General features: G+C 39.7%; 3 protein-coding genes and 1 pseudogene across 3 annotated transcripts; 2 read left to right on the top strand and 2 right to left on the bottom strand.

The window, feature by feature from the left end:
• Positions 1-58102: 58102 nt before the first annotated feature.
• Positions 58103-61416, top strand: LOC110865539 (protochlorophyllide-dependent translocon component 52, chloroplastic). Its single transcript, XM_022114815.2, has 7 exons — positions 58103-58621; positions 58900-59087; positions 59982-60065; positions 60149-60329; positions 60471-60668; positions 60793-60980; positions 61083-61416. The coding sequence occupies exons 1-7, from the start codon at positions 58133-58135 to the stop codon at positions 61333-61335; spliced, it is 1581 nt and encodes a 526-aa protein (XP_021970507.1). The 5' UTR covers positions 58103-58132; the 3' UTR covers positions 61336-61416.
• A 33-nt stretch (positions 61417-61449) lies between these two features.
• Positions 61450-70792, bottom strand: LOC110865540 (probable cysteine protease RD19D). The gene is made up of 5 exons (XM_022114816.2): positions 70263-70792; positions 63417-63443; positions 62599-62718; positions 62258-62501; positions 61450-61828 (listed from the first exon to the last, which is right to left on the bottom strand). Exons 1-5 carry the CDS (start codon positions 70725-70727, stop codon positions 61560-61562), a joined length of 1125 nt encoding a protein of 374 aa, XP_021970508.1. The 5' UTR covers positions 70728-70792; the 3' UTR covers positions 61450-61559.
• A 767-nt stretch (positions 70793-71559) lies between these two features.
• On the top strand, positions 71560-88730 carry LOC110914606 (annotated as a pseudogene).
• A 20564-nt stretch (positions 88731-109294) lies between these two features.
• On the bottom strand, positions 109295-118701 carry LOC110915079 (transcription factor HHO3). Its single transcript, XM_035984534.1, has 4 exons — positions 118537-118701; positions 110110-110244; positions 109495-109809; positions 109295-109388 (listed from the first exon to the last, which is right to left on the bottom strand). The coding sequence occupies exons 1-4, from the start codon at positions 118657-118659 to the stop codon at positions 109359-109361; spliced, it is 603 nt and encodes a 200-aa protein (XP_035840427.1). The 5' UTR covers positions 118660-118701; the 3' UTR covers positions 109295-109358.
• Positions 118702-144179: the final 25478 nt, after the last annotated feature.

Below are 144179 nucleotides of genomic sequence, written 5' to 3'. Positions count from 1 at the left end.
ACAGGGTGTGCAAACCCTATCTAGACAAGTTCGTCATTGTTTTCATCGACGACATCATGATCTACTCCAAGAGTCAGGAGGAACACGAGCAGCACTTACGTCTTATCTTGGAACTTCTTCGAAAGGAACAACTGTACGCCAAGTTTTCAAAATGCGACTTCTGGCTTCGTGAAGTCCACTTCTTAGGCCATGTGGTGAACAGGGATGGGATTCATGTCGATCCATCCAAGGTAGACTCGATCAGGAACTGGCCTGCACCGCGTACACCAACGGAAATACGCCAATTCTTGGGTTTGGCGGGGTATTACAGACGATTCATCAAAGACTTCTCGAAGATCGCACAGCCGCTTACTATGCTGACACAGAAAGGTGTCACCTACCGTTGGGGAGATTCCCAGGAAACCGCTTTTCAGTACTTAAAGGATAGGCTATGCAGCGCACCTATACTCTCATTGCCGGAGGGCACATACGATTTTGTGGTCTATTGTGACGCATCGATACAGGGGCTTGGTTGTGTATTGATGCAGCGGGATAAAGTTATTGCCTACACTTCGCGACAACTCAAAATTCATGAACGGAACTACACGGCGCACGATTTAGAGCTGGGAGCCGACACTACCTGTACGGTACCAGGTGCACTATTTACACCAATCACAGGAGTCTCGAGCATATCTTCAAGCAGAAGGAATTGAATATGCGTCAACGACGATGGGTCGAGCTACTTAATGATTACGAATGCGCCATCAAGTACCATCCAGGCAAAGCCAATGTTGTGGCTGACGCTCTCAGTCGGAAAGACACTCTACCTAGGCGTGTACGAGCTTTGCAGCTCACTATTCAGTCTGATCTTCCTGCACAGATACGAAATGCTCAGGTTGAAGCATTGAAACCAGAAAACGTCAGGGCTGAAGCCTTACGCGGATCAAGGCAACGATTAGAACAAAAGGAAGACGACGCCTACTATGTAACAGGGCGTATTTGGGTACCACTATACGGCGGTTTACGAGAACTTGTGATGGACGAAGCTCATAAGTCTCGCTACTCGGTACATCCAGGTTCGGATAAAATGTACCACGATATCAGAACTACATACTGGTGGCCTAGTATGAAGGCCCACATTGCAACTTACGTCGGCAAATGTTTGACTTGTGCGAGAGTCAAGACAGAGTACCAGAAACCCTCAGGCCTACTTCAGCAAACCAGGATACCACAATGGAAATGGGAAGAAATTTCCATGGATTTTGTTACTGGCCTGCCTAGATCCCAGCGCGGGAATGATACTATTTGGGTGATCGTTGATCGACTCACAAAGTCTGCTCATTTCTTGGCTATCAAAGAAACGGATAAGTTCTCTACATTAGCAGACATCTACTTGAAAGAAGTTGTTTCGAGGCACGGGGTGCCAACTTCTATTATTTCGGATCGCGATGCACGATTCACTTCAGAACTATGGCAAGCAATGCACAAAGCTTTTGGCTCTCGATTAGACATGAGCACAGCTTATCACCCTCAGACGGATGGGCAGTCTGAGCGCACGATTCAAACCCTAGAAGACATGCTTCAGGCATGTGTTATCGATTTCGGCAACATCTGGGAAAAGCACCTCCCGTTAGTGGAGTTTTCGTACAATAACAGTTACCACACCAGCATACAAGCCGCTCCATTCGAGGCATTGTACGGACGTAAATGCCGGTCACCTCTCTGTTGGGCAGAGGTGGGGGATAGTCAGATTACAGGTCCAGAAATGGTAGTTGACGCTACTGAATGAATAGCGCAAATACGACAACGCATTGCGGCAGCTCGTGATCGCCAGAATAGCTACGCTGATAAACGCAGAAAACCGCTCGAGTTCCAAGTTGGGGATCGAGTGCTACTCAAAGTCTCACCCTGGAAGGGTGTGGTTCGATTTGGTAAACGAAGCAAGCTCAATCCACGGTATGTTGGACCGTTCGAGATCATAGAAAGAATAGGCAAAGTAGCCTACAGACTAAACCTACCAGCTGAACTCGGTGCAGTTCACAACGTATTCCACGTGTCGAATCTGAAGAAGTGTCTGTCAGATGAGACCCTCATAGTTCCTTTTAAAGAACTCACTATCGATGAGCAGTTGCACTTCGTCGAGGAACCTGTAGAAATCACGGACCGGGATGTTAAGGTCCTCAAACACAAGAGAATCCCTCTTGTCCGAGTTCGTTGGAACTCCAAACGTGGCCCAGCGTACACCTGGGAACGCGAAGACCAGATGACAGAAAAGTACCCCCAGTTATTCGGAACCAATGCAACCACTACTGAGACTGAAGCTACTACTGCGGAATTTCGGGACGAAATTCCAAATCAACGGGGGGGTGATGTGACACCCCAGGAAAATCAGTAAACGATACAACTTACCTAGCTTCCTGAGTAACCGCATGCTAAATTTCGGGACGAAATTTCTTTCAAGTTGGGGATAATGTGACAACTCGAATTTCCAAGATTCCTATTTCGCATTTATTGCACGTTCATTGGTTGTGTAGTTATTTATTTACACAATTAGTTGCTATGGAATTGTATACGTTTTAATACAATGAAGTTTATTGTGTGATTGTGCATGGTTATGTGTTAATTGTGATAGACTTGTCAAATGCATAAACTTGGTGGTAAAACTGTGAAATTGTTTGAGATGGTGCACTATTGTAAAATATAATATTAAAGGGTGTAAAGAGTTATTAGTGAAACCTAAATCATACTTAACCCTAATTCCTTTCACTAATCACCACCCAAGAAACTAAGCACGTACTTCACATTCTCTGGCAATCATCATCACCATCATTATTGGCACAAGACATTCAGCACTTTTGATTCCACATTTTCTCTAGAATCAATACAAGGTAATTGTTTATTGATTGCTTGATTATTATCAATTCTTGATTATGTGTTCTTGAAAACCCTAGTTCCTCATATGATGTTCTGTGAATAATTGATTTGGATTCTGATTATTGTAATATGATGGTGATTAGTTGTGTAATGGTTTGATTATTGTCAAGATACATGATATGCTAGAATTGTGATTGATAATTGGATTACAATGGTCGCCAGTGTTTGTAATTAGGGTTTTCTGTTCGTATGAAAACAAGAACGTAACTGATCTGATTCTTTTGATTCTGTGCAATGATTGGAATTCACGCATGATTGATTTGTCTGAGTTTTGTGAATGTTGCTAGTCCGAAGTTTGTATAAATGTTAGTCAGAGGTTTGTAACCCTAGTTGATGGTCCGAGCTTATATGACTTGTGTAATCCGACTTTTAAATAACAACAAATAGGTCCGAACTCTTAGACTTATGTATGTTGTCCGATGATTTTAATAAGGACTCAGGGTCCGAGTTTTATAGGGGGTCAGGGATCCGAGTTTTACTTATTAACATGGTCCGAGTTTCAGGACATTAGATGTGGTCCGAGTTTCTTTAGTGGGTGTCTTTGTCCGACCTTTAACACATGAGGGGGCCCGAGTTTCATGAGGAAACCCCCCATGTCCGACCTTTGTGACCCCCATCTATGTTGTCCGAGTTTTTAACCCCCACCCCCAATGTTCTAGTCCGACTTTTAACCCCCCCCCCCCATGAACCCTGTCCGAATTTTAAAGGGGTTACCCCACTGTCCGAGTTTCTTGGCCCAAAACACTCACAATGTCCGAATTTTAAGTATGGGAAGCAAAGGGTCCGACTTTTGTCACTGTTGCATACGTGGTAACCTAGCCCGAATCTTATGCATGATAACCTAGCCTGAGTTTTATGTTAAATGCATAGTCTGAACTGATTACTTGATAAATGATCCGACGTTGTTGATGAACTGTCTGAGTTAGGTTGATTTTATGATCCGGAATGCTTGTAGTGATGCATGCACTGAATTCTGTTTAAACTTGAAAAGACTGTAAATTGGTATGAAGCTGAATACCACTGTATGATCCTGCATGTGTGAGCATTCTATGTGATATCAGTCTGTACACAATAAACACACAAAACACAGTTGTTTGAATATCAATGACTTGCAAACCCTAGTTTGATGCAAACACTTACATCGTATCATGTGCAACATATCCTAGGTCGTGTGTAACGGAATTAGACATTTGATAAACCCTAGAGCATAGCATACCGAGCAAACCAAGGTGAGTTCACACAGCCAAGGCATGGGGTTCCCAGGGTGGGAATGGGATTGAATGATTTAATCGTACATACTTAGTTAATCGAACCTAATGATATGGTCCTCGGGAGAGGAAGAGTAAAGATAAGATACGGCTAGACTAGTATACCCATTTGAACTGATCTTCGCACACACGCCAGGGGTTGGCTGCGATATTATGACTAATCATTCGCACACATGCCTTGGGAAGGCCGCGAACTATAGATACTAAAACTTCGCAAGTAATGCCAGGGTGGCCGCGATACAACTATACATAGTCTAGGATATTTGGGAGTATTACCCCAAATCTTCGCATACATGCCGAGAGGCCCGCGATGGAAACTAATACGATACATGACTTAACGAACGAACATAATGCTACTCATACTATTACCACTACTGAACTATAAACTGTGAACTCGCTCAACTAGTTGTTGACTCTCTGCTGCATGCCTTGCAGGTCGTTAGATACATGGAGCTTGCACAGGGAGGAGCAGGTCGTTGTGGAGCATGGATCGTGGATGCCATGTTAAAACATTTTAAACATTTGAACTATGATATATTCTGGGTTTTCATACTTATGCTTCCGCTACAATTGATACTATGATTACGTTTTGAACACCTTTCGTATTGAATGATTGGCTTACATTTATTTTACTTGATATTAATTACATGTTCAATATGATTGGTGGCTTGATCCTGGTCAGTCACGCTCCCAAGGCGGTGATACTCCGCGTGTGGATTTTGGGGGTGTGACAACCATTCCACCAGGTAAGCGCTCGCTTCTCAAACACGCTTGAAGCAAACTCAACCTTACGTGCATTCGGACATTGCACATGCCTGAATGTGTTCTCAATACTCTCGAACCACTGTAGGAGCGCAGTTGCTCCTTGCGACCCAGAAAACTTTAGAGGTTTAGCAGAATTGAAGTTCTTGAAATTACACTGCGCATTGTTGTTGTTATTGTTATTGTTGTATATCTCATGAACTTGAGTTACAACACCGGGAAGCACAGCAGCCACTTGCTGAGAGACTAGGGCTGCGATTTCTTCAATGGTGAAAGACTGTACTTCACGTCGCGGAGGCATTGTCTAACAAGGAATATGAGAAACGAGTAAGATTGATAATTAGGAAAAGCAAAAGATGTATCGACAAAACACAAGGAAGGCGATCATTTGTCCGTTACCTCGAACAAACAAACGACACGTAGTGACTAATCAAAGTAAATGAATCAATATAATGCATCGCGAAGACATGCTCGCCTATAAGTGAACACTCACCCCAAGAGTTCCCAGGTAAGAGTGATTGGTCCGATTATGTGGATTTGTACGAACACTCTAGCCTTAGACAGAAAACTCAGGGTACAGGCATTCACTCTTCCAGTTTGCACGTGTTCACATTATTTTAACCCAAACTTTGACGAGATTTTGAAAATTCAAAAGGCACTAAGCCAAATATGAATCAACTGGAAGGGTTCAAAACCATATAACAGAGGGTTCAAAACCTAGTAATCAATCATCCTAGAACGGATGATTAATTTTCGAAGCAGATTCGGATTTGTGTTCTCGTTGTGGTTATCACCTAAGGATAGGTGACGGTATTGTTTTAAATTCTAAACACAAGTAAACTTTCTTCTGTCACACCCCGACCACGTAGGACAACAAACCGTGGCGGAAACGTCGGGGAGTGTTGTAACAGAAGCTATCGTTTCATAACCATGGATACAAAAAGCGTTTCGTTTTATTGATAAAATTAAACATTTCATTGTCTTAACATAGAATAAACAAGTTTTACATCGTCTATCACTATTATTATGTCACTAAGGCCTCGTCCAGATCCTATGTGACGCATGCATCCTAGTAGTCATTCAAGCATCAACACCTGAAACATATGTAAAAACTTAGTCAGCAAAGAAATGCTGGCGAGTACATAGGTTTTATAGGAGCGTCGAATTCATGGCTAGTTTAAGTGTTGCAATACTTTATTAAAATCTTTGTTTTGAAAAGAGTATAATATTGCAACTTAATTAACCAACTCAAATCAAGCGGGTTATAGTTTATAAAACCTCGTAGCCATGATTCTTAACCCAAAAACATTTGCTTTAGAAAACCAACTTGTAAAACATCTTGTAAAAACTCGTTAAAAACTCATATAGTTTATATCTCTTAGAAAAACATCGTTGTGTGACATCATTTCAAAATCGTTTACCCAAGTGAACTAAATAACGCCACGATATGTAATATGATGAAAACACTTATATATAAGAAGTACCAACGACGTATCTACCATGTTTTCACCATATTACACCCGTCTCGTTATCTAAACACTTAACCAAAAACCAGTCGTTTATCGAAATCGTTTAACATCATTTCCAAATCGTTCCCAAATCGTTTACTCGTTCCCAAATCGTTTCCAATCGTTCCCAATCGTTTACTCGTTTCCAAATCGTTTAAATCGTCATCGTTTTAATTGTGAAAACTTATATATGGTCGTCTCGTTAACAACATTCAAACCTTTGTGACTCGTCCATTGTTCAACTCGTTCTCGTATTAACAAACCACCAAAGGGTAAATTAATAAACATCAGATTCAGTCGCTACCCACAACCCCCACACATAACCATGGGTGTAGTAAAGTAACGGGATTTGTCAGATCCTATGGTACCATAACCTAATACTGGTCGGCTTGATCAATGCTAATGAATGTCATTCGTTATGTAACTACAACCAACAAGTTCGTTCACTTTATCGAAATCGTTCTTAGTTTAGTAAAAATTATTTTAATCGTTTTTGAAATCCTCGTTTAAACTTTGAAAACATTTCGTACATATGAATCACCCCAAAACAAAACAAAAACAGTAAAATAGGGGAACTATGTACTCACATGAAGTGCAAAGTATCCTCAATCAATAGAACTTCAAACAACCTCAAGCAAACCAAAGGAATCAAGTAGCACCTAGTAATCGAACCACTAGTCAAACAATAGACGCCTAAATCGGAAGATCGGACAGAATGAGGTCTTGCAAACCAAATGAGTGTTAGAACTCATGTGATATGGTTTAACAAAGCCTACATTCTAAATCGGAACCTAACCTAAGTGCTTTCGACCCATCGTGACCCATCAAGGTAGCTTACGCTACTTTAACGCGTCGTGCACGCAACAGCGCGTTCGAGACGTCTAACTAGTCCTATGACAAGTATTATATGCCCATACATGTTTAATTATGTTACATAATTAGTTACGTGTCAAAAGTTTAGGTTACATATGCTTAATTACCAATTATGTATGAAAAGGGTATTTTGGTAATTTACCAAAGGCATATAACTACCTATCAAGCGACTAATTAAACCTAAGTGACCATAAGGTATAACCTTGAAAGGTTATTCCCTATGCTACTATGGTCACTAAACATGTTTGGTCGGATCCTAATGATCGACCAAACGGGTCGTGTTTGAAAGTCTAAGCGGGTGTTTAGTCCGCTTGACTTACGACTCTACCCAAGCATTAAACTAACAAGTGACGAGCTAAACATGTCGAAACATGTTTAGTTAAGTTAGAAAACAGGTTTTGATATCAAAACAAACGGTTTTGACATCCTAGAGTAGTTTGGTTACAAAATACGCGAGAAAACGCATTTTGGCCGAAACTACGACTCGCCACTGAGCCTAGATAACGTGGTAATCAGTAGGTATAGTCACTAGGGACTATAACCATCGTGATTACGCTCACGTTATGAAGTTCAAACGAACTTCGCGTTGACCATAAACTGGTCAAAGCAGAAAGTCAAACACAGTTTGACTTTAGCGATAGAAACGAACGAAAAGAACGAAAGAATACTTACAAACGGTCCCCGCAAGCTTTGACCCGATTCACTCTCAGGTAGGAAGCAATTACTTCCACTTAGAGAGCAAGAATCAGATCAAATGTGAGGAAACCAAGTGAAAGCAAGTGGGTATTTATAGATTTTCAAGAGCCGTTAGGATCGTTTCTCGAAGATTGAGCTTTGATCTTATCTGTACAAGTGGGCACATGGTATTAGGATACCATGGGCTCTCAAAAACCATCAAAATTGGCCCATAGAATGATCAAAACCATGTCCAAAAACCCTGCAAACCAGCCGCTGTTTCAAAAACTGGTTTTCTGTTACTAGGCAACTCGCGCGGCCCGCGTCAGCATACAGACAAAACTCAGGCGGGCCGCCTGGCCTTGTCTGGTCTACACAACTTTCAGAAATGGCAGTTTTAGTCCCTGAACTTGCAAAACATGCATTTCGGCCCATTTTTGACACGTTTAAGCCCCGTTAACCCCATTTCAAGGCTCCAAAATGAAGTTAAAGTATAGGGAACTCAAAACATGCTCAAAAATATCTCGGATGTCGGTTCGTTTGGTTGTACGGTTGCGTTATTCGCTTAATTACGACGGAAGTCGTAACGAACGCAAAAACGATCCAAATTAAGCGACGAATGGAATTTTATCATGCCAAACACTAAAATAGAATATTTTAATGCTTACATAAATTTTTGGATGTCCGGATATATTCAGAACGTAAGATATGCGCGAAAATGCAAACTTGTGCACTTTTTAACGCTTTTAGTCCCTATTGATCAATAAAGTTTATTTTAGCATACCGAACCCCTCAAAGCCTATTTTCTAAGCTATGTGAAGGTTATTTAGGGTATGTTTAACTTATGATCAAGTTCCGGAGTGTTCGTTACTATTCAAATCGGTATAGTTTCGCAGTTTGACACAAATAGTCCCTGCGATCGAACAAGGTTGATTTTAACACACCGAACCATCCAAATCTTATTTCTAAGTTATGTGGAGGTTATTTAAGGTATGTTAATCTTATTTCACTATTCCGGAGTGTTTGTTGCATTAAACTGGTTATATTTACGCATCAGAGCGCGTATAACCTTCCAGAAAGCGATTTAAAGCTTGAAATTGGAGTCGAATCGAATTGTAAAATTACCAAACACAAATATACACAAAATAACACCAAAACACATATAATAACACCAAAGCACATTGTTTTATTAATAAGTAACATTGTTTTACATCGTACATTGATTACAGAGCATAATTGTCACAAGATTTTAGGTGAGTTCTAGACTTCCTGGCTTGATTTGATGTAGACTTCGACTAAACCTCCAACATACGTTAAAATATTGTCAATACAAAAGTATTGGCGAGTATACAGGTTTGATATGTAATAGAATAATAGATTAAAAGTGCTGCAAATTTCCATATGCATAAACGTAATACACGACATATATACTCACAAAACTAATACTACCAGCTAAGTCCTCGATGCTCGACTCTTCGATGGCATAACTAGACCCCGTCGGGCGCAATAGTACTATACTAGTCTGGGTGGGACGTCACGAGTATAAGTCCTAGCATACATGCAACTAGCATCACGTATATCTATGCAAACAGTTATTCGCAAGTGATAGATTGACAATTTGAATCATTTGTTTGATAAGTTCGATTTATAAGGAACGTATGTTACACCCAAAATTCGATAAAAAGGGATCAAGTATACTCACAGTGTGTATTCGATTGGATTGATGGAATGGTGCCTGAGAATGCCCTGATTTCAGACTAATTACGTGAGTACTGGGTTACGCGTTAAACGATATCGAATTACGTGAAATTGGACTAAAATCGAATTGAAGCTGGCCCATTCGGATGGACCGCTCGATCGAGTGGGTTGCTCGATCGAGTGGGCCGTTCGATCGGCTGGTCCAGCCGATCGGCTGGGCCGCTGGATCGCCTGGGCCGCTCGATCGGCCAGCCTGTCCAGCTGCTTTTCGATGATTTTCACGTGTTTTGGTCGAGACGTTGTTGTGACGTGTTGAACAACTGAAACCCCACCAATTCCGACCTGTTCTAACGGCCGGGAATCACCCCGTTTCATCAGAACTAGCCGTTCTTGATGGTTTCTCCGTGTTTAACTCGAAATTGGTCGTCTCTTCGGTAGGAATCAGATCCTAGACCAACACGACACTAAGAATGAGCAGGAGGTCGGTCTAAGCTCTGTTTCTACCGTTTTTATGTATAGATCCGCTGTGAAAACCTTGATTATTCTTGCGGAAGTTCTTAGATTTGAGTTGTTCTTGGTGGAACGAGGCCAACACTTGAAGTTCATAAGAACTTGATGATGACATCACTCTAAAACATCTCAAATCTGTAACTTCTTGATTGGAAAACATAGATTCAGACGAGGTTTATGCAAAATCGTATGGAAACCATTCGGATCTGAGTTGTTCTTCATGGGATGACATCACTCTTGAAGAACTCCATGGTGACATCACCCTAAAACACTCCAAATCCGTTGATTTCACGGTTAAAAGTTGGAATATGAAAGGTAGAAAGGTGTAGGATTGAATATAGATTATAGAAGTATGAGATTTGGGTTGAAAACTTACAAGAATCGGGAGAAATCGAGAGGAAAGTGGTCAAGAACGTCCTGGTCGAGTAGCAGCAGCAAGAACAAGTGTTTGGAGTGAAAAGAGGGGTATTTATAGGCAAGGGAGGAGAAAGAAGGAGGAAAGGCGGGCCGGATCGGCTGGCCCGTTCGGTTGGCCGGCCCAGCCGATCGGCTGGCCTGTCCGATCGGACGCCCCAGCCGATCGGCTGGTCCGTTCGATCAGAACGCCCAGCCGGTTGGCTGTTCTGTCCGATCGGCCGGCCCAGCCGATCGGCTGGCCCGTTCGATCGGGCGGCCCAGCCGATCGGCTGGCCCGTCCGATCGACTGGCCCGTTCGATCGGGCGGCCCAGCCGATCGGCTGGCCCGTCCGATCGACTGGCCCAGCCGTTTGGCTGGCCCGTCCGTACGGAAGCCCTGGGTCCTCGTTTTTGGCGCGATTTCGACTGTTTGGGCCATATTTTCATACATTTATATAATTATTTAATTATTTATCATAATTACTCACAATAAGGCCGTATATTTGTATCTATATAACCAATATCCGGTGCGATGATCGAGTTACGCGTGCCCTCGAGTGCGTTCTTCGATGTGATGTGCCACAATGATTATCGGGGCACTACTTGCTCGTGTTGCCGTCATCGTCATGATGGCTAGAGACATGGTACTCACCCGATAGTCTTTGCTAGCGTTGCTTGTTTACGTTTTGACACCTCACGGTTATCGAGGAGGGTAGATTAAGCCCTCACTCAACATCATCGTGAGTGTTATAATTTATGAAAATAGGTTTGTAATAGCGATAGAATACGCGTAATTATTCGATTATACTTCGATTTAGCGATACATCTGATATAGTTTCATTATGATCTGAATCTCTGGTGCTAGGCGTAACGAGTGTATCGAGTAGTAACAACGCACGAAAGTGCGGGTTGTTACAGTCTCCCCTGCTTTAGGAAATTTCGTCCCGAAATTAATCCATTAGTAGGGTCGTAAGAGTTGTTGGGAATAAGAGTAGCGACTAAAAGCATCTAGTTTTTAGTGAGTGATCGATTAAGATTCGACGAGCGAGTGCGGTGGGAGGATGCGGTTCGAAGAACCAAAAGCGATAACACACACATGAGCGATTCCATAACGTTTTAAACCATTGAAAAGTCGATGAAGTAGGAGAACATGTTTATGAAAATCTCTTCGTACCGTAACGTTAATGGTGTTGATGTCCACCTTTAGCATTGTAAGAAGGCTTTTTGTTAATTTAATAAAAGATTTCGAGTCACACAGTTTAAAAGAATTTAATGGTAAAAGTAGTTTTGGGATAAGAAACTCTCCTATTCGTAGGTTCGAGCTGAAACTCGGTTGCTGAACCATCGTTTTCGGAAAGATTTCTTTTTGACGTTGCAAAAGTTTTAAGGAAAAACTGGGCTTATGAAACGTCCCTTGGGCACGGAGCTAAACTGATTCGATGTTTTCTCCACGTTGTAAGGAAATTTCACTTGTTCAACGGTTTTAACAAAATTTTATAAAAACGGGTTTTCTTAATCAGTACGGAAAAATAATTTACATCGAGCCCCACGTGGCACTTTCCCAAGAAGGTTCGTTAATATGATTAAAACACTTATATATAGGAAGTACCAGTGGCGTATCCACCATGTTTTACCCATATTACCTCTGTTTCGTGAGGCGGTGTCACGCGTGCCGATAAGACACAGATAGAATTTCGATTTCCCCCGGTCAAAGCGATAGGATGCTAGACCGAGTCTTGAATAGAAGCGGTTCGGTTACTAACGAGGCATAGATAGCGAGTGCGAGTAGTTCGATCGTGCGAAACATTGATGTGGTATGCTGGGTTAGATGACGATTGATGGCGATGGCGTACGACGCGATTTTCGATTTGTTCCACATAAAACCTACATGGCATGTTTCCACGAGAGTTGCTAATATAGAGAACACCACGCTTTCCCATGTTAGTTTTGTCCCGTGAAGCGATGTCATGTTCCCTAATTCTACACAACTTGCGATGACTTCCAAGCGATAACTGAATATCGATAGGCAATAGACCCTGATAGATGATAAATAACGATCGTTGCGTTTTGAAAGATATGCGATTCGATTGAGTTGAATACACCACAAACAGTAACTATTGCTAGTCCGCATGGCCTTTTTCCACGAAAGTCGGCTAATATGGTCAAACACCACCATGTTTCGACCTTATTAGTTTTGTCTCGTGAAGCGAGGTCGTGCTTGCTAACGTGACACAGATAACACTAGTATCGATGAGTGATAGCGACACGCGATGAGAGTATCGAGTTGATGAAATAGGCGCGAAATGCGTTAAAGCGAAAAGCGGCGAGTGATTTTCGGTACTCGTCCAGCGATCCACAATAAGCGATCCACACCAGGCAGTAGAAGTTCACACAATAGCCAATGACCAGCGTTAGAGATTGCGAGATAATACCAGATACGACTGCGATTTCGAGCCATATATCGAGTGATTTAGATTGCGAGATAGATCTAGCAAAACTGCGATTGAGCTACGTTGTAGACTTACGACCAGTCTTGTGTTGCTCCAATTACTCTTCGGGGTGAACTTACCTAAGTCCATCGATGTGGCAATTGTGTTGCGTACGCAGACTTACGAGAAGTCTCGCAGTGATGCGATTCTAGTTTCGTTACGCCTTGTGATCGATTTGTAGCGTGTTGAAAATAACCATTATAATATAATAGGTCTAATAACGTCCAACTCCACATGGCACTTTCTTCACGAAGCTTCGGTAGTATGGTAAAGCACACCTTGCGTTACCCCTACTACTTATGCCCCGTGCTTTGGTGTCACGCTTCGCTGACATGGCCAAGACCCTTGATCATGCTTTTAAACGTTATGGCACCATTAGAACTTCACTACGATCTCCGTGCACTGACCAGAATAATCCCGTGTGCACCCGCTATTAGTCGTTCCTTGCACGTATATCGTACCTCATTCTAAGAGTGTTGTAAGGGTAAAATACATTACATAGTACATAGTGCTAACGTTTAGATGGTGCTGGAGTAAAAGAGAAATAGAGTCCACATGCGACGATAGATGAAATAAGCTCCACACATGAAAGAGAATGGTAGCGATAAGTCGTATTATTACATCAACATTAGAAGCAAAATAACGTTGCTGTGGAGGACACCTACAGACACTGCGGGTGTTGCTGACTTCCTTCAGAGTTGCGGTCCTGCGTGGCAGTGCCGTGTTTGATGACCATACCAGTTGCAATTTGTGCAATAGCGACAATTTCTTTCTGGCGGGTAATGATACGTGCACGCGAAACACAGGGGATAAGGCCCATTGTAAGCACGTTTCGGTTGAACTGTGACTGATCGGAGAGGTTCGGGTTGCGGCAGTCCAGTTGTTGAAGAGTCTGGGCTCACGATCTTTCGCTTGCGGCTAGGTTGCGCTTCCTGGGATGATGCAGTGTCGTTGTCGGACTCGCTTGATGATTTGACGGAGACATTGTCGGAGCAATCCTCAGAAGAACCTTCAGAGGAGTTGTCAGATGAACCATCGACCGATTCTCCAGAGGAATCGTCGGATAAGTTGATGATGATTGCTTAATGAGCTTGTTTGACAGGCCTCTTGGAGAAGAACCCGTCCAAGACTCGTTTGTTGTTGATCTCTGCAGCTAAACGGTAGGCTTCTTCGATGGTAGTAGGTCTCGCAGCTTCGACAAAATCACCCACACTCTCAGGTAAGCCGCGGATGAACTTCGCGATGGCTTTCCTTGGAGTGTTAACTTGACTTGGGCAGATTACACTAAGCTGTTTGAACTTTGCTGTATAGCCCGCATTGTCACCTTCGGTTTGCTTGATTTCCCAAAATTCGTATTCTAGTTTCTGGACTTCGTGAGGAGGACAATATTCTTTCATCATGAGTTCCTTCAGCTCGTCCCATGAGAGGGCGTAAGCTGCGGAGATCCCACGTTTGTCGCGTTCGGCGGTCCACCAGTCGAGTGCTCGTGATTGAAATACTCCGGTGGCACAAGTAGTACGAAAACTATCGGGACACCCACTTTGTCAAAGGGTGACTTCGATAGAATCGAACCACTGGAGCAGTTGGGTCACACCTCCTTCACCTGTGAATCCCATCGGGTCACAAGCTTTGAAGTGTTTGTAGAGGAAAGTAGATTGCGGCTCTTCCGTCTTAGAGTCCTTCGCGGCTTGAGCATTGCTGTGAGAGTGCACTTGAGCGACAATTTGAGGAATGAGCTTGACCACTTCCTTGGTCACAAGCGAGGCAATCCTCTTATCGGCGCTTCGTTTGGCTCTTCTCCTAGCTATTCGTTTCGAGATAGAGTTGTTGGAAGGCATCTAGACAGAGAGAGAGAGAGAGAGAGAGAGAGATTTGGAATGAGATTCGATCATAATGATTTCGAGTTTACGATGCGATTGAGCGCGGTCGAAACTTGTAACGTGCAATATAAATAGACTTCATATAGGAGCCACATAGGAGACACGAACTTCCTAGATTTTCACACAATGTCTTGATTGTACTTAGATATAGATAATTGTAGTTCATACTTACACACACATATATTACGGTTTAGAATGCGCGAGGGCGCGTTGGGAGAGGGTATGCGAGAGGAATCGGACAATCGGACTTTAGTTTTGTTGCGATCATTCGGTCCTTGTTTTGGATTGCGATGGCTGTGCGAGTTGTGCGTTTTGTAAAATAGGAAGCGAAAATTGATAATCGCAATTAAACACATAAACGTATTTGAGTTTCATCAAATCGTAAAATCCGTCGAGTTGTAGGCTTAGTAAAATGCTCGGAGTGCCTCGGGTGTTTAGGCGTCGACTATCCAAGGTAACTCAATCACACCCAACAAGTTCGTGTACACGCGTTGACTCTGGAGGTTTATGCTTCCACTGGGATGCAGCTCATGGCATTCATCCCCCAAGTCATCGCGTGGCTCGAGTCGTTGTGATGGTCGAGTCCCTGGTGAGAACTTTTTGAAAAATATTTTAGGGAGTGGAACAGTTCATTAAGGTACGGGTTTCACCCCTGACTTAACGGTTTCGTTCCCAATTTGTGGTTACGCTCATCGAATGAATCCGAGAACTCCACTAGAATTTCGTAAGGGAGGCTTTCGTCGAGGTATGGATGTCACTCCTGACTCAATGAAAGATTCTCGTGCTAGAAAAATGCGCTGAGTGAGTAATCCTATCGAGAGTTGCTGGTTTTCACACCTGGTCTCGACTGGATCGCTCGGTTGTGAGATGCGAGTATTTTCGAAAACATGTGTATTATGTCCGCCTTAGGAAAGGCTAGTAGTATTCCAGCCTTAGAAAAGGCTTCTTCGTGTGAAGTTGTAGTATGCGGGGTTCACACAAAGTCATTGTTTTTGCAATTTCGATTAGAAGCATCAGGTAGGCGCAATACAAACCCTACTGGGTTCGTACGAGGCAACCTGTGGGTGCTTAGACTATAGACTAGGTCATTGTCTAAGACGTCGACCCGGACTAGGTCGAGTCTTGCCTAATTCCCTATAGTTATGGCTCTGATACCAATCTGTCACACCCCAACCGATGGCGGAATCATCGAGGGGCGGCACTAGGCGAATCAGATTGCTCAAGAGATTCCATAACAACTATATTGCGATAATATTTATTACATTCGTTATCCCATACTAACAAATAATACAATCACATAAGTCATCACGGATTTCTTGTCCTCTCGAACAATTCAAATCCGACAACCTAGATTTTAGGTGAGTTTCTAGACTTCCTAGCTTGATTTGATGTAGACTTCGACTAAACCTGCAACATACGTTAAAATATTGTCAATACAAAAGTATTGGCGAGTATACAGGTTTGATATGTAATAGAATAATAGATTAAAAGTGCTGCGAATTTCCATATGCATAAACGTAATACACGACATATATACTCACAAAACTGATACTACCAGCTAAGTCCTCCATGCTCAACTCTTCGATGGCATAACTAGACCCCGTCGGGCGCAATAGTACTATACTAGTCTGGGTGGGACGTCACGAGTATAAGTCCTAGCATACATGCAACTAGCATCACGTATATCTATGCAAACAGTTATTCGCAAGTGATAGATTGACAATTTGAATCATTTGTTTGATAAGTTCGATTTATAAGGAACGTATGTTACACCCAAAATTCGATAAAAAGGGATCAAGTATACTCACAGTGTGTATTCGATTGGATTGATGGAATGGTGCCTGAGAATGCCCTGATTTCAGACTAATTACGTGAGTACTGGGTTACGCGTTAAACGATATCGAATTACGTGAAATTGGACGAAAATCGAATTGAAGCTGGCCTATTCGGATGGACCGCTCGATCGAGTGGGCTACTCGATCGAGTGGGCCGTTCGATCAAGTGGGCCGTTCGATCGGCTGTTCCAGCCGATCGGCTGGGCCACTCGATCGACTGGGCCGCTCGATCGGCCAGCCTGTCCAGCTGCTTTTCGATGATTTTCGCGTGTTTTGGTCGAGACGTTGTTGTGACGTGTTGAACAACTGAAACCCCACCAATTCCGACCTGTTCTAACGGCCGGGAATCACCCCGTTTCATCAGAACTGGCCGTTCTTGATGGTTTCTCCGTGTTTAACCCGAAATTGGTCGTCTCTTCGGTAGGAATCAGATCCTAGACCAACACGACACTAAGAATGAGCAGGAGGTCGGTCTAAGCTCTGTTTCTACCGTTTTTATGTATAGATCCGCTGTGAAAACCTTGATTATTCTTGCGGAAGTTCTTAGATTTGAGTTGTTCTTGGTGGAACGAGGCCAACACTTGAAGTTCATAAGAACTTGATGATGACATCACTCTAAAACATCTCAAATCTGTAACTTCTTGATTGGAAAACATAGATTCAGACGAGGTTTCTGCAAAATCGTATGGAAACCATTCGGATCTGAGTTGTTCTTCATGGGATGACATCACTCTTGAAGAACTCCATGGTGACATCACCCTAAAACACTCCAAATCCGTTGATTTCACGGTTAAAAGTTGGAATATGAAAGGTAGAAAGGTGTAGGATTGAATATAGATTATAGAAGTACGAGATTTGGGTTGAAAACTTACAAGAATCGGGAGAAATCGAGAGGAAAGTGGTCAAGAACGTCCTGGTCGTGTAGCAGCAGCAACAACAAGTGTTTGGAGTGAAAAGAGGGGTATTTATAGGCAAGGGAGGAGAAAGAAGGAGGAAAGGCGGGCCGGATCGGCTGGCCCGTTCGGTTGGCCGGCCCAGCCGATCGGCTGGCCTGTCCGATCGGACGCCCCAGCCGATCGGCTGGTCCATTCGATCAGATGGCCCAGCCGGTTGGCTGTTCTGTCCGATCGGCCGGCCCAGCCGATCGGCTGGCCCGTTTGATCGGGCGGCCTAGCCGATCGGCTGGCCCGTCCGTACGGAAGCCCTGGGTCCTCGTTTTTGGCGCGATTTCGACTGTTTGGGCCATATTTTCATACATTTATATAATTATTTAATTATTTATCATAATTACTCACAAAAGGCCGTCTATCTGTATCTATATAACCAATATCCGGTGCGATGATCAAGTTACGCGTGCCCTCGAGTGCGTTCTTCGATGTGATGTGCCACAATGATTATCGGGGCACTACTTGCTCGTGTTGCCGTCATCGTCATGATGGCTGGAGACATGGTACTCACCCGATAGTCTTTGCTAGCGTTGCTTGTTTACGTTTTGACACCTCACGGTTATCGAGGAGGGTAGATTAAGCCCTCACTCAACATCATCGTGAGTGTTATAATTTATGAAAATAGGTTTGTAATAGCGATAGAATACGCGTAATTATTCGATTATACTTTGATTTAGCGATACATCTGATATAGTTTCATTATGATCTAAATCTCTGGTGCTAGGCATAACGAGTGTATCGAGTAGTAACAGCGCACGAAAGTGCGGGTTGATACATGTATTTCACCCCCGAGAGTTATAAAACCAAAAACAGTTAAAGAAAAAGGGGAGCATGAACTCACAACTTTGCGTTCCTTGCATCGTAAACTTCACCGGATTTGCTTTGCTAGCGTCGTGACCTAAACGTATTTTATTAACGTTAGTCACTAGACTTGTGTCGCACAAGTACAAGTCACTATCTTTTGTGTACGTATTCTTGTGTTAAAAATAAGTTATGTTTTTAACTAAGTGTCTTACTTATATTATTTTCCCGAAAAATAAATATAAATATTTTGTATTTTTCACTTTGCACCCGAATTATGTATTTTGTCTGAATATGTTGTATGTGTATTTGCAAGTCCTAATTTACTAGCACGTATTATACATACCACATACATCTAGCACAAAGTTTAGTAATCAACAAATATATATACTTTTCCTCAGATAACATACTCGACATTTAGACACGCAAATTACAACTTATGTCATTTCAACTTAAATATCCAAAACTGGGCTGTTTTCGAGAATTTTAATAAAATAGTTATCTTATTTCAAAAATTCCCAACTTTTTACAGAAGGTGCTAAACGATCAAAATATTATTGTGTAAAAATATCAAGGTCCAGTTAATTGCCAATACTTTATAAAAACTCATTTTCCGGACTGCAATCAGATTCATTATTTTCTGACTGCAGCCCACGGAATAATTCACTAAAAATTCATTGTAAGTCGGATTGACGAAATTCCAGTGGGACAATTACTACGACATCAGTATCCATCTACAGTACCAGTTTCATGATCTAACTCTACTCAGAACTCAGGTTATGACAGAAAACAGAACATATATTTTCAGCAGAAAAATGCAGCTCTAGCTGCTGTTACAGAATGACACTTTAAAAATAGTAAACGAAGTCCAAAAATTATGATTCCAGCGTCATTAGAACCGTATTTCATAATACGTAAATCTAGGCTTCAGAAAATACATTTTTCGTTTTGTTAAGGTCCTGTTACAGCCAGTTAAAGTCGGCTGAAAATACAACTCAGCATGTTGTTTTTAGTTTAAAGGTTGCTAAAACGCACGCATACGAACACCATTTGTCCTAATAACGATTTATATCGTAACATATAGCATTTACAGCAGATTAGTGTTTGTGTTACTCAGATTTATCATGGTTTACACATATATCTTATCTTTATCCACCTTTTAACACATCATGTTCAACATTTGTTCATGATCTTTAAAGTTTCTTAACTTTTATCATTCTTATCATCTATTAACCACCAAAGGCAAGAACAAGATGAAGATTTAGAACACTTACTACTAGCACAAGGCTAGGGGAGTTTCAAAGTGTAAAAGTGGTGGATAAAAGAAAATGAGAGTGGTCCTTCAACTTCCGAACGCACCGAGCTTCGTTGTTCACCTTCTTGCACCTTTGTATGGATGGAAAATGGCTAGAAAGTGACTTGATGGTGGGTGTATGGTGGTGATATGTGGCTGCCGTGAGGTTAGAGAAAGAAGAAGATGAATTTGTGTTGTGAAATGTTTAAGTGTTAATGGCTTGGTCTTGTGGTTTAAATAGAATGTTTCTCCAACATCTTATAACCCAAGGTGTAATATGTCCATGGCTCACCCAACATAATCCCATAAAATATTAGAAGGAAATCCCCCTTATGGGGCCCTTGTCCATATGGTTAGGGGGGGTGTATTGGTTGGATTCTAATTTGCTAGTTACTTAAACTAGTTAGAAGTTTAGGTGGTTTAATTAGTGATTTAAGTGTGTTAAGTAATATATAGTGTGTTCGGGTGTTCGGGGGCCCTAACTAGCTTAGAAAAATAAAAACAATGCTTCTAGCATTATTTTGGTGTTCCGGGTAATATCCGGTTGTTCGGTTATATACCGGTTCGTTAAAGTGCTAAATTGCACCGTTTAGTGTTTTTTAAGTGCCCTTTTGTAATACTTTCAATCCCCGACACTTAGGGAAGTATTCTGGATGATAAATCATCATTTCTGCATAATATTACAGTGTCATGTTGCTGATTATAGCTGAATTTAAATAAATTTTGCGCTTAAAATGCGTTTCGGGTGCTATTTAGTGCGTATTTTAGCTTCCGGATGGTATATATGTAAACCCTTGTATGTATTCTTGGGTTTTAATGTATTTTTGACGTTGGACCTACACCTAGCCCCTAATTCTAATGTCTGACTGCTTTCTGCAGTTTTGTTGACACAATGTGTCTTACCGGTGAGTTTACTAATTTATGACGCAACGCTCTCGCTTGTGCATATAGCAATATTTTGTAGTATAAAACGTGCATGAATTCACTTGCATGGAATTCAGAAACTTATTTGTCTTGTAAACTGCTCATGTACGTTCATTAAAGCACCTATTACTGTTTATTGAGTGTACGGAATGGAAAAGTGACGGTTGTCACAATTCTCACATGAAGGAAGAGGTTGTGGAGGATAATACCACACCAATGAGTCCATTATCTGATGAAAAGTCACTAGTGAATCAGATGGTGTGTGCAGATGATGAGGCAGAACAATCTGAGGAGATGAATATGTGTACCGAACCTCTTCCCATATCAATCATTCAAATTAATAAGTGTCGGGAAGAGGGTTCGAGGAAGAAGATGAGAAGGGTGGAACAACAAGACATCATAGTATATCTCGTGAAGTGGATTAGCGAAACCCGCAGGTGCAGTCTGAACATGCCAATTATACTGACAAACCTATGGAGATGGCATGTAAATTTCTGGGCATTCGTTGGAAATGTTTTGGGTAAGTGTGCATTGAGACCACTATAATGCATATCAGGTATGGTCTGGCTGAAGACCTTTAAACTTAGCGCTCTCGGACGGCAGCCCGAGGATGTTGAGTATTGTATTCGTGTTTTGTTTGGTTTTGTTTTGGTGTCGTGTTTGTGTTTTGGCAGGTTACAATGTTTCAATCCTCGCGGATGCAATGATTCAAGTGTGCGGATGTTTGGCAACATCCCCGCTGAGATACTAGCGAATCCAAGAGGAGCTTATGTACCAGTCCGATCACCGTAGCTGCATCATTGCCAACACTGTTGATTTACAGATCAGGTTGTGTTCTATCTCATTTTGTACATGTGTGTTTATATTCATGTTTAACTTTATGGTTGGGTGGATGGGTGGTGTTTTGATGTGTTTAGTTTATGGGTTGTGAAGGATTGGTGGTGTTTTTAATAATTAGAATATATATATATATATATATATATATATATATATATATATATATATATATATATATATATATATATATATATATATATAAATTGGGGTTTAAGTAGAGAAGCAACAATTGATGTTGTATTGGTTTAAGAGATCTTCCCTTCAAAACCATACATTGGGGACAATGTATCCCAAGTGTGGGGATGAGGGGAATTTTTTGAAAAATTGTAAAAATTTTAACAATCAAGCGAAAAATGGTCCAAAATTGAACACTTGAGTATTATACCGCATGACACATCGGCAACCCATATTCATTTTTCTTGGTGAGAATTTGAGCCACTTCTTGGAATTATTAGAATATATTTTTCTTGATCAGCGTAGCAATGTGTGGTTGTGTATTAGAACTTGTGCTTAGATGCGGTTTGAGGCCTTAGCTTTGCATGAATGTGAAAAGGATAAGGGCATTTAGGTAGCCTCGTCTAGGTGTGTGCGAGTGTGGGATTTGGGGGGTTGGACCTCATAAATTACATATATGAGCATGGTAGCGAGAGGGGTGGGGGTTTGGACTTTAGTAGCCCATTTGAGCCTAAGAGCCGATCATTTGTAACCCGTGCCTAGCTTCTCTAAAAATTATCCCATATTTGACCCGGTCTATTAGTGTTGCGTATTGTATGAGTTTGATTATCTTGTTTAGTATGTTATCTTGTTATGTTAAAAAAAGAGAAATGAAGCGAAAAGAAAAAAGAGAAAAAGCAATAAAAAAAATGAAATGAAAAAAAAATGAAATGAAAAAACTGTTGAGATGTATTGTATATAGTTGCTTTTGTTTTGTTTAGTTAGAAATAAAAGACCGGGTTAAATCGTTAGCTACTACATATATTTCCATTTCCTACCCGTATGCCTAGTCGTGTTACAACCTTTAAGTCCCATTGATTCACATGCATGTTTAGAAAATTCTTTAGGCGAAGGACCGATTTGAGTACAAGCATATTGTCGTGCAACTACCCATTTGCTTTGAGTGTGATCTAGCGCATCTTTGCTAGTTATTACTTGCTACCGAGAAGAGAGTTATTGTGAGGGGTGTGTTATGTGTGGTTTTAAGAAAGAATTAGTAAATGAGGAAATTTGTTGCTTGGGACAAGCAACGGTTAAGTGTGGGGATGTGACGGGTAGTCTGTAGGACAACCCTTAAGTGGTATAAATGATAATAAAATCCTACATTTAATCGGGTAGTTGTCTAGAATTAGATAACTACGGTTGTTTGTGTTTCAGGTACAAACGGGAGCTTAAAATGGAAGGAATACGGAGAATAAATGAAAAAATCAATTATTGGAATTGAAGAATTAAGAAGATAGCATGATAGAGGGCGAAATTACGAGAACGTAGGCGAAAACGGTGAAGAAAACAGAGTTGAAACGAGAAAGTTATAAAGAAAACAAAAGAAGCAAAATCAGGCACAGCTGTAGCCTACGGCCAGGGCCGTAGGTTACGGTGCTCACTGGTCTTTATGTGCGCCGTATGGCAGTTTTGCTCCGTCGTAGGCTTCTGATGGGCGCCGTAGCTTACGGCAGGGCCGTAGGCGACGACAGTGAGCTGCGGAAAAAAGTGTAACCTCCATATTTAAAGCAGTGTTATTGTGTCCTTTCATAGACAATCATTGTTTTTCGTTTTGTAACTCAGGAGAGGCGAATTAAGGGTGTTCTAAGGTGTTCTTGAGTGATCGAAACATGAAGACTTTGTTTTTGATTCCAATGGACAAAGATTTGATTATGATGATGGTTCATAACACTATGAGCGGCTAGGTTTGCTTGGTTATCGTCTCGGATGTAAGGTTATATTTGTGACAATTATGTTTGTTTTTTAATTTCTGGAATATTAGACTGTGCATGTGTTTTTAGTTTATTATGGTGTTTGATTGGTTGTTTGTAAATTGTTGATGTATGTTTGATCATAGTTTTAAACCATAAGTTCTTGGTGCCGTTGGCAATCGAGATATCATGGGAGGGATTAGGGTTGGATATATATTGATTGGTCATCGGGTAACAACCTCGTGTTCTAGGAATCCGAGTACTTAGTTCCCTTTCATCAAAAACAATTGATCTTACATGAGCCATGTCTATGTGGTTCTTTCCAGTTGAACATGAACGTTAGTTGTCACTTAGAACCTGAAGCTCGGGATGATCACTATCCTCTTATCTTGTTACAAAACTTAACTTTGATTTGTAATCTAATTTAGTTCAATTTAAACAATTAAAACCATACAACCAAATCAATGAATTTATATTTCTGCAATTTAGTTTAACTTAGTTAATTTAGACATACATTTAGATAACATACATTCCACAAACTCCCTGTGTTCGATACCCGCTTACATGTATCTAATAGTTGTATTTGGTTTAAATTTGATTGACACTTCGACCTCACGTCACGTATACGTTAATAAATCATCTTTAGCATTAATGAATTATACGCCAAAAAATATACTATCACTCGGTATAGTAAACGAATTAGATATGTCTGATAGTTTATTGAGACATGGCTTACATCGATCGTAAAAAAAAAAACAAATACCAGTACCAACAACAATGTTTTTTGGCAGGTATCATTTTGATTCTTAGTTACCATAACTACATCGGCAATCGCTATAGTGTAACACCGCGTGTTACGAAAGTCAAAAGTACAAGTCAAAGTCAAAGTCAAAGGAAGAAAAGATTACTAATTGCGATCTGTCACCCCTTGCTTAACTATGGATTGTAGTCAATGACTTGTAATCGAATCTTTTTATTTATTCGCTTTAGTTGTATTATACGGAGTATCTATTAATAATCGATGTCTAATCGCATGTTTTATCGCTTAATCGCAAATCGCATCGCAAATCGCATTCGCGCCTCTAGTTATAGATTCTGAATATTGTTTTACGTGTGTGTGTTATTTTTGTGTTACTTGTGCATGTTTACTTTATGTTTGTGGTGATTAATCGAAACGCAATCGCAACTTTATCGCAGCACAATTTAATCGCAAACGCTAAACACAAGTTATTTATGATGATTGTATGTTAGATATAGTATTGGTGTGATTATTATTAATCTATCGTATCACGTAATCAAAACTCGCTTAAACATATCGCAACGCTCGAAACGCAAAACGAAACGCCAAAACTCAACTCGCCGGACACCTCGATCGAATGGTCATCCGATCGTATGACCATCCGATCGGATGGCTATCCGATCGAAGTGCCATCCTATCCGACACCTTTGCCACTTTCCTCTTTTGGCAACCTATAAATACCCCCTGTCACATCACAACAATGATGTGACAGCTCTCTCGTTCGACCAGAATGCTCAAGCCCACTTTTCTCTCGATTTCTCGCGATTCTTGTAAGTTTTCAACTCAAATCTTGTACTTCTATGATCTACACACACTTCTTCATCATTTTCACCTCTGAATCTCAACTTTTAACCGTGAAATCCATGGATTTGAGGTGTTCTAGGATGATGTCATCATGGAGTTCTTATGAACTTCAAGTTTTGACCTCATTCCACCAAGAATATCTCAGATCTGAAGGGTTTCCACAAGACTAAACATGGTTTTCGCATAGATCTAAACATTTTCAAAGATAAAAGGATTGAAAGATGTTTTTCCAACTTTCTTTCAATTCTTTTACACTCAATGCACTCAAAACCGGTAGAATCAGAGCTCATTCAGGTCTTCTACTCATTTCTTAGTGAATTGTCGGTTTGAGATCTGATTTCTGTCAAAGAGACAACCGATCTCGGATTAAACATGAACAACCGTCATGAACCAGTAAACTGATCGGATTTGGGTGATTCCTGTTCGATCGGACAAACCGCAAAACTTTCAAAATAATCAAGTTCAAGACGATCAGATTCATTGGGACGGATTGCCGTCCGATCGGATTGCAATCCGATCGAACTGCAATCCGATTGGATTTCACTTGAGCTTCCACACTTAACATTTTTCAAACTTTCAAAGATCTGTATGTCGAGCGAATTGACGTCTGATCGGATTGCCATCCGATCGAACGACAATCCGATCGATTGACATTTGGAACTTCAACACTTAAACATTTTCATGATTTTCAAAGATCATCAGTTCTAACGGATTGCCATCCGATCGGATTGACATCCGATCGAATGACCATCCTGCTGTGAACTTGTTCTCAACTGAAATGTCTCGCCCATCGGATTGCAATCCGATCGAACGACCGTTCGATCGATCGACCTGAAGGGTAGAGATACTTCTCTATTTTCAAAATGCTACAACAAAAACTTCAAAGCCATCATACAAAAACACATCCTTCTCAAACAAATGTCAATCCGACCGAATGGCCATCCGATCGGATGACCATCCGAACGGATTGACATCCGATCAAATGACCATCTGATCGGACTGCCATCCGATCGGATTACCACTCGACACTTAGTTCATTTCACCGTTTTACGCTTCGTTCATCGCTTATGCTATCATTAACTGTTCAGGCTAATCTTTCAGCGCTCCCTTCAATCCAAGACAATGTTTATTAACTTAAACGTTATCTGTGAGTATACTCGAACCCCTTTTTGCTTTATGCACTTTTGGGTGTTAGATACCTTACTTATTCAAATCACAATCGACATATAACGCAAACACTATTTATACGCTAACCGTTATTGCATGCTACGTGTTATTCGATGAATGCTTGTATGTTAAGTTAACACAGTGATTGTTTCCTGACACCTTAGCAACGATAGTACTATAGTTTGGACTCAGCACCTGTTGTGGACAGGGGTTGTTAAGGGCTTTACTTCACGTGTCCCAGTGGGGATATGTGTTACGCATTCTACAACTCGCAGTCATGTCTGTGCATATTTCTCTGTCGATAACCTACTAGCCTTCACTTTATTACATGTTACATGTCGGTTATGCATAAACGATTTCAAACTCTATTATACTATTAAACTTGTATGCTCACCTTTACACTATGTGTATTGACCTCTATTTTAACGTATGTGACAGGTGCTTAGGATGCTGTGCTTTACCTGCTTTTGTGGAATCGAGTAGGAATGAGAGTCTAGAAACAAAGACAATTTATTTATTTAAATCTGAGTTGTCGGAACAATGTTTTGCCTAGAGATATCTATGTCTGTAATAATTGATTTTGCTTGATGGGTTATGGTATGGGACATAATATTAACTATCCGATAATTTATTTGTTATGGAATTTCTCTTGGACAATCTGTTTCGCTCAGTGCCATGCCCCGATGTTTCCGTCATCGGTTGGGGTGTGACATATAGCTTATATATCGCCATGTCGAGACAACCATGAACACCTATACGGTACTGGTCTTGGTGTTGTTCGGACGACATCGGTTAAGTTTTCACGAAAAAAATCAACCATGACTTAGTAAAAATAAGCATGTCACAACGATATATTCGAACTTATAAAATGTTATATTATATAACTAAGACACGCCATATCATATCAAAACCATAAAAATATACGGTACCGGTACTGATGTTCTTTAAACGGTATTACTTCGTTTCTCATGGCATAGGGAAACTAGACTATATTCGACTTTATCATAAGAGTAAACTGCCATTTTGGTCCTTGTGGTTTGGGCACTTTTGCCATTTTAGTCCAAATCTCAAACCTTTTAAATCTGGGTCCCTCTGGTTTCACTTTTATTGCCATTTTTGTCCAAAATTCAAAAAGCCTCTTATTTGACTGTTGAAAGCTGGTTATTTTGTCCTTTTATTCAGGGGCATTTTGGTCATTATGAGTTTTATTATATACAGATGATGACAGATGATGAAACCACAGTCACCTCCAAGTCTCCAACTCCACCACCGCAACCTCCTCCGTCCCTTCTCACCACAGCCGCCACCACCACCTCCTCCCCCATTCTCACCACAGCCGCCACCACCACCTCCTTCTCACCACAGCCAAATCCACCCAAATCCACAACCCTCTATCAACCAAATCCACCCAAAATCAAAACCCTAAATTCAACCCTTTAGCAACTGCAACCACCACTACTTCCAACCGGAACCACCACAGAACAACGTCACCGTCGTCGTCACTCTCTCCCTCTCTCTTCCAATCAATCTCTTTCTCTTCCGATCATCAGTGACGTCAACATCAATAGCAGCAGCATCGATGCTCTTGCTCCGCCGGTGAATGTCCGGTGACCACGAGCGTTGTTTGTAGAGAATTAGAGGTGTTTGTTTGGATTTTTCCATTGGCCACTGCCACTCATCCACCCCGATCATCCGGTCACCGCCTCTCATCGCCTGAAACTTGAAACGAAAACTCTACACATACACACACTCCCTCTCTCTCTCTCTCTCTAACACCCCTCTGTCTCTCTCTACTATATCTCTCTCCTCTCTCCCGAACACCACCGTTCACCGGAAACTTAACAGATCTGAAAACGGAACTACACCTACGGCGATCGGAAACTTAACAGATCTAGAAACGCTAGGGCTAGCGTAAAACGAGTGACGAAGGTCGCCCACGGTGGCAGACGATGGTGGTAGATGGCGGTTGTGTTCCAAGTTAGATGGTTTGGGCAGGAATAAGTACTGAAGATGACAAGTAGCGGCGGTGAAGATGTCTCACATGTGACCGAGATTGCTTACGATGGCGGGACAACAGTGTTAGACGTCAGTGATGGTCGGAATTAGGTGGTTTGGGCCAGATTTACGAGAGAGAACAGTGGAGGTGAAGAAGTAGCAGAATGAGAATAATTTAGGGTTTTTAATAATTTAGGCTTTTATAGGTAAGGTTTTAATAATTTAGTTTTATTAATTTTAATTGGTAATCAGTTATAATAAAACGTAAATGACGAAATTACCCCTGTGCAAAAGGACAAAACTTGAGGGTTTAATTAGGGGAATCTGGCCTGTAGTTGTAATTTACTAGTTTTAACTATTTTATGAAACAAAAAAACCACTCGAAAATCCTCCTTTTCCTCGATTTGAGGTTTATAAAATAGTTAAAACTAGTAAATTACAACTACTGGGACTGTTTGTGTAATAAATAAAACTTAAAAACTAACTTCAGTTAAAAAAAATTAACGGAAGTTCATTGAGTACCAACATGTTGATAGGTAGGATTATTATATACCAATTCTGTAGGTTGGATTATTATTTACCAACTGTTTAAAGGTTGGTTTATTAAATACCAATTTTCCTTCAACATCTCAATTTTCACTATTGAAATAACAAGATCAAAGGTTTACATTAGTATATGGGGTTAGAATCAAATACAAAGGATAAAATAAATAAGAAGGGTAAGAAGGTTTCTAGTCCATTGATCTTAGATTTGGAGAGTTGAGATTAGTTGTAGGGAAAAGAAGATAATAGAAGGGCATAAAGGGAATCCTATATTTATGGATTTTCTCTCTCCACATGCAAGGCGCATGTCAATTCCCCCATCGATTTAAAACGTCCATAACTTTTTCATACGACATTTTTTTTTAAAAAAAATTTCACCATAATAACGAGCGTTTTTTATCTTTAATATGAGTACCATATTATCATATAAAAATAAAATAAAAAATTTCATTTTTACTGGGTTTTTTCGCATTGTGTCGTTCAAATTCGAGAGGCTGCTTAGTCGTAAGCGCTCCCAACTCTCCTCAATGTTCGATGTTGAAGTCGCCACTAGAAGAACTGTCGCTGTTAATTCTGTTCTTCGTGATTGTACTCTTGAGCCCAACAATCACATCTTCCCAATCGACCTTATTCCGATGCAACTCGAAAGTTTTGACGTCATAATAGGCATGGACTTTCTTCGCGAAAACCATGCTGAAGTTGTGTGCTTCGATAAAATTATTCGATTTTCGCTCGCAAATGGTGATTTATTGTGTGTCTATGGTGAAACTGCTTCGAAAGGTCTCAAGCTCATGTCATGTGTCCAAGCTAGCAAGTATCTCCGAAAGGAATACAGAGCTTTCTTGGCTAACATTGTAGTAGCGGAGAAGGAAAAGAAAGGAAAGACAGAAGTGAAAGACGTTCATGTGGTTCGTGAATTTCCTGATGTGTTCCCTGACGACCTTCCTGACTTACCGCCAAGTCATGATATCGACTTTCGTATTGACCTCAGTCCTGGAGCCAACCCTGTTGCCAAAGCTCCTTACCGACTCGCACCGTCCTAAATGCGCAAACTCTCGAACCAACTCCAAGAATTACTTGAGAAAGACTTTATTCGCCCGAGCACCTCTCCTTGGGGCGCGCCAGTCCTTTTCGTTAAAAAGAAGGATGGGTCGTTCAGGATGTGCATCGACTATCGGGAGTTGAATAAGTTAACTATCAAAAACCGCTATCCCCTACCTCGTATCGATGATTTGTTTGATCAACTGCAAGGTGCTACGTGTTTCTCAAAGATCAATCTATGCTCAGGCTATCATCAACTACGCATCCAGGAGGAAGATATACCCAAAACCGCTTTTCGCACTCGCTACGACCACTATGAGTCGTTGTTATGCCTTTTGGTTTAACCAACGCACCTGCGGTTTTCATGGATCTGATGAATCGCGTATGTAAGCCATTTCTAGACCGTTTCGTCATCGTGTTCATCGACGATGTCTTGATCTATTCCAAATCGAAAGCCGAACACACGCAACATCTACGTTTGGTTCTCGAGCTACTCCAGGGGAATCAACTCTATGCCAAGTTCTCCAAGTGTGAATTCTGGTTAGAGGAAGTTCAGTTTCTGGGTCACATTGTCAACTCTATGTCATGGTATTCAAGTCGATCCCGCGAAGATTGAAGCAGTTACGAGTTGGATTACGCCAAAGAACCCGTCTGAGGTCCGTTCCTTCCTCGGATTAGCTGGCTATTACCGACGATTTATCGAAGGATTCTCAAAGATCGTTGTGCCGTTCACCGCTCTTACGCATAAAGACAAGGCTTTTGTTTGGGGAACCGAACAAGAGTCTGCTTTCCAAACCCTCAAGCACATGCTTTGCAATGCTCCTGTTCTCACATTGCCCGACGGAAACGATGACTTCATTGTCTATTGTGATGCTTCCAACCTTGGTCTTGGTTGTGTTCTCATGCATCGAGACAAGGTTATAGCTTACGCATCTCGTCAACTCAAAATCCACGAGAATAACTATACAACCCATGATCCCGAGCTAGGAGCGGTTGTTAAAGGTTTGGCGACACTACCTGTATGGTACCAAGTGTACGATCTTCCCCGATCACAGGAGTCTATAACACATCTTTGATCAGAAAGAACTTAATATGCGTCGATGCCGATGGGTAGAACTTCTCAACGATTACGACTGTGAGATTCGTTATCACCCAGGCAAAGCGAATGTCGTAGCCGACGCTCTTAGCAGACGGAGTTATTTGCTCAGCATTCGTAATATCCAAGCCCAACACGATCTCGAAACCCTCATCCACGAAGCTCAGCACGCCTGTTTCAATGAACGTACTCTGAAGAAGGAAAGAGTCTATCACGATGGAGCTCAGCTTGTAAGTAAATCAAATGGGATCTTCCATTTTCTGGACCGAATCTAGATCCCTAAGCGGACCGAACTGCGATAGATTTTGATGGACGAAGCCCACAAATCCCGATATTCTATTCATCCCGGTGCCGACAAAATGTACCAGGACCTGCGCAACAAGTACTAGTGGGCGGGCATGAAAAGGGATATTGCCCTCTACGTTGGGAAATGCCTGACTTGTGCAAAGGTCAAGGCTGAACATCAAAGACCCTCTGGCTTACTTAAACAACCGCCGATCCCTATGTGGAAGTGGGAGAGTATAGCTATGGATTTCATAACAAAGCTTCCACACACGTCATCAGGTCACTATAGCATTTGGGTTGTTGTTGATCGTTTGACCAAATCTGCTCACTTTTTGCCAATACGGGAAGACTATAAGGTAGAACGATTAGCCCGAATCTACATCGACGAGCTCATTTGTAATCATGGTACGCCTCGCGACATCATCTCTGACCGTGATGCTCGGTTTACCTCGCGATTGTGGGAAACGTTTCAAGCGGCTCTCGGTACTACGCTTAACCTAAGTACCGCATTCCACCCTCAAACCGACCGCCAGACTGAAAGAACGATCCGTACTCTTGAAGACATGCTCCGTTCGTGTGTCATAGACTTCGGTGGTAATTGGAATAAATACCTGCCGTTAGTCGAATTCTCGTATAACAACAATTATCATACCATCATACAAATGGCACCATTCGAGGCTTTATACGGAAGAAGATGTCGATCCCCTATTGTATGGCACGAGATCGGTCACTCGCAATTAACCGGTACTGAGCTATTACAGGAAACGATTGACAAAGTCCTCCAAATTCGAGACAACTTGTTGAAAGCTTGAAGTAGACAGAAAAGTTACGCCGATAGACAACGCAAGCCCCTTGAATTTGACGTTGGCGACTACGTACTCCTAAAGGTATCACCTTGGAAGGGTGTGGTCAGATTCGGCAAGAAAGGGAAACTAGCGCCTCGATATGTTGGACCTTTTAAGATTCTGGAAAGGATCGGAAAAGTCGCCTACAGATTCATACTACCAGAGGAACTTAGTAATGTCCACCCGACTTTCCATGTGTCAAACCTCCGAAAGTGCCTGGCTAAGCATGATTTAATTGTACCTCTCGATGACCTCCAAATAAACGAAACAATACACTTCATGGAGAAGCCTGTCGAAATCATGGATCGCCAAACCAAGCAGCTCAGACGCTCACGCATTCCTATTGTGAAAGTCCGATGGGAAGGCAAACAAGGCGCAGAGTTCACTTGGGAACTCGAAAGCGACATGAAGGCGAAGTACCCGCAGTTGTTTGTTACGGCTTCAGCCTAATTTCAGGACGAAATTCCCTAAACAAGGGGAGGCTGTAACACCCCAGTGTTTCGAAAGTCAAAGTCAAGAATTAAAGTCAAAGGAAGAAAAGATCGCTAATTGCAATCTGTCTCTCCTTGCTCAATTCCTGTTTTGACTTCTTTGACTTAAAGTAGTCTAATTTATCGCTTAAGTTAGTTGTATTATGTGGAGTATCTATTAATAATCGAAGTTTATTCGCTATATTTATCGCTAATTATCGCATGGTTAATCGCTTATCGCAATCGCGCTGGCAACTCGAAAAACGCATATTGGTTACTGTTATACGTGTGTGTATGCCTTACGTGTTACTTGTGCATGTTTAATTTATGTATGTGTGGTAATCAATCGAAATGCAATCAAATCGCAATCGAACTCACTCGAAATCGAATTATGATATTTAGTGGAGAATAGACAGCGCGCGATATGAATAGTTGGGATTAAAAGTAATTTGAATAGGAAACCCTATCGTATTCGCATCGCTCGCAATCGAAATCGAAATACCAAAAATCATCGCACCGCGCACTCGAACCAGATGCCAGCCGGCCGGATTGCCATCCGACCGGGCTGCCATCCGGTCGAGATGCCATCTGACCGGGGTGTCACCCGGGTGAGATGTCATCCGACCGACCCACCCTTTCCTCTTTTGGAATCCTATAAATACCCATGTCACTTTCATCCTTTCTACTTTTGGAAACTCTCTGACCGAACAACCCGTGCTCCTCACCTTTTCTTCGATTTCTCTCAAATCCGGTAAGATCTCGTCCTAAATCTTGTACTTTCTTAATCTACACGCACTCCTACACCTTTCTATCTTTTAAATGTTGACTTTTAACCGTGAAATCACCAGATTTGAGGTGTTCTAGGATGATGTCATCATGGTGTTCATATGAACTTCATGTTTTGGATTCAAACCACCAAGAACAACTTAGATCCAACCGATTTCCACATAAACAAACAAAGATCTTGCATAGATTTGAACATATTCATGGTGAAAAAGGATTGAAAGATGGTTTCTAACTTTCTTTCAACTCTTTTACACTCAATGCACCCAAAACCAATAGAATCGGATCTTGTTCTAACCTCTAATCGTTCTTAGTGATGTGTTGGCTCCAGATCTGGATTCTATCCACGAGACTACCGATTTCGGGTTAATCAAGAACGACCGTCTCGAACCGGTTAACTGGATGAACTTGGGTGATTCCTGTTCGGTCAGGTTACCAGGGTCGGGATGGGGTTCTGTTGGTTACCACATTGTCAAAGTATCTCTATAAAACTACAAGCAATCAAAACGACCAAGTGTAAGACGAGCGGAATGACCAGGACGGAGTGCTATCCGACCGGACTACTGTCCGACCGGACAACCATCCGAGCGACTGGCCATCCGAACGGCTGACACTTTGGGTCCCACACTTAACCAACTTTATTTAAGTTTGAGTATTGAACGAATTGCTATCCGATCGGACTACTATCCGATCGGATTATTCTTCGGATCATGAGATACTTGACTTTAACACTTAATCGATTTTTCAAACATGTTCAAAGCACTCAGGATGCCACCCGACCGGACTGTTGTCCGATCTAGTGACAACCTGCTGTGAACTTGTTCTCACCGAAGTGTCAACCTATCGGATTGCCGTCCGATCGGACAACCGTCCGGTCGACCGACCTGAAGGGTAAAGATACTTCAATGTTTTCAAATACTGCAACAAAAACTTCAAAAGTCAAACCATCATACACAAACACATCCTTCTCAAAGGGAGAAACAATCCACTCGAACAGTCATCCGACCGGACTACCGTCCGACCGGACAACTGTCCGACCGATTGTTACTACACGACCGCTGTCCGATCGGATAACCATCCGACTGAACAGCTATCCGACCCACAAACACCTGTATCGTTTTACGCGTCTCTTATCATTATGTTATCGTTCTGATCAGGCTAACCTTACTCTCTAAGCGCTCTCTTCAATCCATCAACCACTGTGAGTATACTCGATCCCTTTTTGCTTTACGCACTTTTGGGTGTTACATACGTTACTTATTCTAAATCACAAATCGAACACACTACGCAATACTTTTAAACGCTAACCGTTACCGCATGTTATACGTGACTTAATGAATGCTTGTTTGTTATGTTTACACATGGAATGCTGTCTACCTGCCTTAACGATGATAGTACTATAGTTTGACTCAGCACCCATTCACACGGGGGTTGTTAAAGACAATTATTTGCATGGATTACAGTGGTGATCATGTATTACGAACTGCCTTGGGCAGTCAACCCGCAGTCATTGGTATCGATAGGTTCATGTCGATAACTAACACGCTTCGTTTTCCTCAGTGTACGTGCTGGTTAAGCATAAACTATTTCGAACTCTATATGCTATTATCAAACTTGTATACTCGCCTTTACACTATGTGTATTGACCTTATTTTAACGTATGTGACAGGTGTTTAGGACGCTTATCTGCTAGGAAAGTGAGGTTAGAATAAGGTCCTTGAGGCCAACAAATAGTTGTCTGTACAATTTGAATCTGAGTTGTCGGAACAGAACTAATTGCCTAGATTTTGTCTGTAATAATTTGTTTGCCTTTTGAGACATGGTATAGGACATGTTATTTTAAATTGATTGGTAATGATAATTTTTATGGAAACTTCTGGGGAATCTGTTTTGTCACACCCCCAAAATCCACACGCGGAGTATCACCGCTTGGAGGCGTGACTGACCAGGATCAAGCCACCAATCATATTGAACAGATAAGTAAATAGTAAATGTGAATCAACCAAACCAATATGAAAGGTGTTCAAAATAGAAGTATAGTTTCAATGTTTAGCGGAAGCATAAATGTAAACCCAACATAAGTATAAAGTTTGAAATGTCATAAACGTTTAACAACGCATCCATGATCCATGTCCACAACGACCGCGCCTCCCTGTGCAAGCTCCATGTGTATCTAACGACCTCCAAGGCATGTAACAGAGAGTCAACAACTAGTTGAGCGAGTTCACAGTTGGTTGTTTAGTTATAGTATTCGTTTCGTAAATCGTATGTTTGTTTAGTAAACCGTGTATCGTATATACTTGTATCGTGGCCCTCCAGGCATGTTTGCGAAGATTAGTGGGAGTTTCCCATGTATTGTAGACTAGTTATATTTGTATCGCGGCCCTCCAGGCATGTGTGCGAAGTTTAGTATTAGTATCGCGGCCATTCCAGGCATGTGTGCGAAGATTCATATTCGTATCGCGGCCATTCCAGGCATGTGTGCGAAGAATGGTATTTGTATCACTAGTCTATCAGTATCTATAAGTGACCTTCCCCTAACGAAGTCAGTGATCCGTAATTCCCAATAACAATGTAAGTGCAAGTAATCATTCAATCCCATTCCCTACCCCGGGAATCCCATGCCTTGGTAAGAGTGTGAACTCACCTTGGTTTGCTCGGTATGCTAAGGTATGTGCTCACAGTTAATCAATCAAGTCCTAGAGTACTCATGTGTACATAATCAGTTTATGTTCACTAAGTTCATGCATGTTTAAACAATCATAGTGGTATTGAAACAATGATCATCAAGTAGCACAAAACACGTATTCATTCTCATACAAGTTGTGCTTAACATTTAACAGCAGTTAGTTAATCCAGTGAACACTTAATAGAGTTAAATTAAGTTACTGTGCAAAATTACCCAACCGGCGAAACACCCCCTGTTTCGCTGTGAACCCTCTTCGGCGAAACACTTCTGTTTCGCCATATATGTTTCGTCATAAATGGTTTCGGTGAAACACTTGTTTTGCCATGTTAGTTTCGTCAACCTTGGTTTCGGCGAAACACATCATACAGCAATCATTAGAAATCATTGATACCGTTTTGCTATACTAATCCTAACATAATCATGTGTTGATCTTAGGAAATCTAGCATATATGTGAACCATTGCATGAGAGTACATCCACAGATTCAATATCATCAATATTCTATTCTGGTCATCAGTAACAAGCAATCCGATTTCAATACACAAAAATTGTAACCGATAAATAGATCCTATTATTGTCAAGTTATCAACCAATCCCGAACACAACTAATATCTAGCATGATCCCTAATGATTTCAAGCAAGAACAGTAAATGATGATACAGAAACAATTTATAAAGATCACTAAAATCAATTAATGTAAAACACTAACCGGAGAACTAAGTGATTAATATGAACGAGATGGATAAACTTTCGAATAGATAGAGGCTGCCGTCGGTGCACAAGAGAGTTCTAGGGTTTCTGATTGTTAAAAGTGGCGAATGAAACAGAATCACCGATATATAGTTACGTAACGTGTTGGGCCTTTAATGGGCCTCGGCGAAAATAGGCTCGGCGAAACACCTTTGTTTCATCGAGGAGGTTGTGACGAAACAACCTTTGTTTTCGTCGGAATGTACTTGGCGAAACTACTCTGTTTCGTCAGGTTAGTTTGGGGTGCAAAGTTAAAGTTTCTGTTTTCTAAACAGGTTAACAAATAGGTTATCAACTTGAATTACATAACACAATACTCGCAATTCATTTAGCATGTCACCAACGTGTATGATTACAAAGCAAACAAATCATATGAACCCCCAACTTAACAATTAACGTGCATTTAATGCGAAGACAGAATCTTGGAAACTCGAGTTGTCACATTATCCCCAACTTGAAAGAAATTTCATCCCGAAATTTAGCATGCGGTTACTGAGGAAGCTAGTTAAGTTGTATCGTTTACTGGTTTTCCTGGGGTGTCACATCATCCCCCCGTTGACTTGGAATTTCGTCCCGAAATTCTGTAGTAGCTTCAGCCTCAGTAGTAGTTGCATTATTCTGAAATAACTGGGGATATTTGAGTTCCATTTGGTCTTCTCGTTCCCAGGTATACTCTGGGCCACGACGGGAGTTCCAACGAACTCAAACAAGAGGTATTCTGGTGTTTTTGAGGACCTTAACATCCCGGTCCGTGATTTCAACTGGTTCCTCGACGAAATGTAACTGTTCGTCGATAGTGAGCTCCTTCAAAGGAACTATGAGGGTCTCATCTGACAGACATTTCTTCAGATTCGACACGTGGAAAACGTTGTGAACTGCCCCGAGTTCTGCTGGTAAGTTTAGTTTGTAGGCCACTTTGCCTATTCTTTCTATGATTTCGAATGGTCCGACATACCGCGGATTGAGTTTGCCTCGTTTGCCAAAACGGACTACACCCTTCCAGGGTGAGACTTTGAGTAGCACTCGATCCCCAACTTGGAACTCGAGTGGTTTCCTGCGCTTATAGCTTTTCTGACGGTCACGAGCTGCCGCCATGCGTTGTCGTATTTGTGCAATCCGTTCAGTAGCATCAACTACAGGTTCTGGACTTGTGATCTGACTATCGCCCACCTCTGCCTAACAGAGAGGTGATCGGCATTTACGCCCGTATAATGCCTCGAATAGAGCGGCTTGAATGCTGGTGTGGTAACTGTTATTATATGAAAACTCCACTAACGAGAGATGTTTTTCCCAGCTGTTGCCGAAGTCGATAACACATGCCCGAAGCATGTCTTCTAGAGTCTGTATAGTACGTTCAGACTGTCCATCCGTCTGAGGGTGATAAGCTGTGCTCATGTCTAACCGGGAGCCAAACAACTTGTGCATTGCTTGCCACAGTTCCGACATAAAACGTGCATCACGATCAGAGATAATAGAGATCGGCACCCCATGCCTTGAGACAACTTTCTTGAGATATACGTCTGCTAGAATGGAGAACTTATCCGTTTCCTTAATAGCCAGGAAGTGTGCAGACTTCGTGAGTCGATCCACGATCACCCAAATAGTATCGCTTCCACGCTGAGATCTAGGTAGGCCAGTAACAAAATCCATGGAAATTTCCTCCCATTTCCATTGTGGTATCTTGGGTTGCTGAAGTAGGCCCGATGGTTTCTGATATTCTGTCTTGACTCTCGCACAAGTCAAACACTTGCCGACGTAAGTTGCTATGTGGGCCTTCATGCTAGGCCACCAATATGTAGTTCTGAGATCGTGGTACATTTTATCCGAACCTGGATGTACCGAGTAGCGAGACTTATGGGCTTCATCCATTACAAGCTTGCGTAAGTTTCCATACAGTGGGACCCAGATGCGTCCTGTTACGTAGTAGGCGCCGTCTTCCTTTTGTTCTAATCGTTTCCTTGAGCCGCGTAGGGCTTCAGCCTTGACGTTTTCTGGTTTCAATGCTTCTACCTGAGCATCTCGTATCTGTGCAGGAAGACTAGACTGAATAGTAAGTTGTAATGCTCGTACGCGTCTAGGCGTAGTATCCTTTCGACTGAGGGCGTCAGCCACAACATTGTCTTTGCCTGGATGGTACTTGATGGCACATTCGTAATCGTTCAGTAACTCGACCCATCGACGTTGACGCATGTTTAGTTCCTTTTGCTTGAAGATATGCTCGAGACTCCTGTGATCGGTGTAGATGGTGCACTTGGTACCGTACAGGTAATGTCGCCATATCCTAAGCGCGAAAACGAAAGCTCCCAGCTCCAAATCGTGTGTCGTATAGTTCCGTTCGTGGATCTTAAGTTGGCGTGAAGCGTAAGCAATGACCTTATCTCGTTGCATCAATACGCAACCAAGACCCCGTATTGATGCGTCGCAATAAACCACAAAATCGTCGGTGCCCTCTGGCAATGAAAGAATAGGTGCGCTGCAGAGTCTATCCTTTAAGTGCTGAAAAGCTGTTTCCTGTGTATTACCCCAACGATAAGTAACACCTTTCTGTGTCAGTAATGTAAGCGGCTGTGCAATCTTTGAGAAATCTTTGATGAACCGTCTGTAATAACCCGCCAAACCCAAGAATTGGCGTATTTCCGTTGGTGTACGCGGTGCAGGCCAGTTCTTAATCGAGTCTACCTTGGATGGATCCACATGAATCCCGTCCTTGTTTACCACGTGGCCTAGAAAGTGGACTTCACGAAGCCAGAAGTCGCATTTCGAAAACTTGGCGTATAACTGTTCTGTTCGAAGGAGCTTCAAAATAAGTCGTAAATGCTGCTCATGTTCCTCCTGACTCTTAGAGTAGATCAGGATGTCGTCGATGAAGACAATCACAAACTTGTCCAAGTAGGGTTTGCACACCCTGTTCATAAGATCCATGAAGACTGCAGGCGCGTTTGTTAACCCGAATGGCATAACTAGAAACTCGTAATGGCCGTAGCGAGTTCTGAATGCGGTTTTGGAGACGTCCTCATCCCGGACTCTCAGTTGATGGTAGCCTGACCTCAGGTTAATCTTCGAGTAGTAGCTCGACCCTTGTAGCTGATCAAATAAATCATCAATACGTGGCAGAGGGTAGCGATTCTTTACGGTCACCTTGTTGAGTTCACGGTAGTCAATGCACATCCTGAAAGTACCGTCTTTCTTTTTCACAAATAACACTGGAGCTCCCCAATGCGAAGAGCTAGGGCGAATAAAGCCCTTATCCAAGAGCTCTTGTAGTTGTTTGGACAGTTCTTCTAATTCTGAGGGGGCTAAGCGATACGGTGCACGAGCTATTGGTGCTGCTCCTGGAGCTAGTTCAATCTGGAACTCGACCTTGCGATGAGGCGGTAGTCCAGGTAAATCTTCAGGAAACACTTGAGGAAAATCGCGTACAACTGGGATATCCTCTAATCTCTTCTCTTTCGTTGATGCATCAGTAACAAGTGCCAAGATGGCAGTGTGACCCTTTCTCAAACATTTCTGAGCCTTCAGAAAGGAGATGATGCCAACCACGACACCACTCTTGTCGCCTTGAATTTCGAGAGGTTCTTTACCAGAATGGGGAATACGAACTATCTTCTCCTTGCATAAGATCTCTGCTTGTTGTTGGGATAACCAATCCATACCAATGACAATATCGAAACTTCCCAGAACTATAGGAATGAGATCGATGGAGAAAGTCTGACCCGCTAAGACGATGTTACAACCCTCGACTACATGTGTGGCCTCTAAACTTTTACCATTGGCTAACTCTACGACATGTTTGGTGTTTAAGGGTGTTGGTGTACGTTTTAACATTTGACTAACTTTTAGAGACACATAACTGGTATCCGCACCCGAATCAAACAAAACAGTAACATAAAAGTCGTCGAGGAGAAACTTACCCATAACCACGTTAGGATCATTCCTGGCATCACCCTGCCCCAGCACGAACACACGACCCCTAGCATCGTTGCCATTATTGTTTCCCCCGTTGTTGTTCCCATTACCCTGATTGTTGTTGTTGTTGTTCTGGTTCTGGTTTAATTGGGGGCAGTCTCGCTTGAAGTAGCCTTCAGCGCCACATTGATAGCATCCCCTGTTGCCCCGCTGTTGTTGCTGCTGCTGGTTTCGTGGAGCAGGTGGTTGCTGTTGTTGATTCTGATTCGCAGGTCGTGAGCTCCTGGAATCTTTAGCCTCATGACCCATTTTGAGGCACCGCTGACAATGACCCTTGTTGCACTGGCCATTGTGGTGCTTGTTGCAAGTGTTGCACTTTGGAAGGTTTCCTCGATAACCACCTTGTCTCTGACTGCCAGAAAATTGTTGACCAGGGCTCTGATAGTTATCAGTCTTGCGCTGCTGAACCTGAGACTGAGCCGTAGCTGAACCTTTGTTGGAATCCCCATCCCATTTCCGCTTGTTATCACTAGGAGTAGCGGAAGTAGTAGCATCGGTAGCACTGATACGTTTAGGCAGCCTGTTCTGTTCCACTGCCTGATCTGTGAGGCGATGAGCAAGATGTTGAATATCCTGGATATTATCAAGGTTGGCCGATGTCACGTGACTTTGGATTTCTGGTGCTAGCCCTTTGAGATACAACTCAATACGCTTGATAGGAGGATCCACCATAGTTGGACACAGGATGGCCAGCTCGTTTGACCGTTTAGTATATGCCTCAATTTCCGACCCCATCATTTTCAAATGAAAGAACTCCACTTCTAGCTTGTGGATGTCATCACGTGTTCAGTATTCCCGTTTGATCAGTTCTTTGAAATCATTCCAAGGGGTGGTGTTAGCAGCTGCCAACCCTAAAATCTGAACTTGCGCATTCCACCAAGTCAGCGCAATACCTTCTAGAGTACCAGTGGCGTACTTCACCCTGCGAGCCTCAGGGCATTCACATATCTCAAATACGGACTCCTTCAGTGCCACTGAACGTGCTTGGACGACAGTCCATGAAATTTTTTAATGTGCAAACAGGTGGCTGAGCGTGTTGACCTGTTGTGTATAAGAACAGGATAAGGTTAAACACAAGAGTTGGTTTAGGAGTGTAGGATCTAAAGATCCTAGTGTGAGTTACGACTGCAGCGTATACCTCCTGCCTGTGCAGCTGCAAGTGCCGCAGCAACTTGTTCGTTAATGAGAGCCGTCAACTGGACTTGAGTCATGTTAATGCGTCCAGCCATGATCTTCATACCAAAGGTAACATAAGTGAGAGAGGTTCGCGAAAAGTGCGATGACAGAAGAGAGTAAGCACACAAGTGTTCTCAGGCAATAAGTGTTACGTATATCTAAGCATACCATAAGCAAAGTTCTATGTAATCTAGCAAGTAGGTAATGTAAACATGAATAGTAGTACCTAGTGTGTCGAACCTTGCACGTGGAGCGAAGCGTCGTTGTGGATCGTTGAGCACTGTACAGGTTATAGTCTGGTTTTAACAAAAACTTTTACCCCTTATTAAAACCAAGTTCACTATAACCAATGGCTCTGATACCAATCTGTCACACCCCCAAAATCCACACGCGGAGTATCACCGCTTGGAGGCTTGACTGACCAGGATCAAGCCACCAATCATATTGAACAGATAAGTAAATAGTAAATGTGAATCAACCAAACCAATATGAAAGGTGTTCAAAATAGAAGTATAGTTTCAATGTTTAGCGGAAGCATAAATGTAAACCCAACATAAGTATAAAGTTTGAAATGTCATAAATGTTTAACAACGCATCCATGATCCATGTCCACAACGACCGCGCCTCCCTGTGCAAGCTCCATGTGTATCTAACGACCTGCAAGGCATGTAACAGAGAGTCAACAACTAGTTGAACGAGTTCACAGTTGGTTGTTTAGTTATAGTGTTCGTTTCGTAAATCGTATGTTTGTTTAGTAAACCGTGTATCGTATATACTTGTTTCGCGGCCCTCCAGGCATGTTTACGAAGATTAGTGGGAGTTTCCCATGTATTGTAGACTAGTTATATTTGTATCGCGGCCCTCCAGGCATGTGTGCGAAGTTTAGTATTAGTATCGCGGCCATTCCAGGCATGTGTGCGAAGATTCGTATTCGTATCGCGGCCATTCCAGGCATGTGTGCAAAGAGTAGTATTTGTATCACTAGTCTAGCAGTATCTATAAGTGACCTTCCCCTAACGAGGTCAGTGATCCGTAATTCCCAATAACAATGTAAGTGCAAGTAATCATTCAATCCCATTCCCTACCCCGGGAATCCCATGCCTTGGTAAGAGTGTGAACTCACCTTGGTTTGCTCGGTATGCTAAGGTATGTGCTCACAGTTAATCAATCAAGTCCTAGAGTACACATGTGTACTTAATCAGTTTATGTTCACTAAGTTCATGCATGCTTAAACAATCATAGTGGTATTGAAACAATGATCATCAAGTAGCACAAAACACGTATTCATTCTCATACAAGTTGTGCTTAACATTTAACAGCAGTTAGTTAATCCAGTTAACACTTAACAGAGTTAAATTAAGTTACTGTGCAAAATTACCCAACCGGCGAAACACCCCCTATTTCGCCGTGAACCCTCTTCGGCGAAACACTTCTGTTTCGCCATATATGTTTCGTCATAAATGGTTTCGGCGAAACACTTGTTTCGCCATGTTAGTTTTGTCAACCTTGGTTTCGGCGAAACACACCTGTTTCGCCGTCACCTGTGTTTCGTCTGAGATGTCTGATACGTCGTTCTAACAGTTACGCAAATCACATAAACCCTAACCGCCGTTACATGCTATCATCAAACATCATCATACAGCAATCATTAGAAATCATTGATACCATTTTGCTATACTAATCCTAACACAATCATGTGTTGATCTTAGGAAATCTAGCATATATGTGAACCATTGCATGAGAGTACATCCACAGATTCAATATCATCACTATTCTATTCTGGTCATCAGTAACAAGCAATCCGATTTCAATGCACAGAAATTGTAACCGATAAATAGATCCTATTATTGTCAAGTTATCAACCAATCCCGAACACAACTAATATATAGCATGATCCCTAATGATTTCAAGCAAGAACAGTAAATGATGATACATAAACAATTTATAAAGATCACTAAAATCAATTAATGTAAAACACTAACCGGAGAAGTAAGTGATTAGTATGAACGAGATGGATAAACTTTCGAATAGAAAGAAGCTGCCGTCGGTGCACAGGAGAGTTCTAGGGTTTCTGATTGTTAAAAGTGGCGAATGAAACAGAATGCCCGGTATATAGTTACGTAACGTGTTGGGCCTTTAATGGGCCTCGGTGAAACTGGGCTCGGCGAAACACCTTTGTTTCGTCGAGGAGGTTGTGACGAAACAACCTTTGTTTTCGTCGGAATGTACTTGGCGAAACTACTCTGTTTCGTCAGGTTAGTTTGGGGTGCAAAGTTAAAGTTTCTGTTTTCTAAACAGGTTAACAAATAGGTTATCAACTTGAATTACATAACACAATACTCGCAATACATTTAGCATGACACCAACGTGTATGATTACAAAGCAAACAAATCATATGAACCACCAACTTAACAATTAACGTGCATTTAATGCGAAGACAGAAGCTTGGAAACTCGAGTTGTCACATGTTTCGCTCAGTGCCACGCCCCGATGTTTCCGCCATCGGTTGGGGTGTGACAGTGTTATTATCAAAACCTATAACACAATGTTAATTTGGGTTCTATCCATTGCGTTTTTATAAGAACCTATAACACAATATATGACACAATGAAGATGGTGTTATATCTGGGTTTCCTATAAATTGTGTTACTAGTTCAGGTCATTGTGTTTAATATGTTTTCTATTGTGTTTTAATAATTTGTTCAATTTTTTTATTATCTTGTTCATTGTGTTTTAGTTTGTTGTGTATTGTGTTTTTAGTTTGTTTTCTATTGTGTTTTCACTGCTCTACATTGTGTCTTTTATCTGCTGTCATTAATTGTGTCTTTTATCTGTTGTCATCAATTGTGTTTTTATTTAGTCTGATATTTATTGTGTTATTTGTTATCGTCATTGTGTTATACGTTATGGTCAGTGTGTTTTAGTATGTTGTCCGTTGTGTCTTTATCTGTTTGTCATTGATTGTGTTTTTGATCTACTTTACATTGTGTTTTACATCATGTCCATTGTGTAATATGTAACTGGATTTTTTTTTTTTTAAATATAACAATATGGTACTCATATTAAAGATAAAAAATGCTCGATTTTATGGTATAATTTTTTTAAAAACAAATGATGTATAAAAAGTTACGGACGTTTAAAAATTAGGGGGAAATAGCATGTAACTTGCATGTGACTTGCATGTGCATATTCTCTTTCCTCTTGTAGACAAAATTGTCTTTTTCCATTTATTCCTCCTAGGACACTTGTCACTCTCTGGTGGCTTCTTACCCTTTTTACTCTTAAATTCTTTGCATCCTAGGACACTTGTCACTCTCTGGTGACTTCTTACCCTTCTTACTTTTAAATTCTTTGCATTATAACTCAACCCTAGTATATGGTATCTACACTTTACTAAGGGGGGGAGGGGTGGTTCACTAGTGATAGTTTCTATGACTCACACTGTCCAATAAAATTGTGCCATGTCATCAACCAAATTTCTATCACTAGTGATAGAAATGTAAGGGGGGTGGTATCACTAGTGATGAAATTCTATCACTCCCAAATTTTTTTAATTTTCATTTTAAAATTAAATTTCACTAATTTTTTTAATTTTTTTAATTTTCATTTTAAAATTAAATTTCACTAATTTTTTAAAATTTTTTATTTTAAATTAGAAATTAACAATAAAACACTAAAATTAAAAATTTCATTAAATTTAAAACATACTATTTCAATTTAACATACCAGAAACATATAATTTAAAAAAAAACCTACTCCTCGTCCGAATCATGAAACTCCAAACCTAGAGAACCTACTAGTTCGATTAAATCGTATCTCAACCGAAAGTGAGTTTCTTCGTTACGCAATTGTAGATGGATATCTTGTGGAACTTGAACTTGTGTAGGAGGATCCAGCACCCAATCCGGGGATATTGCACTTCCGTCTTCTTTGATCATCATATTATGCAATATGATACATGCATACACTATGCTATGTATTGATTTCTTGCTCGTAGCACAAACCGGTCGGTGTAGTATACCCCATCTACCCTTTAAAACACCAAATGCCCTCTCAACATCTTTTCTTGCCGATTCTTGCAATTTTTTAAACACCTTTTCTTTATGCTCGACAGGAAATGAGGGAACTTTCACAAAAACAGACCAAGACGGGTAGATACCATCCACAAGAAAAAAGTCTCGTTTGTAATGTCGACCGTTAACATAGAAAGGAGAGGAAGGTGCGGTACCATCCGTTACGCTTTGGAACAACGGCGACGTATGCAACACATTGATGTTGTTGTTTGAACCTGGAACACCGAAATACGAATGCCAAATCCATAAATCATTCGACGCCACCGCTTCTAGTATGATGGTTGGTCTTTTGATGTCTCCCCTAACATACGCCCCTCGCAACTCTCTTGGACAATTTCTCCACTCGATATGTGTACAATCAATGCTACCGAGCATCCCGGGAAAATGCAATCTAGCCTCGTGTGCGGCGTAATACGTGAGATGTCGTGGCTCGTCGGTTTACGTAAAAACTCGTTAGCATACAACTTAATGACCGCGTTGCAAACATTCACGTGAAGTTCATTCCGACATTCATCGGGAGGGTTACCTGTCGCTAGTTGGCGAATGGCGGACGTGCATTTTTGTATCGGCGTGAAGCTTGCTTTGCCCCTCGCATCGTAACCTTCTTGAAACCATTCCTCGCTTGCTTAGATGTCTCCAACAATCTTTAAAAATAATTCTTTGGTTAAACGAAACCGATCTCTAAACGTTTCGGCATTGTAGAGCGGATTTTCCACAAAATAATAGTTCATCAAAACTTCGTTGGCACGTGTAGGATCGTGTGCTGACCCGAACGAGTCGTTCAGAGGCTTTCTCCTTGGTTTCAGGTGCGGAATAACAAGAAACTAAGGTAGAAACAGCAAGCAAATCACTTTTAACTACTTGTTTATTGAATTCAAACGTTTACAGCTCAAATCTCGCACCGGCAGAACCTCGGTACAATTTCTACTCCACGTTACAATTGAGATCGCTCATCGAACTATTTATAGACATCTGGAACCGCCAATTGGGCTTCTGGAACCGCTTATTGGACTGTTCCAATAAGCGATCCAACATGATGACACAAAAGCGGTCCAACCATGTCATATCAGCGGCCCAGAAACTGCTTTGCCGTTCGAGTGGTCCAAACATGTCCACTCGAGCGGTCCAAACCCTAATGGGCCTAATGAGCGATCCACTAACCTAAAACCTATACATTTTGACTATTTCTCGTATTTCAAGCCCAGATCTAACGTTCTAAGACATTGACTCGATACAAGACGTAATCAGCAGATGTAGTGCACCAACAGACTCCCCCTCAGATGTTGATGGAGTCGACTATCGAGTCACAACAATGCTGTCTTCAATTCTTCAGTCTTGATCAGTCTTCGGGCTTCACTCTCTCTTTGTCATTCTTCAGGAACTCAGCCTGGAATAATATCTTCTTCAGGAATTCCTTCCTGGAATAATATGCCTGGATCATTCTCTGGCTCTAACGTTCATCAGACTCCCCCTAACATAATGCTGAGATCTCTGTCTGGAAATCGTTATCACCATTGAAATCAACTCCTGGCTTTCTCTGTTTAAGCTCTCCTCTGGTTCTGATATGTCTCCTGGCTTTCCGTAGCGACAGGATCAGAAACCTGCAATACTCAAATATACTATCACAAACCAATACAATTTGTAATTCAATCTAATGAATTAACTAATCGTATAAGAAAAACTATGAAGATCAAATTGTAAGTTACCATTCAACTTATTCATCAAGTTAATGAACCAAATTTGCATTTCAAATCTTCACAATTTAACACTCTCTCCCAAACCACAAGTTCAACATGTTTTACACTTGAAATGTCGAAAATCAGTTCTTCACACTCTGTTGTCAAAAATCTTTTTGAAATTTTCAAATATCAAACAAAAATACAATATTTTTGGATTTTTGAATTTAATGAAATACAAAAATGAACACTATTTTTGAGAGATTGTGCAAGAGGATCATATCGGTTTTTTGAGACATATCACCAACACCGTTGATCTTGATTAATCAGCAAATGTTAAAAACAAATTTACTTCTGATTGTCAGTATTGTTGTCCACTTAAACCTCTACACAAATTTTCAATTGATTCAAGATACGTATTTAATGTTTTAGAACTTAGACTTATTTGAGTGTCCCACCTCTTGAATATACTCCCGTATCTAGATCCCAATATTCTGATCTACAGGTAAGTATAACTACAAATGATATCTGTATATAAATTAGGGGAAAATGCGAGAACTGAGGGATCTCAGGTCAGAACTTCCGTTCAGCAGAGAGATATCAGCTTCGACTTAGCAGTGGGTCCCCTTTAGAGGATCTTTTCAGCTACAACAACTGATCATCAATTTTATTGTCTAATCAGCTGAGGGCTTTATGCTATGTTTCAAGCATATGAAGAAAGTATTAGCCAGGGACTAGGTCAGAACTACCGTTCAGCAGAAGTCCCGGAATAATACCCCAGACATCAATTGAGTACAAGAACCTAGTATTCCAGAATAAGAAACCTTTCAAACGAGATTTCAGGGGTTACCTATATATCCAAGTAGTGTTCCCCACAAAATAAGTAAGTTTTGATTTTATGTTTATATCTCGAATACAATTTACTAACTGTGTGAAGCCTACTGACACATCATTAGTAAGACTTGTTTAAAAACAATTTTGTCTTTACAAATCTCTAGCATGCTGTGATAGTCCACCGATGTACTATCATCTCCTCTTTTTGCAACAAAACTCATTTTCATTTTTCAATTTTTTTTAAAATTTTAATACCCCCCCTAAAATCAAAATATATTTCAATTTTGATTTTCTGAAGAAAAATTGAAAACAAACTATACAAGAAACTTGACAACATTATGTGAATTACCTCAATTCACCATTCTCGTGCAAAAACAATTAGAACTCCCCCTCACAACAAACTATTTTCCCATAATGATTTCAAAACACTTAAGTTTGTTTCAATCAAAATGGTTTTTCCGGAAAAATTAGTTTGTTTACCAACCATTTGTAGGTTCGGGGTTATCTCTTCATTTTGTTTTCTTCAAACCTTTTAAAGATTTAACATTTTCAGTTTGATCATAAACCATCAGTAGAAAATCAAGTACAAATTAATGTCCCTGATTTACCACATGTAAATCGAAAAATCACCAACGTGAAATTTCTCAAGAAATGTGCCGATTCATGATCCACGATACCATCTTGGGATCTCCGGCAAGTCAGGTTTTTCTATTTAAACAATTTCTCCCAAGCCTGACTGACCTTGGGTGATTTTGAATTCTTGCTCAACAATGGTGGAAAATTTGCATCATCCATTGCTAAACTAGAATTCTCAACTTTTACCTCAACCAATGGCTCCTCTGGTGTTACCATACCAGAATCATTGCCTGAAGGTGGCTTGTCCGACTTTGACCTGTCAGATTCATCGCCGACCTTTTCCTTCTTCTTCCCTCTCTGTTATGTCCTCAGATTTGTATCTGATGAATTCGTCTTGCTTGTTTTTGCGGCTGAGGGAGTCGATTCATCAGAACTTTCAATCTTTTTGTTTGGTGAACCTGAGGACAAAATCTTCTCGAGATATTCTCTCGCTTTCTTTCTCTTCTTCCTCAGTCGGTCTTTCTGCCCCTGTGAAAGTTTAACTTTCATCTCTAGAACTTTCGGTTGTTGAACTTTTGGTTCTCGAACTTTTAGTTCTTCGGGCTTGACCTTGACTGGAATTCCTGCCACTTTCTGAGACCTAACCCTTGATCTTCCCATTGATCTTCTCGGGCAATCTCGGGCAATATGACCTTTGATGTTGCAGTTATAGCACCTCCTGGTCTCATATCTCCAATATCGGCAGTTAACAGCAATGTGTCCATGATATCCACAACTATAACACATTCTGTTATCGTACCTATCACCATTTTTAGTCCAAATGCTCAGATCAAAGCATTGTTTGGCTTGGTGATATTCCTTCCTCACCTTTGCTGAATTTGACTTTGAAGCACTATGATCTTTCCTGCACCCATCAATTTTTGAATTTTTAATTTTTAAATCCATTGATTTTTTATTGTGATTGGATGATTGAACTGATGAGATTTTTTCTTCATTTTTAATCTTTTGTTTCTGTTTTACAATCTTCTTCACAGGTTTCTGCTTAGAGCATTCTCCCTTTTCAGTCGAGTGTAAAACAGTTTTCTGAAATTTTTCTTTTAATTTCAAAAATTTCTCCTTTTTCTTAATTTCAGCATCAGATTTTGTCTCAGATTCATCTGCTGAATAAAATTCCTCATTTTCATCATCAGTTTTCTCATCACAATCTTCAACTTTTTCACTTATCGGTATAGAATTGATTGGTTTTGGACAGGGAAAACTCAAACTGTCAGATTTAGTCACAAAACCTTTCAATTTCTTCTCAAGTTCATCAATTTTGTTCCTCGAATTCTCAGCTTCACTTTCAAGCTGAGATATTCTCCCAAAATGAGACTTGATAGTTTTCTCATTCTCAGTCTTCAAATTTTCAAGAACAGATTTTTCATTCATCAAAACTTTTATCTGTTCCTGAAATTTTGATTCATTCGCTTTTAGGTTTTTGTTTTCCAATTTTATCCAGAAATCTTCATTTTCAGATGATTTCTGTTTGTTTTCAAAAACCTTTTCATTTTCTTTTAAACCTTTGTTCTCTAATGTCAAACTGTTCACACTATCCAACAGTTTAACATTTTCGGCTTTCAGCTTCTCACAAATACTCTGAACTATAAGAATCTGTTTTTCAGCAGTATGCTTCTCGTGTTTCAACTTTTTGACTTCAGATGTCAAACTTTCTGCATCCTTCACAAGTTTGTCATTGACTGTCTTGAAGTTGTGACAATTTGAACATACTGAAGCAGATCTTGACGATTCATTCTTCCCAGATTCTTTGACTTTTACTGCTTTTTCTTTCTTTTTCTTATCTTTGATCTCCATCTGTTCTTCAATTCTTTTAATGAGTGGAGTAATTGTCAGTTGAGAAAATTCTCTAGAACTTTTCAAGTTCGGGACATAATCTTCCCATTCTTCTTTCGGTAACGCACTGATAAATTTTTCAACCCACTCCTTTGGTTCTTTTGTAAGATTCAAATCAGACATTGAACGAACAAGATGTTTGTATCTCTCAATGACACTTCTTGTACTTTCTCCTGGAAAACCTGAAAATGAATCAAAATCATTCTTTAATATTATTATTCTATCAAGTGTTTCTTGAGTCCTATTAACCAGATTTAAATCCATGATTCGATAACACGTTTTCAAACACTGTGACGAATAAGCGAAACAAGTTCGTCCAGATGAGCGATTCGAGAAGTTGTCCGGATGAGCGATGCAATCGACCAAATAAGCGACCCTGAATACGTACAAATAAGCGGTTCAGGATTGATCCAAAAAGCGATCCAGAACAAAGTCTAATAAGCGGTTCAAGTGGTCCGAATAAGCGATCCAAATACGTCAAATAAGCGATCCGACCAGAAGAGCGATCCTTGATTTGGTCCGGATAAGCGATTTCAGAATAGTCCGATCGAGCGGTCCATAATCAAATTCACATTTCACCCAGTTAAACTTTAAATTTTAATCCGAAACTTTCCAGGATTTGTCACGGTACTATTTTGCACAATCCCTGAGATTTTGAACGAATTCCGACTGTGAAATCTTCCCGAATCAGAAAAAGAAGATGTAGAAGTAAGAAAAAGTGACAAAAACCGGCTGATTTCTGTAGAGAACCTCCTCCTGTGCTCTGATACCAATTGTAGGATCGTGTGCTGACCCGAACGAGTCGTTCAGAGGCTTTCTCCTTGGTTTCAGGTGCGGAATAACAAGAAACTAAGGTAGAAACAGCAAGCAAATCACTTTTAACTACTTGTTTATTGAATTCAAACGTTTACAGCTCAAATCTCGCACCGGCAGAACCTCGGTACAATTTCTACTCCACGTTACAATTGAGATCGCTCATCGAACTATTTATAGACATCTGGAACCGCCAATTGGGCTTCTGGAACCGCTTATTGGACTGTTCCAATAAGCGATCCAACATGATGACACAAAAGCGGTCCAACCATGTCATATCAGCGGCCCAGAAACTGCTTTGCCGTTCGAGTGGTCCAAACATGTCCACTCGAGCGGTCCAAACCCTAATGGGCCTAATGAGCGATCCACTAACCTAAAACCTATACATTTTGACTATTTCTCGTATTTCAAGCCCAGATCTAACGTTCTAAGACATTGACTCGATACAAGACGTAATCAGCAGATGTAGTGCACCAACAGACTCCCCCTCAGATGTTGATGGAGTCGACTATCGAGTCACAACAATGCTGTCTTCAATTCTTCAGTCTTGGTCAGTCTTCGGGCTTCACTCTCTCTTTGTCATTCTTCAGGAACTCAGCCTGGAATAATATCTTCTTCAGGAATTCCTTCCTGGAATAATATGCCTGGATCATTCTCTGGCTCTAACGTTCATCAGACTCCCCCTAACATAATGCTGAGATCTCTGTCTGGAAATCGTTATCACCATTGAAATCAACTCCTGGCTTTCTCTGTTTAAGCTCTCCTCTGGTTCTGATATGTCTCCTGGCTTTCCGTAGCGACAGGATCAGAAACCTGCAATACTCAAATATACTATCACAAACCAATACAATTTGTAATTCAATCTAATGAATTAACTAATCGTATAAGAAAAACTATGAAGATCAAATTGTAAGTTACCATTCAACTTATTCATCAAGTTAATGAACCAAATTTGCATTTCAAATCTTCACAATTTAACACTCTCTCCCAAACCACAAGTTCAACATGTTTTACACTTGAAATGTCGAAAATCAGTTCTTCACACTCTGTTGTCAAAAATCTTTTTGAAATTTTCAAATATCAAACAAAAATACAATATTTTTGGATTTTTGAATTTAATGAAATACAAAAATGAACACTATTTTTGAGAGATTGTGCAAGAGGATCATATCGGTTTTTTGAGACATATCACCAACACCGTTGATCTTGATTAATCAGCAAATGTTAAAAACAAATTTACTTCTGATTGTCAGTATTGTTGTCCACTTAAACCTCTACACAAATTTTCAATTGATTCAAGATACGTATTTAATGTTTTAGAACTTAGACTTATTTGAGTGTCCCACCTCTTGAATATACTCCCGTATCTAGATCCCAATATTCTGATCTACAGGTAAGTATAACTACAAATGATATCTGTATATAAATTAGGGGAAAATGCGAGAACTGAGGGATCTCAGGTCAGAACTTCCGTTCAGCAGAGAGATATCAGCTTCGACTTAGCAGTGGGTCCCCTTTAGAGGATCTTTTCAGCTACAACAACTGATCATCAATTTTATTGTCTAATCAGCTGAGGGCTTTATGCTATGTTTCAAGCATATGAAGAAAGTATTAGCCAGGGACTAGGTCAGAACTACCGTTCAGCAGAAGTCCCGGAATAATACCCCAGACATCAATTGAGTACAAGAACCTAGTATTCCAGAATAAGAAACCTTTCAAACGAGATTTCAGGGGTTACCTATATATCCAAGTAGTGTTCCCCACAAAATAAGTAAGTTTTGATTTTATGTTTATATCTCGAATACAATTTACTAACTGTGTGAAGCCTACTGACACATCATTAGTAAGACTTGTTTAAAAACAATTTTGTCTTTACAAATCTCTAGCATGCTGTGATAGTCCACCGATGTACTATCATCTCCTCTTTTTGCAACAAAACTCATTTTCATTTTTCAATTTTTTTTAAAATTTTAATACCCCCCCTAAAATCAAAATATATTTCAATTTTGATTTTCTGAAGAAAAATTGAAAACAAACTATACAAGAAACTTGACAACATTATGTGAATTACCTCAATTCACCATTCTCGTGCAAAAACAATTAGAACTCCCCCTCACAACAAACTATTTTCCCATAATGATTTCAAAACACTTAAGTTTGTTTCAATCAAAATGGTTTTTCCGGAAAAATTAGTTTGTTTACCAACCATTTGTAGGTTCGGGGTTATCTCTTCATTTTGTTTTCTTCAAACCTTTTAAAGATTTAACATTTTCAGTTTGATCATAAACCATCAGTAGAAAATCAAGTACAAATTAATGTCCCTGATTTACCACATGTAAATCGAAAAATCACCAACGTGAAATTTCTCAAGAAATGTGCCGATTCATGATCCACGATACCATCTTGGGATCTCCGGCAAGTCAGGTTTTTCTATTTAAACAATTTCTCCCAAGCCTGACTGACCTTGGGTGATTTTGAATTCTTGCTCAACAATGGTGGAAAATTTGCATCATCCATTGCTAAACTAGAATTCTCAACTTTTACCTCAACCAATGGCTCCTCTGGTGTTACCATACCAGAATCATTGCCTGAAGGTGGCTTGTCCGACTTTGACCTGTCAGATTCATCGCCGACCTTTTCCTTCTTCTTCCCTCTCTGTTATGTCCTCAGATTTGTATCTGATGAATTCGTCTTGCTTGTTTTTGCGGCTGAGGGAGTCGATTCATCAGAACTTTCAATCTTTTTGTTTGGTGAACCTGAGGACAAAATCTTCTCGAGATATTCTCTCGCTTTCTTTCTCTTCTTCCTCAGTCGGTCTTTCTGCCCCTGTGAAAGTTTAACTTTCATCTCTAGAACTTTCGGTTGTTGAACTTTTGGTTCTCGAACTTTTAGTTCTTCGGGCTTGACCTTGACTGGAATTCCTGCCACTTTCTGAGACCTAACCCTTGATCTTCCCATTGATCTTCTCGGGCAATCTCGGGCAATATGACCTTTGATGTTGCAGTTATAGCACCTCCTGGTCTCATATCTCCAATATCGGCAGTTAACAGCAATGTGTCCATGATATCCACAACTATAACACATTCTGTTATCGTACCTATCACCATTTTTAGTCCAAATGCTCAGATCAAAGCATTGTTTGGCTTGGTGATATTCCTTCCTCACCTTTGCTGAATTTGACTTTGAAGCACTATGATCTTTCCTGCACCCATCAATTTTTGAATTTTTAATTTTTAAATCCATTGATTTTTTATTGTGATTGGATGATTGAACTGATGAGATTTTTTCTTCATTTTTAATCTTTTGTTTCTGTTTTACAATCTTCTTCACAGGTTTCTGCTTAGAGCATTCTCCCTTTTCAGTCGAGTGTAAAACAGTTTTCTGAAATTTTTCTTTTAATTTCAAAAATTTCTCCTTTTTCTTAATTTCAGCATCAGATTTTGTCTCAGATTCATCTGCTGAATAAAATTCCTCATTTTCATCATCAGTTTTCTCATCACAATCTTCAACTTTTTCACTTATCGGTATAGAATTGATTGGTTTTGGACAGGGAAAACTCAAACTGTCAGATTTAGTCACAAAACCTTTCAATTTCTTCTCAAGTTCATCAATTTTGTTCCTCGAATTCTCAGCTTCACTTTCAAGCTGAGATATTCTCCCAAAATGAGACTTGATAGTTTTCTCATTCTCAGTCTTCAAATTTTCAAGAACAGATTTTTCATTCATCAAAACTTTTATCTGTTCCTGAAATTTTGATTCATTCGCTTTTAGGTTTTTGTTTTCCAATTTTATCCAGAAATCTTCATTTTCAGATGATTTCTGTTTGTTTTCAAAAACCTTTTCATTTTCTTTTAAACCTTTGTTCTCTAATGTCAAACTGTTCACACTATCCAACAGTTTAACATTTTCGGCTTTCAGCTTCTCACAAATACTCTGAACTATAAGAATCTGTTTTTCAGCAGTATGCTTCTCGTGTTTCAACTTTTTGACTTCAGATGTCAAACTTTCTGCATCCTTCACAAGTTTGTCATTGACTGTCTTGAAGTTGTGACAATTTGAACATACTGAAGCAGATCTTGACGATTCATTCTTCCCAGATTCTTTGACTTTTACTGCTTTTTCTTTCTTTTTCTTATCTTTGATCTCCATCTGTTCTTCAATTCTTTTAATGAGTGGAGTAATTGTCAGTTGAGAAAATTCTCTAGAACTTTTCAAGTTCGGGACATAATCTTCCCATTCTTCTTTCGGTAACGCACTGATAAATTTTTCAACCCACTCCTTTGGTTCTTTTGTAAGATTCAAATCAGACATTGAACGAACAAGATGTTTGTATCTCTCAATGACACTTCTTGTACTTTCTCCTGGAAAACCTGAAAATGAATCAAAATCATTCTTTAATATTATTATTCTATCAAGTGTTTCTTGAGTCCTATTAACCAGATTTAAATCCATGATTCGATAACACGTTTTCAAACACTGTGACGAATAAGCGAAACAAGTTCGTCCAGATGAGCGATTCGAGAAGTTGTCCGGATGAGCGATGCAATCGACCAAATAAGCGACCCTGAATACGTACAAATAAGCGGTTCAGGATTGATCCAAAAAGCGATCCAGAACAAAGTCTAATAAGCGGTTCAAGTGGTCCGAATAAGCGATCCAAATACGTCAAATAAGCGATCCGACCAGAAGAGCGATCCTTGATTTGGTCCGGATAAGCGATTTCAGAATAGTCCGATCGAGCGGTCCATAATCAAATTCACATTTCACCCAGTTAAACTTTAAATTTTAATCCGAAACTTTCCAGGATTTGTCACGGTACTATTTTGCACAATCCCTGAGATTTTGAACGAATTCCGACTGTGAAATCTTCCCGAATCAGAAAAAGAAGATGTAGAAGTAAGAAAAAGTGACAAAAACCGGCTGATTTCTGTAGAGAACCTCCTCCTGTGCTCTGATACCAATTGTAGGATCGTGTGCTGACCCGAACGAGTCGTTCAGAGGCTTTCTCCTTGGTTTCAGGTGCGGAATAACAAGAAACTAAGGTAGAAACAGCAAGCAAATCACTTTTAACTACTTGTTTATTGAATTCAAATGTTTACAGCTCAAATCTCGCACCGGCAGAACCTCGGTACAATTTCTACTCCACGTTACAATTGAGATCGCTCATCGAACTATTTATAGACATCTGGAACCGCCAATTGGGCTTCTGGAACCGCTTATTGGACTGTTCCAATAAGCGATCCAACATGATGACACAAAAGCGGTCCAACCATGTCATATCAGCGGCCCAGAAACTGCTTTGCCGTTCGAGTGGTCCAAACATGTCCACTCGAGCGGTCCAAACCCTAATGGGCCTAATGAGCGATCCACTAACCTAAAACCTATACATTTTGACTATTTCTCGTATTTCAAGCCCAGATCTAACGTTCTAAGACATTGACTCGATACAAGACGTAATCAGCAGATGTAGTGCACCAACAGCACGTATACGATCACGGTCGACCATCTTCTTCTTTGGGCGGGACGACTCGGCATCAAGCTCGTTATACACCGACACAAAATATTTTAGCGTCTCGTTGTCAGAAGACGACTCGGTATCGCTATCGCTAGACATCGGAAACGTCGAATCCGTAGGGAATTCCATTTGAGAAAGATATAAAAATTGTGTGAAATGGGTTTAAATTGGTTTAAAATATGTAGATTGGTGTGTGTAAAATGGTTAAAATGGAGATATATAAATAGATAAAATGGTTAAGGTTTTTTTTTTATTTTTTTTAATGCTTGTTACCGTTTTAAAACGGTCAAAAATTAAACAAACGGTCCAAATTTTCAAAACTTCAACGCGTGCTCGGTTCAACGCCTTTTATTTACCACGCGTGGTGGGGTGGTAGGCGGCGGTGTAGCGTGATGGTTCAACGCGTGGTGGGGTGGTATAACGGACCACCCCGTGTGGCCTAAGAAAAAGAACTTTTATCTAATCTCACCATATATATATATAGATATATATATATATATATAAAAACGCTTTGTAGCTTATGCTTTAGATACATGGCATTTCGTAACCCCTTAAAAGTTTGGTTAAGCCCATTAATTTCCTCATGAAAAAAAATCTTAAGTTCTTTACTAAACTTATAACAATAGATTAATAGTTATCAAGATTAACTTTAATTCATTTTAATTTTTCATATTACTCATCTTAATATATCTTATTTTTATTTGTTTTAATCATATAAAAAATAATCTCATAAGTATTTGTGAAAATGCCACTTATCTAATTAAAAGCTCCATTCAAGTATTTAACTACACTCAACTGTAACCACAATCCCATTATCCACGACATCCAGCATGAAAGCACTCAGTGGCAGTGCTTCTTTCACTGTGTCATCTTCACCTTCAATAACCACAACCCAATTTTCTAACCCCATTTTCACCTTCCCATATTCTTATAGAAAACCCAACTCACTTTCACTTTCACCCTCTCTAATCCAATTCACCAAACCTAAATTCACGGCAACTGTTTCAACAACCGAAACCGTTGAGCAAGATGAGAAGTTTGACTGGTTTTCCCGCTGGTATGCCATCATGCCTGTGTGTGATCTGGACAAGAGGGCCCCACATGGGAAGAGAGTGTTGGGTGTGGATGTTGTGGTGTGGTGGGATAAGAATGAGAGTGCATGGAAGGTTTTTGATGACATGTGTCCTCATAGATTGGCTCCACTTTCACAAGGGAGGATTGATCAGTGGGGTAGGTTGCAGTGTGTGTATCATGGTTGGTGTTTTAGTGGCTCTGGTGAATGCAAGTTGATTCCTCAAGCGTCCCCGGATGGACCTCCGGTAAATAAATCCAACACTGGGCACAAATAAACAATAGAGATCATGACACCTGGCACGAACGGGCACCCGCGGCACAAATTTGAAAAAGGACCAATAAACCTTGGTGCCTATTCGTTCCAGGTGTTGGTTTATTTGGTCGATGTTTATAAATGGAAAGTAAAAAAAGTCAATATTTATTTTGTTAAGTTTAACAAGTCAAATATGTCAATTTTGATAAATTTCCCTTTCTTTCCACCTGTTGCAACATGATTATACGGTTAGTAATAAACTGTGTGCAGGTTCATACGTTCCAAAGAGCATGTGTAGCTGTTTATCCAAGCGTTGTTCAAAATGGAATTGTTTGGTTTTGGCCGAGCACTGATCCTCAATACAAAGATATCATCACAAAGAAGAAACCTCCATACATCCCTGAACTTGATGATCCTTCGTTTACCTACAAAATATTTCAAAGAGATATAGCATATGGGTACGCAAGCGTCACTTAGGGCTGTAAAGAGCCGAGCAGACCCTGCTTGGGCTCGGTATCAGGATTGAAACTGAAATCCAAGTTAAATGGCTTGGCTCGGCTCCGCTCCTTTATGTTAATGAGCTTAGTTGTCGAGCTCGAGCCTAACTCATTTATTTTATAGAAAATTTATTTTTTTTAAATATTGTTAACGCTTATTGATATAGGGTAAGGATAGTGTAAAAAGGGCCTAAAGTGTGAGAAGTGTGAGAAGTGTATTATAACACTATATATAATACTATATAACACCCTATAAACACCGTATAACAATATGTAACACCATATAATACCATATAACACTATATATCATTATATAACAAATATAACACTATACATCTATCATAGGCATCCTATCAGACAACCTATAGTGTTATATTTGTTATATAATGATATATAGTGTTACAAAGTGTTATATGGTATTATATGGTGTTACATATTGTTATACTGTGTTTATAGGGTGTTATATAGTATTATATATAGTGTTATAATACACTTCTCACACTTCTCACACTTTGAGCACTTTTTACAGGATCCTCTACCTATTGATATATGTTTATAATAAATAATTAAGTTTATAACTTGCACATAGTTTAGGCTGTAGTTTTGGGTTATGATTCATAAATCCGGGCTAAACTTTTTGGTTATAAATTTTATATAATAAAATTTGGGCTTTAACTAAAAGGAGCGAGCTCATCTCATTTACAAATGAGCCAAGTTTTTGAACATCCTAAACTTCACTTTATTCGCATCGATGCGCAACAATGAACATGGGTTTTAGCCTTATAAACATAACTAAACACTGAAACAACTAAATCCTCATTTGTGTTCTGCTGATGAAGATGATGCCATTTTCAGATACGAAGTCCTGATTGAAAATCTAATGGACCCTGCTCATGTTCCATATGCACATTATGGGATATTAAGGACACCACCGCCTAGATGAGTACTTACGCAAATATGTCTTGTGTTCTCAATTTTCACATAATCTTGATGATCATCCGCCTAACATAAGTTTACTTCAATGTTAAGGTTGATCGGGAAGGGGGTAGACCTCTTGATCTAGATGTGCAACAAATAGACAAAAATGGTTTTACTGCAATCCAGCCGTATGGCCGATCGCAATTTGTTGCTCCTTGTCTCTATTATGGTTATTACGGTAGTGGTATCACAACAAGTGCTGGAAGTTCAGATAACAACACGAAGGTATACCTTCAACTTTGGTAGTATGCATCCTGATCTTTATCTTGTTGTAACTTCACTTCTTTAGTGTTATATATTCATTGGAAATTAGCACACAAACCACCTAGACGCGCGCTTTTTACATCTTAAATTTGACTGATTCAGGGGAAAGTAGCACAAAAACCAGCCAGACGGACGCTTTTGATCTTTATCTGTATGCCAGTGAGTCCTGGTAATAGCAGAGTGATGATGATTTCCCCAAGAAACTATAATATTTGGATGGATCGACTTCTTCCCAGATGGATGTTCCATACTGTGCAGAATTTGGTTATTGATTCAGATTTGTATCTTCTTCATGTTGAGGTACCCCCCCCCCAAACGACCATCACACGGTCCTTGTGATCCAATAAGTTGTTGAAAGATTATGATGCAACACACGGTCCTTGTGATCCAATAAGTTGTTGAAAGATTATGATGCAACTTGTAGGAGAAGAAAATAATGGAAGCCGGTCCTTCTAATTGGCAAAAACTCTGTTTCGTGCCAACTAAATCGGATGCTAATGTGGTCGCGTTTAGAAAGTGGCTAAAGATATACGCCGGAGGACAAATCGATTGGGGAAACAAGTTTACTGGATCTCTTCCACCCACCCCTCCTAGAGAACAACTTATGGACAGGTTACATGCACAGAATTAATATATTATATATATATATATATGGAACAGTTGCTTCCATACCGAAATTATTAATTTATATTTTTTATTGATTTGTTTATGTAGGTACTGGAGCCATGTGGTGAACTGCAGCAGCTGCAATGCTGCATACAAAGGTCTTAATGCTCTTGCAGTATCACTTCAAGTGTTTTCGTTTGCTTTAGTTGCTATCGTCGGTGCTACCAAACAGGCGATGATATCAATGGCCGCAAGGAATACACTTGTCATTGCTGCAGTTTTGTGCTTCGTGGGATCAAAATGGTTGTCTCATTTCATTTACAAGACTTTCCGTTATCATGGCTATAATCACGCGTCTTAAACGAGGTTGTTTCTATCTAATAGTTGTTTTTATGCACCCATGGTTGTACATGCCTTTAATAAAAACCTTTTTTGTTTAAAACATCACAGAAAGCAACATAATATAATCTTAGGATAACTAAAAGGGACGTACGCCTATATATTACCACCGCCTATGAAATGTCAAACTTTAAGCAACACAAGCATCAACTACCAAGCTAACACCTACCTGCAACATTATACTATTTATGACTGAGTTACCACACCAGAAACCATGGTGTTCATGCCGCACATGCCTGACCCTCTACAAAGCTTGTAGTACCCATGTTCTCCCCAACGTTTTCCCCATGAATTCTTGATGATCCAATAAGGCTTATTACCAAACCTTAGAATTGAATACCCTTTCGCACCATACCCCACAATCAACACACCATGGTTTACTAGTTTCTTGGAACAAATCAACGGACATGACACCCCTCCAATGTAGGTTTGCATGAACACCGAGTTCAATCCGACTGCAACAAATTAGATCATATGTTGGTTCAAAAATATTATCACGTATGTCGGTAGGGCTAACTACTCGAGCTTGACTCGCTAAAAAGCTTGACTTGAGCCAAGTTTAAACGAGCTCAGCCCAAACCTAACAATAAATTACTCATTTAATAATTAAATGACCTCGACCTAGATCATGGGCCTAAATGAGTATATTAGTGATATATATTTTTATTTAATATTACAAATGCATATTGATATACTAATTAAAATATATAACTAAGTTATATATATGAAACCATATAAATAAATAAAAAATAGCTAATTAATAATAAACAAGCCGAACTCGGTTTGAAAAACCACTCGTGAGCCGAGCGTGCTCTCGTAGGTAAAACGAGCTTGAGTCTTACACCACTATCTAAATTGACAATGTCATGTTGATGCATGCTTACCAGCAAGAGGGCCATGGTTGACCAAATAAGCAGCCATTTGATCCTCGTCTGCAGGGATGTTGGTGAAGTTGGCGACCTTCACGGCTATCTTCTGGGAGTCGAATCTGCATTCACCGGATTTTCCAGTGTACGGATAGGATTCTTCTGATTGGATGCCTCCGGCTTTCATTAGGTAACTGTAAGCATTCGTCATAAGTCCACCGGAGCACCCTTTGTCACAAGCATCCTTTTCTGATGGATCACACTGCATAAGTAAAAAAAGATCGAATCAGATATGCATTCTAACATTGGTGCAGGTTGAAAGTGAAATCTGTAACGGGAATGAGGTCAATTTAAATCACCGTGTGATCACAGTCAACGAGCTGTTGCTCGCTCAAGTTGCGGAGCTTCCCTGTTGCGATAAAATTTGCACCTTCGAGAACCCCGGTGGTACTGAATGCCCAGCATGCTCCACACGCACCCTGCATTGGTTATCAATTAATTTTGAGCATATTAGCAACTAATGCCCAGAAACAAAAACCAAAAAAAAAAAAAAAAAAAAAACTCAACGTTACAGTGATAAGCCAGGTGTTCATAATGAAAATGTAACCAAAACCGAAACTGTTTTAAATCTGATACCAAGTACATATATGCTTTTCGGTGTTTGGTCTGGTCAACTCAAACACGAGTTTTTCGTTTGGTTTGTATATATCTTAATTCATATCGAACCGAATAAACCAAATATGAAACCATGGTTGCTTCATATAGTGTAACCCAATTAGAATTTCAGCCCAATCTTATTCACCTCAACCTAATCTACGGTTAAAAAATCCCCAAAAACACATCAAACACCAACCCACACACTTTAAAATCTTGTAACCCTAACACATCCGAAAGCTTATCCCAATTACATATATGCTTTTCGGTGTTTGGTCGAATCCAAATTCGATATACGGTTTTTGGTTATAACTATCAAATCATGGTTGCTTCATTTAGTGTAACCCAATTAGTATTTTAGCCCAATCTTATTCATCTCAACCTAATCTATGGTTAGAAAAAAACCATAAAAAACATCAAACACCAACCCGCACACATTAAAATCTTAATTATGTTCATAATTAACCTAACTAATAATAATACCCAGAAAGAAAAACAAAAGTAGAAGCGAATAAACATTCACCTGCGTCTTAACCTCAGTAACAGCTCCTTTCTGTGAGATTAAATATATAAAATGTAATATTTAATCTTGTAGCCTATATAATCATTTATATTATATTAGATCAAAATATATTTATTAACCTATTAATAATTAGTTGGTAATTGTTGATGGACCATATTACCCTTATTAACTAATTGGGTTTCCTCTTGGGTGTATAAATAAGGGGCTTATTAGAGAGTTTAAGGGTTACACACATTACACAATCACAACTCTCATTAACATCAAGAATTCGTGACTCTCTCCCCTAACCGAAATTACCCTACTTCGGTTTCATCACCATCATAATCTTACACCCTAAGGAGGAACCAGATCATCCTGACAATCATGTCAAACTCCATGGCTGCATCTCTGACTGGATTCTCTGCTGGCATGTCTGCTGTAACAGGTATTATTCATGTTTTCCATTATGTTTAAACAGAACTGATCCAACATGTGGTATCAGAGCATATGTTGATAAACCAGTTCTGTTTTCGTATCCATTATTCTTGGATCAAAATCTGGAAAACGGAAGTTTTTTAAGCCTTAAAATCAAAAACTGTTTTCGGGTTGTTTGTGACCGAAATCCCTGTTTTCGGAAACTGTTAATTGATAAACCGACTCGAAATTATAAAGATTAATCTTATTATCACGAAATCCCTTACAAAACCATTAAAATCAGGTTTCGGATTTCCAGATTATGTTCTTATTTTGTTAGGGTTCATCATAATGTTCTAAGAAAACTCGAAAATTCCCTAAGATTTGGAATATAATTTAGATTAGTGGGTGTTTTTCCTGTTTTTGATCTTATTTTTATCTAATAAAATTCCGAAAACTGTTAAAGAGATATCAATTATTATTTTCGAAATATTTTGATAAGTTTAGATCAGCATTAAAACAGGAAACATTATCCCACAATCCCTTAAATTTCGAGTTTTCAGTTATTATCACAAAACAGCTGTTAATGAGGTTGCTACTCGCAACCATGAGGTTGCTACTCGCAACCATAAGGTTGCGACTCGCAACCATAACGTGATTTATCGCAACCATGAGGTTGCTACTCGCAACCATGAGGTTGCTACTCGCAACCATGAGGTTGCTACTCGCAACCATGAGGTTGCGACTCGCAACCATAACGTGATTGATCGAAACCATGAGGTTGCGACTCGCAACCATAACGTGATTAGTCGAGACTAAGGTTGCGACTCGCAACCATAACGTGATTAGTCGAGACTAAGGTTGCGACTCGAAACCATAACAGCACAACTCGAGACTAAGGTTGCGACTCGAGACTAAGGTTGCGACTCGAGACCATGACTCGAAATCTCAAAACTTAAGCTGTTTAAAAGTGAACTAAAAATTTTTTCGGGGATCCCGCCCCGAACCCCGGGCGGGGGCACGCTGTCCCCCGCACCCCCCAGCGAACTCACCGCGGAGTTCGATCCGCGCTAACAGGTGGTTTGCTATTAAATACTTGGTTTTGTCAATACTTAATTCATTAATCAGAATCAGATAACTTTTTACAAAACCAAAATAGCTTAACTTGGATGAGCTTCTGATGTATTAATTCTGGCCAAAGCTGATTTAATACATCTATTTATTGTTCAAGTATTATAAAAGGCTATGTTAAGTATGCATTACAAACCTGAAATGTCTTAATTCTGGCCAAAGCTGATTTAATTCATTTATGTTTAGCATGCTTGACAAGTGCATAACTAAAGTGATTGTCTCATTTCTGGCCAAAGCTGATTTGTCACGATTGCTTTGCACACATACTTAAATGATTACACTTCTGGCCAAAGCTGATTTGTCTTCGTTTAAGTAGAATTTTTACTAAGTCTATTATTTTGATGTTAGTAATAGACATTATCACAGCTTCATAATTAAAATGGTCATTATTTATGCCTGCCTTAGTATAACATGCCCATTAGATCACATTAGGATTTCTTCTTTTGTATCATAACTTGCTCATCTTATTTCCACTACCAGCACCCAATTGCGGGATTCCACCTTTGACTGGTGATAACTTTGCTGAATGGAAGGATGCCCTCATGCTTACTCTAGGATTGCTAGACTTTGATTATGCTCTAAGAGAGAATAAGCCAGCGGACCTTACCGCTACAAGTACTGCTGCTGAGCAGATAGTCCATGATAAATGGACTAGATGTAACCGCATGTCTCTCATGTTCATGAAGCAATCCATTCATAACTCAATCAGAGGGGCCATTCCTGATTCTGAAAATGCTAAAACCTATCTGGCTTCTGTGGAGGATCAATTCAAGGGAACATCAAAAGCACACGCTAGCACTCTTATCCTCAAGCTGGTGACAACTAAGTATGATGGGAGGAGCGGCATTCGCGAACACATCATGATGATGCATGATATGGCCAATAAGCTGAAGGGCCTAGAGATGGAAATCAGTGATGGTTTTCTCGTTCACTTCATCATCACTTCGCTTCCTTCATCCTATGAAGCTTTCAAGATCAATTACAACACTCAGAAGGACAAATGGACGATGAGTGAGCTGATCGCTATGTGCGTGCAGGAGGAAGAGCGTATGAAGATGGATCGCACTACTGATGTTGCTAACTTCACCACTTCCAGCTCAAAGAAGAGGAAGAACTCTTATCATAGAAAGGATGCTTCTAAGGTTCAAAAGCCAAATCCAAATCCTAATACAAGTGCACCTTCCAGCTCTAAGAACTCCTTAGGCAAACCCTATTGCAAGTTCTGTAAGAAAACAGGACATAAGCAAAAGGAATGCCCTGACTTTAAGGAGTGGCTGGCTAAGAAAGGTAACGATTTTTTCATGATACTTGAGTCCTTTAATTTAAATGTTCCTGCTAATTCTTGGTGGTTTGATTCTGGTTCTATGGTTCATGTAACCAATTCACTTCAGGGATTCCTTACAATCCGGAAGCTGGGAAGAAACCAAAGAACACTTAAAGTTGGGGATGATCGGGAATTAGAAGTGAAGGCCATAGGAACATTACAATTATTTTTGAAAACTGGTTTATGTATTAAACTTTATGATACCTTATATGTTCCTGAGGTAACTCGGAACCTTGTATCAGGACCAAAGTTAGACATGGACGGTTTTGTCGTTTCTCATGGTCATCGCAAACTCTCTATTCTCTATGATTCCGTTGTTTATGGTACTGGCGTTCTGGATGGTGGTCTCTATAGATTAGAACTAGATGATAATTTTTCCAAATCTTTGTTGTCATATAATATTAATGAATCACTCACAAAGATGGAAAAGAAACAAATTCGAGACTTAGAGACTTCATCTATGTTGTGGCATCAACGTTTAGGCCACATCTCAAGAGAACGATTAAATCGTCTCGTAAAGGATGAAGTCTTACCTCCTCTCGATTTCACTGATTTTGGAACATGTGTCAAATGTCTTAAAGGCAAAATGACATCAGCGAATAAGAAAGGTGCCTCTAGGAGCTCTAATTTATTAGAACTCATTCACACTGACATCAGTGGTCCCTATCAAATCGCTGGCATCACAGGACATACTTCATTTATCACTTTCATTGATGATTATTCTCGTTACATGTACTTGTATCTTATAAAGGAAAAGTCTGAATCTCTTACAACTTTTAAAGATTATAAAGCTGAAGTTGAAAAGCAATTAGATCGTCAGATTAAAGTTGTGAGATCAGACAGAGGCGGTGAATATTATGGAAGACATACTGATGTGGGTCAAGCTCCTGGTCCATTTTATGAGTTTTGTAAGGGCCAGGGGATTGTGAACCAATACACCATGCCTGGTACACCTCAGCAGAATGGTGTCGCTGAACGAAGAAATCGTACCCTTATGAACATGGTGCGCAGTATGTTAGCCAACACTAATTTACCATTATTCCTCTGGACTGAAGCATTAAAAGCAGTTGTTCATATACTCAATAGAGTTCCTTCTAAGTCTGTCCCTAAAACTCCTTATGAACTTTGGACAGGAAGGAAACCGAGTCTTAAATATATGAAAGTATGGGGCTGCATTGCTGAAGCAAAATTATATAATCCTTTCCTAAGGAAACTTGACCCTAAAACAGTTACCTGCTTCTTTATCGGGTATCCTGATCATTCAAAGGGTTATCGTTTCTATTGTCCTTCCCATGTCACCCGTATTGTTGAAACCAAGCGTGCCGCGTTCCTGGAGGATTTCAAGGTCAGTGGGAGCAGTACTAACCCTTACGAAGAATTGCAAGAAGTACAAGACGCGGGGGGGAGAGACTCGTCGCTTACCATTACTCCGTTTACTCCTCTTGTACCACATGCAACTGCACCTGAAGCCACTGCACAAACTCCAACTCCACAACCAGAACCCATTATACCTCATAACGAAGGCACATCAAACGCTCAAAACCAAGACAACGCTCAACCCGAAAATCAGCCCAGGAGGTCATCTAGGCAAAAACGGCCTACTAATTGGGATGATTATATTACCTACCTGACTGAAATGGATGCTGGAAAGCTCAATGATCCTATCTCTTATAATGAAGCCATTAGCAGTGATCAGTCTTCTGAATGGAACAAAGCAATGATTGATGAGCTTGAATCCATGAAGAAAAATGACGTTTGGGATTTGGTAGAATTACCCAACGGTGTCAAACCTGTAGGTTGTAAATGGGTGTTCAAAACAAAACTAGATCCGAATGGGAACGTTGAACGCTACAAAGCGAGATTGGTTGCAAAGGGCTACACTCAGAAAGAGGGAATTGATTATCAAGAGACGTTTTCACCTGTCTCTCGTAAAGATTCATTAAGGATCGTTATGGCCCTAGTAGCTCATTTTGATTTAGAGCTGCATCAGATGGACGTCAAAACTGCTTTCCTTAACGGAGACTTAGACGAAGATGTTTACATGAAACAACCTGAAGGCTTTAAACCTGAAGGTCAGGAGCATCTAGTCTGTAAGTTGAAGAAATCCATTTATGGGTTAAAACAAGCATCACGTCAATGGTATCTCAAGTTTGATGAAGTCATGAAGAGGCAAGGTTTTATGAAGAATCAAGTGGATCAATGCACCTACCTCAAGATGAGTGGGAGTAACTTTACTATACTTGTCCTTTACGTAGATGACATTCTATTGGCAAGTAATAGTTTAGACATGTTGCATGAGTCGAAGCGGTTACTCTCGCATAACTTCGACATGAAGGATCTCGGAGATGCTTCTTACGTCATTGGCATCGAAATTCACCGAGATAGACACAAAGGGATCTTAGGATTGTCTCAAAAGACTTACATAGATCGTGTCCTTACACGTTACAACATGCAACAGTGCAAACCCTCCGTCGCTCCAGTAGTTAAGGGAGATGTTTTCGGTTCATTCCAGTGTCCGACAACAGAGGTTGAAAAGGAGCAAATGAGCCAGATACCTTACGCGTCAGTAGTCGGGAGCCTGATGTATGCTCAAGTCTGTACTCGCCCAGATATCGCTTATATTGCTGGAATGCTAGGCCGTTATCAGACTAATCCTGGCCTAGATCACTGGAAAGCAGCTAAGAAGGTCCTCAGATATCTGCAAGGGACGAAAGACTATAAACTGACTTATAGAAGAAGTGATCACTTAGAAGTGGTAGGTTATTCTGATTCTGACTTTGCCAAATGCAAAGATGACAAGAAATCCACTTCGGGCTACATCTTTATGTTAGCAGGCGGACCTATCTCATGGAAGAGTCATAAACAACAGTTAACTACAACTTCCACAATGATGGCAGAATACATTGCTGTTTACAACGCAACCTGTCATGGAATGTTACTTAGAAATCTGATCACTGGACTCAAAATCGTTAATTCCATTTCTAGACCATTGAAGCTTTACTGTGATAACTCAGCTGCCGTTAGTTTCTCGAACAGTAACAGTTCGACTGGAGCTGGTTTATATCTCGATACAAAGTACTTGTTCGTACGTGAACGTGTTGAGGAAAATAATCTTTGTATTGAGTATATTAGTACTAAAGATATGCTAGCGGATCCGATGACTAAAGGTCTCCCACCTAAAGTTTTTGAAGAACATGTATCGAATATGGGACTTACTAAAGACCTTGTTTAATGGCATATTGTACTAGCTTATGTTTTAATTAATAAAATTTCCTCAGTTTGATTTTGTATGTCTCTAACATATGTTCTGCCGGTGTAATGACATATAGACAAATATAAATACAAATCAGACGCTAAAGGGCTTATACATATTTTGATCGTAACTGTTAGGTTTTAAATTGAGGCTATAGTATGACTAATGGGGGTCCTGAGTCGAATGATGATTCAACGGCTGTATTTCTCTGCTATAGTTCTTGGTTTAAAGCTAAAATGAGTGTTAACTCCTGGCCAGGCTTACCTAATACTCATGATAAATGATTACTTGGCTAAGTGGGAGAATGTGAGATTAAATATATAAAATGTAATATTTAATCTTGTAGCCTATATAATCATTTATATTATATTAGATCAAAATATATTTATTAACCTATTAATAATTAGTTGGTAATTGTTGATGGACCATATTACCCTTATTAACTAATTGGGTTTCCTCTTGGGTGTATAAATAAGGGGCTTATTAGAGAGTTTAAGGGTTACACACATTACACAATCACAACTCTCATTAACATCAAGAATTCGTGACTCTCTCCCCTAACCGAAATTACCCTACTTCGGTTTCATCACCATCATAATCTTACACCCTAAGGAGGAACCAGATCATCCTGACAATCATGTCAAACTCCATGGCTGCATCTCTGACTGGATTCTCTGCTGGCATGTCTGCTGTAACAGGTATTATTCATGTTTTCCATTATGTTTAAACAGAACTGATCCAACACTTTCTCCCTCCAATCAAAATTCTCCGGCAAACCCTCAACTTTCAACCGCGGTGCAGTCCCTACGCCACCGTTACTCAACTCAACCCCACCACCACCACCACCACCATTCACACCCAGATACATCCTCTCAAACTCTTCCTTGGACAAATCCGAAAACACCGTAACACCATGAACCGCCGTAGGATCCAGCAACTGGTGCTCACCTGCTCTAACAATATTCTTGTAAAACACACCCAGCCTGTGCATGTACTCCTCTCTACTAGAATATTGTTTTCCGTGCTCTTTAATAAACGCCGTGAACCGGTGCTCTGTTGGACTTCCCAGAAGGTGGCTGTTTGGATGGTCGGTAACTTGAACGATGAAATGGTCGTCAGGGTTTGAGTTAACGGTGTTAAAGGTGCATGTTAGTATGATGATGATGATGATGATAGTGGCGTAGGTTAGACCGCATCCTCCTCCTGACATAGTTGTTTGTTTGTTTGCTTGCTTCCTAGATGATGGTGAGAAGCCTTGTAAACAGTGAATGAGATGGAGGGAAGTTGCTAGGTTGTAAACGTGGAAGTACGCATGATGCCACGTTAGCTTTAGGTTCTGACACGCAGCAATTACATTACATGATTTATGTTTGCATGTAATTTGGGAAATATCACCAAACACTTTAATAGAATTTTAAAATAAAATTAAATTAAATGATATTAGTAAACAAACCATCAAATACAAACCACATTTCGTATACAAAACAATTTAGAAAGTGTTATATGACATCCAATCAATTATAAAGAAATGGTAAAATGATAAACTAAATAATATCAATTATCTTGAATTCATTAAAATTATACTAACAAGCAATTAATTCCTTCTTTGGATTTTCCTTTTGTTTTCAATGTGCTGATAAAGAAAAGTGCTGATATCATTTCGCATATGTGCTAAAATCAATTATTTTGATTAATTTTCATGTGCTAATATAATTCAAAAGTGCAACTTTTATGTATGTATTGTTTTAGTGTGTGCAAATTTAACTTTTTTTTATGTGCTAGAATTTGTTCTTACGGTTCGTAGAATAAATATGTTTTATATCGGAACTAACCCAATTAATAAACTAAGAGAAGTGATAGTCATCTGAATGTAAATAAAGAGTGTTGTTTAAGAGGTGAATTTTTAGCGTTACATGTAAAGGAGAAAACTACACTCACGTAGGTGGAGGGTGTAGTAATATCGTAGATGTAGAGCATTTTGTAATAGTGCTAATTATTATTCTTAACCATTAATATTTCTTGATTTATTATTGAGTGAGAACATGATTAATGGAGCATGTGTTGAACGCTTTAAACTAAATCTCAGTGGTTGTGGGCTTGTGGCTACACCCTACTCTACCATGCCCTCACAATGCCTTTGGGTAGTTTGTCACACGCTCAAAAAATATGAGGTGGCACTCTTCCATTCTATCCTTTACGTTCACTGGTCTAACTTACTCAAGTAAAATATATTATGGTATTAGTGGAAGGTTTAAATGAAAACCACTAGTTATTGTGAAAATTCGAAAACTAATTAAAAAAGCTAAAAAAACATACCAAAACTTTTTTTTTTTTTGCATACCAATTTTCGCAGGTTTGGTTTATGTATATATAAAAAAATTCAAAAAAATAAAAAAAAAAAATTTGTAGTGCACATGTGTATGTGTACTACACATGTGTAATACAATTTATTTTTTTTGAAAAAAGTTATTTTTATATATATAAGAACCAGCGATTTTTATAAAAAAATTGAAAAAAAAAATTGATGTGTTTTTTAGGCTTTTTTTAGTTAGTTTTCGAGCTTTCACAATAAAAGTGGTTTTTATTTGAACCATCCCCTATGGTATTATTATACATATAAGTAGAGAAGATAGATGAAAAATATTTGCATATCTCATGGTTACGAGATTAAAAAGACATGACATATTTGGTATAAAATATCTAAATATAGTTGTTTTATGGTTGTTCAGAAAATTTATCACCAAAATCTAATATACATGTTTGTTTTTAAAACGACAGATTTAAGGAAAAAATAATCAAAACATATATGTTGAGAATTCAGAGTCGGCCCGTGGCTTGTGTGTGAAGGGACGAGTGGAATCATTGACTTGGTTCACAAGTTGATTCGTCATGTAAAAACATGAATGGAAGACTATGCTACTCTCTTTCCTAATCCATCATGGTTTCTATGGATTAAACCATGTCAACCATAGTCCAGTTTTTCATTTTCAAGTAATCATTTTCTTTTTCTTTAAACAAAAATAAATTAAATAAATTAAGAGATAGTGTTTGGATCATGACCACACCCTTAGGGTAGTGGTTTTGAATTGTGAATTAGAGGTGAGTGACATGACATTGACGTAAAGGGTCATAAGGGTCATGACCACATCCTATAACCTTAGTTAATTAGTGGATATGATCTAAGGTTTTTATATGTTTTTGGTTGGAATGTGTATTTAGATGTTATCATGTAATCAAATAAGATGATATTTAATTTAAATTTAAATAGCATTTGGTTATAAAAATATAAATAGTAAATGTAATTTAAATCTTAATTTAAAATATTATAAATAAAACAATACTTAATGTAATAAATTAAATAATATTATGTGCATTAAACAATGTATTAATTAAGAGAAGTTTTGTTTTTTAACTGTACACTTCGTGTATAAGGTTATCACACTCTCCAAATTGGAGAGCCCGTATTGCCCCACTTTAGTCAGACTAGGTTGTCTTAACCGGGCCTACATTGACTTCAAAATTTTGTTAAATGAGGGTAAATTGGGAACTACTACATAGAACACTAGTACCATGTGTAACGCTTCGCATTTCTTTACTTTTTTTATTTAGAAAGTTGTATTCGTATTTCTACTTTTAGAAACTTGTAATTGTGTCGTATTTGTGGTTCATTTCCAATCTTGTAATCCGATACTTTGATCATAATGGAAATTCATTTTTATACATATAGGTGTTATCTTTCATATTTGTGTTATATACGCAACCAATCTTTAAATACGTGTTTATACGCAAAACCGAGACTTAAAATACACATTGGATACCTAAAAACAAGTTAAAATACGTGTTTATACGGAAAACCGAGACTTAAAATACACTTTGATATTTGTTTCTGTGAAGTATGTTGATCCGATTATTGATAGATTGGATGAAAAGCCCTGCATAAGGTATAGGCTATCAAGGGTTGCAACTAGATATCAAGATTGGAAGCACTATAGAGTATGTTGCTACTCTTTTCAAAAAAAAAAAAGAAAAAAAAATACAGTATATTGCTACATTTATTTTTTAGTAGAAATTATCTCACATGGCATTTGTTTTTAGCAGCATGCCCTCTTCGACTAAATTATATTTCTAGCAGAGGTGGCAAATGACCGGGTCAGGTGGGCTGGTTATTAATGGTTAAAAAGTCACAAAACGGGTAGTCCTTGTTGAATCATTTCTGTTTGTTCATGAAGGAAAACATTAAAACATACCTGTTACAGCAGACAGTGTGTTGGAGAATCCAGTAATGGAGTTCGACATGCTTGTCATCGTGATCTGGTTCCTCCTTAGGGTGCTGACTGATGATGGGGACTTAGAAAAACCGAAAAGGGTATCGGTTAGGAGAAGAGGTCGAATTATGATGTTATGACTTAATTGGGTGTGTCTAATTGTGTAATTGAGCAACCCTTTAACCTCCACATAATTCTCCTTATATAAGCACCCAGGAGGAAACCTAATTAGTTAATAAGGGTAATATGGTCCATCAACAATTACCAACTAATTATTTAATAGGTTATAATATATTTTGATCTATATTATGTAAATGATTATAATGGCTATAGATTAAATATTAATACATAATACATTTAATCTTACATTCTCCCACTTAGCCGAGTAATCATTTACTATGAGTATTAGATAAGCCTGATCAGGAGTTAACACTCATTTTAGCCTTAAACAAGTACTATAGCAGAGAAATACAGCCGTTGAATCATTATGCGACTCAGGACCCCCATTAATCATACTATAGCCTTAATTTAAAACCTAATCGTCATGATCAAAATACGCGTAAGCCCTTTGTTTGACTTGTAACTTTATTTGTCTATATACCATTATACCGGTTGAACGTATTCTAAGAGACATACAAAATCAAACTAAGGAAATTTCATTAATCATAAAACATAAGCTAGTACAATATGCTTAAATAAGGTCTTTACTAAATCCCATATTCCGAACATGTTCTTCATAAACCTTAGGAGGGAGACCTTTAGTCATCGGATCCGCAAGCATATCCTTAGTACTAATATACTCGATACAAAGATTATTTTCCTCAACTCGTTCACGTACAAATAGATATTTTGTATCGAGATATAATGTCACACCCCCAAAATCCACACGCGGAGTACCACCGCTTGGAGGCGTGACTGACCAGGATCAAGCCACCAATCATATTGAACATGTAATTAATATTAAGTAAAATAAATGTAAACCATCCATCCAATACGATAGGTGTTCAAAACATAACCATAGTTTCAAAGTGTAGCGGAAGCATAGTAAATAATTCAACACTAGTTAATAGTTTTAAATGTCATAATAGTTCAACGTAGAAACCACGATCCTTGCCCACAACGACCCGCTTCTCCAGTGCAAGCTCCAAGTACCTAACGATCTGCAAGGCATGTAACAGAATGATCAACAAACTAGTTGAGCGAGTTCACAGTAAGTAAGTGCGTAACAGTAAGTAACGGGTGGCTCTACTGGGCCGATAGTAAGTTATACAGGTGGGGGCTTCCCATGTTATGTGACCACTAGACTATTCGTATCAACTACTCGTATCATCCCTGTTCTTCTTCCGAGAACAGTAGCGCGTATGGGGTGTACGTAGGTTTTACGCACGTATCCTTCACAACCGAGGATAGGAGACGCGGGGGTGTACATGGGTTTCACGTACGTATCCTTTGTACCGAGGATAGAAGTAAGTAATGCGTACACGTAGGTTTTACGTGCGTGCCTGACATCCGAGGCAGTAATTGGCATATGACCACGTAGGTGTTATCCTAACCTACGGAACCGTCCTGACATCCGAGGATCATGGTAGGTGATAGTCTAGGAAAAGCATATGTACGTTCTTAGTCAATGGTAACCTTTATCCCATTCCCACGACCCGGGAATCCCATGCCTTAGTAGGAGTGTGAACTCACCTTGGGTTTGCTCGGTATGCTAAGTATGTGCTCAAAGTAAATCAATCACGTCCACAAAGAATCTTGAATAGTAACTAAGTCGTTTCGGGTTTCCGGGGCACACGATCGCCGTCAATCAGAGGAGGTGAAGCTCTAGGGTTTCAGTTTTGCTAAAATGTGACAAATGAGGAGTTTCTGTATGACTTATACGCGTCTAACGTTTTGGGCCGCTAATGGGCCTTGGCGAAACTGGTTTGGGCCGGCGGAACACATGTCTCGTCGAGGTGAGGTTGGCGAAACAGGTTTTCCTGTTTCGTCGAGTTTGGCTTGACGGATCATGCTCCTGTTCCGTCGGATTGATTCGCGAAGTATACAAGGCTTAGCTATCTCGAATGTGCACTAACAGGTTCACATTATATTATTAATACATATCATGCAATATTCAAAACACGTTTCATTATAACATGTGCACAGTTACAAGTCAAACACATCAAACAGTCAAAGTCAATGGTCAAAGTCAACGTGCATTTAAAGTCGAAAGGTCGAGTTGTCACATTATCCCCAACTTGAAAGAAATTTCGTCCCGAAATTTGGTACGTACTTACTGAGGAAGCCAGGTAGGTTGCAACGTTCACTGGTTTTCCTGGGGTGTCACATCCTCCCCCCGTTGATCTGGAATTTCGTCCCGAAATTCCGTGGTAGTAGCTTCAGCCTCAGCAGTAGTTGTATTGGTTCCGAATAACTGGGGATACTTTTCTGTCATCTGGTCTTCGCGTTCCCAGGTGTACTCTGGGCCACGACGGGAGTTCCAACGAACTCGAACAAGAGGGATTCTCTTGTTTTTGAGGACCTTAACATCCCGGTCCGTGATTTTAACTGGCTCCTCGACGAACTGCAACCGCTCGTCAATAGTGAGTTCCTTAAAAGGAACTATGAGGGTCTCATCTGACAGGCACTTCTTCAGATTCGACACGTGAAAGACATTGTGAACTGCACCGAGTTCAACTGGTAGGTTCAACTTGTAGGCTACTTTGCCAATCTTTTCTATGATTTCGAACGGTCCAACGTACCGCGGATTTAGTTTGCCCCGTTTGCCAAAACGAACCACACCCTTCCAGGGTGAAACTTTAAGTAAAACCCGGTCCCCGACCTGAAATTCCAATGGCTTTCTACGCTTGTCCGCGTAGGCTTTCTGACGGTCGCGTGCTGCCGCCATGCGTTGTCGTATCTGTGCTATCTTTTCTGTGGCGTCCACTACAATCTCTGGACCCGTAATCTGACTATCCCCCACCTCTGCCCAACTGAGAGGTAACCGGCATTTACGCCCGTACAATGCCTCGAATGGAGCGACTTGTATGCTGGTGTGATAACTGTTATTGTACGAAAATTCCACCAAAGGGAGATGCTTTTCCCAGCCGTTGCCGAAATCGATAACACATGCCCGAAGCATGTCTTCAAGAGTTTGAATCGTTCGCTCAGACTGCCCATCCGTCTGAGGATGATATGCTGTGCTCATGTCCAATCGTGAGCCGAAAGATTTATGCATCGCTTGCCATAGCTCTGACGTGAACCGTGCATCCCGATCCGAAATGATGGAGGTGGGCACTCCGTGCCTCGAAACAACTTCTTTAAGATAGACGTCTGCGAGAGTGGAGAACTTATCCGTTTCCTTTATAGCTAGGAAGTGTGCAGACTTGGTGAGTCGATCCACGATCACCCATATAGTATCATTCCCCCGCTGGGATCTAGGTAGGCCTGTAACAAAATCCATGGAAATTTCTTCCCATTTCCATTGAGGTATCTTAGGCTGCTGAAGTAGACCCGCTGGTTTCTGATATTCCACTTTGACCCTTGCACATGTCAAACACTTGCCGACGTAAGTAGCGATGTGGGCCTTCATACTAGGCCACCAGTATGTAGTTCTGATATCGTGGTACATTTTATCCGACCCTGGATGTACCGAGTAGCGGGACTTGTGAGCTTCATCCATTACCAGCTCGCGTAATCCGCCAAAAAGTGGGACCCAAATACACCCCGTTACATAGTAGGCGCCGTCTTCCTTTAGTTCCATTCGTTGCCTTGAGCCACGTAAGGCTTCAGCCTTGACGTTTTCGGGCTTTAGAGCTTCTATCTGAGCAGTTCGTATCTGTGCAGGAAGACTGGACTGGATAGTGAGCTGCAAGGCTCGTACGCGTCTAGGTAGAGTGTCTTTCCGACTGAGGGCGTCAGCCACAACATTGGCCTTGCCTGGATGATACTTGATAGCGCATTCGTAATCGTTCAGTAGTTCGACCCATCTTCGTTGACGCATGTTCAAGTCCTTTTGCTTAAGGATATGCTCGAGACTCCTGTGATCGGTGTAAATCGTGCACCTGGAACCGTACAGGTAGTGTCGCCATATCTTAAGCGCGAAAACAACAGCTCCCAGCTCTAAATCATGCGTCGTGTAATTCCGTTCGTGAACCTTGAGTTGACGTGAAGCGTAAGCAATAACCTTATCCCGTTGCATCAAGACGCACCCAAGTCCCTGTATCGATGCGTCACAATAAACCACGAAGTCATCTGTGCCCTCTGGCAATGAGAGAATAGGCGCGCTGCAAAGCCTATCCTTTAGGTACTGAAAAGCGGTCTCCTGGGGCTCTCCCCAGCGATAGGTGACACCCTTCTGTGTCAACATAGTGAGCGGCTGAGCGATCTTGGAGAAGTCTTTAATGAATCGCCTGTAGTACCCCGCCAAACCCAAGAATTGGCGTATCTCCGTTGGTGTGCGCGGTGCAGGCCAGTTTCAGATCGAGTCTACCTTGGATGGATCGACATGAATCCCATCCTTGTTCACCACATGGCCTAAGAAGTGGACTTCACGAAGCCAGAAGTCGCATTTGGAAAACTTGGCGTACAATTGCTCCTTTCGAAGGAGTTCCAAAATAAGCCGCAAGTGCTGCTCGTGTTCCTCCTGACTCTTGGAGTAGATCAGGATGTCGTCGATGAATACAATCACAAACTTGTCTAGATAGGGTTTGCACACCCTGTTCATAAGGTCCATGAAGACTGCCGGTGCGTTCGTTAGCCCGAATGGCATGACTAGGAACTCGTAGTGGCCGTAGCGAGTTCTGAATGCTGTTTTGGAGACGTCCTCATCCCGGACTCTCAGCTGATGGTAACCTGACCTCAAGTCTATCTTGGAGTAGTAGCACGACCCTTGAAACTGGTCGAATAAGTCGTCTATACGCGGAAAGGGTAACGGTTCTTCACCGTCACCTTGTTCATTTCACGGTAGTCAATGCACATACGGAAGGTACCATCCTTCTTCTTCACAAATAACACTGGAGCGCCCCCAAGGCGAAGAGCTAGGACGAATAAAGCCCTTTTCCCAGAGCTCTTGTAGCTGCTTTGACAATTCTTCCAGTTCATTAGGAGCTAAACGATACGGTGCTCGGGCTATGGGTGCTGCTCCTGGAGCGAGCTCGATTTGAAAATCGGCCTGGCGATGAGGCGGTAGGCCTGGTAAATCTTCAGGAAACACCTGAGGGAAGCCGCGTACAACTGGAATATCTTCCAATTTCTTTTCTTTCGTTAATGCGTCAGTAACGAGTGCCAAAATAGCGGTGTGACCCTTCCTCAAACATTTCTGAGCCTTGAAGAAAGAGATGATGCCAACCACAGCACCACTCTTGTCGCCTTGAACTTCGAGAAGTTCTTGACTAGAACGGGGAATACGAATGATCTTCTCGCTGCATAAGATTTCTGCCTGATGTTGGGATAACCAATCCATCCCAATAACGATATCGAAGCTTCCCAAGACTATGGGAATAAGGTCGATGGAGAAAGCTTGACCGGCTAAGACAATATTACAACTCCTGACTACATGCGTGGCTTCTAGACTCTTACCATTAGCTAATTCTACTACATGTTTGGTGGTTAAGAGTGTTGGTGCACGTTTTAACAATTTACTGACTTTCAACGATATATAACTTGTATCCGCACCCGAATCAAATAAAACAGTAACATAAATATCGTCGAGAAGAAACTTACCCATAACCACATTGGGATCATTCACTGCGTCACCCCGACCTAGCACAAAAGCATGACCCCGAGCTTCGTTGCCATTGTTGTTGTTGTTTCCCCCGTTATTGTTGTTATTGTTCCCGTTGCCCTGATTGTTGTTGTTGTTCTGGTTCCTGTTTAGCTGAGGGCAGTGTCTCTTGATGTGACCTTCAGCACCACAATTGTAGCACCCCTTGTTGCCCTGTTGCTGATTCTGCTGTGCCGGTGGCTGCTGCTGATTCTGATTCGCAGGACGAGGGCTTCTACAGTCTTTGGCCTCGTGACCCATCTTGAGGCATCTTTGACAACGGCCCCTGTTACACTGGCCGCTGTGGTGTCTGTTGCAGTTGTTACACTTTGGGAGGTTCCCACGATATCCGCCCTGCCTGTGACTACCTGAAGAATGCTGGCTGGGACTCTGATAACTGTCAGTCTTTCGCTGCTGGGCCTGAGACTGAACTGAAGCTGATCCCTTGCTTGAATCCCCATCCCATTTTCTCTTGCTGTCACTGGGAGTAGTAGGAGTAGCTGAAGTAGTAGCGGTGGTAGTAGCGTTGACACGCTTAGGTAGTTTATTCTGATCCACTGCCTGATCGGTAATGCGATGAGCGAGGCGCTGAATTTCCTGAATGTTGTCGAGATTAGCCGATGTGACATGGCTCTGGATTTCTGGCGCCAATCCCTTGAGATACATCTCAATGCGCTTGTATGGAGGGTCTACCATAGTTGGGCACAGCACGGCCATCTCATTCGACCGTTTAGTATACGCTTCGATCTCTGACCCAACCATTTTCAGATTATACAGCTCGTCTTCCAACTTGTGAATATCTTCACGCGTGCAATATTCCCTCTTAATCAATTCCTTGAAATCATTCCAGGGTGTGGCGTTAGCAGCTGCCAACCCTAAGATCTGAACTTGGGCGTTCCACCAAGTTAGGGCTATTCCTTCTAGCGTGCCAGTGGCGTATTTGACCTTGCGAGCCTCAGGGCACTCGCACATTTCGAATACTGACTCTAGCTTTTCAAACCAATGGAGGAGTCCCACTGCCCCCTCGGTGCCACTGAAAGTACTTGGACGACAGTCCATGAAGTTCTTGAAAGTGTAGACAGGTTGCTGCGCGTGTTGACCTATTGTACGAATAGAACGAAGTTAAATACGGGAGTTAATGTAGGATCTAAAGACCCTAGTATGAGTCTATACTGCAGGGTATACTACCTGCTTGAGCGGCTGCAACTGCCGCAACAACGAGAGCCTCTAGCTGGGCTTGAGTCATGTTAATTCGTGCGGCCATTGATCTTCACATCAAAGGCAACATAAGTGAGAAAGGTTCGCGAATAGTGCGATGACAGAAGAGTGTAAGCACATAAGTGTTCTCAAGCAGTAACAGATAGCGAGCAATAGTAGGGTAAGCATACTACGAGCAAAGTTCTAAGCAGTTCTAGCAAGCAGGTAATAAACATAAACCTTATTACCTAGGATGTCGAGTCTTGCACGTGGAGCGAAGCGTCGTTGTGGATCGTTGAGAGCACTGTTCTGGTTATAGTCTGGTTTTAATAAAAACGTTTTCCCATATTAAAACCAAGTTCTCTATAACCAATGGCTCTGATACCAATCTGTCACACCCCCAAAATCCACACGCGGAGAACCACCGCTTGGAGGCGTGACTGACCAGGATCAAGCCACCAATCATATTGAACATGTAATTAATATTAAGTAAAATAAATGTAAACCATCCATCCAATACGATAGGTGTTCAAAACATAACCATAGTTTCAAAGTGTAGTGGAAGCATAGTAAATAATTCAACACTAGTTAATAGTTTTAAATGTCATAATAGTTCAACGTAGAAACCACGATCCTTGCCCACAACGACCCGCTTCTCCAGTGCAAGCTCCAAGTACCTAACGATCTGCAAGGCATGTAACAGAATGATCAACAAACTAGTTGAGCGAGTTCACAGTAAGTAAGTGCGTAACAGTAAGTAACGGGTGGCTCTACTGGGCCGATAGTAAGTTATACAGGTGGGGGCTTCCCATGTTATGTGACCACTAGACTATTCGTATCAACTACTCGTATCATCCCTGTTCTTCTTCCGAGAACAGTAGCGCGTATGGGGTGTACGTAGGTTTTACGCACGTATCCTTCACAACCGAGGATAGGAGACCCGGGGGTGTACATGGGTTTCACGTACGTATCCTTTGTACCGAGGATAGAAGTAAGTAATGCGTACACGTAGGTTTTACGTGCGTGCCTGACATCCGAGGCAGTAATTGGCATATGACCACGTAGGTGTTATCCTAACCTACGGAACCGTCCTGACATCCGAGGATCATGGTAGGTGATAGTCTAGGAAAAGCATATGTACGTTCTTAGTCAATGGTAACCTTTATCCCATTCCCACGACCCGGGAATCCCATGCCTTAGTAGGAGTGTGAACTCACCTTGGGTTTGCTCGGTATGCTAAGTATGTGCTCAAAGTAAATCAATCACGTCCACAAAGAATCTTGAATAGTAACTAAGTCGTTTCGGGTTTCCGGGGCACACGATCGCCGTCAATCAGAGGAGGTGAAGCTCTAGGGTTTCAGTTTTGCTAAAATGTGACAAATGAGGAGTTTCTGTATGACTTATACGCGTCTAACGTTTTGGGCCGCTAATGGGCCTTGGCGAAACTGGTTTGGGCCGGCGGAACACATGTCTCGTCGAGGTGAGGTTGGCGAAACAGGTTTTCCTGTTTCGTCGAGTTTGGCTTGACGGATCATGCTCCTGTTCCGTCGGATTGATTCGCGAAGTATACAAGGCTTAGCTATCTCGAATGTGCACTAACAGGTTCACATTATATTATTAATACATATCATGCAATATTCAAAACACGTTTCATTATAACATGTGCACAGTTACAAGTCAAACACATCAAACAGTCAAAGTCAATGGTCAAAGTCAACGTGCATTTAAAGTCGAAAGGTCGAGTTGTCACATATAAACCAGCTCCAGTCGAACTGTTACTGTTCGAGAAACTAACGGCAGCTGAATTATCACAGTAAAGCTTCAATGGTCTAGAAATGGAATTAACGATTTTGAGTCCAGTGATCAGATTTCTAAGCAACATTCCATGACAGGTTGCGTTATAAACAACAATGTACTCTACCATCATTGTGGAAGTTGTGGTCAACTGTTGTTTATGACTCTTCCATGAGATAGGGCCGCCTGCTAACATAAAGATATAGCCCGAAGTGGATTTCTTATCATCTTTGCATTTGGCAAAGTCAGAATCAGAATAGCCCACCACTTCTAAATGGTCACTTCTTCTATAAGTCAGTTTATAGTCTTTCGTCCCTTGCAGATATCGAAGTACCTTCTTAGCTGCTTTCCAGTGATCTAGGCCAGGATTAGTCTGATAACGGCCTAGCATTCTAGCAATATAAGCGATATCTGGGCGAGTACAGACTTGAGCATACATCAAGCTCCCGACTACTGACGCGTAAGGTATCTGGCTCATTTGCTCCTTCTCAACCTCTGTTGTCGGACACTGGAATGAACCGAAAACATCTCCCTTAACTACTGGAGCGACGGAGGGTTTGCACTGTTGCATGTTATATCGTGTAAGGACACGATCTATGTAAGCCTTTTGGGACAGTCCTAAGATCCCTTTGTGTCTATCTCGGTGAATTTCGATGCCAATGACGTAAGAAGCATCTCCAAGATCCTTCATGTCGAAGTTATGCGAGAGTAACCGCTTCGACTCATGCAACATGTCTAAACTATTACTTGCCAATAGAATATCATCTACGTAAAGGACAAGTATAGTAAAGTTGCTCCCACTAATCTTGAGGTAGGTGCATTGATCCACTTGATTCTTCATAAAACCTTGTTTCTTCATGACTTCATCAAACTTGAGGTACCATTGACGTGATGCTTGTTTTAACCCGTAAATGGATTTCTTCAACTTACAGACTAGATGCTCCTGACCTTCAGGTTTAAAGCCTTTAGGTTGTTTCAAGTAAACATCTTCGTCCAAATCTCCGTTAAGGAAAGCGGTTTTAACATCCATCTGATGTAACTCCAAATCAAAATGAGCTACTAGGGCCATGACGATCCTTAATGAATCTTTACGAGAGACAGGTGAAAACGTCTCTTGATAATCAATTCCCTCTTTCTGAGTGTAGCCCTTTGCAACCAATCTCGTTTTGTAGCGTTCAACGTTCCCATTTGGATCCAGTTTTGTTTTGTACACCTATTTGCATCCTACGGGTTTGACTCCGTTAGGTAATTCTACCAAATCCCAAACGTCATTTTTCTTCATGGATTCAAGCTCATTAATCATTGCTTTATTCCATTCAGAAGACTGATCACTGCTAATGGCTTCATTGTAAGAGATAGGATCATTGAGCTTTCCGGGATCCATTTCAGTCAGGTAGGTAACATAATCATCCCAATTAGTAGGCCTTCTTTGCGTTCAGCGTTGTCTTAGTTTTGAGCGTTTGATGTGCCTTCGTCATGAGGTATAATGGGTTCTAATTGTAGAGGTGAATTTGGAGTTGGTGCAGTAGCTTCAGGTGTAGTAGTTGCATTGGGTACAAGAGGAGTAATCGGAGTAATGGTAAGCGACGAGTCTCCCCCCCCCCCCCCCCGCGTCTTGTACTTCTTGCAATTCTTCGTAAGGGTTGGTACTGGTCCCACTAACCTTGAAATCCTCCAGGAATGCGGCACGCTTGGTTTCAACAATACGGGTGACATGGGAAGGACAATAGAAACGATAACCCTTAGAATTATCAGGATACCCGATAAAGAAACAGGTAACTGTTTTAGGGTCAAGTTTCCTTAGGAAAGGATTGTAAAGTTTTGCTTCAGCAATGCAGCCCCATACTTTCATATATTTAAGACTCGGTTTCCTTCCTGTCCAAAGTTCATAAGGAGTTTTAGGGACAGACTTAGAAGGAACTCTATTGAGTATATGAACAGCTGCTTTTAACGCTTCAGTCCAGAGGAATAATGGTAAATTAGTGTTGGCTAACATACTGCGCACCATGTTCATAAGGGTACGGTTTCTTCTTTCAGCGACACCGTTCTGCTGAGGTGTACCAGGCATGGTGTATTGGTTCACAATCCCCTGGCCTTACAAAACTCATAAAATGGACCAGGAGCTTGACCCACATCAGTATGTCTTCCATAATATTCACCGCCTCTATCTGATCTCACAACTTTAATCTGACGATCTAATTGCTTTTCAACTTCAGCCTTATAATCTTTAAAAGTTGTTAGAGATTCAGATTTTTCCTTAATTAGATACAAGTACATATAACGAGAATAATCATCAACAAAAGTGATAAATGAAGTATGTCCTGTTATGCCAGCGATTTGGTAGGGACCACTAATGTCAGTGTGAATGAGTTCTAATAAATTAGAGCTCCTAGTGGCACATTTCTTATTTGCTAATGTCATTTTACCTTTAAGACATTTGACACATGTTCCAAAATCAGAGAAATCGAGAGGAGGTAAGACTTCATCCTTTATGAGACGATTTAATTATTCTCTTGAAATGTGGCCTAAACGCTGATGCCACAACATGGATGAAGTCTCTAAGTCTCGTTTCTCTTCCATCTTTGTGAGTGATTCATTAATGTTATATGACAACAAATATTTGGAAAAGTTATCTTCTAGTTCTAATCTATAGAGACCACCATCCAGAATACCAGTACCATAAAGAACAGAATCATAAAGGATAGAGAGTTTGCGATGACCATGGGAAACAATAAAACCGTCCATGTCTAACTTTGGTCCTGATACAAGGTTCCGAGTTACCTCAGGAACATATAAGGTATCATAAAGTTTAATACATAAACCAGATTTCATAACTAATTGTAATGTTCCAATGGCATTCACTTCTAATTCTCGATCATCCCTAACCTTAAGCGTTCTTTGGTTTCTTTCCAGCTTCCCGATTGAAAGGAATCCCTGAGTTGAATTGGTAACATGAACCATAGAATCAGAATCAAACCACCAAGAATTAGCAGGAACACTTAAATTATAGGACTCAAGCATCATAAAATAATCGTTACCTTTCTTAGCCAGCAACTCCTTAAAGTCAGGGCATTCCTTCTGCATGTGTCCTGTCTTTTTACAGAATTTGTAGCGGATACTGCCTAAGGAGTTCTTAGGGCTGGAAGGTGCACTTGTATTAGGATTAGGATTAGGTCTTTGGACTTTTGAAGCATCCTTCCTCTGATAATTGTTCTTTCTTTTCTTAGAATTGGAGGTAGTGAAGTTTGCAACATCAGTATGGCGATCCATCCTCATACGCTCTTCCTCCTGTACGCACATAGCGACCAGTTTACTCATTGTCCTTTCGTCCTTCTGAGTGTTGTAATTGATCTTGAATGCTTCAAAGGACGAAGGAAGCGAAGTAATGATGAAATGAACAAGGAAACCATCACCGATTTTCATTTCCAGCCCCTTCAGCTTATTGGCCATGTCATTCATCATCATGATGTGCTCGCGAATGCCGCTCCTCCCATCATACTTAGTTGTCACCAGCTTGAGAATAAGGGTACTAGCGTGTGCTTTAGACGTCCCTTTGAACTGCGCCTCCACATGTTCCAAGTAGGTTTTAGCATCTTCAGAATCAGGAATAGCTCCCCTGATTGCATTGCTTATGGACTGCTTCATAAACATGAGAGACATGCGGTTACACCTAGTCCACTTGTCATGAGTTAACTGCTCAGCAGCAGTACTTTGAGTGGTAAGGTCCGCTGGCTTTTTCTCTCTTAGAGCATAATCAAAATCCAGCAATCCAAGTGTAAGCATGAGAGCATCCTTCCATGCAGCAAAGTTATCACCAGTAAAAGGTGGAATCCCGCAGTTGGGTGCTGATAGTGGAAATAAGATGAGCAAGTTACAACAATCCAAATGTAAGCATGAGAGCATCCTTCCATGCAGCAAAGTTATCACCAGTCAAAGGTGGAATCCCGCAGTTGGGTGCTGATAGTGGAAATAACATGAGCAAGTTTTGATACTAAGGAAGAAGTCCTAATGTGATCTAAGGGCACGTTAAACTAAGGCAGACATAAATAATGACCATTTTACATTATGAAGCTGTGATATTGTCTATTACTAACATCAAAATAATAGACTTAGTTAAAAAATTCTACTTAAACGAAGACAAATCAGCTTTGGCCAGAAGTGTAATCATTTAAGCATATGTGCAAAGTGGTTGTAACAAATCAGCTTTGGCCAGAAATTGAAACGATCACTTTAGTTATGCACTTGTTAAGTATGTCATCTATGAAAGAATTAAATCAGCTTTGGCCAGATATTAAAACATTCATGCTTATGATGCACACTTAACATAGCTTTCGTAATACTTGAACGATAAGTAGATGTATCAAGTCAGCTTTGGCCAGAAATGATATACCAAAAAATCATTCAAGTTAAGCTATTTTGGTTTTGTAAAACATTATCTGATTCTGATTAATTAACTAAGTGATTACAAAACCAATTATTTAATAGCAAACTACCCGTTAGCGCGGATCGAACTCCGCGGTGAGTTCGCTGGGGGTTGCGGCCCAAAACTTGTGCGATCAGTAAGGCCCAAAACTTGTGCGATCAGTAAGGCCCAAAACTTATGCGATCAGTAATGCCTTGTGCGATCCACAAGTCTTGTGCGATCCACAAGTCTTGTGCAATTATGCAATCTTGTGCGATCAGATCATCTCTTATGTAATCTGATCTTGTGCGATTATCTTATGCGATCAGATCATCTCTTATGTGATCTGATCTTGTGCGATCCAGTTGTTGTTTATTGTTATAACAACCGAAAGTTCGAAAATTAAGAATTGTGATAGAGTTTCCAATTATAACATTGATCTATTTTTATCATAAAATTTCGAAATTATAATCTGTTTATCCTTTTAACAGATTTAAAAAAAAATTAATAGACAAAATTAGATCAAAATTAGGGAAACATTTAACAATTCAAATCATATTCCAAATCATAAAGGAAAATTCAAATTTTAACTAAGAACATGATGAACCCTAAATAAAATTAACTTAATCATATATCCGAAATCTGGAAATTTTTTCCATTCATTTAATCAATTCTTGAACATTTATGATTTCGGAATAGTAATCACGGATGAAACAGACGATCCGAGATGTATAGAACAGATCCGAGATGGCATCTCGGATGAACAAAAAACCGAATTTTTTATTATGGTTTTTTCAAATCCTGTTTTCCAGTTTTTTTTTTTAATCCAGATTTACGGATACAAAACAGAACCAACTAATCAACATATGCTCTGATACCACATGTTGAATCAGTTCTGTTTGTTCATGAAGGAAAACATTAAAACATACCTGTTACAGCAGAAAGTGCGTTGGAGAATCCAGTAATGGAGTTCGACATGCTTGTCATCGTGATCTGGTTCCTCCTTAGGGTGCTGACTGATGATGGGGACTTAGAAAAACCGAAAAGGGTATCGGTTAGGAGAGGAGAGGAGGTCGAATTATGATGTTATGACTTAATGGGGTGTGTCTAGTTGTGTAATTGAGCAACCCTTTAACCTCCACATAATTCTCCTTATATGAGCACCCAGGAGGAAACCTAATTAGTTAATAAGGGTAATATGGTCCATCAACAATTACCAACTAATTATTTAATAGGTTATAATATATTTTGATCTATATTATGTAAATGATTATAATGGCTATAGATTAAATATTAATACATAATATATTTAATCTTACAGTCCTCAAATAGACATATACATGATGAAACGAATTGGGTTGCATTGATGGATACCCCATTATATTCACATAAAATATTGTTTGATACGGTTATCACATTTTACTCACATAAGATGTGTCATTGCATGAAATTTAGTTTCTTGTAGGATTTGTCAAAGCTGAACAGAGATCCAAGAAGGGTATCCAAGAAGGGTTTTGTATGTGAGTGAATGATCTTGAGAGTTGTCTTCAGCCAGAAAACTATGTACTAGTAAAACTATGGAAATATGAAGCTGGTGACACAACACTTGTGGACCTAATACTTTTTCTTGAATGTAAGCACTTGATTTTTAATAACAAGTTGATGTATCTATGGTAACTGAATTTGATGTTGCTTTTAATTGCAGACGTTGCACGTCATTGGCCTGCTGATATTCAACATGTACTAGCTTCATATCAAGGACGTGATATTGCCAAAGAGTTTATTGAACGTTCACAAGAACACCTGAAGTAAGTTTGAAGTGTTTTTATTATCTTTTAACTATATACAAGTTATATAATCCAATGTGGATTTTGTTTCAAGGGTATGGTGTTGGTTCAGTTCTGTTTATACATGAAGGAAAACAATATAAATCATACCTGTCACCGCAGACAGTGCAGAGGAGAATCCAGTGAGAGAAGACGACATGGAGTTCGACATCTTTGTCAAGGTGATCTGGTTCCTCCTTAGGATGCAAACTGATGATGGGGCTAAGAAAACCGAAAAGGGATATCGGTTTTGGAGAGGAGGTTTCGTGATGATGTTATGGCTAATGGGGTGGTGTAATTGTGTAACTGAGTAACCCCTAAACCTCCACATAACTCTCCTTATATAAGCACACAGGAGGAAACCTAATTAGTTACTAAGGGTAATATGGTCCATCAACAATTACCAACTAATTAAATAATAGGTTCTAATATATTTTGATCTCTATAACGTAAATGATTATGATGGCTATAGATTAAATATTAATACGTAATATATTTAATCTTACATTCTCCCACTTAGCCGAGTAATCATTTACTATGAGTATTGGATAAGCCTGATCAGGAGTTAACACTCATTTTAGCCTTAAACAAGTACTATAGCAGAAAAATACAGCCGTTGAATCATTATGCGACTCAGGACCCCCATTAATCATACTATAGCCTTAATTTAAAACCTAATCATCATGATCAAAATACGTGTAAGCCCTTTGTTTGATTTGTAACTTTTATTTGTCTATATGCCATTATACCAGTTGAACATATTCTAATAGACATACAAAATCAAACTTGAGGAAATTTCATTAATCATAAAACATAAGCTAGTACAATATGCTCAAATAAGGTCTTTACTAAATCCCATATTCCGAACATGTTCTTCATAAACCTTAGGAGGGAGACCTTTAGTCATCGGATCCGCAAGCATATTCTTAGTACTAATATACTCGATACAAAGATTATTTTCCTCAACACGTTCACGTACGAATAGATATTTCGTATCGAGATATAAACCAGCTCCAGTCGAACTGTTACTGTTCGAGAAACTAATGGCAGCTGAATTATCACAGTAAAGCTTCAATGGTCTAGAAATGGAATTAACGATTTTGAGTCCAGTGACCAGGTTTCTAAGCAACATTCCATGACAGGTTGCGTTATAAACAGCAATGTACTCTGCCATCATTGTGGAAGTTGTGGTCAACTGTTGTTTATGACTCTTCCAAGAGATAGGGTCGCCTGCTAACATAAAGATATAGCCCGAAGTGGATTTCTTGTCATCTTTGCATTTGGCAAAGTCAGAATCAGAATAGCCCACCACTTCTAAATGATCACTTCTTCTATTAGTCAGCTTATAGTCTTTCGTCCCTTGCAGATATCGAAGTACCTTCTTAGCTGCTTTCCAATGATCTAAGCCAGGATTAGTCTGATAACGGCCTAGCATTCCAGCAATATAAGGGATATCTGGACGAGTACAGACTTGAGCATACATCAAGCTCCCGACTACTGACGCGTAAGGTATCTGGCTCATTTGCTCCTTCTCAACCTCTGTTGTCGGACACTGGAATGAACCGAAAACATCTCCCTTAACTACTGGAGCGACGGAGGGTTTGCAGTGTTGCATGTTATACCGTGTGAGGACACGATCTATGTAAGCCCTTTGGGACAATCCTAAGATCCCTTTGTTTCTATCTCGGTGAATTTCGATGCCAATGACGTAAGAAGCATCTCTGAGATCCTTCATGTCGAAGTTATGCGAGAGTAAACGCTTCGACTCATGCAACATGTCTAAACTATTACTTGCCAACAGAATATCATCTACGTAAAGGACAAGTATAGTAAAGTCGCTCCCACTCATCTTGAGGTAGGTGCATTGATCCACTTGATTCTTCATAAAACCTTGCTTCTTCATGACTTCATCAAACTTGAGGTACCACTGACGTGATGCTTGTTTTAACCCGTAAATGGATTTCTTCAACTTACAGACTAGATGCTCCTGACCTTCAGGCTGCTTCATGTAAACATCTTCGTCTAAATCTCCGTTAAGGAAAGCGGTTTTAACGTCCATCTGATGCAGCTCTAAATCGAAATGAGCTACTAGGGCCATGATGATCCTTAATGAATCTTTACGAGAGACAGGTGAAAACGTCTCTTGATAATCAATTCCCTCTTTCTGAGTGTAGCCCTTTGCAACCAATCTCGCTTTGTAGCGTTCAACGTTCCCATTCGGATCTAGTTTTTTTTTAACACCCAATTGCATCCTACGGGTTTGACTCCGTTGGGTAATTCTACCAAATCCCAAACGTCATTTTTCTTCATGGATTCAAGCTCATCAATCATTGCTTTATTCCATTCAGAAGACTGATCACTGCTAATGGCTTCATTGTAAGAGATAGGATCATTGAGCTTTCCGGGATCCATTTCAGTCAGGTAGGTAACATAATCATCCCAATTAGGAGGCCTTCTTTGCCTGGATGACCTCCTGAGTGGATTATCGGGTTCAGCGTTGTCTTGGTTTTGAGCGTTTGATGTGCCTTCGTCATGAGGTATAATGGGTTCTGATTGTAGAGGTGAATTTGGAGTTGGTGCAGTAGCTTCAGGTGTAATAATTGCATTGGGTACAAGAGGAGTAATCGGAGTAATGGTAAGCGACGAGTCTCTCCCCCCCGCGTCTTGTACTTCTTGCAATTCTTCGTAAGGGTTGGTACTGCTCCCACTGACCTTGAAATCCTCTAGGAACGCGGCACGCTTGGTTTCAACAATACGGGTGACATGGGAAGGACAATAGAAACGATAACCCTTAGAGTTCTCAGGATACCCGATAAAGAAACAGGTAACTGTTTAGGGTCAAGTTTCCTTAGGAAATGATTGTAAAGTTTTGCTTCAGCAATGCAGCCCCATACTTTCATATATTTAAGACTCGGTTTCCTTCCTGTCCAAAGTTCATAAGGAGTTTTAGGGACAGACTTAGAAGGAACTCTATTGAGTATATGAACAGCTGCTTTTAACGCTTCAGTCCAGAGGAATAATGGTAAATTAGTGTTGGCTAACATACTGCGCACCATGTTCATAAGGGTACAGTTTCTTCTTTCAGCGACACCGTTCTGCTGAGGTGTACCAGGCATGGTGTATTGGTTCACAATCCCCTGGCCCTTACAAAACTCATAAAATGGACCAGGAGCTTGACCCACATCAGTATGTCTTCCATAATACTCACCGCCTCTATCTGATCTCACAACTTTAATCTGACGATCTAATTGCTTTTCAACTTCAGCCTTATAATCTTTAAAAGTTGTTAGAGATTCAGATTTCTCCTTAATAAGATACAAGTACATGTAACGAGAATAATCATCAATAAAAGTGATAAATGAAGTATGTCCTGTTATGCCAGCGATTTGGTAGGGACCACTAATGTCAGTGTGAATGAGTTCTAATAAATTAGAGCTCCTAGTGGCACCTTTCTTATTCGCTAATGTCATTTTACCTTTAAGACATTTGACAGATGTTCCAAAGTCAGAGAAATCGAGAGGAGGTAAGACTTCATCCTTTACGAGACGATTTAATCGCTCTTTTGAAATGTGGCCTAAACGTTGATGCCACAACATGGATGAAGTCTCGTTTCTCTTCCATCTTTGTGAGTGATTCATTAATGTTATATGACAACAAAGATTTGGAAAAGCCATCATCTAGTTCTAATCTATAGAGACCTCCATCCAGAACACTAGTACCATAAAGAACAGAATCATAATGGATAGAGAGTTTGCGATGACCATGGGAAACAATAAAATCGTCCATGTCTATCTTTGGTCCTGATACAAGGTTCCGAGTTACCTCAGGAACATATAAGGTATCATAAAGTTTAATACATAAACCGGTTTTCATAACTAATTGTAATGTTCCAATGGCCTTCACTTCTAATTCTCGATCATCCGCAACCTTAAGCGTTCTTTGGTTTCTTTCCAGCTTCCGTATTGAAAGGAATCCCTGAGTAGAATTGGTAACATGAACCATAGAACTAGAATCAAACCACCAAGAATTAGCAGGAACACTTAAATTATAGGACTCAAGTATCATAAAATAATCGTTACCTTTCTTAGCCAGCCACTCCTTAAAGTCAGGGCATTCCTTCTGCATATGTCCTGTCTTTTTACAGAACTTGCAGCGGATACTGCCTAAGGAGTTCTTAGAGCTGGAAGGTGCACTTATATTAGAGGCCTTTGGACTTTTGAAGCATCCTTCCTATGATAATTGTTCTTCCTTTTCTTAGAGTTGGAGGTGGTGAAGTTGGCAACATCAGTAGTGCGATCCATCATCATGCGCTCTTCCTCCTGTACGCACATGGCGACCAGCTCACTCATCGTCCATTTTTCCTTCTGAGTGTTGTAGTTGATCTTAAATGCTTCAAAAGATGAAGGAAGCGAAGTAATGATGAAATGAACAAGGAAACCATCACTGATTTCCATTTCCAGCCCCTTCAGCTTATTGGCCATGTCATTCATCATCATGATGTGCTCGCGAATGCCGCTCCTCCCATCATACTTAGTTGTCACCAGCTTGAGAATAAGAGTACTAGCGTGCGCCTTAGACGTCCCCTTGAACTGCGCCTCCACATGTTCCAAGTAGGTTTTAGCATCTTCAGAATCAGGAATAGCTCCCCTGATTGCATTGCTTATGGATTGCTTCATAAACATGAGAGACATGCGGTTACACCTAGTCCACTTTTCATGAGTTAACTACTCAGCAACAGTACTTTGAGTGGTAAGGTCCGCTGGCTTTTTCTCTCTTAGAGCATAATCAAAATCAAGCAAGCCGAGAGTAAGCATGAGAGCATCCTTCCATGCAGCAAAGTTATCACCAGTCAAAGGTGGAATCCCGCAGTTGGGTGCTGATAGTGGAAATAAGATGAGCAAGTTATGATACTAAGGAAGAAATCCTAATGTGATCTAAGGGCACGTTAAACTAAGGCAGGCAAAATAATGACCATTTTACATAATGAAGCTGTGATAATGTCTATTACTAACATCAAAATAATAGACTTAGTTAAAATTCTACTTAAATGAAGACAAAACAGCTTTGGCCAGAAGTGTAATCATTTAAGCATATGTGCAAAGTGGTTGTAACAAATCAGCTTTGGCCAGAAATTGAAACAATCACTTTAGTTATGCACTTGTTAAGTATGCCATCTATGAAAGAATTAAATCAGCTTTGGCCAGATATTAAAACATTCATGCTTATGATGCACACTTAACATAGCTTTCGTAATACTTGAACGATAAGTAGATGTATCAAGTCAGCTTTGGCCAGAAATGATACATCAGAAGCTCATGCAAGTTAAGCTATTTTGGTTTTGTAAAACATTACATTATCTGATTCTGATTATTTAACTGAAAAATTACAAAACCATTTATTTAATAGCAAACTACCCTTTAGTTCACATTTAAACAGCCAAAAAATAATGAGGTCTCGAGTCGCAACCACGGTCTCGAGTTATGACGTTATGGTCTCGAGTCGAGACCTTTGTCTCGAGTCATCACGTTACGGTCTCGAGTCGAGACCTTTGTCTCGAGTCATCACGTTATGGTCTCGAGTCGAGACCTTTGTCTCGAGTCAGCACGTTATGGTCTCGAGTTGTAGACCTTTTGCTCCCTTATTATTTCGAGTCGAGACCTTATGGTCTCGAGTCGAGACCTTATGGTCTCGAGTCGAGACTGATGGTCTCGAGTCGCAATCTGATGATCTCGAAACTTCCTGTCACAGCTGTTTATTGTGATACCATAACTGAAAATTCGAAATCTAAGGGATTATGAGATATTATTTCCTGTTTTAAGGTGATCTAATTTTATCAACATATCTTGAAAAAATAGTAACTGTTTATCTAATAACAGTTTTTTCGAAAATCTATTGAGGACAAAACAGATCAAATCAGGAAAAACACTTCATAATCCGAATCACATTCCTAATCATAACAGAATTTTCGAATTTTCTAAGAACATGCGATGAACCCTAATCATAAAAATAAAATTCTGGAACCCGAAACCTGAAACTTTTAAGACTTCTAAACAGATTTCGGTTAAAAAATATAATCCAGTTAATTCGGTGAACATATAATTAATCTTTTTCCCGAAAACAGAGATCTCGAGTGGACATGACCGACTCGAAACCGGCTGTTATATTCATAAGGTTTCAAAATTCCGTTTTCCAAGTTTCAATCCCAGAATTATGGATACAAAACAGAACTGACTAATCAACATATGCTCTGATACCACATGTTGGTTCAGTTCTGTTTATACATGAAGGAAAACAATATAAATCATACCTGTCACCGCAGACAGTGCAGAGGAGAATCCAGTGTGAGAAGACGACATGGAGTTCGACATCTTTGTCAAGGTGATCTGGTTCCTCCTTAGGATGCTAACTGATGATGGGGCTAAGAAAACCGAAAAGGGATATCGGTTTTGGAGAGGAGGTTTCGTGATGATGTTATGGCTAATGGGGTGGTGTAATTGTGTAACTGAGTAACCCCTAAACCTCCACATAACTCTCCTTATATAAGCACCCAGGAGGAAACCTAATTAGTTACTAAGGGTAATATGGTCCATCAACAATTACCAACTAATTAAACAATAGGTTCTAATATATTTTGATCTCTATAACGTAAATGATTATGATGGCTATAGATTAAATATTAATACGTAATATATTTAATCTTACATATGGTAGTTTTCCAAAGTAATGCTTTATTTACGCTTTTTAAAAGTGTCGTGACCAAAGTTTGTAACCCTTGATTCTCTCCTTACTTATTTAAGTAATATATAGTATTTAATATTTAATACAAAATCTTATATACTATTTCATTCAGTCTATTTTGTCAACTTTTTATGGATGAGATCGGTACTAATCAGTATCGGAAATCCTCTAAAATGGGTACGTGTATCGATGCCGAAAATACCCGGTACGGTATGCTTCGGTACCGGTACAGATTCGGCCGGTATTTAAAGGCAAAAACTGGTAGATACCGGTATCGAACTAGTACCAAAAACGCTAAATGTCGGTATTTAATCGGTACCAAAAATCGAGTTGATTTGGAAAATTCGGTACCGGTACCTAGTACCATTTGCTCATCCCTACCGAACATTTGATACTAATTTTAATGAAAAGTAAGTTGTATCTAACATAAAGTATGTTTTGGATATTGCGAGACCAAAAAATGCTTTATTTTTTATACAACTCAGTTTTCAATAAATACACATTGAATTATTAAAATGTAGAAAAAACTTAACTAAAAGAGTTTATATTAAATATTTCAATAAATACACATTGGGCATTATTTTTAAAAAAAATCATTTTTCCTTTATAAATACCTTACCATATTTAACATTTTTCTCACACAATATCAAACACATAAAACACAATCTTGCCATGAGATGACAGTTTCCTTCACACAATATCTAGGTAGTTTAGATTGATGAAATGGCCTTGGGAACTTTGCCCAACCGCATGGCAAGGCGCTCACACGAGTGGATTTCACGGGATGCCAACCATCATGCTTGAAGCGGTTGCGTCCCAAGATCTTTGGATATGGCATGCGTTCTTCGGTATGCCAGGTTCACATAACGATATTACCATCATAAACCGCTCGCCCATTTTCAATGATCGGGAAAATGGTATAGGACCCAAAGAAACTTTCTTTGTAAACGGGGTTGAGTACGTGTATGGGTAGTACCTAGTTGATGGGATTTACCCAGAGTGGGGGGTTTTCGTAAAATCGTTCACAAGACACGGTACCATAGATCCAAAGAGATTAAAGTTTAACAGGGTCCAAATGGCTGCACGTAAAGACGTCGAGCGAGCATTCGTTGTTTTGAAGAAAAGGTAGCGAATATTGGCAATGCCTTGTCGACTATGGGACAAGGATCAGATTGGAAACGTGATGTACACATGTATCATTCTTCACAACATGATTTTGGAGGATGAAGGTAGAGCGGTCGTTACCTACTATGATGACGATGACCCCCAACCAGGTAACGTAACAGTTACAGACGAAGATAAAGCGTCAAATGAATTTTTGATCAAGTCAAGGGATATACATCAAAACCTTCGATTTGATTTGATGGATCATGTTTCAACGATTCCTGGATTCGAAACCGACGAAGATGACGAAGAATGATTTTTATTATTTTGATACTATGTTTTTTTGTAATTATTATGTATGTTTATGTAGTTTTTAATGGTTATATATATATATATATATTAAAAAAATTGATGTGGCTTGGCCACGCCAGCCCAGCCACGCCTACCATACCCCTAGAACTTGGGTTTGTGTATTGAGTGCCCCCATAATCCACGTGTCAACCCATGCTCCAAATCCCCGTCCTATCATACCCCACGTTCTAAATGTCTTAAATGGAACATTGAAAATACTAAAAAAATAGAAAAAGTAAATATTTCAAACTTGAGTTTTGCATAGAAGAGAACTTGGGGTTCCAAAGACGGTTACCAAAGTTCTAAAAATAAAAAAAAAATTAAATACTTCTTTAAGTCATTTTAAAAGCTCTCGTACAACTCTCTAAAAAAAAAAAAAAATTAAATACTTCTTTAAGTCATTTTAAAAGCTCTCGTACAACTCAAAAGGTTATCTCTTTATTCCAAAATCAATGCAATTTTCCATTTTCCTAGAAGTAGTTCTAGATTAACGTTTAGTTGGTGGGTTAAATATTTATCTATTATTAAAAAGATAGTGGAGGTTCAATTAAAAAGAAAATTTAATTAAAAAGAAAAAGATTAAACGGTACAATTGTAAAATATTAAGTAGTTATTCTTTCATTTCATTTATTACAATTTTTAAGTAATTAATTATTTATGAAAACTATTATTCTCTACACTAATTTTTAGTGCATGCACACATAAAAAGTTATCCTACACATTTCAATTATCCTACACATACTTAAATTTACCGTACACAACTCGTAATTTATCATACACACCTAGTAATTTGTCCTACACTTCAAATTATTTTTTTTATTTTTGTAAAAATGTATATATTTTGAAAATAAGTTACAAAATTAATGTAGTTAACTATTAAAAAGGAAGACTAGATATTAATGATCTATGTAAGTTTACAAATATATCCTTACATTAAAATTAAATGCAAATATTAAATGAAGTAAAATGAAACATTCTTATTGGTTAAAACTTGTTCTTTTTTCTTCTTACAAATTTTTTTTTCTCATTTGAACCTTCCACTAAAAAGGTATTATGTTATAAATTAAGGGTATTTTTACTTTTTGTAAAAAACAATATTTTTTATGGTGTATAATTTTTACAACCTTCCTCTTGAGATGTTCCACTAATGTTGTCTAAAGATCTATGTTATGATGATTCAGGAAAATGCAGGAGCATAAGCAACAAGATGAGATATACGCATAAATACATAGATAGATGGTACAATCCGGCTATCCACGATGGATAACACTCATACTGAATACTTATCAATAGAGGTGGCATGTTGGTCGGGATAATTACAAGTCGAAGGCTAGCTTGGGTTGATTGAGAACACCTTTTGTCCATTTCAATTGCTGAGTTGAATTGTGTGTTTATAATCTTCTTATTCAATTTTCATGTATGATTATGCAACAGTTGTTCTTGTAGCATGTGAGTAATTAACACTGCCATTTGTAAAATGTTGTTGCACGCATTCAAGACAATGCTAAAACCGCATCTGAAGTTGAATTTGCAAAATGAAGAGGATTTGTTCATCGTGTTTGTGCTTGGAGCTACATCAAACAAGGACCAAGCGAAAAAGATGACAAAAAAGGTTGAGTAATTGATTAAACAACTTTGTAACAGTGCCAATTTACCAACCACGTGGCATCGTCTAGGTAGATACTATATCTGCATATAGTTTTGAAAAGGAATCGACATGCATTATGTCCGGTTTTAATCTCACGTCATTAAGGGTCACATGTCAAAGGCTGAGGAAGTCCAGTTTGTTACACCAGTTCAGAGCAAAAATGTCAGACCCCAACCGATGGCGGAAACATCAGAGTGAAACGAAATAGTTTGCTCATTACTCATAACACTAAATTGGGACAAGTATTTAATAATAAATTTCATTTCAAAGCAAAAAGAATCAATTACATTGTTTGAAATCGAATACAACAAGTTAAAACAAATGAATTACAATACAACAAGTATTTAAAGTTTAAAATGTGTTTCTAGGCATCTTACTAAGTTCCGGGCATCATCATCATCATCAAAATCTTGCAACATGTTTTAAAGTATAGTTCAATACAAAAGTATTGGCGAGTATACGAGTTTTGGAATACTAGCATATAAGTATAAAAGATAAACTCAAATCTGTAGGATCGTTTGTTGACCCGAACGAGTCGTTCAGAGGTTGTCTCTTGCGTTTCAGATGCGGAATAATAAGAAACGTAGGTAGATATAGCTTGTTCTTCCTCCTAACTGTCTTTTGTATTGATTAGAAACGATTTACAGCTCGATCGTCACACCGGTAGAGCTTCGGTGTGGAATACAAGGACTGAACTCTGAGGATCGCCCCAAGCAACCCTATATATAGGCTTCTGAGTCCGCTCATGTGGTCATATGTCACATGAGCGGTCCAGGCTTGACACATAAGCGACCCACATATGATCATATAAGCGACCCAAGTCTTGTGTGACCCTATAAGCGATCCTAGCTCCTAACACCTATACAGACTCTCGTTTTCTCGTATAACGTGCCCTATTCTATACAATACAATGCAAGACCTGATCCTAGACACCTAGACGGAATCAACAGATGTAGTGCATTAACAGACTCCCCCTCAGATGTTGATGGAGTCGACTATTGAGCACCGTCTTCTCATCTTTAGTCTTGATCAGTCTCTGGGCTTTCTCTTTCTCTCTATCTTCAGACTCCCCCTCTCGATTTACTGGCATTCTTTTGTTCTTCAGTAACATCTTCAGGATCGTTGTCTGGTACTAAAAACCTCTAATTCTCTTGATCAGATCTCTTGATTCCTTAAGTTCATCAGCATCATCAGTTTGACATGATCTTCAGAATCAGAATCTGATCTTCACAGACTTTTAGAATCGAACATCCTGGCTCTATCAAAGATCTTTAGCATTAATTTTTGGGATCGAAACCTGGCTACCTGCACAATCTTAACCCAGAAATAAATTTTCTAATTTTATCACATATCAGATACCTCTGCACCAATATATGACTCCCCTCAAAACAATCTATGATGAACCACTTGAAGAAGGTTAAATTTATCGAAAACAATTTGATTTATACACACACTCCCCCTCAAATATTGCTCATCATGTTTAGCATTTGGAATTTTGAAAATCAGTTTTCCAACATCAGTTGTCGAAAATCTTTTTGACTTTTTCAAAAATTATGCTAAAACACACACAAAATCTTTTTGGATTTTGAAATGAAGACATATGAAATACAGTAAAGAAAATATTTACAGACAATAATTTTGTGAGTTCGTGCAAGAGAATCATATCAGTTTATGAGACCAATCACCAACACCGTTAAGCTTGATTTCATTATAAGCTTTAAACAATTTACCTAGATTGTCAGTATATTTGTCCTCTTAAATTCTCAACACAAATTTCAACCGATTCGAGATATGATATTAATGTTTTAGAGACTTAAACTTAATTGTGTATCACTCCACTTGAATATACTCCTGTATCCAGATCCCAAATATTCAGTCTTACAGGTGAGTATACCACAGCTGATATCTATAAAGGGGTTATGTGCGAGGGCCGTGAGAGCTCAGGTTGATACTTCCGTATACGCAGAGAGATGACGGCTTCGACTTTTGGTGGGTCCCCTTTAGAGGATCTTTTTTACAACAGCAATGACTATCAATTTTATTGTTTAATCAGATTGCTGAGGGCGGCGCTTTTTCAAGCATTTGCAGAAAGCATTATCCGGGGACTAGGTCAGTACTTCCATACAGCAGAAGTCCCGGGATAATACCCCAGATATCATTGAGTATAAAGACCTAGTATCTCAGAATATGGGACCTTTCAAACAAGATTTCGGGGGTTACCCATATATTCAAGAATAGTTACCCACGAATCAAGCAAGTTTGAATTAGATTTATATCTCGTTTCAATTTACTAATTGTGCGAAAACCTACTGACACATCCGCAGTAAGATTGTTTAACTCTTTTTAACTTTACATTTCTTTAGCGTGCCGTGATAGTCCACTGATGTACTATCATTTCCTCTTTTTCGCAACAAAACTCATTTTTGAATTTTATCATGTTTTTGGCTTTTTCAAATTTCTAATGTTTTTGGATTTTCTGGAAATTTCCCTACTCCCCCTAAAATGCAAACACATTTTAAAGAAAATTTGAAAACTTCAAGACTCTTGACCTACTAGAAACATAAAATGCAAAACAAACTGTACAGAAACTTGACAACTGACACTGAATCACATCAAATCGCCATCCACTAGGCATAAACAATCTGAACTCCCCCTATCACAAATCATTTTCTCATTTAGATTTCAAAACACTTAAGTTTGTTTTAATCGAAATGACTTTTCCGGAAAATGAATTTGTGTTGATAACAACCACTTGTAGGTCTATCTTTTAAAAACGGGGATGTGGTTCATCATCTTGTCTTCCTTTCATCATGAATAGTAAATCAAGTACAATTTAATGTCCCTGATTTACCATTTGCATTTAATAACCTCCTGTACCACTTATAAATGTAATTACTTCAAAGTATCCAATCATCTCAAAATTTAACCACAAATACCACTTGTGGGATCAAGATTACCACTTGTAGATACCCAAAAACTACCAATTGTAGGAATGTTACGTCTACATCACCATTTTACCAATCAAAATGCCGATTCCTGCTTCGCAATTAACCACCTGGAAGCTCCGGCATAGTCCTTTCAACTGTAAAAAAAAAACATCCAAACATTAAACACAAACATTCAAACAAACATATTATAAACTAGAATGATGCCGATTCCTGATCCACGATATAAACTTGGGATCTCCGGCATAGTCCTTCAACTATTCTGGGAAACAAACTTCCCTCCAAGTCTTCTTAGTCTTGAGGGCTTTCAACTCTTCAGCTGTAGGGTTGTATGTCGCCTTTTTAGTTGTGTAAAAATCTTTTACCCCTTTAGCTCTCCCACTCAACATTTTCCCAAAAATATTTTTAACATTCCCGTTGAATGTTTTCTCGACATCAAATTCTTTTTCTTCATTGTAAAATTGATTTGAAATTTCAATTTTGCCAACTTTCTTTTTAACCTCTTCAAACTTCAGTGATGGAAAAACATCATCATTCACTGAAACTTTCTCCACAACTTGTGGCTCTTCTGGCTTTGTGGAACCAGATTCATCGCCGACTTTTTCTTCTACCTTTTTAGCAACCCACACTTGGTTGTCATTTCCTTTTCTTTTGTAAAATTTTTCTTTTTTTCTTTTTTCTGTTTTCGAACATTCCCCAACTTCATTTTTCGAATTTTTAAAAATTTTGGATTTCTCAGATTTTTCAACTACTTTTTCTTTTAACTTCTGAGATTCTTCCTGTTTTGCTTTGGTCTCTTTTGAGCAATTCGATGCATTGTGACCAGCTTCACTGCATTTAGAACAGGTTTGAGTATTTCTCGGATGAAATACTCCAGTTCCATTCTTTCTCCTCTCAGCAAGAAACTCTTTGTTAGACTGTCTCCAAAATGATTTCTGCTGTTCGTCTTCCGAGCTTCCACCTGTCACAAATTCAGTGTTTGATTTAAAAATTTTTTCATTTTTGTAATTTTCTGATGGAACAAAACCTAAACCTTTCTTTTTGTAGCTACGATTTTGGTTAGGTTTCTTTGGAAAACCAGGACCAAAATTGTAACCTTTTTTCTTGTTTAAACGTTGTTGAACTCTAGAAGTATATTTTTTAGATTTATCAAAACTTTTCAAAACTTTTAATTCAGGAATATTAACCTCTATTAGTTTAAAAGTTTTGTTGATTAATTCCGTTTTGATACTCATTATCGGAACCTCTTTGTTGTAATATAATTTGTCAGAACCATTTAAAGTATACACAACTTCAAATGTTTCATCATTCAAATCTGCCTTTGATAACAAAAATTCTTTACTATAAGACCGTTTAACCGACGAATTTTGACTGTTGACTGACGACTTTGGCTTTTCAGACTCAGACTTCGACACTGTCTCCTCATCAGTATCCAACACCTGATCGACCACCTTTTTGATTAATTCAGACTCATGATCAGTATCGGATGAGGTAAACGTCACATCAATGTTTTCTGGTAAGACGTCAGTTGTATCGGTTTTAAGCTGTATATTGACTGCTTTTGCAAGTTGCTCCTCATTTGGTTTCCTAGGTGAATACCCATCCCAAATTGGAGGTGGACACTTGTTATAGCTAACAGTAGTTTTCTTACCACAGTCTTTCTTTTCTTTCGGCTTCTCATCTTGAAAAGCTTCCATACCTGCAACAGTTGGGTACACACGATCAATAAGATAATCAGAGGTAGAATAGCTCAACAATAACCTCCTATTCCTCTCATTTTCAATCTTTTCAGTTTCCATCTCTTGCTTCCATTTGGCGCTTTCTTCAATGTAGAAATTTATAGCTTTTTGCTTCGACATTAAAGTTGCATTCATCATTGTCAGCGCCTGTTCTCTTTCTGTGTTTGTCTTTTGGAGACCAGTTACTGTTTTGTTCAACACGTCGTATGATTCCTTCACATAATTGAGATTGAACAGTAACTGCTCTTTCTTTTTCTCGTACTCAGCTATGATATCATCTTTTGCTGCACACTCTTTGCAGGCTTCCAGACACTTCTCACATGGCTTGACGACTTCAACAATTTTTTCAACTTCGATTGTTTTTACAACTTCAATCACTTTTTCTACTTCAATCACCTTTTCTACTTCTTTCACAACCTCACCAATCTTCTCAGCAACATTTTCAGCATTCTGAACATCACTTTCAGATTCAGATTGTTGTTCTTTAGCAGCTTGTTTCTCTTTTAGTTTCTCCATTTTTTCTGCAAAATAAAAATGAAAACTTTCAGGAGACATATGAGATTTTGCAATATTTATATGTTTCTCTTCCTCATCATCACTACTACTATGATCTGGTGATTGATCAAATTGAACAGATTTTTCAGAATCATCATCAGAAACACCAGAATCAGATGGTGTTTTGTCAAATACAACATCCTGTTCTTGAACAGTTTCATCTTGTACAATTTCATCTGAACTATCTGACACATCCCCAGAGTGTTCTGAAAGTCTATCAGTACTATCTGAACTTTCATCATATGACACAGACTTTTCATCTCCACTTGACACATTCTCTCCAATAGATCTCATCCAAGTAGCAAACAAATTTGGCTCTCGGACGATCTTGGCAATGAAAGCTTTAAAACCTCCCTTTTCATCCACGAACATATCCCAACTGAAACCTTCTGGTAGTTTCTCATCATCTTGATCGATAACTCGTTCTGCTGTGGCTTCAGATGATATGTAATCACTCCAGCTGAAATCTACAACACATGCTCTTTTGGAATCTTCAATCTTTCTCCCATGAGCTGTCTGCGGTTCTTGGGATTGACCAACTTGTTGATAGATAGCTTTGCGGTAGTAATCATCTTTCCCGAATGGATTCTGTGCTCCACTAGCTTCTCTTCCTTTGCACTCCCGCTTGAAATGGCCCTTCTCCCTGCATCGAAAACAAGTAACTTTAGATTTATCAAAACCTAAAGTAGAAACATGTGCATCAAGAAAGTCATTTCTCCCGGTAATGGTTTTGAATTTCTCAGCCCGACGAAGAACACTAGCAAGACACCACTTGATATCCATGAGTTCCATCTCTTCGGCGTCTATCTGATCGTAATCCTCTTTGGTGAGCATAGGATTTCCGATCCGACCAGCAACAAGTCCCTCATAAGATAACAGAACAGAACCAAGAAGTGCCATATGATCTTTCGCAGTGTCTTCAGAGAAGCTTTGACCTTCTGGAAGGTTGAGAGCTATGTTGCACTGAATCACATATCCGTTTCCAGTTTTTGTACCCTGAGACTGAAAACTAATGTTAGTCTCTTTTGGATTCACACTCGGAAACGATGAAAACCCACTGCTACTCATGTTCGAACCCTGATCAGCTTTCTCAGATGAATCACCAGCACTGAAAGCGGTTTGAATTTTCGGGCTTCTTTCAGACTCAGTCGCAGGAATACTACCCCTGTAATACATCTTCACATCTTGCTGACTACTCGGGCTATTCATTCTTGCGATCTTTTGTTGCTCAAGATCCTGACTTTCTATTTTCTCAATGAACTGTGAGATAGTCAACCCATCATACACACCCGTATTCTTCAAGATCATCAAATACGTTCCCCACTCTTTCTGAGGTAACGCGTCAGCCAATTTATCCACCCATTCCTCACGACCTTTTTCGACTCCTAGCATCGATAACGATCGCACCAGGTGACAGTATCTCTCGATTAGCTTCTTAGTATCCTCTCCTGGCAAACTACTGAACAGATCGAACTCTTTCTTTAATAAAGCTTTCTTGCTTTTAATCATGTTTTCGCTACCCTCAAACTTGACTTTCAAAGCATCCCAAATTGACTTAGCAGTTTTGTCGTGTTGCAACAAAATGAATATATCTTCTTTTATTGCCTGCTGTAACAAACTAATCATCATTTTCTCTGCTCTATACATTGCTCGTTCTTGTTCAGTAAACTCAGATATCTCTTTAATAACTTGCAATTCTGTTCGAGGCAATGTGTACTTCTTCAATATGCATTCCCATGATCTAAGATGGTTTGCTTGAACCCAGTTTTCAAATCTATCTTTCCACCCATAGTACTCCTCAATGCTCATCAATCTAGGGGGCTTTTGAGTCGTTCCCGTCTCATTTTCTAAGTTCATTGCTTGAGCAATTGCAGCTGGAGTGGTTGATGTAGCAAAGGCGTTGAAAAACTCAGAATTCATGATGACTTAACACGAATTTCAAAACAACTGACAGAAAAGCGGTTCTACAGTGAACAGAAAGGCGATCCAAAACAATTCTTTGAAGCGGTCCAGAAATCTTAGTCTAAGAGCGGTCCTCAAACTGATTTTTGAGCAATCTAAAAACTGTCTTATAAGCGATCCAGAAATAACTACTCGAGCGATCCAACAATGTTCACAAAAGCGGTTCAAGAGTAAAATTTCGAGCGGTCCATGAATGTACTATGAGCGATCTAGGTGATTAATTTTGGAGCGGTTCAGAGGCAATTTTGTATTAATGAGCGGTCCAAAACACTGAATTATGAGCGGTTCACGATGACGTCATTCGAGCGGTCCATATTACGAACAAGTTTTGATCTGTTTTTAAGCTCAATTTTGGTCTGAAACTTCCAAGGGTTTGTCTCGGTATGATAATGAACAATCTATGAAAATTTGAACTAAATTCAACCGTGAAATCTCCTGGAAATGAGAAAAGAAGGTGTAGAAGTGAGAAGAAACAGTGAAATCCGGCTATAATCTGAAAAAACCTCCTCCCAAGCTCTGATACCACTTGTAGGATCGTTTGTTGACCCGAACGAGTCGTTCAGATGTTGTCTCTTGCGTTTCAGATGCGGAATAATAAGAAACGTAGGTAGATATAGCTTGTTTTTCCTCCTAACTGTCTTTTGTATTGATTAGAAACGATTTACAGCTCGATCGTCACACCGGCAGAGCTTCGGTGTGGAATACAAGGACTGAACTCTGAGGATCGCCCCAAGCAACCCTATATATAGGCTTCTGAGTCCGCTCATGTGGTCATATGTCACATGAGCGGTCCAGGCTTGACACATAAGCGACCCACATATGATCATATAAGCGACCCAAGTCTTGTGTGACCCTATAAGCGATCCTAGCTCCTAACACCTATACAGACTCTCGTTTTCTCGTATAACATGCCCTATTCTATACAATACAATGCAAGACCTGATCCTAGACACCTAGACGGAATCAACAGATGTAGTGCATTAACAAAATCCAACATGGCAATTGATATACAAAGTTGATGCTAGCATGCATAACTATAGGCCAAACCCGAGTGTCCACAAGAATAATGTGCATCCCTCATCACCGAAGTGAACGAGACCAAAATGTATAATGTGCATCCCTCGACACCGAAGTAATCGAGACCGTAAAGCATGTTAACTTAACAATACCATGTCGGGTGGTTTGCTACTCCTATAGCGTTATAATTCTTAAGGTGGGCTAGCTAAGTTAATGAAAAATAGAGTGCATGTAAGTATTCTAGCATAAACAACCTAAGCATAACAAATAGCATGTTTAGCGGATTGAGTGATTGAATAAGTTTGATTACATGTATTGTGAATTTTGAAAGTTGAAACATGTTACACCCAAAAGTGCATTAAAGCGTAAAAAGGGTTAAGTATACTCACAATATTGCAAAGCTTTCCGATTATCCGTGTATTGATGAGTTAATGAGAATAAGAGAATGAATGTGTTCATTGTTTGGAGTTTATGGAATGTTTGGATTCGGAATTAAGTATAAAAGTATATGTATGCAAAAGTATATCTCGTCTATACACTCGTTTGGACACTAAGTTTTTAAAGTGTTTTCATGGGTCTGATGTGCCCATTAGAGTCACAAAAGAGGAATAAAGAACAAGGATAATATAACTTATATTCGCGACGTATAATCATGATTCGATTAACATCAAGAATTCGGTTATGTTTATATTTATATGTTTTATAGTATAGTCATAATATTAACCTAAAACTAAGTCCATCATAGATATCACAAATTATCATGTAAGTCAAGCATGGAGGTTTAACCACTATACAAATCATCACAAGATGACTCGGAGGTTCATGAATAACAAGAACTAAAACTAACTAATCCTCACAAGGATGACTCGAAGGGTCATGAATAACAAGAACTAAAAACTAACTAATCCATGCTCAAGTGAGTCATGTAAGTCAAGCATGGAGGTTTAACCACTACACAAAAGGGGACCAATCCCGTAGCTGAAATGGGTCTGATGCGGATCAACTGCCTCCCGCGGGTCGCGGAAGGGAAGCACCACATCTGCCGCGACACACGACCGTGGTCACCCGGACACAGTTCGCAATTTGACACAATTGGTCCCTGTAGTTTGATAATAGGTATACTTTTTTGTTATTTCAAGTATGTTAAACATGTACTAGGTGTATAATACATATAAAAGAATGGTTTGTGTATAGTGAATGTATAAATAAATAATGGTATGTATAAAGTGTATAAAATACGTATTTTATGACCATTTTCTTGTAAGATAACTACGTGTTTTACGAGAATGAAGAACGAGTATCAAGTATGTATAAGATTTAATGGTAAAACAAGTATGATCTATCGAATCATAATTTAAATGAAATGATAAAGTTTTACTATGATAAAAGTTGCGAATTACGAAGGCGGAAGTAAAATACGAATGCGTTACGGATATAAGTTTCCAAAAATGGATGTATAAACATTCTTTCTAATTAAGGTAAGTTTCAAAAAGCGAGCCGTTACAGTCTCTCCTCCATTAGGAAATTTCGTCCTGAAATTTATTTAAGAGGAAGACTTTGTAAAAAGGCATTAGGCTAAAATGATTAACTAAAATCAAGATTTTGTAGTTTTGAAGTGTGTTGAAAGTGTATGAAATTTTGAGGAACGAAATAATAGGTTTGTAAAAGCAGTTCCTTTGACTAAGGTGATTCGAGGTATTAATCATAAGTAAAACGTGCATGTGTGTGTATAGGCAAAGTGAGTTGTTGAAGTTTCAATAGCTCAACGAGGAAGTATTTTGAAATATGTTTCCTAAAAGTTTTTGTGTAAAATAGTTGGCATTTTGATGAAAAGTGCGACCTACGTTGTAGGTTGTAAGAAAGTTTTATTGGTTTTAAAAGAGCATTAGTAACATCACATATTTGTAGAAATTTTTTATTGGTGAAAAAAGAGATAGTTAGGCATTTATCAAAAGTTTTGGGGGCAACGAGCCAACTAAGTATATATGCGCGTAAACAGAGAATGGAAGATAGTTTTAAAGGTAAAGATGTATTCTAGGGTTTGAACGTTTAAGCCGATTTATTGTAAATAAGCTTTGCATAAAAACATCGAGAGAATAATTGGGAATAATTGTGGTTCGAGGGAGAACGAATAATCTAGTAGATGAGTAATATTTTCACGTAACACGTAGGTTTCACATAGTTTGCACAAGTATAACACGTATTCACATTGTATAATTTCGAATAAGGACGAAAGGAATGTAAATTTAGTTTGTTCTCGAGCTTTAATATTGTTTTAGATGCGGGTAACGTGCGATTCGTGCTTTGGTTTTGAAACGAATGAGGTATCAAGTATAAAAATACATTAAAAGGGATATAACATAAAAGAGATTCAATGTAAAACTTGGAGTATCTCGTAACGAAACTAAGACTATTCCAAAGTGATCGAAAGTTATCTCGAGTTAGGGAAACCTGCTTTGGCCTAATAGGTAGAATACTCTCACCGAGGAGCTGTTAACGGTATTCACCCTGTAAATGGCTTTTTACTTCATCATTTGTGAGCCCATCCACCTTCATTAATTCTCGAATTTGTTTAGGTGTAGCAACTGCATGATTAAAAATATTTTCAAAATCAAATACCAATTTAATAAATAAATAAATAAATTAATTTGAAATAAAATAAAAGATATTAAAAAATAGTAAAATATTGACCATGTGCACCACCGAGTTGTTGAAGAGCATGAAGAAACTGTCGATGCCATTCTGGCGACTAACACCGTCTAGCTTTCCGATTCGACTGCCCTTCATCTTCACCTTTTCTCCCACCACCACCACCACCACCACCACCGCCAACACTCTTCGCCGTGGAGCTGCAGCAACCGCGGGCTCCACAGCCGGCGCCACCAATAATTTCACATTTCCGACCGCCGGAGCTTCGTCGGAACTCTTTTCTTTCCTAAGCGGATGAAAAGCCCCACACCCATTTCTTGTTACCTCCACCACCGGAACTCTTTTTGGTGATAACTCCTGAAAATTGCATAAAAGACCCATATATTAAAAAATAATCAAATTATGGAATTTAAATACTTTTTTCTGTATGATCATTCCAAACGGAAATTATATCAAAATAGTAAGCAAACGGCAACAACCTACACCCGCTAATTCTTTTTGGATGGTAAAACTGAATATTTTAAAAATTACATGCATAGATCTTTGAGTCATAACATTTACCGTAAAGTACGGATGACCCGTTGACATGACTAAAATGGGGTCTAACGCAAAGAAAGCAAAAGTATCAATTAATTTAGAAATTAGTTAAAGTATTACCAATGGATCTGGGGATTGAATAGATAGTTGAGCATGTCTAAGCCAATCTGATTTTTTCGAAGATGATTTATCTGATTTGCTGGATATCACTTTGGATTTATTATTTAATTGATTTAATTGTTGTTCATCTTCTTCGTCTTCGTCTTCATCTTCACTAATTCTTTTAATAGGAATAAATTCTTCCAAAACCGCGCCTAAACTTGACGTCTATTTAGAACACTCATCTTGTCCATTGTTATAATCCGTCGTCGTTTCTGACATTTGTCGGCTACTTCCTTCAATTACTACAACAAAAAGTCATAAAAACACATACATAAGATTCATAATTACAAAAAAAACATTAATATTATTACATACGCATACATTGAGTAACAAGTTCAAGACAAAGAGGAAGCTCACGTTCAAACACTTGAATCTTTCGTCTCTAAGATTCCAAAGCTTCAAGAGAGAGAGAAGCAGGATTGATTGCAGGTGAGAGCTCGAGTAGGCAAGTTGAAGAGCCGAGATAGTCAGGGTATTCGTGGGGAGTGTTTGATGATGAAATGCACGCAAGGGTGGAAAGTATTCGGCCAACAGAATATGCAGGTTGGGAGATCTTTCAGAGATCTATTTATGATCAGGGCTCGTTGCAGGATGCAGAGAGAGAGCGCCAACATCGAGAGTTGATGGAACACACTACCCGACTTGACCGGATGCACCATCTGAACGAACAGATGGAATTAATCATGTGGGCGTATGACGAGAATCAGTGGAGGAGGCACTCGGATTATTACCAGGGTGTACCGTATGTAGAAAATCCACCATACGAATGATATGTGTGAGATTGTCGAGAAATATTGACTAAAACGTGTACGATGCTATGCATGAATAGTCGTTTGAATAAATCATTGCGTGTATTGAATCAAAATAGATTGAGTTTGACGGAAAAGGAGAATCAAGTTTGTGAATGTCAAAAGAATATGAAGTATCTGATTGCTATGTGAGATGTGTTTTGAAAAAAGGAAATACTACTCTTGTTTCAAAAAGGATTTACGTATGTCGAAGATTGTTGGTTCCTATGAAGTCTCCTTGCCCACGTGTTTGGAATTTCGATGGTACGTTGAGCGGTATTTGAAAAGATTTTCGAAAACAGAAAATTTGCTTTATTTAAGGTATTTCGTATCATAATACGAAGAGTTTTATATTAGAACCTTTGTGAAAAATTTCGTCCTTGAAAAGAATTTCAACAAAATGAACTTAGTGATTTTGATAAAAGTTTAAGTAAAGCGATTTATTGATGTTGAAAAGCGTTTTAGCAAAATGATTTATTGATTTTGAAAAGAGTTTTAGCAAAGTGTTCTTATAATATTTAAAAGATTTTATGAGTATGCGAGAAAAAGTTGGGTTGTTTTACGATTGAGTACAAATGTCTTTAGTACAATGATATAATGTGAGCATGTTTTAGTGATTAGGTCGAGTATGAAGTTCGTGGGCAAGAGACTCATTAGTCTGATTAAGTAAATAGGTAGCACTTCACAAAATTTTGAAAATTGGGTGATAAAACATTTAAGGTACGATTAGGAATTTCGTGTATGTGATTTATGTAAAAGAGATTGTAGGGTAAGATGTATGTTTAATAAAACAATGAATTTTGAAATTTTGAATAAGTAGGGAAAATGATAAAAGATTTAGGTATAAAACTTGATTTGTGTGGTTGACATAACAAAGTCTCTTAAAATGAAAGTTTGGTAATGATCACCAAGGTAAGGGAATCACCCCTAGTTCGTTGGTGAGGTCGTTTTAAGAAGGGAATGAGCGGAGCTAATCATCAAGGTAAGGAATTCACTCCTATCTAGACGATATGCCTCCATTTTGGGATTACGAGTAATGTAAATCTTGTTGGTGACGTTTTTGAAAACATGCACTATAAGTATATGAAAAGATTTAGTATGATGTGTGTGTAACCATCTTGAAAATAATTTGAATGCTTGGAAAGGATAGTTTGAATCGTGATAAGCGGAAAATTGATATTAGTAAAATGGAAATTTGATTTAAAACTTGGATTGTTCCAAAACAGAACTTTTGATTAAACCAAAGTGGTCGAAAGTTCTTTTGAGTTTGGGAAGCATACTTTGGCCTAATAGGTGGAATACTCTCGCCGAAGTTTCCGTTAATGGTATTCACCCTTCCGGTTACTACATGTCCCTAATCAATAGAAAGTTCGAGACTTGGTGGGATTTTGAAAATCAAGGAGTGGGACTTGTTAACAAAGTGCGGGTTTCACCTCTAACTTGACAACGTCGTACCCTAAGTGTGGTTAGTACTCGTCGGGTCAAGAAAGTAAATTCCGACACATTGACGAGGGTCCACTAGATTTGAAATGGAATTTCTCCATCAAGGTGAGGATTTCACTCCTAACTTGATGGCAAAATTTGTGCAAAAAGAATAAGTGGATTGAGAGTCATTCACCAAATTGTGGGTTTCACGTCTATTTTGGTGAAGTCGTCTCATTTGTATAATACGAGTGTTTTTCGAGTTTAACATAATCGTGTAAAATGGCCTTAGGAAAGGCATATGTTTTGGAATAGTAAAACAAGTGTGAGTACATAAAAGGCATTTCAAGAATTTAGCACATAAAATACGTTTCAACAAATTAGCACGTAAATCAAGTATGGTCGAGTATGGTGCTTAACTATAGACTAGGTCAAAAGCATGGCAATTTCCCTAATTCTCTATAGTTAAGGCTCTGATAACAATCTGTCACACCCCAATCGACGGCGGAAACATCAGGGTGAAATGAAATAGATTGCTCATTACTTAAAACACTAAATTGTGACAAGTATTTAACAATAAATTTCATTTCATTGCTAAAAGAATCAATTACATTGTTTGAAATCGAATAAAACAAGTTGAAACAAATGAATTACAATACAACAAGTATTTAAAGTTTAAAATGCGTTTCTAGGCATCCTACTAAGTTCCGTGCATCATTATCATCATTATCAAAATCCTGCAACATGTTTTAAAGTATAGTTCAATACAAAAGTATTGGCGAGTATACAAGTTTTGGAATACTAGCATATAAGTATAAAAGATAAACTCAAATCCAACATGGCAATTGATATACAAAGTTGAAGCTAGCATGCATAACTATAGGCCAAACCCGAGTGTCCACAAGAATAATGTGCATCCCTCGTCACCGAAGTGAACGAGACCGTAATGTATAATGTGCATCCCTCGACACCGAAGTAATTGAGACCGTAAAGCATGTTAACTTAACAATACCCCGTCGGGTGGTGTGCTACTCCTATAGCGCTATAATTGTTAAGGTGGGCTAGCTAAGTTAATGACAAATAGAGTGCATGTAAGTATTCTAGCATAAACAACCTAAGCATAACAAATAACATGTTTGGCGGATTGAGTGATTGAATAAGTTTGATTACGTGTATTGTGAATTTTGATAGTTGAAACATGTTACACCCAAAAGTGCATTAAAGCGTAAAAAGGGTCAAGTATACTCACAATATTGCAAAGCTTTCCGATTATCCGTGTTTTGATGAGTTAATGAGAATAAGAGAATGAATGTGTTCGATGTTTGGAGTTTATGGAATGTTTGGATTCAGAATTAAGTATAAAAGTATATGTATGTAGAAGTATATCTCGTCTATACACTCGTTTGGACACTAAGTTTTTAAAGTGTTTTCATGGGTCCTGACGTGCCCATTAGAATCACAAATGAGGAATAAAGAACAAAGAAGATATAACTTATATTCGCAATGTATAATCATGATTCGATTAACATCAAGAATCCGGTTATGTTTATATTTATATGTTTTATAGTATAGTCATAATATTAACCTAAAACTAAGTCCATCATAGATATCATAGATTATCATGTAAGTCAAGCATGGAGGTTTAACCTCATTGTATGATTCAGCACTACACAAATCCTCACAAGGATGACTCGGAGGGTCATGAATAACAAGAATGAAAAACTAACTAATGCATGCTCAAGTGTCCAAGTATATCCTAACCTGGGTGAACCAACACGACCTAGAAAGGTAATCCTAAGTGCCGGAGGCTAGGCGGGGCTATGTTACATTGATACTAGGAAGTCACTTGAGTGTTTATACACAAGTTCACAAGTGAAGGAGTGGAACTAGATTAGAAAGCCCAAGCTCCCATGGTTCACACTTCACACGTCACAAGTTCATCATATGAAAGATGATGAATCATGGTTGCTTTCAACACTTGGATTATGATATGTATAAACTGAAAATAAAAAGTTTTTAAACTCATAACTTGATGGAAATCACCTCAACAAAAACTCACAACTATAGACTAAGTTGTGAGCTTGGTGAGTGCAAGATTCCACCAAGTTTTAGCAAAGAAATAAAAAGCACATGAACATTGAACAAAAACAGAAATTTTAGAGCTGTTTGCCCCTCTTAAACTCATAATAATCTATTCCTAACAAGTCTCATAACCTTAGATAGGTTCAAGAACAAGTAGGCACAAGATAACATCAAGAAAACATAGTTTTATTAAAGCATAACAAGTATTCTTCCAAAAAAAAAGTTTGGACCTTAAAATGGTGTTGTTCCACCTTGGTTTACCATGGTAAACCTGTGGAAACATTCCTATAGGTGTTCCTAGCTTTGTGGAAAAAAAAATGATGAAGAAAAGTTAAAGAAAATGAAGTTGCAATAAGTTTATGTAAATCAGAAAATAAATCTGACTTTGGAGCTTTATGTAAATGATGTATCACGTGATTACACCATGGTGAATCTTGGATAACATCATTGAAGGTCATCCAAGTAGATTGGTACTAGAAAACGTGAAGAAAATAGAAGAAAAGGTGCTCAAAACTCACTGTTTTGAGCAATTGTATAATTTGTAAAAACTTGAAAAGTTGGATGAATTGAGAGGATTTGGGAGTGTTTGAGGAGTTTGGAAAGTGAAAATGGGTGTTAGAATAGGTGTATATATATTGGGGGATTAGGGTTAAGTGTTAGATTGGTATTAAAGAGAGTTAGTTGGGAGTTAAGGGCCAAAAGGGGACCAATCCCGTAGCTGAAATGGGTCTGATGCGGATCAACTGGCTCCCGCGGGTCGCGGAAGGGGAGCACCACATCTGCCGCGACACACGACCGTGGTCACCCGGACACAGTTCGCAATTTGACACAATTGGTCCCTGTAGTTTGATAATAGGTATACTTTTTTGTTATTTCAAGTATGTTAAACATGCACTAGGTGTATAATACATATAAAAGAATGGTTTATGTATAGGAATGTATAAATAAATAATCATATGTATAAAGTGTATAAAATACGTATTTTATGACCGTTTGCTTGTAAGATAAGTACGTGTTTTACGAGAATGAAGAACGAGTATCAAGTATGTATAAGATTTGAAGGTAAAACAAGTATGATCTATCGAATCATAATTTAAATGAAATGATCAAGTTTTACTATGATAAAAGTTGCAAATTATGAAGGCGGAAGTAAAATATGAATGCGTTATGGATATAAGTTTCCAAAAATGGATGTATAAACATTCTTTTTAATTAAGGTAAGTTTCAAAAAGTGAGCCGTTGTAAAGAAAGATAGATTTGTGTTCATGACTCGAGTGACTCAACATTTTGAGCCAGCAGTTATTGTTCCAGTGGCCAGCAAAACCAGAGGGTGTGGTTCTCATAAAAAGGTTAAATCAAAACGTGAGCAAGCTATGAGTTAGGAGGAAAAGAAAACCAGGATATGTAAAATCTGTAGGGAGCCTGGTAAGGACACCCGGAAACGAAAAGTTTAAACCGAAGCCAAAACCATCTCTTGGCAAAAGCTCATCAAGGATCAACACTTTGAGGTCATAATTTAATTTAAACAATTATGTTTTCTATGTTTTTAGTTATTTTTGGGAGCACAAACAGTTTGTGTTTTTAGTCGATTTTGACACGATGGTCATCAATAAATCCGATGTCTTTATTCTTTAGTTGTATTGCAAATGTTACTTGAATCATTATTAACTTTAAGTGGTCTTTGTTATAATATAGTTGTGTTATATGAGATTGCTCATATTTTCAATAGGTTGTTCACCAACACCTTACACGATATATTCACTTATGTGCATTAGATAATAACTATTAAAGGACGTGTTCCAAGCATGTGATGATGGGGTGTTTATCAAGCATGGTGTAGGGAGTTTACTTTGTGATTTATTTAAACAATTGTGTGTTTTCTTTGTCTTTATGGGCGAGTGTAGACTTGACAGTTTGGGATAATATGCGTTAGATTCCTGAGTTTGCGGATCAGCAGGATTCAAGATGTGCAAAGAAGACGCTGCAAGCGATTATATCCACGGTTGTTTGGCTGTTTGTGTAATTGTGTTTTGGTAATTAATGAATGATATTTGTTGTTCAAGAAAAAAGGAATCTTTTTTTCTTTCTAAACCTAATCTTTAAGACGGGTTGTGGCAAAGGTTATTTGAGCGATACATGGGAACTCTTGGTCTTGCGTTGGGTATATAATCAGGTAAACGGTTATGCTTTATCGGGTGACCGGTTAGGTAAATGGGTATACTATCAAATCCTGTACCCGTCCCAAACCCACGAAAAAAATAAAACGGAATCTCCATACCCGTCCCGAATGTCTAGGGCTTTGAGCATTCCCTTAAGTGCCATCCTTAGCTTTGGCCCATGTTAGTTGGTATCAATGTTGGCTAGGTGATAAAGATCAGGGCACCCACTTTGTCGAAAGGTGACCTCAATGGAGTCAAACCATTGGATCATTTTTGTCGCCCCATCTTCGCTCGTAAACAGCATCGGGATACATGTGTTAAACTGTTTGAACGTGAAGGTTGACTTGGGTGGGTCGACTTTAGATCGACCGTGGCATGAGGGGATTCGAAGTTGTTGGGGGTTTGGATTTTACTGATGACGTTGGGGATAACCTTGGCCATTTGGTTGGCCATGAACTTCATCATGTCTTTCTTGGACATCGAATTGGCGTTGGAGTTGGACTTGGAGTTCTTCCTTAAGTTCGAGTTACGGTTGGAAGACAACTAGAAGATCGAAATAGGGGAAAAGGATGAGACTTGATTATAATATGTTTAGAAAATCATGTTTGTTTTGCATGAATGAGTATAATAATATTTTCACGTAACACGTAGGTTTCACATAGTTTGCACAAGTATAACACGTATTCACATTGTATAACTATGAATAAGGATGAAAGGAGTGTAAATTTAGTTTGTTCTCGAGCATTAATATTGTTTTAGATTGCGGGTAACGTGCGATTCATGCTTTGGTTTTGAAACGAACAAGGTATCAAGTATAAAAATACATTAAAATGGATATAACGTAAAAGAGATTCAATGTAAAACTTGGAGTGTCTCGGAATGAAACTAAGAATATTCCAAAGTGATCTAAAGTTTTCTCTCGAGTTAGTGAAACCTGCTTTGGCCTAATATGTAGAATACTCTCACCGAGGAGTTGTTAACGGTATTCACCCTGTAAACGGCTTTTTACCTCATCATTTGTGAGCCCATCCACCTTCATTAATTCTCTAATTTGTTAAGGTGTAGCAACTGCATGATTAAAAAGATTTTCAAAATCAAATTCCAATTTACTAAATAAATAAATTAATTAATTTGAAATAAAATAAAAGATATTAAAAAATAGTAGAATACCGACCATGTGCACCACCAAGTTGTTGAAGAGCATGAAGAAACCGCCAGTGCAATTCCGGCGACAACACCGTCTAGCTTTCCGATTCGACTGCCCTTTATCTTCACCTTTACTCCCACCACCACCACCGCCGCCACCACCCTCCGTCGTGGAGCTGGCAACAGCCGCGAGCTCCACAGCCAGCGCCGCAGATAATTTCACATCTCCGACCGACGGAGCTTCGTCGGAACTCTTTTCTTTCCTAAACGAATGAAAAGCCCTACACCTATTTCTTGTTACCTCCACCACCGGAACTTTTTTTGGTGATAACTCCTGAAAATTATATAAAAGACCCATATACTAAAAAATAATCAAATTATGGAATTTAAATACTTTTTTCTATATGATCATTCCAAAAGGAAATTATATCGAAATAGTAAGCAAACGGCAACAAGCTACGCCCGCTAATTCTTTTTGGATGGTAAAACTAAGTATTTTAAAAATTACACGCATAAATCTTTGACTCATAACATTTACCATAAAGTACGAATGACCCGTTGACGTAACTAAAATGGGTCTGACGCAAACAAAGCAAAAGTATCAATTAATTTAGAAATTAGTTAAAGTATTACCGATGTATCTGGGGTTTGAATAGATAGTTGAGCATGTCTAAGCCAATCTGATTTTTCGAAGATGATTTATCTGATTTGATGGAAATCACTTTGGATTTATTATTTAGTTGATTTAATTGTTGTTCATCTTCTTCATCTTCATCTTCGTCTTCATCTTCGTCTTCATCTTCATTAATTCTTTTAATAGGAATAAATTCTTCCAAAACCGGGCCTAAACTTGATGACTGTTCAAAACACTCATCTTGTCCATTGTTATAATCTGTCGTCGTTTCAGACATTTGTCGTCTACATCCTTCAATCGCTACAACAATAATTCATAAAAACACATACATAAGATTCATAATTACAAAAAAAACATGAATATTATTACATACACATACCTTCAGTAACAAGTTCAAGACAAAGAGGATGCTCACGTTCAAACACTTGAATCTTTCGTCTCTCAGATTCCAAAGCTTCAAGACAGAGAGAAGCAGGATTGATTGCGGGTGAGAGCTCGAGGAGGCAAGTTGAAGAGCCAAGACAGTCAGGGTATTCGTGGGGAGTGTTTGATGATGAAATGCAAGCAAGGGTGAAAAGTAGTCGGCCAAAAGAATATGCAGGTTGGGAGATCTTTCAGAGATCTATTTATGATCAGGGCTCGTGGCAGGATGCAGAGAGAGAGCGCCAACATCGAGAGTTGATGGAACACACTGCCTGACTTGACTGGATGCACCATCCGTACGAGCAGATGGAATTAAATATGCGGGCGTATGATGAGAATTAGTGGAGCAGGCACTCAGATTATTACCAGGGTGTACTGTATGTAGAAAATCCACCATACGTGGATTATAGCAGAGAGCCTCCTTATCATCCAGGCATGTCAAGGCATCCGACACCGCAAGTACATGGGTCTATATGGGTGCCCTCAGAATACACGACACTGCATTACCAGAGCTCTTATCCGTACCAGCCGCCACCATACAAATAACCATCTCAGCAGGAGCAACAGCCGCATCAGCATGGAGAGTCAGCAGCAGCAGGATTGGCCGATATCTTTGATATGAGTACATTTTACGAGCATCTCGGAGGTTACTGTGGTGGACCATCAGGTCTGTCATATAGATGAGCACTCACTGATATTGCTGTACTGATCAGGCCCACATCCTTGATCCCTTGTATTTTCTTTTATTTAGACAATTTAATTTTTGTTTGTGTTTTGGGTGGTGTAACTTTTGTGTTGGGAGTGGTTAACTGTGTTTATTGTTGGTTTGGTTGGGTTATTGGTTGCTCATGGGTTGATATTTGGTGGTACTCGGGTTAGGTTAATAAAAGGCATCAGACATTGGGGACAGTGTATCCCAAGTAAGGGGATGTGGTAACCCGAGAGGGATTGGTGAGTGAAAACGCTTGAATGATTGAAAGTGGTTAAAAAAGTGAGAAAAATGAAAAACTTTGTAAATTTTGAAAATTTTTGTCTTAAGCATGCTTAAACTACATGAAAACCAAAATTTTCAATCGCTAAAAGGTTTCTTGCTGATATTAAGCTAATCTAGATCCCTAGTCATGGTTGTCCCTTTAAGTTTCATGAGAGTATATGTCTGACAGGTGTTTTTAGAGGATAATCAAAAAGAGATACCTAACTAGGGGTAACATGCTTTAGGAATTACACATGCTACATGTTGGTAACCCTTATTCCTTCTGTTCTATGAGATGTTTGAGCCTACTAGAATTGTTAGTTTGAAGTGCATAAATGTTCATTTGTTGAGAGTAGGCCGTATGTTGCTATGCATTAGAACTTATGTGGTTTGATACATGCTGGGACTACGGTCTAGCTTATGCACATAGATGATAAAGGCATTAGGATCCCTTCATTATTTTATCCTTTGATTGTTTATCTAATACACCTTAGTCACCCATTTTGAGCCGTATATCCTTCGTTTGTTACACCCCTTGTGACCCGTTTGATTACCAACCGTGAATGACGATGTGTGTTTATATACTTGTAATCCGAAAAAAAACAGAAAATGCAGCCAAATTTATGGGTCAAACAACCAAAATAAGCAGCTGAGAAAAATATGTTAGTATTATATTGTTTAGTGTGATTAAAGATTGTCATGGTTTGGTTTATCTTTCTTTGTTAGCTATACACATAAAAATCCAAAATTCCTTACTTTTACCCAAACCCAAAACCCAGAAGTCCTTTTGATATGTGCTGTATTATTTGTTACAATGGAGGTGTGATTGCCATACAAGCTTATGAGTGCAGAGTATCATATTTGGTTTAGATTTATATATACACTAGTACATTACACGCTAGTCCAAATACAGGCGAGAGGAGTGCTTATTGTGAGGGGCGTGTTGGCATGTGTGTAGTATCATAAGCATGTTAGTTTTAGTTAGGCAAGTCTTAAAATTGCTTCAAATATGCATCATTTACTTGTTAGATTGTCAACCTCGATTGTGTTAGTCTATGGGACGAGTATGACTTGGGATCTTAAATTGCTAAATCGGTAAGGTATTTAGAAGTGATTCGTTAATATGGTGAGTAATTTTTGTGATGGTTGCTTGAGGACAAGCAAGGTTAAGTGTGGGAATGTGATGGAGAGGATTGTCACACCCCCAAAATCCACACGCGGAGTATCACCGCTTGGAGGCGTGACATGACCAGGATCCTAACCACCAATCATATTGAACGTATAAAGTAGTTAAGTATAGCGGAAGCATTTAAGTAACCCAAACAATAGTATGTATGATTTAACATGAGTGTTGAAACATTTTTCATGATCCTTTGCCCACAACGACCTGCTCCTCCCTGTGCAAGCTCCATAATGTTCCTAAGGTCCTGCAAGGCATGCAGCAAATAATCAACAAACTAGTTGAGCGAGTTCACAGAAAGTAAGTTCAGTAATGGAGTAGTATAGCAAACATTGCGTTCGTTTATCTAGTCATGCATCGTATTAGTTCGTTCATTGTTCATGTATAGTATTGATTCGTATCGCGGGCCATTTCGGCATGTATGCGAAGTTTAGAGAAAGTTCTCAAGTATTCTAGACTATGTATATTTGTATCGCGGCCACCCTGGCATGTGTGCGAAGTTTTAGTATATAGTTCGCGGCCTTTCCAAGGCATGTGTGCGAAGATCAGTCATAATATCGCAGCCAACCCCTGGCGTGTGTGCGAAGATCAGTTCAAGAAGGTATACTAGTCTAGCTGTATCTCATCATTTACCAACCTCACCCTGAGGACTATCTCATTAAGTTCCATTTACTAAGTATGCACGTATAATCATCCAATCCCATTCCCACCCTGGGAACCCCATGCCTTGGCTGTGTGAACTCACCTTGGGTTGCTCGGCAGATACACAAAGAGAAAAAGAGAGTTCTTGAACTAACAGTGGTCAACCACGTCCTAACAGGGTTATTACATAAGTCAGGTTCGCATATAGCACGTATGTTGTATCACATAGGTTAACACGTTGCAAGCATGCAAGGATTCATGGTAAACATGTACTCGTAACAACAATCAGATAAACAATCTAAGTGTTCGGCCCAAACATAACCCGGCCCAAATAATATTCTCCCAACCTATCAGCCCAATCAGATAAGTAGTCCAAATAGCAGAGGTGTAAACAAGTCCAGTTATTCGGCCCAAATAGTTGGGCTCGTGTTAGTGTGTAAGTCCAATTATGTGTCCGTGCATGGTCTCGACTCGCAACAGAGATTACGAGTCGCAACAAGGGAGATCTCGACAGATGCATATCCTTCGAGACTAGGTGGTTTCGAGTCCGGTCTCGAGTCGCAACGGGGTTACGAGTCGTAACTACTGGTCTCGGCTCATCATGGTTTAGTTACGAGTCGCAACCGGGACTCGCAACCATGGTTTCGGCTCATGCTGTTGTTGTGTGAGGTTCCGAGTCGCAACAAGACTCGAAATCTCAGTTTCGACTCGCAATCCGTGTGCCTAACAACTTGTAACAGTTTCCATGTTTCATGCAATCAGTTATGCCAATCAATTATCAATTTCCATAATTCAAATCAACTAACAGTTTCTCATGAATCCTACCAAGTATTATCGATCAAACAGGCAATAACAACATAAATTCTTATGAACCCTAATTTAACCATCTGAACAATAATACCACTTAATCATATTAAGTTCCGGTTCCATGCACGTTCATAATCTGATTTGCAAAACATCACAGCCGATCCAAAAGACATTAACATTAAACATCATCAACAATAAAATCCGATTTCGTAACATGTGGCCGATTAGCTAACCTATCCGACCGATCAATCAAGCAAGTTTGGCCGATTGACTAGCCGATCAACAACAACATCCTAACAATCCAGTTAACATGCATATCCAATTAACAACATATCTGATTAACAACATATCCGATTAACAACACATCCGGCCGGTTTATAATACGTTCGGCCGATCGAACAAAGCTTAATTTAACACAGAATCATTCAAAGCATGCGATCTTATAATCATTCAATCAATAGGTCACAATTAAACACTAACCGATCGGGTAGAGGTGATTCGAATTCGGGGTTGATGTCCGGCCGTCTTGTGTTTGCGAACGAGAGGGAGAGTTTGTGTGTGTTCTTGATTGCTAAGTTTTGTAAAACTAAAACCCTAGAGGTAATATGTGTATATATATATGTACGTACAAGGGATGTGGGCCGAAACCCCCACATGGGTTTTCTCATGGTCTCGAGTCCAACCATATGGACCGAGTAGGTTCTTGTAAATGTTTCACTAATCGGTTCAAGTATATGCAATCACATTAAATCACGTAACATGCAACATTCAATATAATCACGAAATCACACAATCGTGTAACACATAACCTATCATGTATTCGTTCAAGTAACATAGTTCACGTGAGCATATAACGTTACACAAGATAAGTCTAGAGTACGGGTTGTCACATTATCCCCAACTAATTGGAAATTTCGTCCCGAAATTTGGTATGCACTCACTGAGGAAGCTAGGTAAGTTCAATCGTTCAATGGTTTTTCCTGGGGTGTCACATCCTCCCCCCGTTGATCTGGAATTTCGTCCCGAAATTCCGAAGTAGTAGCTTCAGCCTCAGTAGTGGTAGCATTGGTTTCAAATAACTGGGGGTACTTTTCTGTCATCCTGTCTTCGCGTTCCCAGGTGTACTTTGGGCCACGTTGGAGTTCCAACGAACTCGAACAAGAGGGATTCTCTTGTGTTTGAGGACCTTCACATCCCGGTCCGTGATTTCAACTGGTTTCCCGACGAACTGCAACCGCTCGTCGATAGTTCGGCACCTGAAAGACATTGTGAACTGCCCCGAGTTCAGCTGGTACGTTCGATCTATAGGCTACCCTGCCTATGCGTTCTATGATTTCGAATGGTCCCCGACCTGATATTCCAATGGCTTCCTACGCTTGTCCGCGTAGGCTTTCCGACGGTCGCGTGCTGCCGCCATGCGTTGTCGTATCTGTGCAATCTTTTTCCGTGGCGTCCATAAAATCTCTGGACCCGTAATCTAACTATCCCCCACCTCTGCCCAACAAAGAGGTGACCGGCATTTACGCCCGTACAATGCCTCGAATGGAGCGGCTTGTATGCTATTGTGCTCATGTTTAATCGTGAGTCGAATGGTTTGTGCATTGCTTGCCAAAGTTCTGACGTGAATCGTGCATCGCGATCCGAAATGATGGACGTGGGCACCCCGTGCCTCGAAACAATCTTCTTTAAAATAGATGTCTGCGAGAGTGGAGAACTTGTCCGTTTCCTTAATCGGTAGGAAGTGTGCAGACTTGGTGAGTCGATCCACGATCGCCCATATGGTATCGTTCCCATGCTGGGATCGAGGTAGGCCTGTAACGAAATCCATGGAAATTTCTTCCCATTTCCACTGAGGTATCCTAAGCTGCTGAAGTAGGCCCTGTTAGTTTCTGGTATTCAACCTTGACTCTCACTCAGGTCAAGCATTTTCCGACGTATGTAGCAATGTGGGCCTTCCTACTAGGCCACCAATAAGTAGTGCTGATGTCTTAGTACGTTCTATCCGACCCTGGATGCACTGAGTGGTAAGACTTGTGAGCTTCATCCATCACAAGTTCGCGTAGACCGCCATAAAGTGGGACCTAAATACGCCCCGTTACATAGTAGGCGCCGTCTGCCTTCTGTCCTAATCGTTGTCTTGAGCCGCGTAAGGCATTCAGCCTTGACGTTTTCGGGCTTCCGTGCTTCTATCTGAGCAGTTCGTATCTGTGCTGGCAGGCTAGTCTGGATCGTAAGCTGTAGCGCTCGCACGCGCTGAGGTAGAGTGTTCTTCCGACTGAGGGCGTCCGCCACAACCTTGGCCTTGCCTGAATGGTACTTGATGGCGCATTCGTAGTCGCTAAGTAGTTCAACCCATCGTCGTTGACGCATGTTCAAATCCTTCTGCTCAAGAATATGCTCGAGACTCCTGTGATCGGTGTAAATCGTGCATCTGGTACCGTACAGGTAGTGTCGCCATATCTTAAGCGCGAAAAACAACAGCTCCCTGCTCTAAATCGTGCGTCGTGTAGTTGCGTCCATGAATCTTAAGTTGACGTGAAGCGAAAGCGATAACCTTGTCGCGCTGAAAAGCAGTCTCCTGGGGCTCTCCCAGCAATAGGTGACACCCTTCTGTGTCAGTAGCGTAAGTGGCTGAGCAATCTTCGAGAAATCCTTGGTAAACCGTCTGTAGTTCGTGGTGCAAGCCAGTTTCTGGTTGGGTCTACCTTGGATGGATCGACACGGATCCCATCCTTGTTCACTACGTGGCCTGGGAAGTGGACTTCTCGAGTACTATGACAAACTCGTCTAGGTAGGGTTTGCACACCCTGTTCATAAGGTCCTTAAATACGGCAGGAGCGTTCAAATAATATCAAGCCATCCATCATATCAAACATAAAGTATAGTAATTAAAATAGTCCATAAAACCCAGTACGATTCATGTTCAAACCAAACTTTGTTTGAGTAACAGAGACATAATAAAGAAAATCCCAAAACGAGTTATAAGTTCAAACAGCGTCTCCTTGTCCTAGCATGAAAGCTCGACCCCTTGCCTCGTTGCCATTGTTGTTGTTGTTGTTTCCATTGCCCTGGTTATTGTTGTTGTTCTGATTCTGGTTCAACTGTGGGCAATCGCGCTTGTAATGACCTTCTGCCCCACACTGGAAACATCCCCGATTTCCACGCTGTGGCTGCTGCTGCTGCTGTGGGTTCTGAGGAACTGGTGGTGGAAGTTGCTGGTCCTGGTTTGCAGGTCGTGAGCTCCTGCAATCTTTGGCTTCATGCCCAATCTTGAGACATCTCTGGCAACGTTCCTTGCGACACCTTCCACTGTGGTGCTTGTTACACTTGTTGCATAGTGGGTGTACTCCCCTGTATCCACCCTGCTCCTGACTGCCAGATGATTGCTGACTCGGATTCTGGTAGTCATTCGTCCTGCGCTGCTGTGCTTGAGACTGTTCGGAATCCCCATCCCATTTCCATTTGTTGTCGCTGGGTGTAGCAGTAGTAGCAGCTGAAGTGACTGTAGCAGTAGCGTTGACACGCTTAGGCAGTTTATTCTGATCCACTGCCTGGTCGGTGATGCGATGAGCGAGGCGTTGGATTTCCTGGATGTTTTCGAGGTTAGCCGACGTCACGTGGCTCTGAATCTCCGGTGCCAAACCCTTGAGATACAACTCAATGCGCTTGTATGGAGGGTCCACCATAGTAGGACACAGAACTGCCAGCTCGTTTGACCGTTTCGTATACGCTTCGATCTCTGACCCAATCATTTTCAGGTTATACAGCTCGTCTTCCAGCTTGTGAATGTCTTCACGCGTGCAATACTCACGCTTGATGAGTTCCTTAAAATCGTTCCATGGGGTGGCGTTCGCAGCTGCCAACCCTAAGATTTGAACTTGGGCGTTCCACCAAGTTAGTGCTATTCCCTCCAAGGTGCCGGTGGCAAACTTGACCTTGCGAGCCTCAGGGCACTCGCACATTTCGAATACGGATTCTAGCTTCTCAAACCAGTGGAGGAGTCCCACTGCCCCCTCTGTGCCGCTGAAGGAATTTGGACGACAGTCCATGAAGTTCTTAAAGGTGCAAACTTGCTGCGCTGGTTGACCTATTGTGTACGAATAGGGCAAAGTTTAAATACAGGGCTAGCTTAGGAATGTAGGATCTAAAGATCCTAGTGTAAGTTATGACTACAGGGTATACTACCTGCTTGAGCAGCTGCAAGTGCCGCAGCAACTTGAGCTTGAACGAGAGCCTCTAGCTGGGCTTGAGTCATGTTGATCCTTCCAGACATGATCTTCATAGTAAGAGTAACGTAAATGAGAGTGGGTCGCGAGTAGGGCGATGACAGAAAAGTGTAAGCACGTAGGTGTTCTCATGTAACAAAGTCATGTGTATCTAAACGTAATGCGAGCAAAGTTCTAAGCAGTTCTAGCAAACAGGCAATAGCATAAACCTTATTACCTAGGATGTCGAGTCTTGCACGTGGAGCGAAGCGTCGTTGTGGATCGTTGAGAGCACTGTTCTGGTTATAGTCTGGTTTTAATAAAAACGTTTCCCCACATTAAAACCAAGTTCTCTATAACCAATGGCTCTGATACCAATCTGTCACACCCCCAAAATCCACACGCGGAGTATCACCGCTTGGAGGCGTGACATGACCAGGATCCTAACCACCAATCATATTGAACGTATAAAGTAGTTAAGTATAGCGGAAGCATTTAAGTAACCCAAACAATAGTATGTATGATTTAACATGAGTGTTGAAACATTTTTCATGATCCTTTGCCCACAACGACCTGCTCCTCCCTGTGCAAGCTCCATAATGTTCCTAAGGTCCTGCAAGGCATGCAGCAAATAATCAACAAACTAGTTGAGCGAGTTCACAGAAAGTAAGTTCAGTAATGGAGTAGTATAGCAAACATTGCGTTCGTTTATCTAGTCATGCATCGTATTAGTTCGTTCATTGTTCATGTATAGTATTGATTCGTATCGCGGGCCATTTCGGCATGTATGCGAAGTTTAGAGAAAGTTCTCAAGTATTCTAGACTATGTATATTTGTATCGCGGCCACCCTGGCATGTGTGCGAAGTTTTAGTATATAGTTCGCGGCCTTTCCAAGGCATGTGTGCGAAGATCAGTCATAATATCGCAGCCAACCCCTGGCGTGTGTGCGAAGATCAGTTCAAGAAGGTATACTAGTCTAGCTGTATCTCATCATTTACCAACCTCACCCTGAGGACTATCTCATTAAGTTCCATTTACTAAGTATGCACGTATAATCATCCAATCCCATTCCCACCCTGGGAACCCCATGCCTTGGCTGTGTGAACTCACCTTGGGTTGCTCGGCAGATACACAAAGAGAAAAAGAGAGTTCTTGAACTAACAGTGGTCAACCACGTCCTAACAGGGTTATTACATAAGTCAGGTTCGCATATAGCACGTATGTTGTATCACATAGGTTAACACGTTGCAAGCATGCAAGGATTCATGGTAAACATGTACTCGTAACAACAATCAGATAAACAATCTAAGTGTTCGGCCCAAACATAACCCGGCCCAAATAATATTCTCCCAACCTATCAGCCCAATCAGATAAGTAGTCCAAATAGCAGAGGTGTAAACAAGTCCAGTTATTCGGCCCAAATAGTTGGGCTCGTGTTAGTGTGTAAGTCCAATTATGTGTCCGTGCATGGTCTCGACTCGCAACAGAGATTACGAGTCGCAACAAGGGAGATCTCGACAGATGCATATCCTTCGAGACTAGGTGGTTTCGAGTCCGGTCTCGAGTCGCAACGGGGTTACGAGTCGTAACTACTGGTCTCGGCTCATCATGGTTTAGTTACGAGTCGCAACCGGGACTCGCAACCATGGTTTCGGCTCATGCTGTTGTTGTGTGAGGTTCCGAGTCGCAACAAGACTCGAAATCTCAGTTTCGACTCGCAATCCGTGTGCCTAACAACTTGTAACAGTTTCCATGTTTCATGCAATCAGTTATGCCAATCAATTATCAATTTACATAATTCAAATCAACTAACAGTTTCTCATGAATCCTACCAAGTATTATCGATCAAACAGGCAATAACAACATAAATTCTTATGAACCCTAATTTAACCATCTGAACAATAATACCACTTAATCATATTAAGTTCCGGTTCCATGCACGTTCATAATCTGATTTGCAAAACATCACAGCCGATCCAAAAGACATTAACATTAAACATCATCAACAATAAAATCCGATTTCGTAACATGTGGCCGATTAGCTAACCTATCCGACCGATCAATCAAGCAAGTTTGGCCGATTGACTAGCCGATCAACAACAACATCCTAACAATCCAGTTAACATGCATATCCAATTAACAACATATCTGATTAACAACATATCCGATTAACAACACATCCGGCCGGTTTATAATACGTTCGGCCGATCGAACAAAGCTTAATTTAACACAGAATCATTCAAAGCATGCGATCTTATAATCATTCAATCAATAGGTCACAATTAAACACTAACCGATCGGGTAGAGGTGATTCGAATTCGGGGTTGATGTCCGGCCGTCTTGTGTTTGCGAACGAGAGGGAGAGTTTGTGTGTGTTCTTGATTGCTAAGTTTTGTAAAACTAAAACCCTAGAGGTAATATGTGTATATATATATGTACGTACAAGGGATGTGGGCCGAAACCCCCACATGGGTTTTCTCATGGTCTCGAGTCCAACCATATGGACCGAGTGGGTTCTTGTAAATGTTTCACTAATCGGTTCAAGTATATGCAATCACATTAAATCACGTAACATGCAACATTCAATATAATCACGAAATCACACAATCGTGTAACACATAACCTATCATGTATTCGTTCAAGTAACATAGTTCACGTGAGCATATAACGTTACACAAGATAAGTCTAGAGTACGGGTTGTCACAAGGATGAAACCCGAGCGTTAATGTCCTTATCTCATGCGTTTTATTGCGTTTTAAGTGATTACATGCTTTGAATGTGATAACTATGAGAGATTGTGGTTTTGTAGGTTAATCGCTTAAATCAGTGAACTTAAAGTGTTTAGAGATGGAATGGAATGCCCGAGGATGATAAACAAGGCAAAGTATAGTGTTCTGGATTTGTTTCAGGCCGGAAAATAGCTTGGAAGTGCAAGAAATGAGAAAGAATAAAGTCTAGGGGCCTCCTAGTCATTTGATGAAAGTTACATTGTGAAGGGAATGGGGGAGTTAAAACCCGTCGTAGGCTACGGTGGGTATCCCGTAACCTACGACTAGCATACATAGTCCAAGTGTCAACAGCGCCTCTACACCGTAGCTTACGGTTGGAATACCATAGCGTACGGTCAGGTTATACAAGTTAAAAGTCAACAGAAGTAGTCCATTGTAACCTACGGTTGATGTCCCGTAAGTTACAGCCAAAGGAAGATAAAAGGAACAGAACTGGTGAACTGTAACCTACGGTATGAGTCCGTAGGCTATGGCGGGAGCGAGTGTGTATTTTGACTTTTCGGTTGGTTAAAAAGGAATTTTTATAACCCTAACTAGGGGTTCAGCCAACACACGATTTGGGGGATAAAGAACACATCTTTGGGGCATTCTTTCACCACTTTCATCATAATTTCCATCCAATCAACCGTACCGAAGATGAATTCAACCATTGTTCAAGCATTTGAAGATCAAATCACTGAGATGAGCAGCTAATTTCCTAGTGGTTTCCCCCGGGTGGAGGATTCTTGTAAGTAGACTAAGTTATGTGTTTTTTATTGTGTTTGAACTTGGTAATCTAAGCATTCGATGCTTTTTACCATTTGATTCAATTGATTGGATTGTAACGATTGGTGTTACTTTAATTCTTTATTCTAATTCATTCAATTCCCGAGAATTCTAGCAATTGAGATATATTTGATAAGGGTTACGTTTGATAGTTTCAATTGATTATTCATATGATAACCTTCCATTGTTTTGCAATCGAAGTAAGTAGTTTTTGGATAATCACAATCAATTAAGTGAATTATGTAATCATGTATATGTGAATGTGACAATCAAACACGCAACTGAAGTCTATTTTAAATCTAAAATCCGGAGGAACCATTGTTTTCTCTCATTATTACAAGCTTGTTTTAGTATTTATTAGTTTAATCAAACAACTGATTTTACATTTTTGCAATTAGTTCCTTTATACTTAATCAACAACGCTTTCCACCATACTCCTCTAGTTCGATATCCTATTTACACTATCTACATAGTTATTTAGGTTTTTGTATGACACTCACGACAGTCATCAATTACCCTACAAGGGGAAACGAAGGTGTGTGAGTTTTCGGATTTGGTGAGAGATTCGGATTCGAAATTTAAGTATATAAAAGTATGTACACAAAAATATTTCTTGTCTTAAACACTTGTTTTGACACTAAGATTTTTATGTGATTTCATGGGTCCTAACTTGCCCATTAGAATCAATAACGAGGAATTTAGAATGAAGATAAAGTAACGTATATTCATAACATTTAACCATCAACCGGTTAATATTAAGAATTTGGCTATGTATATAATATATATATATATATATATATATAGGGGAAGGTTCAAATGAAAACCACTAGTTATTGTGAAAATTCGAAAACTAATTAAAAAAAGCCAAAAAACATACAATTTTTTTTAATTTTTTTTTGCAAACCAAATTTCGCAGGTTTTTTTATATATAAAAAAATTTCAAAAAAAAAAAAAATTTGTGTAGTGCACATGTGTAATACTGCACATGTGTATGTGTACTACACATGTGTATTATTACACATGTGCATTACACAATTTTTTTTTTGAAAAAAAAGTTTTTTATATATAAAAAACCAGCGATTTTTATAAAAAAATTGAAAAAAAAAAGTTTTGTGTGTTTTTAAGGCTTTTTTTAATTAGTTTTCGAGTTTTCACAATAAAAGTGGTTTTCATTTGAACCATCCCCATATATATATATATATATAATATAGTCCATCATAAAATATCATAGAATTCATGTAAGTCAAGCATGAAGGTATGTATACCTCTTTGTATGATTCAACAAAGCGCAAAGTTTAACAACATAGTTAATAAACCCGGTTGGTCATAAATAAAAATAACATAAACTAACTAATTTTTCCAAGTAGCCAAGTAAGATCCACCCGGGTGTTCCATACCGATCATGGTAAATGTTGGAGGTGCGGCGGGGCTGTGTTACTTTGAGTCTTGGAAGCTACTTGGATGTTCATACACAAGTACACAAATGAGGTAGTGGAACTAGTTTGGAAAGCCAAGGCTCCCATGGTTCACACTTCTACCAAAACACGAGTTCATCCATATTGTAGATGATGAATCTTAGATGGTTTCAACACTTGGGACATGTATAAGAAAAATTTAAAAGAGTTTTTGATCTTGTTTCTTGGTGGAAATCAACCAAAACACAAACCCACAACTATGAGCTTAGTTAGGAGCTTGGTGGGTACAAGATTTCACCAAGTTTTAGTCAAGAAATGCAAGATGCAAGAACATCAATGAAAGCAGAATTTTAACTCTACTTTGGACCTCAAATATGGTGAGATTTCTGTTAATCCAGGAACCGATGAGTTTGATGGAGCTTCGTGTGACAACTGGCAAATAACTGGTAATTCCGTACAATCTAATCACTATTTATATTTCTAAATCTCATGCATCTAGCGTAATTTAATTACGTAACTGTGTCGTATATTGGATAGCAGTGTTAGGACAAGAAAACAAAGCTAAAACATATGTTGGTTTTCGTCGTAATGCGAAACCAAACGAACAATGTCCTAAAAGTGTTGGTAGAAAGTGCTGCGTGCACTATTCACGGTTACACTATTCATGCCAGCAAACCGTGAAATCAGACCAAAACACTGAAAAACGACACTCGGATAACATAACTGAGTCCATTTATATGAGAAAACATTATTAAGAAAACACATCTTGCAAAGAAACAAGGCTTTCCGGTATGACGCCCTAACCTCAAAAATGTCCGTTTCAGCTTAAAAGTAGCACTTTTAACGCGTCCGAACTTATAACAAAGCATTTCCGGGACTTCGGAATAATGTCAATTGATGAAAAACATACTAAAACAATAAGATGATATCAACGGAATATTCATAATCACAAGTTTCCGGCGTTACGTCGCTATGCACTAAACTAGTCCGTTAGCGACTCGACGAACTAGTAAGTGGTATTTTTGGCCACAAAACAACCAAACGAAAAAGCTAGTGAACTAGTTAAGCTTAATTTGGAACTCGAAATCACTTCATACATCGTTTGGTTGCGGGATGACAACTTGCGGCAAACTTTCGTCGGTACGAAATGAAAGTGCCATTAACTAGCCGACGCCTAAACGAAAAGTATTTAAGGTATCAAAATACAACTTACACTAGTCTAGCGAGCTAGTTAACCATATTTTGGCGTCGTAAACACCTTGAATAAACGCTATAGCATAAATGGTAAATTAAAAACATCGCTCCCGGTACTATATTACACCTTTCATATCTTACCCTGGATCGAACCGGCGAACAGACTAGTGGAATTCTTGCCATCCAAAATCAATACCCACTAAACTAGTAAACTAATTAGATTTTGTTTAGAATCCTAAACTACCATTAAACCCCTAATCACTACAATTAATTTAATTACTAAAATAACTACATTTATAACCATTTTTATAAAAAAAAAAAGAAAAAAAAAACATATAATACCACCCCCATACATGAGCCGAAATCAAGGTGGGCCCCAACCTTTGATCTTACTTGAATTCTTGAAAGATTTGAGGCATGGTAATTGTTGAAAAATTGTAACACCTACCATACTCCATACTACACCTCCATAACTTATCTTTCAACATCATTTCATTCACTTAAAAATTTCAAAGGAACCTCCCCACATCTTCATCCATTTCGGCAGCCATATACACCCCCCATAAACCCGCCATAAATTTTCCATAAACACCTTATTTTCACATAAACTAGCCACTAAAAGATCACTTGTACATGGAGTAAACATGGAGCCTCATTAGGAGCACTTCTTAGAGCTTAACTGTCTTTTTATTTTGTCTAGATTGTGCAATATTGTAAGTCTTCTAATCACCATTTTTAAGCTTCATATTACTACTTAGTCTCAAAAGTACAAGTTGATTATCTTGAAGCTTAATAAAAATCACAACAAAAACCCTAATCTCAAAGCTAATAAACATTAAATCTAACTATATTATGTATTAATATGTGTAGATTAGTGTAGTTATTTTGTATGATCATATTGTTTATGTTGATCTTGTTAATATTAGTGATTTAAAGTCTATGTTTATGATGATCTTGCTAGTAGATTAATGTAGTGTTCAAGATTAGTGTTCATCTTACCATGATGAACTTAAAAATGTGATTTAAACATGGTTATGTTTAAATCTTGAAAGATCATCATACTCACTTTCATGAACTAATTATACAATTTTTTGATTTCATAAAGAAGCAAGTGTTTAAATGGATTTAACATTTAATTTTGGGAGTTTATTAAACTTTGTACTTACAAGTTAAGTTTAATAACTTGATTTTTATGAAATATCATCATAAAAAGTCTAGTAATCAAAGGGGTTAAAGTGGGAAAACTTGATTTGGAAATTGATTATGATTGTGGGTTTAAACGCGTTTTTATAACGTGGGAAACGTCATAGTTTTAGGGGAAACTATGGCGAATTTTTCTAAAAATCTAATCGCGATTAAAGAGGGGATTAAAGGGTGATTAACAAGGTTAAACGCGATTAGTGGTCTTAAACGTCATTACGGAAACTTTGATGAGAATATTTAAGGTTTAAATATTCAAGAAGTTCTTATGAACTTAAACTTATTTTTTTTTTTTACAAAAATAAATGGGTAAAAAAAATATAACAATATGTGAGTCTAATTTTTGGTAAGAAAAATTATATATTTTGAGACATATCAAGTATGTGTATATGTGCTATATATGTGTATGTATTAGATACCTATAGGGTGATCAAAATAAATACACAAACATGTTCCTACATGGTCCAAGAAATGCTAGTAAAATCGGACAATTATATAAAATGGCCGAAATGGAAATACATAACACTTGATGACGACAATTTGGGCGCATCGACAACGTAAACAAGTTACTACAAAGTCGAGTCTAAAATAACATATTTTGGACGTTTAAACGAGCACATATGTAAGTGACCTATAACAAGAATCCGGAAAGTCGAAAACTATTAAATTTACCATGTATTTTTCATAGGAAAAATGAACTTATTTAAAGTTTGCTACTTGGTAACATTTTGGTAAAAATTGCAAGATTATGTTAATGGACTCATAAAGTTAGAATTGGGCCTATCAAAGTTAGTAATGGGCTAGGCCCAAATTCCTTAATACATGGGCTAGGGCCTAATGGCAATATAACATGGGCTCGGCCCAATAACAATAAAACATGGGTTAGGCCCAATAACATAGATAACATGGGCTCGGCCCAATAACAATAAAACATGGGTTAGGCCCAATAACATAGATAACATGGGCTCGGCCCAATGACATGGGCTCGGCCCAATAACATTAAAACATGGTTAGATATGATAACATAAATGACATGGGCTCGGCCCAATGACATGGGCTCGGCCCAATGACATGAGCAAAGGCTCAATGACATGCGTGCACTGCACGAGGACGTGTGAAGAACGAAGCCGATCACACATAAGTCAATACACATAGAATACATGAATACGCTTATGAATTCAATACGAATAGAATACATGTATACACATAACAATCGAGCGATTAAACTATCAACGCTCTAAAATACAAAGTTGTTCCAAAAATGACAAACGAGAACATAATAAAGAATTCAAGATGAACAACTTGTACGAGGTCCGAAAGACCTAGTGTCTAACGAGATTAGTACACATGTAGGTTATTGACACGTACGGACGCTCACTTCGTTATCATATTACACGGAACGCAAATTTGTGAGTTCATGTCCCTCCTTTCACTGTTTTCAATGTTTTGTTTTCAAAAACATCGAGGGGAAATACATGCTAAAACTATTGGTATGTTAGTTACGGAGTAGTAGATAACATGATCAATGTGCATAAGTAGGGAGATAACATTAGTAACCATTAATCACTTAGTGACCAAGGTGCAAAAGGTGTAGATCTATTGGGCTTGAGGCACGCCCCACTCCTGGTTGGTATACCCTGGAGTGCTTTTGTGATCCCAAATGATGACAAAGTGTTCTCGGTTTGGTTATTTACTTATGGTACATTATGTCAGGGGCTCGCTACCCACTGATAGATCCTTAACAGACTCCATGTATGAATCAGAACATACCATGATTACCATATTTCATTTTCATGAATACTACGATTACAAGATTTCATTTTCATGAATACTACGATTACATATGATAACAAAAACTGCATGAACTCGCTCAACTTTTGTTGACTTTTTAAAACTACATGTATTTCAGGAAACAAGTCTTGAGCCGGTGATACGTGATTGGATGCAATGATTACCTTTCTTACGTCACACATAATACGCTTCCGCTACTAGCAGGGTGTGACAGATTGGTATCAGAGCTCCGATTGTAGTGAACCGGGGACAAACTTTTATAAAGTTTGGTCTACAATCACCAAGGGCTCTCACATGAAAACAAAGTCGATAACAATACACAAATGATTTCAAAAGTATGACAAAAATGACAAAAGGTTTTCATTGTGTCACGATAACATGAGGATCTATCACACGAGCTCAATCATAAGTAACGGATATGGATCAATACATGTTTAGTCTATAAGGAATAGACTCGAAACACTAGGAATTACATGTGAAACAAGAGAACAAAAATAACATGAGATTTAGTGATTATATATATAATGTATTTATATATGTGATGTACGGAATATTTTGCCATGAACGAAAATAACTTCGACTACGAATCCTATTATTACACTTGACTCACGTGATAAGAATGACGACCTCGCGTCTATTACGAAGCCTATGGCGGGCGTGGTCCCTGAGAGAGACCCTAAAGCATTGATCCTATGGAAGATGGTTGTTTTCCCTCGGATGGTATATGTCCGGCTTCCGTAGTGACGTCGAGCCGGAGGTGGCACCCTTGGACAACAACTCTACTAGTGGGACGAGGTCCTTGAGATTCATATTATTCATGCTCGATTACATTCCCGTCCAGACAAGGAAGATGAAGTACTCCTCTTGAAGGTGCCCCTCCAGTTGCTATTATTACAAATTCTTTTGTTTCTATTTTGGCTTACGTTGTGCCCTTTCATGAGTAATGACAAGGGGCATTGGCACGTGGACCAACATAAAGGTCCCTTCTATGTTGAAGGTATGTAGACAATAGACTCCTCTCTCTGACTGATCGTCTGCTTTGAACGAGAGACACTGGGGTGACCATACAAGACAATTTATTATTACGGGGGCCCACGTAATAACAACTTGTAGTGCATGGGAAACCTGGTGGGCTCTGTGGGTCAAACTAAGAGATCACTATCCGTTCGAAGTTCTTAAGTTGTTCAAATTTCTACCTAGTAGGACACTAACCGGAACGGTTACTATAACACTCTACGATACAGGGAAACTACACGTATTGTTTACACTTAACATTCGATCTATAACACGAGTCGTCTGAGACTAGTCATCGAAAGCAAACAAAACTCGTTAGCCACTCATGGAGGATTTTTCCTCAACATTCTCGAAATTCTTGTACATGGGCTGGTTCTTTGGTGTCTATGACACCTTACCTTATCTTAGTTATCGGAGATGATTACATTAAACTCCATCGTTTGATATTTGTCTTATTCCAAGGGATACTATGGCATGAGCCAAGCTACAACCCCTTCATTGTATTATTCGACATCTATGGAAATTATAACAATCTTGTCGAAGCTCATGGAGCTCAAGGAGTATCAACGTATTCGTCACACGGGCTAGTGCGGCGAAGGATTTTTCCTACTTTGGGCGATCGAGATCCATGAAGTATGGGATACACGTTGTAAAAATTGGAGACGACCGTTTGGTTTCTCCTTCTCAACGAATTACTTCTTTTCCCATTTAGGCACATGGCTAATACACTCAAGAGGTACTATGCATTTTGGAATGCATTTATTCATGTATATCATTGTTCAAACATACCAGAGCAACGCTGTCTTGAGGTTTCCATGACCAATCACATTCTTAATTCTTAGGCGCATGATAGGCTATATCTGTCCAACTAAAAGCCTAGACCTAATGATACTATGTATCGGAAACAACGCGACATCGACAAGAAAATCTACGCCTAGAAGAGGGTCAGTTAATCAGCGCCCTGCTATTAAAGTTGAACTAGAGGTCATATGGAACAACATGAGGTTGTCGAGTCGACACTAGTTGTAACACCCCGTGTTTTCCAAAGTCAAAGTCAAAGTCAAGTGTTGACTATTATTGGAATTAAAGATTAATAAAGATTAATTTCATTTTAGTTTCATTTTGATTTTCGTATTATTTGGAGTAAGTGTTGTATAATTAAACTAATCGACCGATAATCGAATTGTGAATCAACGACCGACTGTGAATGATAGGAAGTAACAATGCAATAAAGCTAGTCAATCAATAATCAAGCTAATCAGATCAATCATCAAAACTCAAGTGTGGGGATTTTGGTACTTTTATACGTGTGTGTGTGCCTTATGTGTTACTTGTGTATGCTTATTTTTAAGTCAAAGTGTGTGGTGAATCAATCAAATCAATCAAGACTCAAAGGTGAATCAAACTCAATCGAAATCGAATCCAAATCGTGGTGTAAGGATGCTTGTATGTTAGATATAGTAGTTGGAACTAAAAGTAATTTGATTAGGAATTCTATCATTCTCAAATCATCATTCATCAAAGTCGAAATATCAAAATCGTCGCGAAATACTCAAGACTAGGCAAGCCGTTCGAACAGGGCAACCTGATCGAACAGGCTAGCCGATCGAACAGGGCAACCTGATCGAACAGGCTAGCCGATCGAACAGGCTGTTCGATCGGACAGCTGCTCGATCAGGAATGCTGTTCGATCAGCTGACCCTTTCCTCTTTTGGAAGCCTATAAATAGGGCTGTCTTTGTCAACCTTTCCACTTTTGGAAAAGCTCTGACCGACCAGCCTCTTCTTCTCACTAAATCTCAGATTTCTCTCAACCCGGTAAGTATTTCACTCTAATCCTTGTACGTTTTTGTTCATTAATCGATTCTCCATCTTTCTATCTTTCAAAATCTGAATTTCATCCATGAAATCACCAAGATCTAGGTGTTCTTGAGTGATGTCATCATGGTATTCTTGGTGTTCATCAAGAACTTCATGTTCTTGACTTCATTCAACCATGAATAAGCTAGATCTAACCGATTTTCACATAAATAACCTAAAATCTTCCAAAGATCTTAACATTTCACGGTGGGAAAGGATTGGAAGATGGGTTTTCATCTATCTTTCAACTCTTTTACACTCAAACCGGTGAAAACGAGGCTTGAACCGATTTATAAACCATTCTAAACAAACACATGGTTCAAGATTCGGGTTCTACCGGGAGATATACCGACTCCGGGTTAAACGTTAAACTTGGGTTCCAAACCGTCTCTGACCGAGTTTGGGTGATTCCTGCTTAAGTCAGTAGGCTAAATGGGGACTTCGGTTTTGTGGTTCAACTCGTAGTCAAAATATCTCTAAAACATCAACAATTAACGGGAATAACCAAGTGTTAGGTGAAAAGTTAACCGAATCGAGAAGCTGGCCGAACGGCTAGGCTGTTCGATCGAACAGCCCAACCGAACGACTATGCCAGCCGATCGGCTAGGCTAACCGATCGACTAGCACTTAGGCCCCCAAACTCACAAGGTGTAATATTGACGAGGTACCGTTCGATCGACTACGCTACTCGATTGTAATCATTACTACTCGGATCATGAGATACTACACTTAAACACTTAGACTCTTGAAACAATGGAATGCCACCCGATCGAGCATGCTAACCGATCGAGTGACATCTTGCCAAGTCTGCAATGCTAACCGATCGGTTGGGCTAACCGATCGAACAGTTGTTCGATCGACCAACCTGAAGGGTAGTACAAACCCTCATACACAAACACATCCTTCACATCAAAGGAAGAAACAATCCACTTGAAGGAACCAGCCGATCGAGCCAGCCAGCCGATCGAATGGATGTTCGAACGGACTTTCAAACCAATCGAACAGCCCACTCGATCGAATAGCTGTCCGATCGATTGGTCTATCCGATCCAGTTTCCTCTGTTTACTTTTCCGCGTTACTCATCGTAGTGTTATCGAACTATTCAGGCTAACCTATTCTCAGTGCTCCCTTCAATCCACCATCAACCACTGTGAGTATACTCGATCCCTTTTTGCTTTCAGCACTTTTGGGTGTTACATACGTAATCTATCAAGTTCACAAACAACACAAACTATTTGAACGCTAACCTACCTGCATGTAATACATGTCTAAATGATTGCTGTTTATTATGTGTACACGTGGAGTGCTATCTACCTGCTTTAGCAACGTAGTACTATAGTTTGGACTCAGCACCCGTTCACACGGGGGTTGCTAAGGACAATTACCTGCATGGATTACGGTGGTAATCATGTATTGCGAACTGTCTCGGACAGTCAACTCGAAGTCATTGGTATTGATGGTCCCAAGTTGATAATTTACATGCATCGTTTGCCCTTGTGTACGTACTTGGTTATGCGTAAACTATTCGAACTCTATATGCTATATCAAACTTGTGTACTCACCTTTACATTATATGTATTGACTTTTATTTTAACGTATGTGACAGGTGTTTAAGCTACTAGCGTGCTAGGGAAGCGAGGCAATAATAAACTTCTAGGAGCCTGTGTCCTTAGGGCAGTGTCCACGTACCTGTTCCAGGGCCATAATTATCTGTAGATCTTGCACTGGCACCTGTAGTCAGTAAGATCCACAGTGGTCGTCTAGAGGTCTTAAAACAATATTTACTTTTGGTTTGTAATAATTAAGAATTTGAGTTGTCGGAACAGTTCCCATATTGTTTAGTTGATTTCTATGATAACTTGTTATTATTTGGAACACGGTATGGGACGTGTTATATAACTAAATTGTATGATAGTTGTTGTGGAAACTTCTGAACAATCTGTTTCGCTCAGTGCCGCGCCCCGATGATTCCGCCATCGGTTGGGGTGTGACAGATTGGTATCAGAGCCATAACTATAGGGAATTAGGTTAGACACGATCTAGTCCGGATCGCTGTCTTAGAGACCTAGACTATAGTTAGGAACCAAGAGACCAAGTTTATGTGCTTATTTTATGTTGATTCCTTCTATTCTATCATTACATCCGAACTCCGAGCCAAATTTTGTAATTTGGACGGGATTAGGAGTGAAACCCGCAAATTCCTGCCTAAATTACAAATTTTTTTTGTCAATTATTTTGTGCGATTTCTATCAACAAACGGGGGAGAATTATACCAAATCAGGGCTGAAACCCTTAATTTGATGGAAACTTTCCTTTGAATTTTCTTAAAACAAGGAAGAAATTGCTAAGCTAGGGGTGAAACCCTAACCTTGGCAGTTTTTCCAACATTATTTCATCTCGCCAAGGCAATTGACGGACTCCAACGACCTGAACTCACGAGTATGGCCTAGAATGCGCATGCATGATGCCCAAGAATCGAGGCAGAAACATGTCCCCTAGAGTCGAAAGTGACGACAAGTCAACTGTGAATAGTTAAATTGCCATGGTTAGTCAAAGTCTAGTAGCCGCAGACAATCCATTTTCCGATTATGAGTGTTGCCTTGTTGATTTTATATGATTTACCTGTTTACGTGTTTTTAAGATTTGTTGGTTACTCCATTTGTTATCAATCTGCGTGACTTTTGTTGTTATCCTATCTCAATTCAAATCCTTGTTGATGTGATCCGAACGAAACCAGTGTGCTAGGCTACGCTATACGACTAAGTTAGACGATACGATGTGATGCTATCCGATACGCAAAACAAACGACACTCGACATGTGGATATAGGTTTCTGTTTTCTGACTGCTTCTGTGATAAAATTTCGTACGTGTTTAGGAAATTAAGTGCTCTATTTGCTTAGTTGCTTATGTGCTCTAATTGCCTCTGTGATATTGTGCTTATGTGTTTGTATGGGTTACGTGACGTGAAATGCGACGTGATTCTAAGCTTTAGTAAACTAAGACGTGCGAGACTCGAATTCGTTGTGTTGAGCCCTATGGCGATGTCTATTGCAGACCATGTCGTCATCATCAAGGCCTCGTCAACGTCTTACTCGTCGGGAGAAGAGAGATCGTCGTCTTGCTGCTATCCTCTCTAAAACAGTAGCAAAGGCTGTGAGTGAAGTATTCGAGAACGCAAGCAAGTCATCTGAGGAATCCCGAACCCTCACGCCCAAAGACTCCAACAAGGCTACTTTTAGCTTCAAACAATTCAAGGCATGTGGGCCAAAAGAGTTTACCGGTGAAGATGGCCCTACGGCACTGTTTCATTGGTTTGACTCGGTAGAAGTCACCCTTCGTCAAAGCGGATGCCCAGATCACCTCCGTACTCTCAATGCTACCGGTGTCTTCCAGTCGCGAGCTTTGGACTGGTGGACCGCAGAAAGAAACAAGCGCGGGAACGACGCTGCATACGAGCTGACGTGGAAGGAATTGAAAGCGATCATGATGGACGAGTTCTGTCCTCCCCACGAACGCCAAAAGTTGGAGGATGAGTTCTGGGGTATCAAGCAAAAGGAGGGAGACAATGCTGGTCTCACTGCTCGCTTCAAGCAATTGAGTATCATATGTCCCGACCAGGTCAAGACTTCTGACATGACCATCAAGAAATACATCCGTGCTCTTCCGGATTGTGTCGCAGATTTTGTTCACGCCGCCAAACCCGCAACGATCGAGGAAACCTACCTACTCGCTGCTGAGATTAACGACAAGCGAGTTAAAGCTGGTGTCTGGGATAAGCCATCCAAGTCGTTGCATCAAGTGACTACCGCATCAACCGACAACCCTACTGCTCAAGCCTCCAAGTCCTCAAGAAGGAGAAAGAAGAACAAGAGTTGCGCTGCCGCAACCACTGCTGCTCCCATTCAGTCTGTGCCAGCCCAACAGCAACAACCACAGCGCACTGCGCCAGTGATCAATGCGCCGCCAGCGAAGCGTGCGTACACCGGCCCCCACCCGCTCTGTGCTACATGTTCTTATCATCACCCGGTGGGTGTGGCCTGCCGTTTCTGTGTTCACTGCAACGTCTACGGGCATTTCACTGCGAGTTGTCGCTATGGTCCCCGTCAAGCTCAAGCTCAAGCCGCTGTCAACCAGGCTCTACTCCCTGCTCCTCAAGCTCCTCAAGCTGCACAGGCCCCAGCAAACAATGTTCGGACCTGCTTCGCGTGTGGTGACCCTAACCACTTCGCAAACCGGTGCCCGAACAGGGTGGTGAAACAAGAAGCTCAACAGCCCCAGCAACAACAACAACAGCCTCAACAACAAGCCGCTCACGCCAGAACTTTCAACATCAATGCACGCCAGGCTCAAGCTGATAACAACGTGGTCAATGGTACGTTCCTTGTGAATGGTATATATGCATCATGTTTGTTTGATACTGGAGCCGATAACTGCTTTGTGTCAATTGAATTTGAGAAACTTCTTAGACGTAAGCGCTCTTATCTATCGACACCCTTCGAAGTAGAGATCGCTACCGGAAGAACCATTGCTGTCAATTCTGTGCTCCGTGATTGTACCCTCAAGCTCAACAATCATATGTTCCCGATTAATCTCATTCCAATGCAACTCGGAAGTTTCGATGTCATAGTAGGCATGGACTTTCTTCGTGAAAATCATGCTGAAGTTGTGTGTGCCGATAAGATGATTCGTTTTGTGCTAGCGAGTGGTGATATTCTATGTGTGTACGGTGAAACTACTGCGAAAGATCTCAAGCTCATGTCCTGTCTTCAAGCTCGCAAGTATCTCCGCAAGGAATATCGAGCCTTCTTGGCCAACATTGTTGTAGCTGAGACGGACAAGAAAAAGAAAGTTGAAGTCAAGGATGTTCCTGTTGTCCGAGAATTTCCTCAGGTGTTCCCTGATGATCTTCCTGGATTACCTCCAAGTCGTGATATCGACTTTCGAATCGACCTTATTCCAGGAGCCAACCCAGTGGCCAAAGCTCCGTATCGACTCGCTCCATCTGAGATGCGAGAACTCTCAAACCAACTCCAAGAGTTACTTGAAAAAGGCTTCATTCGCCCGAGCACTTCTCCATGGGGCGCACCAGTCCTTTTCGTCAAAAAGAAGGACGGGTCGTTCCGAATGTGCATCGATTACCGGGAATTGAACAAGCTGACCATCAAGAACCGATACCCCTTACCAAGAATCGATGATCTGTTTGACCAACTACAAGGTGCTCAGTGTTTCTCCAAGATTGATCTACCTTCAGGCTACCATCAGTTGCGGATTCAAGAGGAAGACATACCCAAAACCGCTTTTCGAACCCGATACGGCCACTACGAATTTGTTGTCATGCCTTTTGGTCTGACCAACGCACCCGCGGTCTTTATGGATCTGATGAATCGCGTGTGTAAACCGTTCTTAGACCGTTTTGTCATTGTATTTATCGACGATGTCCTGATCTATTCCAGATCGAGGGCCGAACATGCGCAGCATTTGCGATTGGTTCTCGAGTTGCTTCAGGGAAACCAACTCTACGCCAAATTCTCCAAGTGT

This window comes from Helianthus annuus, chromosome 15 (assembly GCF_002127325.2).
Source record: "Helianthus annuus cultivar XRQ/B chromosome 15, HanXRQr2.0-SUNRISE, whole genome shotgun sequence".
In the NCBI taxonomy this organism is placed as follows: Eukaryota; Viridiplantae; Streptophyta; class Magnoliopsida; order Asterales; family Asteraceae; genus Helianthus; species Helianthus annuus.
Note: the sequence above shows the minus strand (reverse complement) of the source record. Positions and strands in the feature narration are given on the sequence as shown.

Excerpts from the sequence above, each read along its gene's own strand:
- LOC110865539 (XM_022114815.2), top strand. The coding sequence starts at position 58,133 with ATGAAAGCACTCAGTGGCAGTGCTTCTTTCACTGTGTCATCTTCACCT. Across the intron at positions 59,088-59,981 it reads CAAAGAGATATAGCATATGG|ATACGAAGTCCTGATTGAAA; the intron begins GTACGCAAGCGT and ends TGCCATTTTCAG. Across the intron at positions 60,981-61,082 it reads AGAGAACAACTTATGGACAG|GTACTGGAGCCATGTGGTGA; the intron begins GTTACATGCACA and ends TTGTTTATGTAG.
- LOC110865540 (XM_022114816.2), bottom strand. The coding sequence starts at position 70,727 with ATGTCAGGAGGAGGATGCGGTCTAACCTACGCCACTATCATCATCATC. Across the intron at positions 63,444-70,262 it reads ATTTTGATTGGAGGGAGAAA|GGAGCTGTTACTGAGGTTAA; the intron begins GTGTTGGATCAG and ends ATCTCACAGAAA. Across the intron at positions 61,829-62,257 it reads CAACCATGGCCCTCTTGCTG|TCGGATTGAACTCGGTGTTC; the intron begins GTAAGCATGCAT and ends AATTTGTTGCAG.
- LOC110915079 (XM_035984534.1), bottom strand. The coding sequence starts at position 118,659 with ATGTCTGAAACGACGACAGATTATAACAATGGACAAGATGAGTGTTTT. Across the intron at positions 110,245-118,536 it reads TTAATGAAGATGAAGACGAA|GAAGAAGATGAACAACAATT; the intron begins GATGAAGACGAA and ends GAAGACGAAGAC. Across the intron at positions 109,810-110,109 it reads TTCAATCCCCAGATCCATTG|GAGTTATCACCAAAAAGAGT; the intron begins GTAATACTTTAA and ends TGCAATTTTCAG.